The sequence below is a fragment of the Balaenoptera ricei genome, chromosome 8 (genome assembly GCF_028023285.1).
Source record: "Balaenoptera ricei isolate mBalRic1 chromosome 8, mBalRic1.hap2, whole genome shotgun sequence".
In the NCBI taxonomy this organism is placed as follows: Eukaryota; Metazoa; Chordata; class Mammalia; order Artiodactyla; family Balaenopteridae; genus Balaenoptera; species Balaenoptera ricei.
The window spans coordinates 111,733,789-111,868,109 of record NC_082646.1 but is presented as its reverse complement, the minus strand read 5'-3'; the positions used below and the strand labels follow the sequence as shown (position 1 = coordinate 111,868,109).

At 50.4% G+C, this 134,321-nt stretch overlaps 4 protein-coding genes across 9 annotated transcripts; 3 read left to right on the top strand and 1 right to left on the bottom strand.

Moving 5' to 3' along the window:
• Positions 1-13,553: 13,553 nt before the first annotated feature.
• Positions 13,554-27,903, top strand: LOC132370251 (mas-related G-protein coupled receptor member X1-like). Its single transcript, XM_059929976.1, is given in 4 exon segments — positions 13,554-13,615; positions 13,798-13,983; positions 26,889-27,494; positions 27,496-27,903. Coding segments are annotated over 4 exon segments (1,260 nt in total). The 3' UTR covers positions 27,902-27,903.
• A 3,868-nt stretch (positions 27,904-31,771) lies between these two features.
• NADSYN1 (NAD synthetase 1) lies at positions 31,772-68,139 on the bottom strand. 6 transcript variants are annotated; one of them, XM_059932291.1, is made up of 23 exons: positions 68,044-68,133; positions 66,274-66,372; positions 64,564-64,764; positions 63,421-63,481; positions 61,533-61,649; positions 57,194-57,247; positions 56,654-56,743; positions 48,168-48,219; positions 45,179-45,267; positions 44,887-45,004; positions 43,998-44,129; positions 40,966-41,040; positions 39,988-40,163; positions 39,515-39,563; positions 38,947-39,049; positions 38,336-38,504; positions 37,318-37,453; positions 36,524-36,630; positions 34,889-35,020; positions 34,441-34,510; positions 34,007-34,135; positions 33,205-33,381; positions 31,772-32,007 (listed from the first exon to the last, which is right to left on the bottom strand). In XM_059932291.1, exons 2-23 carry the CDS (start codon positions 66,350-66,352, stop codon positions 31,957-31,959), a joined length of 2,367 nt encoding a protein of 788 aa, XP_059788274.1. In that variant the 5' UTR covers positions 66,353-66,372; positions 68,044-68,133; the 3' UTR covers positions 31,772-31,956. The 6 variants fall into 6 exon arrangements, 5 of the variants coding, with proteins under 5 accessions (XP_059788274.1, XP_059788276.1, XP_059788277.1 ...); XM_059932293.1 differs by having other exon boundaries at positions 39,988-40,112; positions 68,044-68,131; XM_059932294.1 differs by lacking the exon at positions 56,654-56,743.
• Positions 68,140-68,488: 349 nt separating this feature from the next.
• Positions 68,489-93,946, top strand: DHCR7 (7-dehydrocholesterol reductase). Its single transcript, XM_059932290.1, has 9 exons — positions 68,489-68,565; positions 73,586-73,715; positions 82,226-82,329; positions 82,894-83,116; positions 84,603-84,693; positions 85,408-85,621; positions 88,165-88,369; positions 88,976-89,107; positions 91,874-93,946. The coding sequence occupies exons 2-9, from the start codon at positions 73,689-73,691 to the stop codon at positions 92,336-92,338; spliced, it is 1,461 nt and encodes a 486-aa protein (XP_059788273.1). The 5' UTR covers positions 68,489-68,565; positions 73,586-73,688; the 3' UTR covers positions 92,339-93,946.
• A 3,505-nt stretch (positions 93,947-97,451) lies between these two features.
• LOC132370249 (uncharacterized) lies at positions 97,452-128,399 on the top strand. Its single transcript, XM_059929975.1, has 6 exons — positions 97,452-97,466; positions 116,507-116,644; positions 119,736-119,864; positions 122,490-122,600; positions 127,409-127,472; positions 128,299-128,399. The coding sequence occupies exons 1-6, from the start codon at positions 97,452-97,454 to the stop codon at positions 128,397-128,399; spliced, it is 558 nt and encodes a 185-aa protein (XP_059785958.1).
• The last annotated feature ends 5,922 nt before the right edge of the window (positions 128,400-134,321 follow it).

Sequence of the window (134,321 nt, the reverse complement as noted above, 5' to 3'; positions counted from 1 at the left end):
CCTTTAGGAAAAGAGGGTCTTTCACCAAAAATCACCAGCCAGTGACTACAGCCAAAGCTCTGGAAGGGCATCTCTTGTGGTTCTGTGATCCGTCCTTGCAGCGAGAGGCCCAGCATGTGGGGGGCCCCCGGGGGAAGCCTGGAGGGACCCACCACCTGCAGCCCCTGCCTCGGGGCCCCCGGGTGTGTGTTCAGCATCCCCCCGCCCTTCCTTGGCTTCAGGAGGAGAGCTTGAGTAATGAATGTTTTAATATTTCGCTCGGCCCAATTAGTATTCCTCTCCTTACTCCCTCTGCCGCCCACTAGGAGTCAGCCAGAGGCAGTGGGATACCCTGGCTGCAAGCGGTGGGGGGCTGGCCCGTGGGAGGTCTGGGTGCCTCCCCTGCTGGCCTGGGGGGTGTCCTACCTGCCCGGGTCGGAGGCTCAGACCCAGGGCTGGCTGCTGCAGGCCCTGGTGGTTCCCACCCTGTGGCAGAGCCCAGCGGGACAGACGCCAGAGCAGCTCTCTGCTTACTGAGCTCTGCTGGGGGCCCCCCTATGCCCCGAGCCAGGGGGCTTTCTGCTGCCTGGCCTGTGGGCACAGCCTTTCAAGAGGCACCTACTTATCTGAGACTTCAAGTACAGCTGTTGGCTCTCAAAGATGAGTAGAAAAATGTAACATCAAAATTAATGAGTGTTCCGTTAATTTCTGGTGGCAACGACCAACACACCTACAGCATGACGTTACGCCGTGCCAGCCACCCCACGCCCGGGAGCTCATTTAATTCTCATAAAAGCGGCGGCGAGGCGGGCTTTATTAATATCACAGACGGGGAAGGTGAGGCAGAGGAAGAACGCAGGCCTTTGCCCAGGGACATGCAGCTGGGGAGAACCAGGGACTTGAACCCAGGCACCGTGGACATCACCTTCGGCCCGCCATGCCCCACACAGGCCTCTCTGGTCAGCTGGCCCCGTCTAAGGCTGCTCTTCATCCAGCCCTGGGGCTCTCCCCAAGGCCCTGAGCCGCCGCTACGGCCCCCGCTGCACTGACAGAGCCTTCCTCAAACACGTTCTGAAACAACGGGCCCAGGGCCGCAGCCTCGTTATGTAAATGCTGGAAGACAGAATGCAGCCGTGGCCGGGCCCCTGCCGGCCTCTGTCCCCCATGGGGGCGAGGGCGCTGACCTTCCCAGGCACCTGGTGCACACAGGCAGGGACTGGGGAAGCCGAGCCCTGCGGACCCCACCTTCTGCTCCCAGGACCCCTATCTGCACCCAAAGTTCTGGTCAAGTCCCCCATCACTACCCAGAGCCCCTCTCAGCTTTTTCCTCCATTCCGCCAATGCAATGTTAGGTCAGAAATTCAGACATAACCCTTTTCAAGTCTGGTTTTTAAAAAAGAAATTGCTGCGGGCAAAGAGGCCAGAAGTCCAAGGCCCTGATGGGACAGAGGGTTCTTCAGATGTGACCGTCCCAACGCTCCTGCCCTGTCGGGCTTCCCCTCCAGGAGGTGCTGGCCGGAGCTGCCCGGGGAGGGACGTGGGAGCCCAGACGTGGGTGCAGCGCAGCACTGCCCGCTGGGCCCTGGGACCCACCAGCGCTCCCACTGGGGGGCACAGCTGGGGGCCGGGAGGGGGGCCAGAGCCGGCCCCCACCTGGCCTGTGTGTCAGTCCCCGGGGAACTTGGAGGGAGTCAGCAGAAGACCGCTGCGCTCTGCCACCTGCCGCTCTCCGGCCCCTGCCCTCGCGGCTCCAGACGCCTCCTTCAGCCTCCAAGGCAGCCCTTCCTCTGGCGCCCAGCAGGGTCCCTCCCCAGGCGGGCAGAACTCACCGTGCAGCAGGGCATGAGGGCGTGGGCTCGCTGCCTCCTCCAGGCTGGTCCTCCGGAGTGTCCACTGGGCTCTGCTGCCCCCGCGGGTGGTGGAGGGGACGGGGTGGGGTGCTATGCTCGCCCAGCAGACGGCTCAGCCGATGCCACGGACGCTGGCCGCCCCCAGCCCAGGCTCTTCTTGGTGGGGACCCTGTAGCACCGGAGCTGGCAGAGTCGTGAGGGGAGTGTCTGAGTGGTGGCCGGGATTGGGCCACAGACAGGTGTGGCAGGCTGTGCAGCGAGGGCCAGGGGGTCACTGTGGGGGACCGGCGACTCCCAGGAGGTGTGCAGGGGACCGGTATCCCGGCTGCCCCGGGCGCGCGCCTCTGGAGGCTGCAGCTGTCCCCTCCAACCCCGAGCCGCCACCAGCAGCACTAGCTGCTGCAGCTGCATCCGGGCGCCAGGGAGGTCTGGTTCCAGCCTCTGCTGTGGTCTGAGGTGCAGGCTGGGGTGTTACCTAACATCCCGAGGCAGCCACGCCTCCTCCTTGGCAGGTTTGTTTAGGGATTACAGTGGGAAACAGAAGGCTCATCATTAAACACCAGAAAATCCTCCCGACACCCCCCTGACCTCCTGTGCCCTCTTCCTCCGGGGAGAGTTGGGGCAGCGCCTGAGGCACAGAGAGGGTGAGCGACAGCCTGGGGTCACACAGCAAGTTAGGGGCACTTGGAATTCAGCCCCATCTTCCTGTATTCTAGTGTCATCCTCCATCCCCTTGGGTATCCAGCTCCCTCCCAGCACCCAGCCCAGCCCAGCCCAGCCCTGCTCATCCCTGCTTTGCACCCCCCCGCCCCCCTCCCCAACCCATCACAGGTTTGCTCACCCCTCCCCTGCCTGGCTCTGCCCAACAGAACAGAATGCCTGCAGCATTGCAGGAGCAACAGCTGACAAGCCTTTTTTTGGACGCTGGGTTGGGAGAGCTGCAGGTCCCCAACGTACAGGTGACTCCTGGGCGGTGGGGGGGGCTGGGGAGGAGGGCAGTGGGATGCAGGTGACTCCTGGGGGGCTGGGGAGGAGGGCAGTGGGATTCAGGTGACTCCTGGTGGGCTGGGAAGAGGGCAGTGGGATGCAGGTGACTCCTGGGGGGCTGGGGAGGAGGGCAGTGGGATTCAGGTGACTCCTGGGGGGCTGGGGAGGAGGGCAGTGGGATGCAGGTGACTCCTGGGGGGCTGGGGAGGAGGGCAGTGGGATGCAGGTGGCTCCTGGGGGGCTGGGAAGAGGGCAGTGGGATGCAGGTGACTCCTGGGGGGCTGGGGAGGAGGGCAGTGGGATGCAGGTGACTCCTGGGGGGGCTGGGGAGGAGGGCAGTGGGATGCAGGTGACTCCTGGGGGGCTGGGGAGGAGGGCAGTGGGACACAGGTGGCTCCTGGGGGGCTGGGGAGGAGGGCAGTGGGACAGACACTGGGCTGTGTTGGTAATGCCATCCCTGGCCCTCAGCTGGCCTCTGCCACCGAGATGCCAGCCTCTCCGTAACATACTCAGCTCTGTGGCTGGCCCTGAGTGCCCCATGGGCTGCAGGATTCAGGGCGTGGGGAGAGAGGGCTCAGAGGGGCGGCCTGGGCAGCTAGAGCGGCCCCTCCTGCCTCTGCCCCGCGCGGTCTTATAAACATGACCCTCGGACCCCTCCTTTGCCCCAGCGTATCATGTGGAGGTGGAGGCTGGATCCCTTGCAGGTCCACGGCCTGGGTTTTGTTGATACACCCACCACCTGCCAGGCAAGTCCCTCAACCTCTCTGGCTGCAAAGTGGCCTCTCAAGACCCAGGACAGGTTCCAGTCAAGGCGGGGCTCTGCGAGCTGCCCCGCCCTCAGCCTCCAGACTCTGGTCCGTGCTGGGACCCCAGGGGAAGATCCTCTAGTGGATGCTGGTGCAGCGGGGGGCGGGGTGGGGGAGTGCTCCAGGCTGGTCTGCAGGATCCCTGGCATCACAGGAGCAGGGGTGGGCAGCCCATGCCCTACCCAGCCCCACGACAACTCGACTCCCAGACAGACACGAGGCAGCACTATCCCTGCTGAGATGCTCGCCTGTCCTGTCCATTTTCAGGTGTCACAGTCACAAAGAGGGGTATGGGACCATCACCGGCATCACCCTCCCAAGGGAGGGGTGCAGCCCAAGCAGGTTTGAGGGGCTGGGGTCGGACCACTGCTCCTGGGCTGGACCAGAGCAGAGCAGCCATGTCCGTGTCCAAGCTCACATGAACCATCAGAATCTTGCAGGTTATCCAGGGCTTTCCCTGGGACCCAGATCTTTTTGTGACCCGGTGAAAATTTGATCTGTTCTTCAAGTATCAGTTCCTCCCTCCCTCCCTCCCTCCTCTCACATCCCCTCCCCAATCTCTTCTATTCAGTGTTTACCAAGCACCTAGCAGGCCTGGGCCCAATACAGGCAGTACCAAGTGAGAAACACAGCTCCTGACCCCCATGCTCACCCGAGCTTGCAAACAGGTGCATATACCTGCAGAGGAGGCTGGTTTCAGGGTACAAGTTAGAGACTGCTGAGGTCAAATCAGGGGAACTTGGGGACCTGTCCGATGGAGGAGGCTGAGTGTGCATGGGGCTGGGGAGGGAGCGAGGAGCGTGGAGGTGGGTGTAGGGCAGGCTGCAAGCTGAGACGTGGAGCATGGAGGAGGTGAGGGCTGGCTCTCTTCCTCCTGCCTTCCTCTGTCCTTGGTAGGGAGCTGGGGATGCCTTGAGGAGGAGGTGGAGGAGTGATGGTGATGATGATGGTGGTGGTGATGATGATGGTGATGATGATGGTGGTGGTGATGATGGTGGTGGTGATGATGATGGTGATGGTGATGTTGGTGGTGGTGGTGGTGGTGATGATGGTGCTGGTGATGGTGATGATGACAATGGTGGTGGTGGTGATGGTGATGGTGCTGATGGTGATGTTGGTGGTGATGATGGTGATGGTGGTGGCGATGATGGTGATGGTGATGGTGATAATGGTGGTGGTGGTGATGGCGGTGATGATGGTGATGATGGTGATGGTGGTGGCGATGATGGTGATGGTGATGATGATGGTGGTGGTGATGATGGTGATGTTGGTGGTGATGATGGTGATGTTGGTGGTGATGATGGTGCTGGTGCTGGTGATGATGATAATGGTGGTGGTGGTGATGGTGATGGTGATGATGGTGATGTTGGTGGTGATGATGGTGATGGTGACGGTGATGATAATAATAGTGGTGATGATGGTGATGGTGGTGATGGTGATGGTGCTGGTGACGGTGATGATGATAATGGTGGTGATGATGGTGATGGTGCTGGTGACAGTGATGATAATGGTGGTGGTGGTGGTGATGATGGTGATGATGGTGATGGTGGTGGTGATGATGGTGATGGTGGTGGTGATGATGGTGATGGTGATGATGATAATGGTGGTGGTGGTGATGGTGATGGTGATGATGGTGATGTTGGTGGTGATGATGGTGATGGTGGTGGCGATGATGGCGATGGTGATGATGCTAATGGTGGTGATGATGGTGATGGTGATGATGATGACATAATAAAACAATAGAAACGAGTGCTGTGCCAGGCACCTGACATGAGGGGGCATCTCTGACCCTGGGCTCTCCTGGAGGCCTAGTGGGTCCCCCACTTCCCCTCAGCCTGACAGTGGGGGCCATATGTAACCTCGAAAACCTGCTCTCTCCACTCCACATTTTCTGGCCCGCCCTGGTCCCTGCCCTGCTCTGGGAGCCAATCTCCACTCTGCTGTTTCCCTCTCTAATTTGGCAAATCAGTTTATCCCCCTTTACCCCCAAAGTGTGATGTAAGGGTGGAATTTCAGGCCCTGTGGGGAAGCTGGAGGCAATATTTTGGAGCAGGGAGTTAACCCCGTCCTCAGATCCTCTCCAGAAAGGCTGCCCTGTGAGGGGTTGGCCTTCACTCTGCGCACAGGTGCTGACAGGTCTCCTACTGAGACGCTAATGAGGAGGACGCCTGCCAGGCCGGCCTTGCTGGCTGCACCGGGGACCTCTCCATCTGTCTGCTCCCGGCTCCCTGGTCTCTCTGTCGAGACGGGGCCTGGCTCCCTGCGGGAAGCCGCCAAACGTCCTTCATCAGCGTCACTGCCACCACCTCCTCTCCGCCTGCAGCCCATCCTTCCAGGCCATTAGCCTGGCGCAGGCCACCTGCCGCCCCCTTGCTGGAGGGTGCGCGCGCCTCTCTGCAGGAGGGTGGGCTGGCGGCCGGGGACACCATCTCTCACGGGCCTGCGCCCGCCCCATCCGCAGGCCCTGCGGGGCTGAGACATGAGGGTCCTCATCGCGGCTCCCAGGGCCTGGGCGCCAGCGTCGCAGATGTGCCCACACACCTGTCAGAGGAGGCCCGGCTCTGCCGCGGCCCAGCTGGGGGACCGGGGGCAGCCCCCCTCTGCCTGGGCCTCCGTCTCTCCATCAGCAGAATGACGGGGTCCCATCTGGGTGGGGGGAGGGGGGAATCTTACCCTTGCAGGGGGTTCAATGACACACACGTTTTGTTGCACATTATACACAAAAGAATGTTCGTCGCGTCCACAAGGAAACGAGCTCCCTCCCATTTTTCTCAAAACAGGGGGCTCCCTGGGTCTGTCTTTCCCCACATTTCACTAAAAACGGGAGCAAAAAGACCCATTCACTTTCCTCTTCAACCTAGGAAACAACAGTGTGATGCAGCGGTGTGGCCTGGTCTCAGGGTGACAGTGGAGAAGGGGACTCCAGGAGGCTGGCCCCTCCCCACCCCTCCCTTGTGGGCCGGGGGCAATGTGGGTGAGGCTTGCCAGTCTCTGACATTTAGGAGAGGCCAGAAATCTGGATTTTGATGAGAAATTTCCCAATTGTTAAGTGCTGGAAACTAATTCAGACTTAACCCTTGTGAATGCCAGCAAAGGTACCTGACCTCAGACTCTTGGGTCCCCAGTGGCTGACCTCTGGCCCAGGGATGACCTCTGAGGGCCTGCCCTGTGTGGTGTGTGATGAGCTCTCAGGCCAAGCAGGGTCCTGATGCCCACTAGAGGTGCAGGGCCGTCTGAGGCTGTGAAGCACCCTTGTCAGAAGCTCCACACTGTGAGTTTGGTCTGTTCTCAAAGCCCCCGCCTTGGCACCTGGCGCTGCTGGAGGGTAATCATGCAGACAGACGGGCCCCGGAAGCTCTGGCTGGCAAAGGTCAGCCTGCAAGCGGGATGTCAGGGCACTGCACGAGGGCAGAGAGGGAGGGCAGACAGGCTGAGGGCCTCCCTGGACTTCAGAGCAGTTTTCCTGGAGGTCCAGGAAGCATCCATTCACTCTGCAAACTCTCACCCACTGTGGCCTGCAGGCTGAGGGGGCACAGAGCTGAGGGTTGCAGACTCCACCCCTGAAGGGACAAAGGCCCTGCTGGGAGGGGTGAGGACAGCCCCGGGAGACCCCTTCTCTGGGAGAGGTGTATGCTCACCCACAAGCGTCCCATGGGAGGAAGAAACCAACGCTGCAGCCGTGTTTAGTCTATTGCTAAGTCCAGCTGATTCACCCATAAGTCACAGGCCTGGGTCCTGCCCCTTTTCATTCTTCTGACCATAACCAGCTCCTCTGAACGAGATTCATACGTTGAAGCTCTGACCCCCAGTGGGATGGTATTGGGAGGTAGGCCTTTGGGAGGTGATTAGGTCATGGGCGTGGGGCCCCGGAATGGGATTAGTGTCCTTATAAAAAGGGGCAGGGAGAGACATCTCTCTCTGCTGTGTGAGGACAGAGAGAAGGCACCATCTGCAAACCAGGAAGAGGGCTCTTACCCTCGCCCTACCCTGTCAGCACCTTGATCTTGGACTTCCAGCCTCCAGACTGTGAAAAATGCATTTCTGTTATATAAGCCGCCCAGTCTGGGGTGTTCTTGTTATGGCCGTCTGAACCTACAAAGACATTAACATCGCTGGAGTCTTGATTTATGCCAAACCTCATGTAACGTGCTCTCTGTGCAATGAGTCACCTCATTTAATCCTCATGCAGCCCCAGGAGATGGGTATGGGCCCCCAACCCTCGGGGACATACACGTTTTGGAATTCAGAATTATCCTTATTCTTTTCATTCAAAAAAATGCGTACAATGAGAGAGCTGGCAGAGTAGCTGAAATCAGACGAACCCTACTGCTTTCAATAATCAGAAACTCTGGAAAAAACAAAAAGCAACTGTAGGGCTTCCCTGGTGGTGCAGTGGTTAAGAATCCACCTGTCAATGCAGGGGATATGGGTTTGATCCTTGGGCTGGGAAGATCCCACATGCCACGGAGCAACTAAGCCCGTGCACCACAACTACTGAGCCCACGCACCACAACTACTGAGCCCGCGCGCCTAGAGCCCATGTTCTGCAACAAGAGAAGACCCCGCTCGCCGCGACTTGGGAAAAGCCCACGTGCAGCAACGAAGACCCAATGCAGCCAAAAATAAAAATAAATAAAATAAATAAATTTAAAACAAAAAAACCAAAAAAGCAACTGTAGGAAGACACAGGAGAGTAGATAAATGCAGGCAGAAACTGGAGGAACGCAATCTGGATTAGTTTCTTTTCACTGCTCTGAAAAATGAGCACGAACTTGGTGGCTTAAAGGGACAGAACTTCTTACAATTTTAAGGCAATTAATTAATTAGTTAATTAATAACTTTATTATGAATTATGGAGCCTGTAGTTCTGGAGGGTAGAAGTCTAAAATGCTGGGCTGTACTCATCTGTGGGCTCCAGGGGGAATCTCTTCCTGCCTTTTCCAGCTTCTAGGGGCACCTGTGTTCCTTGGCCCGTGGTCCCCTCCTCCATCCTCACAGCCACTGGTGTAGCATCTTCTCTTTCTCTGACTCTGCTTCCCCGTGTCTTCCTTCTGCTTGCTATACCTTCTCTGGTCTTCCTGTCTCCCTTTTATAAGGACCCGTCTGATTACATTGGGCCTACCCGGACAATCCAGGGCAATCTCCTCACCTCAGGATGTTTCATTTAATAACACCTGCAAAGTCCCTTTTGTCATACAAGGGAACACTCACAGGTCGCATGGATTAGGGCATGGATATCTTTTAGGGGGCATTTTCAGCATACCACAAGCACAGGTGTTTATAGGTGTTGTGTTTTTTTGATGGGCTGATCCTTTTATCATCCAAAAAAATGTCCTGGTTTATCTCTAGTAACAATATTTTACTTAAAGTCTGTCTTGTCTGGTATTAGTGTAGCCACCTCTGCTCTCTTTTGGTTATTGTTTGCGTTTTATATCATTTTACATTTAGACTATTTGTGCCTTTGAATCTAAAGTGTGTCTCTTGTAGGCAGCTTATAGTCGTATCATTCAAAAAAAAAATCTGTCTGGCAACCTACGCTTTCATATGGAGTGTTTTTATTACAAAGGGTGTAGACATTTTTGGGGGCATTATTCAGCCTACCACATGATTCTGGGGGGAAGGAGACAAATTGGTGAGCTCCACATCTATCCAACTTTTCTCCAGTGGTGCGTTGGAGATTGGGGGCAAGCAGAAAGTGGGTTAGTCTTACTGAGACGGAAGACAGAGCTTGGAATTTGGGGCTGTCAGAGGGACTGGAAATTGAAGGAGAAAAATCCCAGAACAGAGAGATACACAGAGAGGAGAGCGCCCCCAAATCTGTGTGCAAATACCCCTCAAATCCTTGGGAACTCCCACTGGATTAAAAAAAAAATACTACCCGGGCTTCCCTGGTGGCGCAGTGGTTGAGAGTCTGCCTGCCGATGCAGGGGACACGGGTTCGAGCCCTGGTCTGGGAAGATTCCACGTGCCGCGGAGCAACTGGGCCCGTGAGCCACAACTACTGAGCCTGCGTGTCTGGAGCTTATGCTCCGCAACAAGAGCGGCCGCGACAGTGAGAGGCCCGCACACTGCGATGAAGAGTGACCCCCTCTTGCCACAACTAGAGAAAGCCCTCGCACAGAAACGAAGACCCAACACAGCTAAAAATAAAAATAAATTAATTAAAAAAAAAAACTACCCAATAATATGCTGTTTACAAGAGACACACTTTAAATATAAAGATGCAGATAGATTGAAAGAAAAGAATGAAAAAATATGACATGTAAACAATAATCGCAAGATAGCCAGTGCAGCTAGCTATTACCTTCAAATAAAGTAGATCTCATGGCATGGACAATCACCCGAGACAAAGAGGATCATTTCATGATTGTATTAGTAATCTATTGCTTCATAACTAAGTACTCTAAAATTTAGCAACTTAAAACAATAAACTTTTATTATCTCATAGCTTCTGTAAGTCAAGAATTGGGGAGTGACCTATCTGGGGTAGTTCTGGCTCAGGGTCTTGCAATCAAGATTTTGATCACAGCTGTGGTCATCTGATGTCTTGACTGGGGCTGGAGGGCCCACTTCCAAGATGGCTCATTCACATTTAGGCTAAATTCAAATGGTGAAGTGGAAAAATTCCCTGAAAAATGAGACTTTCTAAAACTGATGCAAGAAGAAAAAGAGAATCTGGGTAGCCCTGTATTTTTTAAAGAAACTGAAATTGTATTTTACACTCCTTCCACAAAAGATGGTTTCTCTGGTGGAAGAGTACTGGTCTTTTCCAAATTTTTACAGAGTAAGAGGGGATAACTGATACTCCAAACTGACAAGGGCATTATGAGGAAATAAGCTAGAGACCAGCATCTCCCATGAATGTAACTGCAAACGCCATTATCAAAAGATTAGCAAATCAAACCCATCAGTATATAAAAAGGATAATTAATCTACTATGGCCAAGCAAGGTTTATCCAAGGACTACAAAGTCAGCACTGGAAAATGAATCAATGTAATTCACCAAAGTAACAGACCAAAGGAGAAAAACCATATGTCATCTTAATAAGTGAAGAAAAAGATTTGATAATGTTCAATACCTATGCATGATTAAAAGAAAACTCAACTCTCAGAAAACTAGGAATAGATGGAAATTATATCAATATGATAAAGGGCATATACAAAAAGCCTACATGTAACATCATATTTAATGGTGAAATATTGAACACTTTTCCCTGTAAGACTGGGAATAAGGCAGGGATGCCCATTTTTACCATTTATTTTTTTTTTTAACATTTTTTTTTTTTTTAATGTGGACCATTTTTAAAGTCTTTATTGAATTTGTTACAATATTGCTTCTGTTTTATGTTTTGGTTTTTTGGCCCCAAGGCATGTGGGATCTTAGCTCCCGACCAGCGATAGAACCTGCATCCCCTGCATTGGAAGGTGAACTGGACCACCAGGGAAGTCCCCATTTTTACCATTTCTATTCAACTTTGTACGGGAGGTCTTAGCCAGTGCAATAAAGGAAGAAAAGGAAATAAAAGGAAGTAATAAAATGATCTCTATTTGCAAATGACATGTTTGTGTACATAGTACGCAAACTAAGTAGACTTCAAAAAGACTATTAGAACTAACTTAGTAAGTTGGCAGGAGAGTTATTCGATCCTATAAAAAGTCAAGATCAAACAACTGGAAAATGAAGTTAAAAGATAATTTTGCATAGCATCAAGAAACCTCAAATACCTAGGGGTAAACTTTCCAAAATATGAACAAGATACCTATGCTGAAAACTACAAAAAATACCTGACAGAAGTCAAAGACTGAAATAAATGGGGGTTAAACATGCTTATTAACTGAAAAACTCCATACTGTTAAGATGTCAGTTCCCCATGAATTTTTTATAGAATAACTGAATAGATTCAATGCAATCCGAGTCAAATTTTAGTAGATTTTTGAAAAAATTGTCAAGCTGATTCTAAAATTTATATAGAAATGCAAATCTTGAAGAAGAAATAAAAAATTGTAGGACTTAAACCACCTGATTTCATGATATACTTTAATGCTGGTAATTAAGACAGTGTGATGCTGGTATAAGGACAGACAAACAGACCAACCAGAAATAGTTGGGTCCAGAAATAGACCCACCACATACAATCAACTGATTTAAAGTACAGGCGTCCAAGTTATTTATGGGAAAAGGGAAGTCTTTTCAACAAATGTTAAGAGAATGACTGGTTAGCTACATGAAAAAAAATTAAAAGAAAACAAAAACCAGCTGAAACTTGACCTCTGTTTCACACCATCTACATTAAAAAAAAATTATTTATTTATTTATTTATTTATTTATTTGGCTGCATTGAGTCTTTGTTGCTGCACGTGGGCTTTCTCTAGTTGCGGTGAGCGGGGGCTACTCTTTGTTGTGGCGTGCGGGCTTCTCATTGCAGTGGCTTCTCTTGTGGAGCATGGGCTCTAGGTGTGTGGGCTTCAGTAGTTGCAGCACATGGGCTCAGTAGTTGTGGCACACGGGCCCTAGAGCGCCTGGGCTTCTGTAGTTGTGGTGTGTGGGCTCAGTAGTTGTGGCGCGTGGGCTTCCATTGCAGTGGCTTCTCTTGTTGCGGAGCACGGGCTCTAAGCATATGAGCTTCAGTAGTTGTGGCACGTGGACTCAGTAGTTGTGGTGCACGGGCTTAGCTGCTCTGCAGCATGTGCGATCTTCCTGGACCAGGGCTTGAACCCAAGTCCCCTGCACTGGCAGGCAGATTCTTACCCACTGTGGCACCAGGGAAGTCCACACCATCTACATTTTATTTGTGATGAATCACAGGACGGACAGACCCGGGAGGAAGGTCACATGTGTGTCTCGTTCCCTGTGCCCCCCTGGGGTGTCCTCTGTCCCGTGTTGGTGCACACCTGTTCCCATCCTGGGGTCCAGCTGCCACAGCCTCCTCTGGGGACCCCCGTCTTTCTTTTCTTCTCAGCAAGTGCCCGTGTTTGGGGCCTTTGAGACTGTCCCCAACTGATGGCAGCCCTTTCCTTACACTACTTTGTAAGGCTTAGCGCAGACACCTCCTCCTCCAGGAAGCCTCCTCTGCTTTCTGAGTCGGGAACCTGAGACCCTCCTTCTTCTGTGCTTCCCTAACACTAAGGTGACGTGATGATTTGTCACCCACACTGGGACACGTGTGGGTAAAAAGGGGCAGGTAATGATTGTCAAGGGCGAGTCGGGACAGAAGGTGCCTCCCTAAGCCTCTTCACACGCCGTCCTTGGATTGTGTCGATATGTCTGTCCCTTCTCCAGACGCTGAGCTCCTTGGGGACCGGGGCCACACCATGGCGTGACCCTCCCTCCCTCGAGCTCCCCCCTGGTGCCTGGCCCCCAGTTGGCTCCGTTGGGATTTGCTGGCTGAAAGGGGAGAGTGTGGCCGAGAGTAGGTGACAGGCTGTGGTGGCTGGACTCTGCCGTGAGAGCAGGTCCCCTCCCTTCTCCACCCCCCTCTCAGGCGTCGGGTCAGTAGTCAGGCCTCTGCTGGCCTGGAAGGTCCCAGGACCCAGGACCGACCTGGTCTGGGTCCATTCGGTGGCGTTCCATTTCGGCCATACCCTTGATTCACTTGACCCCATCGTTCACGCCATCACCTGTTCACCCAACCACCGGTCCATCCATCCCACAAATACCTGTCAGGCCCCTCCGCCCGGGCCTCCGGTTCTCGACCCAGGGAGACAGCTCCCCCCAGGAGCCCACCTTCCAGTGAGACACACGGACACTAACAGGGGTGCCAACGTGAGCGCAGGAAATGCAGTGCGTGGTGGGTGGGAGGCCGCTCTGGACAAGGGGGTCCCCTTGGGTGCTCAGCCAGGGCAGGTGAGCGCCAGAGGAGCGGAGGGCAGGGCGCCCGCTGCCAAGAAGCTCCCGGTGTCACAGAACAGACCGACCCAAGGACGGGTCCTGATGGCCGAGCAGGATGTGCCAGGAGCAGTGACGCTGGCAGGCAGCGCAGGGGGTGTGCGGAGGTGAGGGTGGGCTGGGGCCATCTGGAGGACTGCCCAGAGCCGGAGGCAGAGACGGGGGAAGCAACGCAGTTGTCCCTGAAGGTCGGGACGGGCCCCAGCACTGTCCGCCCTCTGCCAGCCTGGCTGCCTGCCTCCCGCCTCTGCATCCCGGGAAGGAGATGCTGTTCCCTCTCCCTTTGCAGACACGGCTCCCGGCCCTCAGGTGACTCGCTGGAGGTCACCAAGCTGGAGAGGTGCCAGCGGGATGGGAGCCCAGCCCTGCGACAGCCCCGTCCCTCCAGGTGGCCGTCACTTCTCCAGGACTGGGAACACACTGGCTCTTTTGGGCTGGCGCCCGTTCGCCCCAGCGGCGTGTTCCGGGGCCAGAGGTCCTGCACTCCCCATCTGTCTAGACTGGGCTGTTTATCACGTGCCCCAGACACTGCCAGCTGACCGTCTGTCCCCAGTGGCAGCACACAGATGGATGGCCCCTCAGGGGGGCCTCACAGCTATTTCCTGGGGCTGGGAGGGCGGGGCTGATGCTGGGGCCCCTCTGAAGCTGCCCCCACCCTCATCCCATTCCCAGGCGTTCCAGGAAGGAGGCCACACCCCTCCTTGGGGTCCAGCAGGAAGTGGTCCCACGCATGGATGGCCCCTCCGCACCCTACCCCCCAAAGCCAAGGCTGGGGTCCTCACCCACCTACCTGAACCTGCCGAGCGGGATGGCCTTTAGGCTGCCAGAGCCCTGGCCTCCCTGGGCTGGAAGCCTCCAGTCCTAAGGGCAGTCTGGGGAGAGCAGGCAGGGCGGCCAGGACTGGCCAGAGCCTTGTCCCTCCCAGGGAAGGATGGACAACCTGCAGAGGTGTCTCTGGGGTGGGGGGCTATAGGTAAGTCTTTCTTCTTTCCATTTCTTAATGTTCTCTGAAGTTCCTATAATGAGCAACACACACGTTTTCTAGTGAAAAAAGGACTTTTTAAAACAATTCTCCTGGAGTTATAAAATGCTTTATTGTAACAGGTTTCAGGTAGCATATATAGAATGTTTTCGTTTTGGTAAAAATTGAAATTTCTCTGGGTCTCTATTAGAAAAATAAACACAACTGGAGTGTTCTATGCCCAAAATGTCTCCCTCTAGGTCCAAAGAGTTTTGGTGATTTATCTTTTCAATATTTTCTGTAGGACTTGAAAGTCTTAACAATGACTATGAACTGTCATTAAAAAAAATCATCAGAGGGCTTCCCTGGTGGCGTAGTGGTTAAGAATCTGCCTGCCAATGCAGGGGACATGGGTTTAAGCCCTGGTCTGGGAAGATCCCACATGCCGTGGAGCAACTAAGCCCGTGCGCCACAACTACTGAGCCTGCGCTCTAGAGCCCGTGAGCCACAACTACTGAGCCCACGTGCCACATCTATTGAAGCCTGTGTGCCTACAGCCCGTGCTCTGCAGCAACAGAAGCCACTGCAGTGAGAAGCCCGCGCACCCCAACGAAGAGTAGACCCTGCTCGCCACAGCTAGAGAAAGCCCGCGTGCAGCAACGAAGACCCAACACAGCCAAAAATAAAAATAAATAAATTTATAAAAAAAAAAAATCAGAAATACATAAAATGATTTGTTTTTTGAAAGCTAAAAGGAATGGCTTCAGTTCCATCCCTCCCTCCCTCCCTTCCTTCCTTCCCAAGGGAAGCCCTGGGGTGTGGGAGGAGGGTCGTGCAAACGCTGGCTGGGCAGGGTCTGCAAGGAGTGGGCAGGGATGGGTGGGGGTGATGGGTGAGCAAAGGATTCCTGGGAGGAGGGGAAGTTGGAGATGGGGGTTCGGGGCAAGAGCACCCTGCAGGCAGCAGGTGTCCAGGACCCCCGTTCCGGGCGACAGGGCTGTAAGGGGCAGGGGAGGGCCCAGCTGGCACCAGGCTCTGCAGTGACCCTGCTTTGGCCGGCACACTTTTGGGTGCGTTTGGTGAGGAAGCAGCGCCATCTGGTGGCCCCTGTGGGGGACTGCTGGGCAGGGGTCACCTGGGCGCTGGGAGCCTGTGGGTGAGGCAGGGGGAGAACTCTGTAGTGGAAGGATCACAGCACGGCCTCAGCGAGGACAGGCCCCGCCCAGCTGCCCACGTGGCCAGGTCTGGCCCTTGATGGGGTTCTCGCCTCCCCAGCTCTGCAGGTTACCCCTCCCAGTGCTGTCCTGCAAAACCGGCTGAGCCGGGGTCACAAATCTGCAGGCAGCGATGGCCCCCCCATCCATGCCAACGTGTTCCTGTCCAGGAGTCTGGTATCTGGAGACTTTGGAAAATTCAACATCTTAAAAGAATAAATCAGTCACGCTAAAACCTTCAGCCGATGGACAGCCTGGCAGTAACAATTAACCCGGCCAGGTCTGTCTGTCCTCTGGGAGCCGGGAGGAAGCACGTGGGGGGGGGGGGGTCTGTGCGGCTGTAAAAGACTGGCTGCTGGCGGCCTCACATAGTAACAAGGTACAGGCTGGACCGCAAGAAGCTACTGGTACACAGTGGTTTTTTTTTTTTTTTTTTTAAGATTTATTGATTGATTGATTGATTGATTGCTATGTTGGGTCTTCGTTTCTGTGCGAGGGCTTTCTCTAGTTGTGGCGAGCGGGGGCCACTCTTCATCGCGGTGCGCGGGCCTCTCACTGTCGCGGCCTCTCTTGTTGCGGAGCACAGGCTCCAGACGCGCAGGCTCAGTAGTTGTGGCTCACGGGCCCAGTTGCTCCGCGGCATGTGGGATCTTCCCAGACCAGGGCTCGAACCCATGTCCCCTGCATTAGCAGGCAGATTCTCAACCACTGCGCCACCAGGGAAGCCCCACAGTGGTTTTTGATCTACAGAGGTGGCAGTTTCACGTGGTTCGATCTGTTCACCAACACAGCGCTGGGCACAGCGCTGGGCTCAGGAGTGATCAAGAGACCACTGTCCTCACAACAGACCCCAGCAGAGGCCGCCCAGGCTGGCCTGGCCAATTTCCTAATCACCGTCCACAGCCACGGCAGGGGCATGTTCACTGCAGGGAAAGAGGAGCACGTGCTTCTCACAGCTCAGCACAACCTCTGCGGCCAGAGCAACCCTACGGGGGAGGCGGAGGGCATGGGAAGGGGCTGCCAGCACTGGGCAGAGAGCGGTGAAGCCCTCGCCCTGAGTGTTTGGAACCCCTTGGAGGGCATCCCGGACAAGGAAGAGAGGGGTGGCCCCAGCTTATCTTCCAGGGGGCTAGTTATTCTGCTTGGGGCTGACCCCTGGTTCTGGGGGGTGTCAGCTGAGAGTGAGGAGACATCCAGGGTTTGGTCCACGTCAGAGCGGACGTGTAGGGCTGTGGGGCGCCGAGCTGTAGGACCAGGAGAAAGAGGATGATCTGACGACTTGTGATGTTGGCTGTGGCTGTCGCAGTCGGCGGGGTCTCCAGAATTCTCTTATATCCTCTGGAATGTTCCCCCTCGTCAGCTGCTCCTCTGTCTCTGGTATTTTACTCTATATTTCATGTTTAGGAAAAATTCAAGCACCAGTAAGCACGTGGGAGAGGTAGACGGAGAACTGTGTGAACAGGTGTGGGGTGGGGTGAGGGTCCGTGCTGTGTGGGTTCTAAGAAGTCCCACTCGGGGCTGGCTGTTTAGAGAAGGGTGTTAAGGGAAAGGCTTGAGAACCTCTTGGCAGAAAAGCAGCCAGGCAGCAGTTCCTGATTTGGCCTCTAGGTGGCAGTAGACCAACTTTGAGAACAAGAACGAAACTAAGCCCAGATTCTGCAAGGGCCCCAGGGCCACACATGTGCCCCAGAAAGAGGCTTCCCACATGGAAGAAAGTTAGTGGAGGAGAGTAAAAGGGCTCACGGGTGCCTAAATGGAAGATAGCATTTCGTCTCCCCTTCTTCCCCACGTCTAGACACCTAGTACACATTAGCATGCCTGCCATCTTGAAACCTTGTTCTCTTGTGATTTCCACGAGGCCATCCTGGTTTTCATGCTGCGGAAGAGGCTACTCTTGATGCTTGTTTCCTTCATAAGAAATAAATAGGGGTTGGAGGAGGGATGGGGTGGGAGGTTGGGGTTAACAGATGTCAGCTTTTATATATAGAATGGATAAACAGCAAGGTCTTACCGTATAGCACAGAGAACTATATTCAATATCCTATGATAAACCAAAATGGAAAAGACTATTAAAATAAAGAATGTATATGTATAACTGAATCACTTTGCTGTACAGCAGAAATTAACACAACATTGTAAGTCAGCTGTACTTCAATTAAAAAAAAAACAATTCGTTGTGTAAAACTGAGTTTGGTGAGGGTGGGCTTGTAGCTAACGGGTCCTGGGCCGCAGTGAAGAAGTAAAGAACGTGGGGCTAGTATACAGAGGGCATCTTCGACTCGCTTATGTAACACCAAGCTCATCCAGCTGGTAGAGGGGAGGCTGGGGCTTGAGCCCATGTGCTCAGCAGCCACGTGGTATTGCCTCCCTCTGCCCAACTGGGTATGACGTTCTTTTGGCCCAGGCACATGTGTGTCCCTGCTCCTCACATATCAGCCCCCTCACTGCTGATTGGGATTCTAGATTCCAGGTAGGAAATGGGGCTGGGACTTATGTGGAGGGAGGGTATGTCTGAAGTAACCCTCCCAAGACCTTGTCTTTTTTAAAAAAAATTTTATTTATTTATTTATTTATGGCTGCCTTGGGTCTTTGTTGCTGCACGCGGGCTTTCTCTAGTTGCAGCGAGCAGGGGCCACTCTTCGTTGTGGTGCACGGGTTTCTTATTGAGGTGGCTTCTCTGTGTTGCACGGGCTCTAAGCGTGCGGGCTTCAGTAGTTGTGGCTCACGGGCTCTAGAGCGCAGGCTCAGTAGTTGTGGCGCTCGGGCTTAGTTGTTCCATGACATGGATTCCACCATTTTTAACCATCTAAAAGTTTTAAAACTTTGCATATGTAAATGCCTCACTCTTAACAGTCTCTGGTAGGGGATATTAATATTTAGCCATCCATACAATTATTATAAACGCTTTTATTCAGTATATTGTATTTACAGTAAATGATGTGTGTTTAAGTTTATATGTTGTATAATTTGGTTTGTTTTAGTTTGTTAAAGATAAGAAAAAACCAATGCTCACAAAACTGTACATTATAGTCCTTACACCTCTGAGATTATCAGGGTCAACAGGTAAGAACTAGTTGCATTTATTTTCACATGATTATAAAATCACTGCACTTTCATGGTCTGCAGGAATCACATGAAAAACATGCTCAGCTGAATTTGGAGGGAAGCATATCACTGAAGCTGCAAAGCATGGTTATTAGGACCTCTAGCCCTAGATTCAGACCGCCTTGGGGAGACCCTGACTCTATACTTGCTTGACTGAGAAGCCTTAATCATCCTGTGCCTCTATTTTATCACCCCTAAAATAAGGATAAGAGTTCCTTGGAGTTCATTGAACTTCTTGGTTATGTAAGTTAAGTGTTTTTAATATATTTTAGAAGTTTTCAGTCATTATTTCTTTGAATATTTTTTTCTGCTCTTTTCTCTCTCTCCTCTCTGGCACTCCCATTATGCATATTTTGATGTGTTTAATGATGCCCCACATTCTTCTGAGACTCTTTGTTTTTGTTCATTCTTTCCCCCTTTTTTCTTTGGATTATATATTTGCTGTCAACCTGTCTTAAAGTTTGCTAAATCCTTCTCGTGACAGTTCGAATCTCTTGTCGGGTCCCTGTAGTGAATTTTTCATTTCAGTTATTGTATTTTCAACTCCAGAATTTCTATTTGGTTCTTTTTAAAAATCATTCTGTCTCTCTCTTTTTCTTTAATTTTATTGAAGTATAGTTGATTTACAATATTGTGTTAATGTCTACTATACAGCAAAGTGACTCAGTTATACATATATACTGTTTTTCATATTCTTTCCCATTATGGTTTATCACAGGATATTGAATAATAGTTTCCTGTACTATACAATAAGACCTTGTTGTTTATCCATCCTGGATATAATAGTTTCATTTCTATTCCTTTATTGATTTTTCTCTATTTGATGAGACACTGTCATCACACATTTCTTTACTTCTGTAGGCATGGTTTCTATTAATTCTTTGAATATATTTATAGTGGTTACTTTGAAGGCTTTGCCTGTTAAATTCAACATCTGGGCAATCTGACAGGCAGTTTCTGTTGCCTGCTTTTCTCTTCCCCCAATGTATGGGTTGTACTTTCACATTTCTTTTGCATGTCTTGTAAATTTTTTTTGTTCAAAACTGGTCATTTTAGATAAATATTGTAGAAACTTGGGTACTGTTTCCTCTCCTATGTAGTTGTGAGGATCTGCTTACTTTGCCTAAAATTTCCTCATTTCTTTGTAAACACTGACGATATCTCTGTTCCCACTCTGCTAACCACACCACTTACTTTAACTGCTTACTTGACTTGTAGAGTTGACATTGATGAATACCAGCTGGAGACAAGTCAGTAAAAGAATTCTGGTGCTCCCCACTTTCTTATGGTACAGTAACTCATTAGCTTAAAGATTTAGCTGCAACATGAAAACTGAGTTAAAATACTCTCTTCAAGTATATTTTAAAAAATCTACAGATATTTCTGAACTTCTAGAATTTGTCTGGTAGCAACAGCAACTAATTATTGAAGAAGGTCTCTTATATGAATGCTTGGCAACAAACAAAAGTGCTGAAATGTTCAAAATGTTGAATAATTTTTAAAATATAGTTTCATGGTTTCTTTTGGAACAACTTTGTTGAGATTTTCACTGATGGATGCAAAAGCAATGGTGGTAAAACAGCTGGTGACTTAGCTCAAATCAAGGCAGTGGTAACAAGTGTAATAGTACTATTGTATTCTTTCCCATCATCATGGCCTCACAGCAATTTTTGAAAAAACCACCTTCACCCAGGAGTGTCCTTGATCCTTGATGAAACAGTAAAAACTCTTAATTTTATGAAATATAGACCCTTGAGTACATGACTTTTTAATATTTTATGTGACTAAATAGGAAATATATATGTAATCTAAATATATAATAAATTTATAAATATGTATTATAAATATATGTCACCTTTGCCATATATCAAAGTATGATGGTTTTCTCAGGCTATACCACTGCAATTGTTTGAGCTGAGAGCTAAACTAGCTTCTTTATTCTGTTGATCACCATTTTTACTTGAAAGAATGATTGATTGACCAACTGTGGTTATTCAGACTAGAAGATCTGGAAGAAATTTTCTCAAAATGAACAAAGTGAGCTAGTCATTTCAAGGAAAACAACTGGAAGTTTTTATTGCCAATGATGCCATTTGGGCTTTCAAGAAAAAATTAGAATCCTGAAAAACATATATCTGTTACATTGAGTGTAATGGCTTCCCAATAATTAAAGAGTTTTCTGATGAGATTCATGGTGATATTAAAAACATAATAGATAGATAGATAGATAGATAGATAGATAGATAGGTAGATAGACAGGGTATATAATTAAATGTGTCCACATTTGAAAGATCTGCATAACTCAGTGAACCAATATTTTCCAAGTGACTAATACTTGATGTTACAAAATCACACATGTGTAAAAGATTCAATCAAAGTGCAATTTAGATCAATGGATTTTAACGTAACAGAGTATGAAAAGTTTATTGATATGGTTTCAGATTCCACATTACAGCTAACCTTGAAGAAACTACCACTTGTTAAGTTTTGACAGAATTTCAAGGAGGCATATTTCGAATTTCACAGAAGGGTCCTGAAATGGCTATCAAACTCCTCTTACATTTTCCTACAACATATCTATGTGGGGTCATATTTTCTTCATATACTTCAACCAAAATAACATTATGCAAAAGATTGAATGCAGAAGCAGATATGAGACTCCTACTGTCTTCCCATGAAAAGATTTGCATAACATATAAAACAATGCCACTCTTCTCACTGAGATTTTTTTATTTAAAAAAATCTATATTTATTTCTCATTAAAAATATACTACTCATGGTAAAATGACATGGGCTTATTATTTTTATTTTAAAATGACTTTATAAAATAAATTAATTTTTCAGTTTTATTTTAAGATGGTAGACATCAACAGATATAAATGACGTAAACAAATGCTCTTTGGGGTCTTAAGATCAAAATGTTTGAGAATCACTGTTACAGAGTTTTAAAAGATTTGGAACGGAAGGGACATGGGTGCCTTTTTCATTTACTGTATCCAGTTGAGGGAGAGGCTTGAGCTGGTTGACACAAGGACCCCAAGCAGTGGAAATGAAACTGTATTTTGGGCAGACACGATCAACGGACTTGCCTATGACCAGGAGGAAACATGCATTCATTTCTCTTTTCTCATTGGGTTTCTCTAATTATTGATCCTGGAAGGCATGAGCCTGAAAAGACCACACCAGTTCCTCATCACTGGAAAAGTATCTCATGCAACTGAAAGTAAAACTAAACATAGTGGGGAAAAAATCCTTCTGGTGGGAATTTGGAAGGTGTGATAAACGATTTCTGGATCTGTTTATCCCTGGGAAGCTTAGGGGCCTGAGCTGGACCATGGTGACTCCACAACAGAGGGTGTGATTTGAGACTTTCTTTTTTTTTTAAATAAATTTATTTATTTACTATTTATTTATTTATTTTTGGCTGCGTTGGGTCTTCGTTGCTGTGCACGGGCTTTCTCTAGTTGTGGCGAGCGGGAAGCTACTCTTCGTTGTGGTGAGCGGGCGTCTCATTGTGGTGGCTTCTCTTGTTGCAGAGCGTGGGCTCTAGGCATGCGGGCTTCAGTAGTTGTGGCTCGTGGGCTCAGTAGTTGTGGCTCGCGGGCTCTAGAGCACAGGCTCAGTAGTTGTGGCACATGGGCTCAGTTGCTCCACAGCATGTGGGATCTTCCCAGACCAGGGCTCGAGCCCGTGTCCCCTGCATTGGCAGGCTGATTCTTAACCACTGCGCCACCAGGGAAGTCCCTGATTGGAGACTTTCATCATTTATTTCTGACCTTCTACAGGGGGCTTGGCCAGAGCTATCCTGTCTCTCCATCCTCATCATTCTGCTGTCTCTCCCCAAGGGCTGGAGGTCATCCTGTCCACAGTTAGACGTGGTTTCTGGAAAGAACATGGCTCAGGTCTTGAGGTGGAATATGTTCAGCGGTTCCCACCCAACCTCACTGATGCCTCCCTGGAAGCATTGATCTAGAAGCAGGAGTGCTTAGTGTCTAGGATGTCTGTGTGGTGGGTGAATGCAGGGGAGACATGAGAGGTTGAGACTTTGAAAGAGATGAAAGGACAGAGCATCTGGGAAGGTCAGGATGTGAGCTGAGGAGGAAGATCCCGAACAGGATGGCCCTGGAGGGACATTCTACCAGGCATGACCCTTGCATAATGCTTAGCCACCAAAATATACCAGCTAGTTCAAAGTCTCAAACATCACCAAGATGATGGATGCCAGGTGTTACGGGTGTGTTCTAGTGCACCGCAAATGTGCAATTGAGGCTTGTTTCAGAGAAAAAGTCACAGGAAGAGAGTGATTCTGAGAACATCGAGGTAGAAGCTGAATGTGAGGATGAGGCAACACAGGAGGAAATGCAGAAGACACACACGTGATCTTGAGATATTCTCCTGAGATGACGCTTGGACTCCGATTGGCCAGTGACCCCACACAGGAAATAACAAGGGACCCTGAACCAACTTGATAACACTCAGAGCTCCACTCTCCTCAGGAGCTCCTGAGGGTGGCTCGGTGGTCCAAGGACAGAGATGATGTCTCCATGATCAGACATCTAGAGAAGGTCCTTCCCACCCTCGCAGACCACTTCCTGGACTGGACCAGCATCAAAGGTAAGATGGAGTTGTCCACCTCCTACTCCTTTACTGCATTTCCCCCAGGGCGTTAAGCTTGTGTCTGGTCTGGAGCCCAGAGCATCTGTGGCTTCTCAGGTTCCTCTTGCCTACTGTCTCCACCACGTCTTCCTTGACCTGCCAATGCTTTGTAGTTCAGCCAACCTCTGTCTCCCTGCCCACTGGGCATCAGTCTGATGTCTCGATGGGAAATATCGATGCCTAGGTCATGCCTTTCTGGAAAATTCTCCAGTGGGGTTCCCCCCATTTTAGCCACCTCTTGTTTGCTCTCTTCCCTGCCTACCCTACCCCACCCCAGCATTCTCATCCAATTACTTTATGGAGGGACTTATGCCATTTTTGCATTAGGACTACACGGCGTGGAGAGACAAGTACCTTAAACCAGGAAAGTCTGCAGTGGAACAGCTACCGAAGCCAGCAGTCACAGGGCTCCTTAGAGAAGCAGCCTAGGACCAAGGGCGAGCCTACCACAGCAAAGATGGCCTTGGTGTCCTGACCATCCTTCAGATCAAAGCAGCTAACCAGCCCCAGGGAGCAGGTTCCTTCTGAAGACAGTGCCCCAGGATATTTTGGTGAGCAAAGTAAACGTTATTCTTGATGACATCAATCTCATAGTGATCTATCCTCCATTTCGTTAGAATATTGTTACTAGTGCATTATGGATCTACAATCTAAAACCCTCTAAAGTACGCTAAATCCTTCATGCTACTAATGTATTTCATTAATTCAAACTTCCAAGGAATTGCTACTGTACTACTGATCCCCCTCTGCTTCTGTTACTTTATTTTATTTTCACCATGCCACACAGTGTGTGGGATCTTAGTTCCCCGATCAGGGATGGAACCTGCACCCCTGCATTGGAAGCACAGAGTCTTAACCATTGGACCACCAGGGAAGTCCTCCCCGCCCCGCTACTTCTGAGTCTTGCTCTTAGCTCCTCAGACAACACTCTCTGTTGTTTTCTTCCTCTGTACCCTCTCCTCTTCTGTGTGCTTCTGATGGTCCTCCTTCATCTACGCATTGGATGTAAATAGATGGTACATCTTCCCCAGCCCGCCCCTTTCCTCCCTGCAATGTCATCCTCTTCAGTGGCTTCAGCTATCACTTACATCAATGATGTTTGCTAAATCCACACCTCCAGACCACAGCTCTCTTCCAAAATCCTGACTGTCTGGACATCTTCACCTGGGTGTTCCACAAACAAGCCCAAATCAACATAAGTTAAAATGAATTACTTATCTTTTACACACTTCCTTCCTCGAAATGTGCTTTAAAAAAACGAAAAAAAAATTTTTTTTAAATTTCTTTTATTGAAGTATCATTGATTTACAATGTTGCATTAGTTTCTGGTGTACAGCAAAGTGATTCAGTTATACATATGTATATATATTCTTTTTCAGATTCTTTTCCATTATAGGTTATTACAAGATTAACAACCTATAATTATTAATCTTGGATAATTAGTTCCCTGGATATAGTTCCCTATGCTATACAGTAGGTCCTTGTTGTTTATCTATTTTTTATACAGTAGCGTGCATCTACTATATATAGTACAAAGACCGAGTACATCACACAAAGGCACTCGTTAATTAGTGGGAGGGGCAGGAATCCAACCCAAACAGCCTGACCCCAGAGTGCACCTGATGCCCTCCAGTGATTTCACATTTCATATCTAGGGGACTGGGTTTTGTGTGGCAATGTAATTTGTAGGAATAAGGAAGAGCAGTGGAGAGCACACGTTTGGGGGGTGGTGTTATACGTGGTGTTATTAGTCGGCAGTTTGATGAGCAAGTCAGGGCTGAAGAGAGACGGAGGCTGAAGAGGTGTGTTTGGGAACCGAGTGGTCCACAGAACGCCATGTGAATGGGTGAGATCAGATTCAAGGGCGTCGTTTAACTACAACAGAACAGAATACAGAGAAATGTGACCTGGAAAACGTCAGCAGCATCCAGGGGATGAGAAAAGGAGAAGAGCTGAATTGGTCTGAGTAAAAGATAAGGAGAAGCTGGCAACAAGGGATGAGAAAGGGAAGAAGCGTGAAACCCAAAGGGCAGAAAGGACCTCTTGGAACCTGAGCCCAACCACGGAATGAGCGACCTTATGTAACAGTTTCCTATGGCTGCTGTAGCAAATCACCACAAATTTATGACCTTACAATTATGGAGGTCCAAAACCCAAAATGGGTCTCACTGGGCTAAAATCAAGGTGTGGACAGGGCTACATTCCTTCCCAGGGCTTCAAGGGAGAAGCTGTTCCCTGGTCATTTTTCAACTTCTGGAGGGGCCTGCATCCTTGGCTGGTGGCCTCTACTGTACTCTTCAAAACCAACCATCACATCACCCCTCCCCTGCTTCCCGCTTCACATCTCCTTCTCTGACTCTCCTCCTCTGCCTCCTTTTTATAAGGCCCCTTGTGATTACATGTGGGGCCCACCTGAATGACCCAGGATAATCTGCCTATTTTAAGTTCAGCTGGTTAGCAGTCTTAATTCCATGTGCCATCTTCATTGCCTCTCTCCTACCTCAATCGTCATAGACTCTGGGGATTAGGACATGGGTGTCTTTGAGAGGAGCCATCCTTCTGTCCCACAGCCACTGAGACATGAGAACCCACAGCCCTAGAAGCCCGCAGAGCACCTTCAGGCGGCTGACCAGCTTTTCGGAGTCATTAGTACAGGATGGTATTGAAGCAGATGGAGTAGATGAGATATCCTAGGGACTCAGGCACAGCTCGCCCTACAGATATCAGTGCATCTGGGCTGCCACCTGGTCCTAAGTAAGGAGGTAGACCAGATGCCTCCACCCACCTTTACATCATCGACGTCCTCTCCCCTGTATCCCAAACTGCTCTTCAGGTCCTAACCATACTAAGAGGTCTACCCTGAGTGCACAAGCTCCCCCAAGACTCTGGACCTTCTTCAAGTGGTTTCTCTGCATTGGGTATCATCTTTCTTGGTAACGTCTACCATGTCTTCAAGGGTCAACTCCCCCCTGAGTACTAGAGCTCCAGTCGCACCGTCCTGTAAGTGGTTGTTCCCCTGGTTTCCTTGGGGGCAGAAACCAGGTCTCCCCAACTTCCCCCACCCTGTGTTCTGCTCAGCGCCTAAGCTGGAGGGGACATCCGGCAAATCAGTTTGTTGAGTACAGAGATGAATGAATGAGCTGTACTGATGCCCAAGGGGCCCAGCTCAAGAGGATGAAGCTGAACTCTTATCTCATCCTCTAGGGAGAGACGAGAACCACAGTAACGACCTGTACTTGGTTCATTTGTGGCCAGTCTTGGGGGTGGGAAATAGAAGGAAAGGGAAGAGAAAGAGACAAACTGAGGGAAGAAGGGGGGCAAGGAGGGAAGGAGGAGGAGAGAGAAGAGAAGAGAGAGACAGGGAGAGTGGGGAGGAGCAAGAGCCCACCTTACTTGCCTGAGGTTCTGTATTTCCGTCTCTGACTCCCCCCACCCCACCCCCAGGAGTGCCGGGAATCAGGGATCAGAGGAACCCAGCAGAGTCCTGCTGAGCTCGGATCTCCTCACCATGGACCAGTACCGCAAGACACGCAATCGTTCCAGCATTGACGCCACAGCGCTGGCTCCAAGATCAGAGAACACTGACCACATGATCTTCCGGTCCATCACTGTGGTTGTGGCCCTTTGTGGGTTGGTGGGAAATGGAATAGTAATCTGGTTTGTCCATCTGTCCGCCAAGAAAAATGCCTTCTTCATCAACAGCCTCAATCTGGCCGTCGAGGATTTCATGAACCTTTGTTTCCAGACTGTATTCTCTGTCTGCCAAATCCTGAAGCTTTTCCTTCACTATTCCTTTCACCTGCATGACACCTTTATGGTCCTGAGGTTCTTCTTCTACTTCACTGGCCTGGGCATCATGACTGCCATCAGCTTCCAGCGCTGTCTGTCCTCCTTCTTCCCTATTTGGTATCGGTGTCATTGCCTCAAGCACCTGTCAGGCAACGTGAGCGCCCTGCTCTGGATTCTGATCTTTTCGGTTAATATACTGAGAGGTCATGCCTGTGGTCAGTTTATTCATCCCAAGGACAAAGTTCGGTCCCGCACTTACGACCGCCACCACCGTGTGGGTCCTCCTCCCGTTCTCCATCCTGGGCTTGTCCAGCCTGCTGTTGCTCTTCCGAGTCCAGGCGAGCTCCCAGCAACACTGGCCCAGAAAGCTCTACCTGGTCCTTCTGCTGTCGGTCCTGGGCTTCTTTCTCTTCGGCCTGCCCCTCTGCATCGTCAGCTGCCTCGTAGCTGACATGAAACGTCACACTCTCAGCGACGTCTGCATCCACCTGTCCTGCACCAACAGCACCGCTAACCTTGCTATTGACTTCTTCATTGGGGGCCTTCAGAGACAGCGGCTGAGGGAGCCCCTCAAGGTGGTCCTCCAAAGGGCCCTGGGTGAGGAAACAGAGGATGGTGAGGATGGGAAGGCGCCCCTGACTGGCAAGGTGGAGACGGTGGACCTCTGAAGGATGGGGGGCTCCAAGTGGATCCGTGTCCCTGGGGCACGGTCCCTACCATCTCCTGGTGATAACCATGGCTCGCTGCCAGCGGGACGGAGCTCCCCAAGTCAGCACCCCCAAATAGTTCCCTTCCCAGCCTCCTCTTTGTGAAAAATGAGAACGAATAGCCAGAAGCAGAATTTTTTGTGTGTATGTATATGAAACCAAATGCACACATTTGAGCCTTTTGAAATCTGTTAAATTAACCTTCAGAAAGTTTGTGAAGTCACACTCACCAACCTCAGAAAGTCGATTTTAACCTCTGACTTACTGTTAAAATTCTGCTCATTTTCAGTTTTGGATAACAAACGCTGCTAAATTCCTTTCAGATGTAGGCTGGTCCTTGGAAATGACGCACCCTTGTCCTTCGCCCATTTTTCCGGCATGTTCTAGGATCTAAATACAGTGTTTTATTTTTTTTCTTCCTTGATTTTTAATGGATTGACCTCGTGGGATGTACTATCTCTCTCAAAACTCTCTCCTTTTGTCTTTAGAATTCCAGAGAAACAAAGATTTGTTGACCAGTGCTGTCAGGGGGCGGGGTGGGCAACGTCCAGTTGGGTGCGGGTTCGGCTGCGTCAGTAGCTCATGCTGCAGTGACACTCAGGTCTCCGTGTGGTCCCCCAGGCTGCTTTGATTGTTGAGTGAAATGTTTCAGCCAAAGCTTGTACGACCGTCCAACCGAGAGGACGGTGCTGGTGAGTCTTTGCTCTCAGGAGCAATCCCAGGAGATTCCGAGTTAGCTCTGGGTTTGACATGAGGCTTCACTGCCCTCTCCAGGAGCTGGGGTGGGTGGGCTTGGCTATGTTTGGGTCTCAGAAAAGAGCCAGGACCCCACACGACGAGCTGGAGCTGCAGACAGGAACCCATAGCTCCTCATTAGCCAAGCTCTGGTGACTTTTAACTGGGGGGACACTACCCTATAGCTGGAGGGACACTTCCTATAGCTGGGGGACACTACCTTATAAATGGGGGACCCTACCCTATACCTGGATGACCAGCGGCCAGGGTCCTGGGGTCCCTGAGTGCAGGAGGCCCTTGCAGGACAATGTTCAGGACCCTGCCACTGACCCCACGACTGGCCGTCCTCAGTGTCCCCGCCCCCTCCATCTCCCTTCCCTGGAGCAGAAGCCCCCCACCCCACTCCCAGCACACGTGGTGCAGGAGCCGCAGCCTCAGGAGGGCATGCGTGGCTGGGGAGGGGGGCGGCAGAGAGGAGGATGTCTCCTCCCCAGGGTGTCAGCAAGGTGCACGTCCCCCCGGGGGACACCCGTGGGGTGCCGACACCTGCACCGAGGGGCCTGGCCGTCACCCTGGATGACAGCCATCCCAGAAGGTGACAGCACTGTGTGAGCTGTCACCCCTCGGCTGCAGAACCCACGGCCACCTCCTCCTGAGCTCATCCGTGTCACCACCCACGAGGGCCAAACGCTGGGATGAGACCCACAGGGTCAGGGAGGGCTGCCCGCACGGGATGCACCCATCCACTCGCCGGCCGTCCCCAAAACTGTCCTCAAGTTAGGGAAATACTCATCAGCGTACCTGGGCCACATCGGCTCGAAGAATAGCTTTTACTGCTGTTTTGTTTTCTTTCCAGATTCTCCTGAAGGTGAAGGACTGAATTCTCCTTGAAGCGTAAACTTTTCCTTTGTTTTAGGAGAAACACCTTCACGGGGGTCTTAGTACGTACGTGCGGGCTGCTGTAACAAAATATTGATGCCACAGACCTGGTGACACATAAACAAAAGGGCACTGCTCACAGCTCTGGAGGCTGGAAGTCAAGACCAGGTGCGGGCAGGGTCGGGGGAGGGGCCTCTTCTGGGTTGGGTCGGCGACTTCTCGCTGGGTCCTCACGTGGCACAGGGGCCGGGGGCTGCCTGGGGCCTCTATTATAAGGACAGCGATCCCATTCGTGGGGCTCCACCCTCAGGCCCTCATGACCTCCCAGAGGCCACACCCCCTGACAGCATCACATGGGGGGGTTAGGATTTCCCATATGAATTCTGGGGGGATGCGAACATTCAGACCATAGCATTGGGATTTGGCTCCACAAGGCCAAGAGTCTCTTCTGGAAGACGAGTCGGAGACGGTAAGCAGGATGTGGCTTCGCATTGTGGTGTAAAAGGTTGTCTTTATGTCGAGTGACTTTACATCACAGAAAAGTGGCCCTCGGTGGGGTGAGGGAGAAGGGGTTATTCTGTCCCCGAACCTGCGGGAGGGGTTCTGGATTCCGGGGGTGGGAGATACAAAGATGGCGGCAGCCTTCGGGGAAAGAGGGCAGTGTGCCCTTGTTCCCTTCCCTCCGCCCAAGCCTGGAGTGTTATTAATACGTCCCTGGGTGTTGCTCTCACTGTGGGAAGTTGAGGAAAGCTCTGTGCATGTGCTTTGCAGGCCCAGGGCTTGCGGTAGCATTGCCAAGAAACGTGGACTTAGATCCAAGGAGCCATCGTCCAGAGCCTGGGCCCGGGCCAGGGCCTGAGGGTGTGTGCAGTGGCCGTTCCTGTTTGGAGAACTCACCATCTATTTTTCCTAATTCTGATAACACCCCGTGGTCCTCTTTGGAGGACCTCGGGGCAGTAGCTAACTGGTTCAGAAATGGGCATATGACCCAACTGAGCTAACCCAGGGCCTGTACTGAAGAAACGGGGAAGGCACATGTGCTAATCTCCTGCTGGATCTGAACTTGGGAGTTTGCAAGACTGGAGTCACAAGAGGAAGCCAGCACACAGAGACAGGGTCAGGGGAAGAGAGAAACAAGTTCCCATGACATGGCACAAACCCTGGGTCCAGCCAGGCCTGAAGCTGTCACTCCCCCGGACTGCTCAGCACGTCAATCAATAAATTCCTTTCCTTGTTCACCAGGTTCTTTTCTTGGGTAAGGCTTTTGGTAACACATGCAGAAACTCCAAGCTGATGCAGTTTGTAAATATTCCTGGGGATCCTTAGGAATTCCTGGTGTTCCAGCAGAATGGGGGCTGAGCTGTGTTACTCGGGCCCAAGGCGGGACCTTCCGCAAGGTACGCAACCAGAGCCCAGCTCTCTCCTCCCGCCCACACTGGCATCGTCCCACTTAACCTGGGTGCTGACCCAGGACGGTGAGACCGAAATGGGAGGAGGAGGCTGGCAAGGATGGCAGGCAGCTGGCCCCCCAGGGGGGTCTTTCCTTAGGGCAGCACATGGCGGGGGGGGGCAGGGATGGTGACCGCACAGCCTGCCCCGAGAGCACGTGAAGCCTTCCCTGGTGGCACAGGATGGAGGCAAATCTACATCCCTGCAGGTTTAGGTCCTCGGAATGACAATGACGGTGACCAGGAAACAGAAATCAGGGAAATGGGCCAGTTTATAGTGAGAAGAGTCATACACAAGGACAGAGGAAGAAAAGGAGAAAGGGCTGCTTTGCAAAACTACAAAGATTGCAAGGGTGGGTGATGGGTGGGGACAGTCATTCTAGAACCACCCTCCACCCCCCAGGGCCTCCTCCATCCCCGCCTGGAAAATCCTCCTTCGGCTCAGGTGACACTCAGGAGATGCTGCACAAGGGCCAGAGGGGCTGGGGAAAGCGCTCGCTTCAAGAAGAGGGCTTATATATAGTAGTTTGTGTATGTCCATCCCAATACCTGCTGTACAGCACAGGGAACGCTACTCAGACTCTGTAATGCCCTCTATGGGAAAAGAATCTAAAAGAGAGCGGATATATGTATACGTATAGCTGATTCACTTTGCCGTACAGCAGAAACTAACACAACATTGTAAATCAACTATACGCCAATAAAAATTAATTTAAAAATTAATTTTTTTAAATTAATTTTTTAATTTAAAAAAAAGAGAAGAAGAGGGTTTAAAATCGCATCCTCTTGTATTTCAGCCTTTTTTAAAGAAACCAGACTGAAAAGATCCCTCTCCTCGAAACATGTCGGACGGGGCTTGTGGACACGCCAGCCGTTCCCGCTCACAGCCACCAGCAAGGCAGACGTGCAACGCGCATCCTCGCGGGAGGGGAGCCCTCTGTGCAGGACCCGGGCTCAGTCCACGCCGTCCAGGTCCTGACGCTGTCTTCTCTCCAGCTGGAGAACCTAGAAGAGAGGATGCAGCGTCACCACGAGGACCTGAACGGCTAGGCCGTCACAATGCACCGATTCACCCGAAAGAGGGTCGCGGTCACGGGACTGAAAAAGCAGGTCCTCCGACAGCATCTTCAGTGATGAGATGTGGGTGGATCCGGAGTCCGGAAGGATGTGCCTTGGCCCGGGCACGGGGGTCACTGCTGGGCTAGAAGACTCCAGGTGAGTTCCATCTTTACCCACATGTGTTTTTCTCCATTTGAGGGTCTCTGCACACCCTCTGAGCCCCAGGCCTGAGGTGAGGGAACCCACTGCTGAGTGTGTACTGGTGGAAGCGAGGCCCCACGGCTGACTAATACTTGGCGGGGGGAGAAGGCTGTGCTGTGCACCACGGGGTGTTCTAGAGGCATCCCTGGACTCTGCCCACTATATGTGGCAGCAGAGCCCCCACCCCAGGTATGAGAACCAAAAATGTCTCCAGACATCGCCTGACGGCCCCTGCATGAGGGCCACGGTCACGGCCGTGCGGTGTTGCTTGCGTCCCATCTCAGTTTGCCCATCGTCTCCTCATGGCTGCTCCCCGCTCCCCACGGCTAGCGCCGGCCGCTGCGCTCATTCTATTACAAGTTCATCACTAAAGGGATATTGCCTATAAGCTTAAATTACACATAATGGCCCATCTCTGGGAACCCTGCCTCCCAGGTCATGAACATTAAGCTAAAATACCTTTGTTTAGCTCACAGGAAACATCCCGACCAGGCCCACCTATGAAAGGCTGCAGGGAGGGAGAAAAAAACACATCCCCTCCGGAGCCAGGACATGTTTGACTGTAGTCCCTCCCCTTTTAGTATCAAAGAAGCCTGAATTCTCAGGCAAGATGGTTCTACTATTAGGTAATTAGGGGAAAAGAGGAAAAACAGACGGTTTAGAAGATGTGAAGCCAGTTGGATAGCCTAGTAGTGTAGAAATCACGGTGACTGGTACCACACTTGACACAGTGTCGTAGCCCCTAATTTTAGCATCCTCAGCACAGCCAAAAATAGCTCATGCTCTGATTGACTTGAAACCTACTTGAAACCTTTGCAGAAAGAAGGACGCTAAAAAATGCCACCGTACATATTAAAAAGCTTCTCAGTCCTCAATGGAAATGAGCTGATATTCCCTCAACAGACGTTTAACAGGGAGAAAAACCATTTTTGCCTGATTTACCTGAGTTTCTATGCAGCGGAACTGCCAAGGCCAGCGGGTGTTGTACAGAAACGGCCGCAGGTCGAACCTGTTGTCGTCTGGGCTGTAGCTCTCGGCGTGATACGCGGGGGTCAGTGTGGTCATTTTGTGTCTATTCATGGAATACTTTGAGAAAAACCGCTTCACTTTGTCGGCCACCTGGGAGGCGAGGGATGCACAGGGCCTGATGCTGGCAAAGCCGGAAGGACCCCAGGCTGGTGTTCCCGGCAGCACCGCCCTGGGCTGTGCCAGCTGACAGCACCCGCCCCCTGCAACGCGGCTGCCTTTGAACCCCCCGAAGGCAGGAGTGGACCGGTGCCACTGCTCGGGCTGGGGAAGCGGGATGAGCTTTGAAGACGTGGGCTCCTGACTCCAGCACCCCGGAAGCTGCATCAGGAGACCTGGTCAGGGGTCCCGGGAAGATGTATCTCATGAGGCTTCCAGGCCGTTCTGCGGGGACCACTCCGTCTGTGGGCTTCAGCCCTAAGGAGCCTGACAACTCGCAGAAAAGCAGCGCTATTCCAACCTCAGAGTCTGCCCTCTGCCCCCCAAAGAGAAGGAGGAGCTTGCTGGTTAGGATGGGGTCCAGCCCCACTCAGACGGACTCAGCCAGGGCAGAAGGAAGGCCTGGGCTGCTGAGAGCCGGAAACTGGGCCGTAGCTCCTTAGACAGAGCGAGTGTTCTCATTTTAAGGTCACACCGCGGCCACCTGCTCCTGTGAGTCAAATCCACCCACCAGGTGACCTTACCTGCCGACCCCCTGAGGACACTGCACATGGCTTACCTGTCTGGGGGTGCAGACGTCCTTCCACATGTAGAGGAGTTTGCAGAACATGCTGTAGGGCCCCATCTTGGCGATCTTCCGGAGCCTCCCGTAGACCGACAGCTCCGCGTAGGTCACTCCCATGTCTTCCTGGGGACAAAAGAGATGCGTCTCATGAGTGACAGCAAGTCAGCGCTGGGGGACAGGTTAAAACTTCTGCTGGAGATGGAACCGAGGCCCCCGCCCCACTCGCCTCATCACCTCCCTCCCGGCCCCAACCTCGAGGGACCTGAATTGAACACTGAAGGCCAGCAGTGGATGACGCTGAGCCCGGGGCTCCCAGGCCGGGAACCCAGCGATGGAGCATGGCTTGTTGGGGCAGAAAGGAGGCCAGGAAGGAACCCAGCAGCAGGGAGGTGGGGGAAGAAGCACAGTGACAAAGCCACCGCCGTTACCTCGTCAGTCTGGGACACCCGTCCATGGGCCAAGGGCTCCAGCTCGGCAGTGGCCGGCGCTACCAGGATGCTGTGGCCAAGACACACAGAGGTCAGTGACAACACCTGCGTGTTAACTCAACAGATGCCATGAAAGCACCAGGCGCGCTCAGCCCGAAGACGGAGGCATACACAGACCTCCCGGCCTTACGACGGCGGGAGAAGGGTGGCGAGGGGGAGAGGGAAGCAGCGGCTGCCTGACCTGGCCAGAGCCAGGGCAGCACCGACGGGAAGGAAGGGGGGGCCTGGTCCCGGGACCCCAAGTGCCCCTGCAGGGCAGGACTCTTTCCATCAGGAGATGGGAGCTACGGAAGGTGGCTGAGGGGGGCGAGGGGGGCCCGGGGCTGTGCTGAGACACATACCCGGTGGCTCAGGGGCCACAGCTGAGGCCTCGTGGGCGCACACGCACCTCTGCAGGGCGGGAAGCTCGAAGCGCTCCATGCAGAGCTGGACGAAGGCTCTCAGGTCCGTCTTGCTGATCCCGCCTATGGGGTTGACGTCTGCGCTGGAGCAGTCGTACTTGGTCAGGTAGCCGAGGAGGCTGCAGCAGGAGAAAGAACACGCAGTGTCCACGCAGCAGATCCGAGGGGCTGCAGATTCCACGAACCTGGGGGCCTGGCCATCCAGCCCCTGGGCATCCGAAGACTCGCTTCTTCCAGGGCCCTGGGGCCAGAGCTTGGCAGATCAAGGGTCTTGGAGAAGCCTGATGTGCTGGGGCAGATTGGGGAAGGGGCAGAGGCTATGGACAGCCGAGGAGGAGTATCCAGCAAGCCAGACGAGGCGTCTGGGCCGGGAAGCAGCTTGGGGACTGAGCAGCAGCCTGGAAGCGGCCCGTCTGGGAGGGGAGGGCTGGGGCCAGTGGAGCGGGGAGCTGAGGGGCGGAGGTCCTTGAGAGGGAGGGGCAGGACCTCAGTGCACACAGACGCCGAGCCAACAGAAGCAGGGTCACCTCCCCACTGCTAGACACCTCCTGTGGTGGGCAGAGTGGCCCCCAGAGTGCCCACATCCTAATACCCGGAACCTGTATACATACACATACAGGGAGAAAGGAACTCCGCAGATGAGATGAGGCTGAGGACCCTGGGATGGGTGATCACCCTGGATTATGGGGTGGGCCCTAAATGCAATCACAAGGGTCCTTAAACGTGGAAGAGAGAACTGGTGGGAGGGGGGCGTCAGTCAGTGGGAGCTGTGGCCACAGGAAAGGCACAGAGAATCTGCACCATTGGCTCTGCAGACAGAGGAAGGGGCCACACGCCAAAGGACGCAGGCGCCCCTAGGAGCTGGAAAAGGCGAGAAACAGCTTCTCTCCTGGAGCCTCCAGAAGGAACCGGCCCTGTGCCACCTTGACTTTGGCCCAGTGAGATCCGTGTTGAACCCCTATCCTACCGAACTGTAAGATAATTCATTTGCGTCTTGAAGCCACCGACTTTGTGCCCACTTGTCACCTCAACCCCACGACACTCACCCCTTCGATGCGTCCGTCCCTCTCCACCCCACCACCACCGCTACCATATTCTCGCTGGACCACTGGATGACCGCAGCTCTCCACCCGCATCCCAAGCTCCACCCCGCCAAGGCCATTGCTGACCTGTGCTGTGGGTACTGTTTGGCCTTTGTCCCACCTGCACTCACACGGCTGACCTCTCCCCACTTTTCAAGAGAAAGACCAACCACTCAGCCCTCCAGGCTCCCACGAGGGTGCAAAGTCGGGGTGTAAGACCCCCTGGGTCCCAGACAAGGGGGATTAAAACCTGCACCGCCCTGAGCGGGGCTCCTTCAAGCAACCCCGAGGTGGGTGTAACATCACTCCCTGTCCCGTTAAACGGATGGCTGATGGTAGGAACAGGGTCCAGTCTGTGGGCAAGGGCCAGGATTTACAGGCCAGAAGAGATGACCGTTTTCACCTGACCCCTGTGCCTCTTCCCCCCATCGGCTGCTCTCAAAGGTGCATCAGGAGCTAAGGCAGAGCGCGGGAGACACAGACCCGGCTGGAGTGGCCGTGGGTCAACCAGGGGACTCATCCAGAGCAAGGGCCACACACCTCTCATCCACGTTGGCAGATCCAAGCACGAGAAGCCTGCCGGGGGCACCCCGGGACCAGAGGCTCAGCTGAGCGAAGAGGTAGGCAATGACCATCCTCACGCGCGCCTGGACCACAGGAGGGGAACGTCATCCGCGCGGGGCGGGGGTGGGGGACGTGCACGCGAACACCGCCTCCCTGCCGCCCGGGGCAGGGGCTCTCCCAGCAGCCTCAGGAGGACGGGAAAGTTTAAGTGATGCCGGAGCTTCCAGCGTCCAGAGGGTCCGGGAGCCCGTGGTCCCCGCACCCGCGCCGTGGGCTCCTGCGCTCCGCCACACAGATGGAAGGACCAAAGCCCGAGGCCGCGGTGGGACAGGGCTGCAAAGCCAGCGGGGGAGGCCGCGGTCCCTCCTGTCACTCCCTGCACTGCTGGGCAAGGCCACCCGCACCCGCAGAAAGGGGACAGAGAGACAGGACAGACCCAGGCAGCTGTAGCCCAGGCCCCCTCTTTCCCTCCACGGACCACGCAGGGTCCAGCTCCCCTGCAGCCGCCTGGAAGGTGGGGCTGCGTCTGAGCCGCCCCCCAAAGATGCAGAAAACGCACGCACTTGCACACACACACCCCACGTTCACAGACCCTCACGCTGATGCGCACGCTCTCACGCACACGCACGCACACACACGCAGACCCCCATCCTCGTCACGAGGCCGCACACTCAGGGTCTCTCAGGCAGGCTGCCGACCCCGGTGCCGGCTGTCCCCCGGGTTCCCTGCGGCCCCCGAGTGGGGACAACGGCCCCATCTGGGAGGCACACCTGTACGTTCTGCAGGGCCAGGCTCTCCCGGCTGCTTCCTCCGTGAGCTGCAAACACAGGGCTTTTACCCGTCACCAGGCTGAAGATGCCCATGACGGCCTTCACGGCTGGGTCGATGTTGAGACCGATGTGGCGGCTGGGAAAAGAAAGGGAAGGTGTGCAGACAGTAAAACAGAAACACAGAACACAGAATTTACCATTTTCAAGTGCCCCATTCAGCAGCAGTGAGTACACTGACGATGTCACCTCTAGTTCCAGAACTTTCCATCAGCCCAGAAGGAAACCCTGCGCCCACGAGCGGTCTCTCCCCACCCCCTCCTCTTCCAGTCCCCGAGGACAAGTGACCCACTCTCTGTCTCTGTGGATCCGCCTATTCTGGACATTTCAAAGAAATGGAATCACACAATATCTGTCCTTTTGTGACTGGCTTCTTTCACTCAGGATGTTTTCCAGGTTCATCCACGTTGTAGCCTGTGTCAGCGCTTCATTCCTTTCTAAGGCTGAATATCATCCCCTTGTATGAACAGACCACCTTTTGGTTACCTATTTAACTGTTGATGGACATCTGAGTCGTTCTGGCTGTTGTGAATATGCTGTCACAGACACAGATGTGTAAATATTTGTTCACGTCCCTGCTTTCACTTCCTTTGGGCATCTCCCTGGGAGAACTGCTGGGCGGGGACAGCTTTTAGCTGAGCTCCGCATACAGAATGGGCAGCCTCTTGTTTTTCCCTTGGAGGCAGAATAAATGGAACATTCTGGATGGAGCCGAGTCTCCCTGTGTGGAAAGATGCCCTCTCTCCACCTTCCTCAGGCACAGAGGCCGCCAGGTGGAAGGGGGCAGAGGGCGGGTCACGCTCCCAGGAGGGGCGAGGGCCTGCCTGTGCTCCCAGCTGGAGGGGGGTGAGGAGGGAACCTGCTCGCCTCCGGGGTGCTCACTGACCCACAAACGTGGCCCTGGGTGGAGCTTCCCGCCGTCACCGCCACCTGGCCGTGCCCGACGCCCCTGACCAGCTACCTTCCGATCTGCTGGGCGAGATCTCCGGCTCTGCTGCAAGTCTCCTGGGAGGAGTTCTCGCTGGCCATGTAGCAGGTGGTCAGGACGCGGCCGCAGAGCTCCCGGGGGTCCTGGGGGGTGTAGCTGGTCTGGTTCACAATGGTCCGGACGTCGGCCAGCACTTCCTGATCTGAAAACCACCGGACAGAAGCGCACGTGCCGTGTGCCAGGTGCCTGCACCATTTAATCCCTTCTCCACCGCCCCGTAACCTCGCCAGATCAGCCCCGTGATGCCCGTTTCTCGGCTGCGGACACTGAGGGAATGGCCGATGTCACTGCACAGAGTGACAGGATGTGAACCTTGGTTTGCCCGACCCCACGGCCCCTGTTCTTTCCTTGGGGCCACACTGCCGACACACGGCAGCGACAGCCACCTGTGGCTTGAAGGACACAGCCACGTGGGCCCTGGAAGAGACTTTAACGGCCTTGCTGTCCCCAGGCCCTGGGACTTGGGTGCGACGCTGTGACATCTGAATACGACCTCCACCACGATGCCCAGGACCTGGGTTTTCCCTCTGCTTCTCCCGCAGGCTGACCCCCCGGAACCTGCTCGGGCCCCAGACGTCACCTACTTCCGTGCTTCACAGCCTCGCAGACCTGGTGGCACATGGAGTAGACGAGACAGGCGGTGGCCCCGCTGTCCACCCCGCCGCTCAGGGGCAGGAAGAACCCCGCCTGGAACGGGCCGACCAGACGGGGGTGTGAGCAGCGCCTCTGGGAAGCAATGCGCCCCCAGATGAGCCCGGCTCCCCCTGCAAAAATGAGCGCCCACAAAATACTCTCCCTGGGGGAGGGGAAAAGATGCCCTGCACGTTCCAGGATGGACTTTCTAGAAGGCAAAGGGGCCTCCACTGTGGAGGGTCTAAGGCTGGGTCTCCACGGTGAATTACAGACACGCACGATCACGAAACTGGCAGGGGGCGGGGAGTCTCGTAACTCAGTGTCATCAGACAGGACCCCAAAGACGGAGCCAAAGCTCAGTGGGACCTTTGGGCTCTGGCTAGTGTAGCTGAGGCTCCCGACTGAAGCAGAGCCAAGAAACGCTTGCATTAAAAAAAAAGTCACCAGCCAGCCGCAGGATCAAACGCAAACCAACCGGTAGAAGGAGCAGAGGGGGGTGGTGAGACACTGACGCCTTACCTGTTGGCTACGTCTTAAAAAATCCCAGAGCCAGCATGCAGGTCCGAGGCTGGGGAATGATGGGAAGCATTAGGACAGGGAGCTGCTGACCTGGTCCACAGCTCACCTGGGGGCAGGTGCCAAGGTGGGCGCAGCGCCCGTGAGAGCCACCAGCACGACGCCCGGGTCTCTGTTTTAAGCACTTCGCGTGAATGATCTCATTTGAAATCTCAAAACGGCCCCAGGGGGCAGGTGCTATCATTGGCCCCGTTGTGAAATGGCACAGGAAGGCAAGAACAGCATCTCTGTGCCCAAGGGCCCAGGGCAAGGAGCGGCAGGGCTGGGCATGGGCCAGGGGGTCCGGCTGCAGCGTCAAGTGCAGGCTCTGGAGACCAGGACACGCTGGCCCCGCAGCGCCACCTGGCGGTGCAGCAGGGGATGGCGGGGTGCCCGGGGGACAACAGGACCCCCCTCCAGCATCCCAAGGGCCCCACCTGATCTCCTCGGCGGGACTGTGGTATTTCCACTCAACAGGCTCAGAGAGAGGCTCCAGCAGGTCCTCGTGGCAGGACAGGGCGAAGTCCACCTTCACGCGGGGGTAGGGGCTCACCTTGCTGGCCTGGGAAGGACACCCCCTCAGCGCTGGTACCCGTACAGGCCCCTGGGATGACTGCAGCCAGTGGGGGGGAACACAGCTCAGAACCCCACTGGGGACCCTTCACGGCCACCAGGACGGCCAGAACAGAGGTGGATGTAGCAAACGCTGGCAGGGACGTGGGGAACCCAGAGCCCTTGCACAGCGCTGGGGGGACGTGAGCTAGAGCAGTGGCTGAGGACAGCCTGGCAGGGCCTCCTACAGTTAAACAGGGAGCCACCACATGACCCTGCAGTCCCCAGGTACATAACAAAGGACACGCAGACACGTCCACACAGACACCCGGGCATGTGTCCACAGCAGCATGATTCATCACAGACAGAGCGGAAATGGTCCAGACGTGCATTGACAGACGAGTGGACAAACAGCACGTGGTCTATCCATCAGTGGAATATTACTCAGCCATAAAAAGGAATAAAGCACTAACACATGCTACAGCATGGATGAACCACAAGACATTATTCTCAGCGAAAAAAGTCAGATGCAAAAGGCCATGTGTGATATGATTCCATTTCTATGAAACGTCCAGAATTGGCAAATCCATAGAGACAACGCAGACTGATGGTTGCCGGGGGCCCTGGGGGAGGTGAACGGGGAGCAGCAGCTCATGGGTCCGGGTTTCTTTTGGGGTGATAAGAATGTTTTGACACTGATTGTGGTGACGCTGCTTGACTCCACGAATAAACTAAAAACCACTGAAACATGTGCCGAAATCAGTGAATTGTGTGGTAAGGGAATGACATCTCAATAAAGCTGTTATTAAAAAAAATTCTGGGTCTTTGATGCGCATCCCATGTGTGCGTCTATGAGCACTTACCGCCAGGTTTCGAGATGAAATCTCTGCCCTGTAGCTTCTGACGTCCTCCAAATCCAACGTGGCAGTGAGGACTTCCTGGAGAAGGGAGTTTCAAAGAGAAATCGTGATTTCCTGTTTTGTTTTTTTCACTCACACGTCTAATTTGTTTTCATAGGTGTGCCAAATGGCACCCGATGAGTTATGCCTTCTAAGTCAGGGACTGGGGGTCCAGGGAGAGGGGACAGCCAGTGGTGCTGCCGACCCAAAGCCCTTTCCTCTTGTCGTTGCCACAAGAACTTCCATTGAATTGCCGGTGATTCGTTAATCACAGCACAGGACACAATCCTGTCAATAAATGTCTGCTGGGGCTTCTGAGAAAGCTTCTTAAAAAGACACATGAGGAGCAACGGCCCCTTTTCTGCCTTTGAATGGGGCTGCATGAAGATGGCATGGCTGGAGCTCCTGCAGCCATCCTGTGACCAAGAGGCAACTGAAAATGAAACCCACACAGAGGAAGGCCCAGATGGAGAGTGACAGAGGGGTGGAGCCAGAGCCCCGGCAGTCATCACGTCGGGGTCCTGGCCTGGACATGCTTCCTGTGTTCTAGGAGGTGATGCTTCATTGCCTTTGAACCCAAATGAGATGGGGGTTCTGCCACTTGCACCAAATTACAGAAAAGGGAAAAGTTTTAACTCATAGACGTTATTCCTTCCCTTATGGAGAAAAAAAACACTCATCAAATTATATTATGAGGACATTGTCTCATACACACAGGTGCAGGACAGCAAGAACTGCTTCTGGGCACCACTGGGGGACACAGGGTGGCTGGGCCCCCGCTCCTGCCGCTGGGCTGGGGACAGCTACCTGTGTCAACAGTGGGCCTAACCCAAGCTGGAAACGCCCTGAAGAGACAGAGAAAAAGGAGCTGCCGCATCCTTCGGTTCTCCTGTCCTTTCCCAAGTGGTGGGTCACTGAAGCCGCCGGGCTGCCTTGGCAAAGCCACAGAAAGTGAGAAGACGCCAGAGGAGTGAACCCTTCCTGAGAAGGAGGCTCCAGTCCACTTTCCCCAGAACTAGGTTAGCTTTGCACAAAGGCTCGATCGAGGCTGTGAGAAGCATGTGCCCTCGAGAAGGTCAGCTGACCACGGAGGAGATGGCAGAACAGAAGGGCACTGCCCTGGCCCCAGGGCAGTGATGGCACCTCCATCCCGAACACTCAGGCAAAATCAGAGAATTCTGGCTCAAAAGCCCCCTCCAGGGAGTGGGAGACAATGGTCCCCAGGTTTTTGTATGGTGAAGAATCACTGTGTGCTTGATGAAATGGGGGTTCCTGGGGGGGCCTGGACGGGGTCCAGAACCTGCAGTGACCTGCACGCCTGCTCATCCTGGAGCAGGTGACCCCCCAACCCACCTGCCAGTCAATCCTGCCACCAGGTGCCTGTGGCTCTGACGTTTGGCTGAGTGTTTTGGCCAAACCGACATGCACTGAAGCATGTTTGGAGCAGATGAACACCTAGCCGTCTGCATGGACTTCATTTTCCCCTCCAAAGCCCTTCCGTCTTTAACATGGTTAATACTGAACAAGAGGACGCCTTTGGGGACGCAGCCACTTGGAAAGCAAGGTCTGGGGGACCACGATCAGGAGAACTTTTGCAGGGAGACGGAGCGTTCCCGCTGCCGGCGCCCAGACTGCCAAACCTCGGGCTTCCCTCCGGGCGAGAAAACACCATGGGATTCTTTTCAAAGTTCCATTCCTCGGTCCATTTTGAAACCAAAGTTTGGTTTCATAACCACTTCCTTGCCAACAGCCCCAAGGAGACTGCGGAAGGCATGAAACATCACCCCGTCTGCGGGGATGCCAAGGAGGTGAAGCAACAGAAGTTACAACAGAGGGTCCTGTAGACTTTCTTATTCTGTGACACCGCTTGCCTTGCTCCGGCAGAGCAATCCCCGGAGACTTTTTTTTGCTACCACCTGCCTCTGTGAATGAGCATTTCCAACACTTGTTTCCAAAAAAACCCAAGTTGGATCCAAAGACAAGATGCGCGATGCCATATGAAGCCTGTACTGACCGTCTGAGGCCAGTAAAAGTGACCCTTCTCAGCAGCAATGAAAGTTACGTTGTGTTGTGTCTGCAGAATTGGAATCTATTCCCATTTTTCTGGCAGTGACAGTCATTTTCCTTCTTGAGTGCTTAAAAAAAAAAAAAAAAAACCGACAGGGAGAGCCACACAATTCTCTACAAGCACCTTTTCATCTCGTCTTACTCTCTCTGTAAAGGAAACTAATGTCCAATCACATGGGAAAGCTCTGCACCCACGTTAGTATGTGTTTTCAGAAGCAGAGGGTGTGCAGTTTTCATATCTGTGGCTCCAGTGAGGTTACGACCCCGTTGGGGGGACGTGCCCCCCGTGCCCCCAGCTGGTCATCAGCCCAGTGAGACCGGGGTGCCCCCCAGAACGAGGAGGGTGGGGGGTCTCCAATGCTGCTTCCAGAACCCGCGGGGCAGGGCCCACAGGGAACGTGTGCTGCCTTGACCTCTGGGGAAAACCCCCTAATGGCCCACCTGCAAGCCCCCTCCTGGCTCCGTCCCCACGGACGGGCTCCGCTCTCATCACGGGGACCAGGCGTGGTGTCTGCTCATTCCCGAGGACTGGCTCGTTCCCCGCCAGCCCCGGCTGTGGGATTCTTCAAACAAGCCCATCACGTCCTCCCGGGAACCAGGGGTCACCCCTTGTCACTACAAAGCCCGCCCCTCCTGCAGCTCCTGGCCTCTCCCTCAGCTCCAAGTGCAGCCTTGGGGGGACCCTGCAGGGCATGTGGGGCTGATAAACAGCCAGGGATCCCATCCGTCCAGCGTGCTGTGCGGGCGGTCCCCGTAACCTCGGGGTGAGAATCCCTCCCCCACCAAGGAGGTGAAGAGGGAGCAATCAAAACCAGCAGGACCCACCACGGGGGCCATGTCAGACCCCCCCCCCCCATCATGGGGTAGACCAGAGAACACAGCCCCTGAACCACAGACCCTCCCGCCATCGCACGCGGGCTGGTCCGTACCACGTCGTCCAGAGAGAACTGGGATCCCTGGGCAAAGATGCTGCCGTTCATGGCTATCAGGGCACAGCCGTCGTAGTACAGCCGGTCCCCATCACAGCCCTTCTGATTGGCCAGCAAGTATATCCCGCCGTTCTGGAAAATGCAGGGGACAGCAATGGTCAACTGTGGTCCGTCACCTTCACCCTCTTCTGGCCCAAACGCATGAAGCTTCAGACCCCCCCGCGACTGTGTCGTAATTAGCCCCCCACCCCAGCAAGAAAATGTGCGCCTCCAGGGAATGCCCGCAGCTATGATGCTCTCGGCCTTCCAAGGTACCAGGCATCACACGAATCATCCATTCTCGCTTCCCAACTACCCTTCAAGGCAGGCGCTGTCACCTCCACCAGACAGGAGGAGAGATGCAGCTTCAGAGAAGACAAACCCCCCAGGTCACAAAGCCGAGATTCCGTCCCAGGAAAGAGCAAACACGGCCCCTGGTGTCACGCTGCCAGCAAGAGGGGCAAACTCGTGGGCGTTCCCCATGCCTTGCTGTGGTGCCAACGGGCATCCTGGTTCCCGGTCACCATGTCACTTGTCCTGAGACCAGTATGATGGTCAAGAGCCCAGGAACCGGATGGCTGGGGTGTGAGCCCAGGGGCCGCCTGACCGCCACGTACTGAGTGTCCTGCTCCAAAGAGCCGAGGTGTCAACAGCACCTGGCCCGTAGGGCGGTTTTGAGGGTTAAGTGAGGTCAGGAAAGTGGGGCCCGGGAAGTGGAGTCACGCACACCGATCGGCTGCGGCTGTAACCAGAGGCACCGAGCGCCCTCACGCTCAGGCCCCGCCCAGCGCTGGGCGCTGGGGTTGCAAGTGTGAGACAGACACGCTCCAGCATCCCCGCCGCCACCTACCTTGGTGGTGGCCATGGTCACCAGGTCCACCCTGGCGTGGGCTTTGCGCAGCACATGGTGGCTGCCTGAGGCGTTGGTGAAGATCTCCACGCCGTCCAGGCCCATGTCCACGTGTGGGCTGTGGGCAGAGGAGGGCAAAGGAAAGAGACCGGTGTCCCCAACCCACCCTCCCAGCCCCGCAGCTCCCAGGGCGTCTCCCCGGCCCCAGGCCGTGACGCCAGGAAGGCTGCAAACCCCCCGCCCTCCGGGGCCCAGCGAGGATGGGATGGACGGCGCGGAGGGCAAGGCTGACCTGCGGGGTGTCCAGAGCTCCTCGCAGACCTCACTCCCGATGCAGGTGTCCCGGGTGGAGAGGACAGCGTCCCCAAAGGGCACGGTCTCCTGGGTCGGGAGACCAGAGCGCTTGAGACCCCTTGGCCATCCCGTCTGGGCCATGTACTGAACCAGGACGCCAGATGTCACGCATGAGACTTGCATGAAGGCCACGGTTTTGTTTCAAGTGCTAATGAATCCTTCCTCGACCCGGAGCATTCCCAGCCCAGGGGCCAGCAGACATCTCCTCCGCTGACCCAAGGGCCTCAGTCACACCTGGGAGCCGAGCTCTGAGCTGCCACGAGCTTGATTGTGGCTGCAACTAATTGTGACTCGGTCCCTGAAGTTTCCACGGGCCCAGATGGCCAGCAGTGTCAGCGTCCGCTGGATGCTCTTTTGACGTCATCCGTGCTCTCGGGGGTCCCATCCCCATGTCAGAAACGAACGGATTGAGCTCTTACAAAGTTCACGCCAGCCAACGGGTCACCCAGCTCCTGAACGGCAGGGCTGGGGCGGGACGCAGGTCCCTGTGTCTCTAGGAGCTACGTTCGTGACCCCTGAGGGGTGGGAGCTTCCAGGGCAGGGACGGAGCTGCCCCCGAGGCTGCCACACAGGTCTGAGCAGTCACTGACGTGAGCAAGTGCTGACAGGGTCACCCGGGCGTGGGGCCCACCTTGGCCTCCTCTCTCGGGGACCAAGTTTCAGCTGCGCTGCCATTTCACTCAGCCAAGAAATCATCCCCGCGGGCCTGGACCACATCCCAGCACTCTTGGTTGCGTCCCCTGACGTGTGTGTTAGTGAGTTCAACTCCCTTTATGACCAAGGGCAAGAACCGAGGGGCAGGCCTGGCATTTTCTGTTCTGATGCTTCCTGCCACGGACACAGCCCTCACCCAGGGCCCCGTGCTGGCCGTCCCGGGACCACTGCACACCCTGCAATGGGTGCCTCACATTCCTTACCACAGGGGTAGGGCTGGAATCCTGACCCCATCTTCCTGTGACAAGACCAGGGCTCGGGGCAACAGGGTGATAAACAAAGCATGCAGGGGGGGTCTCAGTGACGGGTCCCCGACCTGAATTATCCAGGTTACAGCAGTTACGGGGCTGGCTTTGCCCTGTTTCTTGAAAACTCCCCTGAACTTTAATCCACTCGCACCCAGGGCCAATTTCTGCAACTTGCTCTCAACCAGTGACAACAAGCAGCATCCTTCCACCTGCAGGCGGCCCCCAGATTGGTTTAGGGGGGGTCACTTGGTATGTTTTTTAGGATATCAAAGGGTCCTAGAAGAATGAAATGGAGGATTTCTCGCAGCAGGGGGATTGCTGCTGAAATGTTTGTTTCACTCACACACACACACACACACACACACACACACACACACACACTGTGTTCTGGATCACGATGAACTTAAATTGTTCCCATTGCTGCAATTCACGGTCAGAAAAGTTTCCAGGTCACATGGGAGGCAACCAGACCTGGCTGAGAGCACCTGTCCCCAACCTCAGCTGTGCCCACCCCTGACTGCCTGCGGGGGTCACCAACCCAAGCTGGCCCCTCGGACATCCTCTCTTAGGGATCAGAACCGGTGCCAGTGACTTAATCTGGCTCCCGAACAGAGGTGATCTTGGCCCAAGGGCCAGGGAAGTGAGAGGCAGGCGGAGACCCCTGGCATAAAGAGGAAATGGGTCTGGGGGCTGGTGGGATCGGGGAGAAGGGGACTCCTGCCCCACCCCCTCCCCAGATCCATCCCCGAGGTCCAGATGCGTCCCTGCCAACCTGCTCCACTGGGGAGGTTCAGTGTGTCCCCGTGAGCCACCTTGAGTGCAACAGTGAGGGGTGCAGAGAATCGGGTGTCATGGGCTAAACTGTGTCCCCCAAATTCATATGCGGAAGCCCTAAGCCCCAGCACCTCAGATGTGGCTGTGTTTTGGGATTGGGGTCTTTAAAGAGGTGATGAAGGTAAAATGAGGTCACTAGGGTGGGCCCTAATCCCATAGGACTGGTGTCCTTATAAGAAGAGGAGAAAAGCACACAGACACACACAGAGGGACGACCCCGTGAGGACACAGGGAGGAGACGGCCATCTACCCGCCGAGGAGAGAGGCCTCAGGAGGACCAGCCCTGCCCACACCTGGACCTCGGATTCCAGCCTCCAGGACTGGAGACAGTGAATGTCTGTTGTTTAAGCCACCCAGGCTGTGGTGCTTGGGTATGGTGGCCTGAACAAACTGATACACTTGGCAACCAGAATGGAAACTCAAGCAGGAGCCAAAGAAATCAGGCCCCCCCGAAACACCCCCTCTGTGCCCCTGGCTCTCAACGCCCCGCAGGAAGTGGACAGCACCGGGTCCCAGCCGTCCCACCTCAGCAGCTTCCAGGACGAAGGGGATGGTCGAGGCCCCCAGATAAGGTTGCAAAGTCAAAGCTCTTCAGGCCTGGCCAGCCAGGTGCAAAAGACAAGACAAGCCAAGACAAGACAGATTTCTGATGCTGAGTTTTCACAGAATGAACAGGCGGCCAAGGAAAGTCCTTCATGAGTTTTATAACTAGAAACCCTCCAAACTCGGCTTCTTGGGCAGTTCCTAAGCCCGAGCCCCAGCCCAGCAGGGAACAGCCGGCCGGCCGAGGTGGGGCAGGAGCCCCCTTCCCCAGGCTCCCCCGAGCCCTCTACCCCGCTGTGTGAGCCAGAGGAGAGGAGAGGAGAGGAGAGGAGAGGAGAGGAGAGGAGAGGAGAGGAGAGGAGAGGGCAGGAACGGGACAGGCATCACACAGGGGAAAGGAGACGCCCACCGTCCCCCCCCATGCTCCCGGGACCCTCCCCACTTGTTACAGACATCACCCCTTTGTTTGTGCTCCTTACATGGGCCATGGTGATGCCCGTTACTTTGACCCGAAGGGTCCTGCCCCCACGGCCCACCCCAGAGTGACGTCTGACCGAGAATGGGTTTTCTTCTCCGAGACTCACTCACCTGCTTTGTCAGGTCCTGTATCATCCGGGGGAGAAAATATTCCTCTGTTTGCCTGGAAAGGAAACCACCACAGATGTGAGGAGGACCATCTCGGGAAATATGCAGAACGGCACCCAAATGTAAAGCGAAACTCAAAATGAGAGCTTGGAACTGATGAGCTGGCAAAGGAACTGTCAATTTAAGGTAAAAAGGAAAGTATACGGCGACTCGATGAGGCTCCCAGGCCACATGACAGCGAGATGCTTGGTGCTCTCCTACCATTGGCCTGGCTTCCCCACACTTTTGTAACTGACCAGGACACCATGGGGGCCTTCCTGGGACAGGCCTTCCCCCACAACCTCTGCCTTAGCTCCTCTCTGAAGTACCCAGATAACAGTATTTGATGCACATTTCCTGAGTTGTTTTACAGATGTGAACACCCCCCTACCACCAGCACCAAATGGAAGAACTCCTCTGACCGTGAACACATAGCCCCAGGCCTCCTGGAGCCTAAGGACTGATCATATTAACCCCTGTGACACCGCCCTGCTGCCTCACCGTCAGCCAGTCAGAGAATTGTGCACAAGCTGATCACGTACCCTGCAAGACCCTCCTCTCCTGGCCTTGGAAAATGCTTCGCCAAAACCCTTCGGGGAGTTTGAGGCTTCTCAGGGCCTGAGCCACCTCGTCTCCTTGCATGGCCCTGCAAAAAACCTTTCTCTGCTCCCGACTCTGACATTTCAGTTTGTTTGGCCTCACTGTGCATCGGGCACACGAACTTGCGTTAACACTTTCATGCACGGCATCTGAGAGGCACGTCACGGGGATTATCTGAAAAGAAGTCATATTTCCCCACGGAGAAATCCAGGTGGAATTCCTGATCAAAGTTCCTGAATCAGAATGATCGCACTGCATGAACCCAACATACGGTGACAAACCGATATCATCACTGAAGTAATAAAACAACGTTCCAAATTGTATGAGCTGGACAGAGAGTTTAATACACAACTTTAGTACAAGCCATCCCACGGTCTACACTAAAAGGTAGAATTCGAACAATAGATCGTTTCCAAATCTGACCTCAAATAGGCTGTTACCAGATGCACCATTAAGACATTTAATTAACTAGATTTCTTTTTGCTTTCTTAGAATTCACAAGAACCTTCTGGGAGATTTTAGTGGCTTTTCCTTAAGTAAATTTTAAAAGCAGAGAAATTGAGAGGACAATGAATGCTGTTTCTCCCTCACTAGTGAAGGGAACAGAGACTGTAGACGTCCTCTGACCCCCGAGCTGCCTTGGCATCCCATAATGAGCGCTCAGTTCACCGTCGGTAGGCTTGTTGATGGCGATGCTACTGCATCACAATTTGTTTTACAGGGAAGAGATGCCCCAAGGTTTCTCCCTTCACCCTCGCCTCTCCCCTCAATTTGCACGAAGATCCATTCAGAACCAGACGCAGGCAAGCCCACCAGGGAACGATGCAGGTTCACCTTTGCTCCTCCCCACCCCCTGCTCCAAAGCCAACCTACACCTGGCGGATGGCTCATGAGGTTTGCACGGTTCATTAACGAGCCAAAGTATCAACAATAAACCCTCCGGATCGGCAGTGAGTCATTCCAAGCTGGCTTCACGCTGGCCCGACCCATCTTTCCAGCTGCCTCCACACCTGAACTCCTCCTGCTCTGCATAGCTCCTCTGATGGGATGTTCTTCTTCCTCAGCAAACATGCCTTGGAGAAACCCTAGCAGCATATCTGCCGAGAAACCACTTCTGGCCATGTTAATTTCAAGTCATTTCTGGTCCCCTGGGAGCTACAAGAGCCCCCTCGACACCCCCACCCCCCGACATCCCCGTCTTGCTGGGCTCAGATTTGGGGCATCCACCTAAGAATCTAATGAAAATGAACCTAGATTCTTAAGTTCTCTGCAGTCAAGAACTGGGCCTTTTTTCCATTTTCCTACAAAAGTCTGAAATAGCATCTTGAAGCTGTGATGGACTCATTACTAAAGCAGGGACACAGTGACATAACCATTTTATTGTCACCATTTTGGCACAACTCCCGAAGGGTAAAAACTCTGTTTTGTTTTTTAACTGTACCAAAATGAAAGCTTCTGGTTCCAGCTCAACATCCACTGCCACCCTTTCTACAGGCATCATTAAATGAGTGATGGTCTGAAAGGATTCAACATTTCAACATTAGAAATGGAGAAAAAGAAAAGTGAACTAGAGATCTATACTGGCATAGAATTAGAGACAACAGAAGTCAATGCAAGATCACAAAGGTAATCAGACAGTAGAAGATAAAAAGCGAGCTCAAAACTAAGAAAATAATTTGAAAAATTAAAACATTTGAAGATATGAAAACATATTAGGTGCATCAAAGAACAGAACAGATAGGGAACCCTTGGGTACTGTTGGTGGGAATGTAAATTGGTACAGCCACTGTGGAAAACAGTATGGACATTCCTCAAAAAACTAAAAATAGAGCTACCATATGATCCAGCAATCCCAATCCTGGGCATATATCTGAAGAAAACAAAGACGTAATTTGAAAAGTTAAATGCACCCCAATGTTCATAGCAGCACATTTACAATAGCCAAGACATGGAAGCAACCTGTGTCCATTAATAGATGAATGGATAAAGAAGATGTGATACATATACACAATGAACTACTACTCAGCCATAAAAAAGAATGAAATTTTACCATTTGCAACATTGTGGATGGACTTGGAGGGCATTATGCTTAGTGAAATAAGTCACATAGAGAAAGATAAACACTGTATGATATCACTTATATGTGGAATCTAAAAAATAAAACAAACTAGTGAATATAACAAAAAGGAAACAGACTCACAGATATAGAGAACAAACTAGGGGTTACCAGTGGGAAGAGGGAAGCTTGTTTCAGAAGCTGATCACAAGGAATCTCTCCTTGGATGAAAATCAGAGGCCCCATGACCTGCAACCAGGGATTATACATACTAAAAAAGTCATCATTTAAAGGACTCTCTCTCCAGCTTAGATGAAAGGACCCTTATCAGGTATTCATAAGTAGCTCAAGCACAGTGAAACAAGGGAACTGACTCTTGAGTTCATATTTCCCACTCACGAGGGGTCTCTGCATCAGACTGGTCTACAGAAAGGACTGCTGACCCAAACAACACCCACCCCAGGATGAGAAGAAGACAGCAGTGGTAGACAGCTGACCCAAGAATCTGGACCAGACCCATTCTACTAATCCAATTTACTGTTTACTAAATATTTGTCTCCCCTATCAACATTAAAGTTATTGTTTTACTTCTAACCATACCTTTGCCCCCAAAGTTCGGATGGAAAGAAAATTCTCTAGTGAAGTTGTCACAGAGTATAAGTACTCGTGACATGTACCACTGCTTGCTTTAAGTCTACTGCTAAAAGCACATGTAAAGTGTTTCTGTGACAATTCAGTATAATTGATAAAATGTATAGCCTATAAAAGGTTTCCTTGCTAGCATACTTCTGTGCTTGTTCACTGAGTCTGATTAGTTTCCCCAATGTGGATAACTAGGCATATATATTTGTTTATATCTATATCAAGCTGGCCTAGCACCGAGTGATATGATGGACCCATGGCAGGCAGCAACCACCCTGGCATCGAGGGACAAATATTTTGATCATAAATGCTTTCTATCAAAAGATCTGCAATCAAAAGAGGAAAATGATGGAGGAAATTTTCACATGTTGAGGTATGGGGAAGTCATTCTGGCTTATACATGATTTAACTTAAACTTTATACTAACCAGAATGACCTGTTTTGTGGCCTATCAAACATGCATTGTACATCTGCTTTAACCACTGAGGAAAAGAGTGGATTCAAAAATCAAAATAGAGTAATTGTGGTTCAGGCATCCAAAACAGAGCTGGATGGCCATTGTGGGTGTGGTTTCAGACATGCTCCAGTACTACTGAGAACTTGAATTTTCTGAACTGTATCAGACTCAAGGACACCACCAGCTGTCCTCAAAACAGTATCTGCTAGCTGCCAATTGCAAACTTATGTCCTCAAGGTCTCCTCTTGTAACTATGAAATCTTTTACTTTAGGAATAGCAGCAAACGAGACAGCTCAAGCCATAGCCTCCCAGCAGAGGGCTCTAGATTCTTTAGCCAGAAGGCTACTAGACAATAAAATTGCTTTAGATTATATTTTAACAGAAAAAGGGGGCATGTATGTAGTGGCCAATAGTTCCTGTTATGTATGTATTAATATCACATCAGAAGTTAAAACCTATTTAGATAAAATCAGACAAAAGGTAGCTTGGCTCCAATGAACGTCATCCCCAAAACCTGGATTTGATCTCTTAAGAAATATATTCTCATGGATCCCAGCAAGAATAAGGTCTATGTTTGAGGGACTGGTTAAACTAGGTATTATCGTTTTGTGTTTGCTATGATTTATATCTCTTTTTGTCATAACTCTCTACTTGCTGTTTGTTTTGTATCCTTAAGCCCAAAGTCTTGGCCTCATCTTGGGATTTGTGAGTATTTGCAATCAAATTCGAAACAGTTTCATTCCTCAAAACTTTGTTAGGCCTACATCCCTTTTCAGTAGGAAGCAGCCAGAGCGGTCATGGCCCCCTTTCCTCAAGACTGAGGAATGATTAAAAGGCAGAGGGACTGAAACCATACCCCCTAGAGTTAACAGAGTTAACAGAAACTGATGGCTAAAAGGAATTCTTGAGCTTGTCTTGCAGAGCAGCAGATTGGGGAACAGCTTGTTAAAACCCCTCTGCTTGTAAACCACCTTTACTGATGTAGCTCACTTTAGTTATTTTTTTCTTTCTTTTTTTCCTCTCTTTAATTGAATACGTTCCCAGCTTCACGTAGCCCAGTTGTTTTACAAGAACGTGGAGGTTGGCTCATCGGTTACCAGGGAAACCAGCAAAGGGGCACATCCCTTACCACCCCTTTGATAAACTGTCATAGTGGAGATAGTTCTGATCTAAAGATTAGAACAGTCGTCACTAGCTGGGGCCGGGGGGGCAAGTATGTATGCATTTACTGATTAGGCTCTATGACTAAGAGGGAAGGTGAGTCAGGTGAGTGGGGTGTAGGTGAGGCGGGGACTGGTCCAGCAGGGATGTACAGAGAGCAAGAGAGCAGCCATCTTGGGTGGCCTGACGGCACAGCTGCAAACCTCAGCATCTCAGCATTTGGTTTGCTGCACGTGGGACAAATGGATGTGCCCACAGTAACAGACTTGTGATTGGCATCTGAAGTAGGGTGGCGGGCAGTTCAGTGGGGCTGAGCCCTGAACCTGTGGGGTCGGACACTACCTCCAGGTAGACAGTATCAGCACTGAGTTCATTGCCTGGTGGTGGTAGAATTGTAGAAGGCTACTGGATGCTGAGTTCCAGCAAATGAGTGACTGACAGGGGAAGACAGTCATCCAGGAGGCTAAGCAAACCCAGGAGGGGAGAGAAGTCCCAGAGACCTGTGACAGGGAGGGGCTGCCGGCTGTGCAGCCAGCCTGGGGGAAAATGAGCAGACTGGGGCAGGAAGTGCCTGTCTGTCTGTGGGAGGAGTGTTGGGCGAGAACAGAGACTGAAAGCAAAGGAACTTGACACTGGTCGACTCCAGGCAGGAGAAATGAGCGAAGAAACACGGATTCAGAACACAATCTGCAGCTCAGTTGTGAATGTAGATATTGGCAGATGGTGAAACACTGAGCCGTGACTGGTTAGAGAGAAACAGCAAGCCCAAAATGGAGTCATCTGCCCCAAGACAGGAAACCAAGACTTAACTGCAGTTTCAACCTTTAAGAACAGTCCGTCTGACGTGTCCTGATCACACTGGGGAGGCAGGCTCTGCACGATGAAGACCCTGCTGTTACTATTCACAAGAGCCAAGACATGGAAACAACCTAAATGTCCATCGAGAGATGAATGGATAAAGAAGATGTAGTATATATATGCAATGGAGTATTACTCAGCCCTAAAAAAGAACGAAATAATGCCATTTGCAACAACATGGATGGACCTAGAGATGATCATACTAAGTGAAGTAAGTCAGACAGAGAGAGACAAATACCATATGATATCACTTATATGTGGAATCTAAAATATGACACAAATGAACTTATCTACGAAATGGAAACAGACTCACAGACATGGAGAACAGACTTGTGGTTGCCAAGGGGGAGGGGGGAGGGGGAGGGAAGGGTTGGGATTTGGGATTAGCAAATTAGACTATTACATACAGAATGGATAAACAACAAGGTCCTACTATATAGCACAGGGAACTATATTCAATAGCCTGTGATAAACCATAATGGAAAAGAATATTTTAAAAATGTATATATATATACATATAACTGAATCACTTTGCTGTACAGCAGATATTAACACACCATTGTAAATCAACTATACATCAATTAAAAAAAAAAAGACCCTGCTGTTCCCTCCGTATCAAAGAGGAGGGCCTGGCCTGAAACTATCCTAACTTTTCTCTCGCTAATACCTTCTTGTCCTGTCCTTCTGCCTATAAAAACCTTCCATTGTGTACAGCCCCTTCTATTTACTAGTGGGAGGCTGCCCAGTTCCTGAATCATTGAATAAAGCCAATTAGATCATCAAATTCACTCAGATGAATATTTGTTTTTTTAAACAAACTTAACCAGAAAACTGTGAAGTGCCCATGTTAGGAAGAGGAGGTCAGAGAGACTAACGGTGAGGGCTGAACTGTGTGCCAAATCCTGTCCTTCCAGAGCAGGAGGCCACGAAATGGCAATGTCTGCACATGAGTTAGAAATATCAAGGCGGAACCCAGAGGCTACAGGAGAAAGGAGAAAAATGGAAAATGGAAATGGACAGCTATGGGGAGCAGGGCTCGGAGACGGGGCAGATTGGGGGGGGGGGTTTGTGTATTTCTTTCTTGTTATCAAGCTTATAGAATTATTTATGAATTACAAACCCATATTACTATATAAAAGAGCAAACTATTTGTACTATGTATAAAGGAACAAACCACTGACGAATCTCAAAAGCATCATGTTAAGCTAAAGAAACCGGTTACAAAGGAATGTACGTGGTGTGACTCCATTTGTAAGAAATCTAAGAAAGGAGAAGACTAACCTTGGGGCCATCAGCTGGAAAGGGGCAGGGGTGCCATGGACATGGCTCTATCTTCTTTAGGGTGTGATTGCACGAATGCACACAATTGTCAAAAAAGAAAGCTCCTAAAATCTGAATATTTTATTGCATGTTATTTATACCTCACTAAAAAAGTGTAAAAGTAAACACTATTTGATACAACATTCCCAATTGTAAAGAGAATTTTTGTCATATTACTACTTGATACTACATGACTTTTATAATATTTAAAGCATTCAGAGCACAGAAAAAATTTTTTTTTAATTTTAACTAACGTAACACTGGCATATAAATTTAGATAAGAGAGGGAAATCCTGAATAGATACTAGCAAATGGAAACAAAGTTTAACATACCACATCCATTTGGAGCTTATAAAGACATGCAAAGACTTACCATGTTCATCTCAACATATGCTAAGAAGAAATCTGATAAATTCAACAACCATTCTCAATTAATTTTAAATCCCCAAAGTAAAAATAACTAAGGATGGATATACATCTGAAACCAAATCAGAAACAGGAAGAGCTTTCCAAGTCAAGTTGGGAAAAAGACAAAAATGCCTGTTATCAAAGACATTTGTTCTAGAAATGATCTAGAATATTGTTCTAGAAACGCTGGCCAAGAAAAGTAGTTTTGAAAATGAACTGAGGGATGTAAATATTAGAAAGAAGTAAAGTTAGTTTTCTATTATATAATTTCTACTTGAAAAAAAACACTAACTAAGAAAATCAATAGAATAACTACTAGACCCAATAAGAGAACGTAGTAAGGTGGCCAATTACAAAAGCAACACACAAAATCTCAAGTTTTCCTACATAAAAATATTAACCACTTAAAAATATCATGTTAAAGATTCCATTTGTAATAGCAGCAACAATAAATAGACAGGAATAACTATAAGAAGAATATAGGGCAGGGGTTCTCAACTGGGGATGATTCTGTCCCCAGGGGACACTTGGCAATGTCTGGAGACATTTTAAATTGTCACAAATGGACGTGTCCATCAGGTGGAGGTCAGGGATGCTGCTATACACCTTTCCGTGCACAGGACAGACCCCCCACGGCAAGAATGATCCAGCCCAAAGCAACGGGGCTGGAGCTGGGAAACCCTGATATACAGGATCAGATGTATAATGATGGATGATGGGTGACTGATGACTGAGAGTTCCATGTGGTCTGTGATAAGTGGGTTATAAATTAATCAGCAGTGTCAAAGCAGCCATATCTAAGTGACAGGTACTGTGGGGCAGGGACTTCGCCCGGAATTCGTGTCTATCTCCCCCACGACCTGCACAAGCTACGCACAGGAAGATGCTTCATAAGCATCCAAGAAGCGGTCACAAACCAGCCTCCTGCGCGTCGGGCAGCGACTCACCGACTCCTGGACCACGGGGTAAACCAGCGCAGCTCTCGGTAGTTGCCTTCATTGGCCAAGGCCATTTTGGGTCTGATGAGCAGGATCTTCCTACAGGCAGGGGGACAAGGCCACTCCCGAGATGAACACGCTCCATGACGAGGAGCAGCCGCCGGTCCGTCCGCCCCGACAGTCGACGGGGACAGGGCAGCTAAGACCCGGCAGGGGGGCACTTGCAGCTGATGTCCAGGGTCTGCGAGGGGACATGACTAGGCCTCTCCCCCTGGACTGACCTCCCAGCAATGGGGCCACGTGTCCCCAAACCCCACCCCGTGGCCTCTCTCTTTCTAATACCTGAAGGTGTCAGTGGTGGCAGAGACCAGGAGCAGTGCCACTTGAGTCACCTGCCTGGTACACCAGCCCCCACTAAGGTAGGTCCAGAAGAAGCCTCCCTGCACATGGCCCCCAGGGACCATGCCCCAGAGCATTGGCACGAGTGTCCGCAGGCCCCTAGAGCTCAGGGGAGACAGGCAGGTCACTCTGCTCCCGGCGGTCACCTACCTGTTGAGAAATATCACCCTGCAGTTGTAGCGGACGTTTCGGTGCATTATGGGCCTGCGGAGAGAGGGGACGCACACACTTGTTGGCAAAGAGCAGAGTTATGCGTCTGTTTCGAAATGAAGTTTCTCTGTCCTTTATGAGAATCAGAAGGCTCCCCTGTGGCTTTCTCAAACCAAAGTTAACAACAAACCCAAGTGTTTCTGCCACAGCGTAGGCTCTAAATGGGAGAGAGTCTTCTAAATAGAGCACCAAGTCCCTCCCTGCTCAGGGCTCTTCCTCTCCTCCTGGAAGGTTCTCGGGCCTTCCAGTGGCTCCCTCCCTCCTTTTCTCACATCCCTGCTGTCACATCACCCCTTCATCCCCTGCTGGCCTCAGGCATTAGCCCCTGTGCCTCCCCAGTTCTCCCTCCCAGCACCTCTCCTGACCCGAACACCCCTTCCCCAGAATGCAGGCTGCAGGGCCGGGGCAACGGGTCCGAGGGGCCGGGGCGGGGGGTGGGGTGGGGGTGGTAGGCGCTGAGCAGATCTGCTCACCCCTCTGTCTGGACCCTTTTCAGGATAGACATTGTGTTTTACATCTCCTCCCGGACCACCTGGTAGCTTCCTCCTCTGCAGGGGAGGGGACCAAAGCTCCAGAGGCTGGGGTGCTCTGCTGGCCACTGGCTGGGGCAGAGCTGGGCCAAGACGGGGCAGAGCTGGGGCAGAGCTAGGCGGAACTGAGCAGAAATGGGGCAGAGCTAGGCGGAGCTGGGCAGAAATGGGGGCAGAGCTGGAGCAGAGCTGGGGCAGAGCTGGGGCAGAGCTTGGGGCAGAGCTGGGGCAGAGCTGGAGCAGAGATGGGGCAGAGCTGGGGCAGAGCTAGGCGGAACTGAGCAGAAACGGGGCAGAGCTAGGCGGAGCTGGGCAGAAATGGGGGCAGAGCTGGAGCAGAGCTGGGGCAGAGCTGGGCAGAGCTGGGGCAGAGCTGGGGCAGAGCTGGAGCAGAGATGGGGCAGAGCTGGGGCAGAGCTAGGCGGAACTGAGCAGAAACGGGGCAGAGCTGGGGCAGAGCTAGGTGGAGCTGGGCAGAAATGGGGCAGAGATGGGGCAGAGCTGGGAAGAGATGGGGCAGAGCTGGGGCAGAGCTAGACGGAACTGGGCAGAAATGGGGCAGAGCTGGAGCAGAGATGGGGCAGAGCTGGGTAGAGCTGGGGCAGAGCTGGGAAGAGTTGGGCAGAGCTGGGGCACAGCTGGGCAGAGCTGGGCAGAGATGGCAGAGAAGGCAGAGCTGGGCAGAGCCCAGGTGTTGGAGCCCAGCTCAGGGTGAGAGCGCAGGAGCTCAGGGCAGAAGCCATCAGGCACCAGGGGAGGATGGCCTTAAGGGGTACCTAAGACGATGGATTGTCAGATAAAACTAATCAGACAAATAAATAAATGCCCTGGGACATTAGTAAACAAAGCAGTGATGCAGGAGGAAATAAAACCAACCATTAATAGCGTGGGCTATCAAGTCAGGTGGCCAGGTTCCAATCCCGCTTTGCACTGGCTAAGTCCCGCTACCCTGGGTTCCTCCTCCCAGAGGGACTGAAGGACAGGATGCAGGCGGGGGTGCCCCCAGTTGTGCCCACGGCACACGGATGCCACCAGCAAGGACTCCCACTGCTGTGGTTTCTAATCCTCCCCAGGCCAGACCAAAACCTGCCTGTGTTCACATTTATACAAAAATGTGTTCAAGGCAGGAGGTAAACTTATATTTTAAACAAAACAGAGACCCTCAGTGAATATCCGATTTCCAATTGGAGTAAGCCTCTTGAACAAAAACAAAAACAAACAAAAAGCACTACAAGGAAAATTGAAAGCTCAAAACATAAAGTTAAATAGCAAACAACATACAAGTAAAAGTATTTTTATCATATGTGGGAATGGGTTGATATTTTTCACATATAAAGAATTCTTAAAATAAATTAGACACAGACATTTCAATTGTAGGCTAAAGAACAAGTGTCACAAATGGCCAAAAAACAAACAAGAGAGTTCAACTTCCTAAGTCATGAAAACAAATAAATAAGATCTTTTTTTTAAAAAATTATTGCGCGTTTTAAGATTCTATTTTGTTTCTTTAAGTTTTCTTTTTTTTGAGCTAGCCCTTTGTGATCAGCGCTAAGGATAACACGCCTTCAAAAACAGGGCAGGAAGGAGGCTCAGCACCTTTTTCCTGGAGGATAATTTGTAAAGACAATTTCAGACGGAGAATATCAATGACATCATGGTATGACGGTTGTTTTCTTCAGTTGTGCTTACAGATCCAGATAAATGCTGGATTTCCAAAGAAAAATATCTTCAGATATGATTGTTAGCACTTTGAGGGCAAAAAGCAGAAAAATTATAATTGGATTACAAGTTCAAGGCCAGCAGAGGAAAGTGGAACAAAGAAAACACACAAAAGAAAACGGGAAAAACAAACAAGAAAACAACGTGATGACTAGGACATTTAATAAAGTGGCCAGCATCAGTCCATGTGGTGGGTTGCGTAAAGGCCCCCAATGATGTCCCTGTCCCGATTCCTAGGACGTGTGAGCATGTCACCTCATGTGGCAAAGGGTACCTTGCCGATATAACAAAGTTACAGACCCTGAGATGGGAGATTATCCCGGACTCTCTGGGGCCCTCATCATAACCACAAGGGTCCTTCTGTGAGGGAGGAGGGACAGTTGGAGGGCACGTGGCAGTGGAAGCAGGGGTTGCAGTGATATGATCGCTGGCTTTGAAGATGGAGGGAGGGGGAGGGGCCACGAGCCAAGGGATGCGGCCCTCCAAGCTGGGCTCTTCCAAGGAAACCGATTCTCCCCCAACAGCCTCCAGAAGCCCAGTCCTGCTGACCAATTTCAGACTTCTGACCTCCACACCCACAAGACAACAGATTTATGTGGTTCTGTGTGTCGCATCTGTAGTACTCTGTCACACAGCAGCAAAAGAGGAAACAAACATGGTCCCTGTATCAAGAATGATAGTAAATGCGAACAAACTGGGTTAAAAATCTCATCTGTTCACTGCTTAAAAGAGACCCTACTACACAGATGTCACAGCGGGTTGAAAAGGAAGTGCAGAACACGTGCAGGGCCGAGGAAAAGAAAGCAAACTCGGCTACGTTCACACCACATAACACAGAATGAAGGATGCAAACAGAAACAAAATAAAGGCCCACCAGTGGGCTCTGGTTACACAAAGCACATCACAGACACACTCAAGAATAGTCCTAGGCCAGAGCCCTACCCACGTGACCTGCACCCGTGGAAACTATACCCTGTGGACCTACAGGCAGACCTCGTTTTATTGCACTTTGCTTTACTGTGCTTTGCAGGTATTGCACTTTTTTTTTTTTTTTTTAATTGAAGGTCTGTGGCAACCCTGCATTGAGCAAGTATATTGGCGCCATTTTTCCAACAGCTTTTCCTCACTTCCAGTCTCTGTGTCACATTTTGGTAATTCTCGCAATATTTCAAACTCTCCACCAGGAAAAAGATTACAACTCCCTGAAGGTTCAGATGATGGTTAGCATTTTTTATCAATAAAGTATTTTTTAAGTAACGTAAGTACGTATATTTTTAGACATAATATTGCACACTTAATAGACTACAGTATTATGTAAATGTAACTTTTATATACACTGGGAAACCAAAAACTTCGTGACTCACTTTATTGCTATATTTGGCTCTACTGCAGTGGTCTGGAACCAAACGTGCAAGGTCTCCAAGGTCTGCCTGTAGACGACGTGGGCCTACAGCTATGGAACCTACACCATATACATCTATACTTATGGAACCTGCATCTATGGACCCTACACTATACGGACCTACACCTATGGAACCTACATCTATGGACCTATACCACATGGACCTATACCATATAGAGGGACCTATACCATATGGAGGAACCTACACCTACGGAACCTACAGCTATGAAAGCTACATTTATATACCTACACCCTCTGGAACCATATGGTCAGCATGTCGATATGGAGTGATGTGGAACCATCCCAAGACTTACCATTAAGTAAAGAAAGAGCTATACATGTGAAAGGGAGACCCTGTGCTCTCAGCTGTGCAAAGTGTGTTCTCACATGCACAGTAGCATCTGGAAGAACATACAAAAAAAATCTCCCAAGAGCTGCCTCCGCTGGGGGAGTTAGGTACCTGCAGGGCTAGGGAGGGAACAAACCCCACTTCTCTACACGAGGCCTTCCGTATCTTTGAAATGTTCAGATTCCGCCTCCCTGATGTTAGGATGGCTCCAGACACACGACGCCCTTGAACTTGCCTCTTTCCAAGCTTGCCTTTCCCCATGCTCACGCCGGCACTTACATTCCCACATCACAGATGATATCCTGAGTGACTGGAGACTCCAGAAGGGCAGCCAGGACCTGGAGCGAATGCAGGAGGGTGTCCGACTCATAATAATGATCCCAACATCCGTAGCCACTGCAGAGGGAGGGAGCAGAACAGTGAGCCCTTGAGACACACGGGGTGGGCCTGGGGGCAGGGGTGGGGCAGGGGCCTAGGGGCCTAGCGAGTCAGAACGTGCAGGGGTGCAACCCAGGCCTTGGTATCTTTATAAAGCCTCCCACGAAATTCTATTGTGCAGCCAGACTTAGAATCACTGCAACAAAAGAAAGAACAAAAAAACGATGCTTTTTATTGGAAATTCATGGACTGGGCCCCACCCACTTCTCACAGTTGTCAGTTACAATGAGAAATTCTCTCTCATGTCACAAAGTGTCTGCTCTTGGATTTTTTTTTTTTTAACCTTCAATGTAGCCCAAATCCCACTAATCTACAAGAAAGGGATGCAAAAGAAACAAAGCTGGACCCAGAGAAAAACATTCCTCAGGCAAAGGGACCATGAATAATCATTCGAATGCCACTCACACAGCTACTCCTGAGTTTCTTGCTATAGATACTGAAGCTTGTAGTGGGCTGAATGGTGTCCCCCAGAAAGGTGTGTCCACGCCCTAACCTCCAGAACCTGTGGATGTGACCTCATTTGGAAAAAGTGTCTTTAGAGATGTAAGTGAAGGATCTGGAGATGAGATGACCCTGGCCCTAAATCCAGTGACAAGTGTCCTTACATGAGACAGAAGGAGGAAAAGCCATGGAGAAGAGACGGGGTTGGGGCTGGAGGGGTGCAGCCACAAGACAAAGAACTGGGAACCAGAAGCCTGAAGAGGCAGGAAGGACCATCCCCTGGAGCCTTGGAGGAAGCAGGGCCCTTCTGACACCTTGATTTTGGACTTCGGGCCTCCTGAACTGTGACAGAATAAATTCCTGCCGTTTTAAACCATCCAGTTTGTGAAACTTTGTTACAGCAGCACCAGAAAAAACTAATACAATGCTCAATGAGGTCCTAACAGGGGAAGTGGGTTGAGAGTAATTTCTCAGTCTGGTAGTCCCAGTAACGAAAGGTACAGAATTTGTAAAGTACTATTTTATTTTGTTTTATTTATTTTACTATTTTATTTTATCTTATTTCACTTCATTTTATCTTATTTCCACACCGCATGGCTTGTGGGATTTTAGTTCCCCAACCACGGATGGAACCCCGACCCTCGGCAATGACCGCGTGAAGTACTAACCACTGGACCGCCAGGGAATTCTCTGTAAACCACTTTTAAATCTTCACAAGGTCCTTCCCACTACGCACGGCCTGGAAGTGATGTTGCAAACGCCAAGCAAACTTTGCACACATGAACACAAACCCCCAAACTGGCCCTTGCCATCCTTAATGCCTTGAAAAGCATTCCTCTCGGCCTCTGGTTCTGATAAGGGGGAGAGCCTGATTCTTAGATGAAAACGGGGTCCAGACCTGGGATGTCCTTTCCTCTCCAAGGACAGACTCCTGCCTCAGGGGTTGTCGCTTCCTTACCTCCCAGACCACATGTGATACCAAACACCAATGCAATGCCAGACGTCCAGCCAGCTTTGACATCAGCCCCGGACTGGGAAAAGTCAGCCTCTCTACGAGCTCCTGTGTTACCCGACATAGGAATCTGGGATCACCCAGCCTTGCTGGGCCCGCTCTTGTTCAAGGGTGCCAAGCAAGCACACTCACGGGCTTCTGATGGTCTCCTAAATGGGCCTGCATGTCCGCAGTTCTCAATGCCCGCCGCCTCCTTCCTTGCCCTTTCGGCTGAGGGGAGTTGATATAGACGCCTCTACCTGCCCACCCTGGGGTGTCTGTGTGTTTTGCTCTCACCATATTTCCAGTTCTGGTCCAAGCCTGTATCTTGCTCCTTTGTGTTTGGCAATTTCAATACCTACATGTACAGAGAGAGAGAAAGAGGGGCAATTTCAGCACCTACAACTGGTCCAAAGGCAGATCCAACCCTCTGCTGCCATAGGTGTCGTAAAAAACCAAAGGGCATCTCCCAGACCCTGCTGACACCTGCAGGAAATGAGACACAGGCAGGGCCTGCAGGGCTAACCCTCAGCACCAAGGAGGAGGAGGGCAGGGGCGGGGAGGGGGGGGGGTCACACACTGGTAGTTTATTAACCAGCAGATGCAGAAGACCCTGTGTAGGGAGAAGGCAGCACCCAGAGGCACCAGCAGCAGGAACCAGCCGCCTCTGGGTTTGAACAGCAGGCCGGGGAGGAAAGGCTGGCCAAGTGGAGACTCAGCTCTGGCCACCGAGACTGCCTCTCTTTACTCCAGCTAGATTTGCTCTGAGCTCTGATGAGATGAAAGCAGGTTGAGATTGAAAAAAAACAAAAAGGATGAAGGTCCGAGGCACGTGGCTGATAAGATGCCCTCACCTGAATCATTCTGTTTTTACTGCGGTTGGCAACCCTGCTGCAGTAACCAGCTGAGGGCAGCCGGTCTGAGGTGGCCGAGCCTGTAGGGTCGCCCAGGGCAGCCCCACTTCAGGCGTAGATGTCAACAGTGCAAACTTGCGCTTTCAAAGGTGAGCTGTTGCAAGTGACAACTGTATGGGGACCCCCGTCACACACACACAACGACCACACCTAGTCTCTAAGCTGGGGGGCTCACCCCTATTCCACTTCCCTCTTTGGGTCGGTTTCAGCTCTAGAAATGTCACATGCGACCCCAAAGATATTTGAGGACAGGTTCACCCCAGCCCTCCCCATCTCCACCTCCACGGCCAGACTTTTCTTACCACGTGTACATACCACGTGTCCCCAGGCAGTGTAACCCACTCCGCACCCCCATTCATGAGGAGGACACAGGCGGGCACAGGCGTGGTCATAAGATAGCTTATCTTATCTGTCCCCATGCCAACGGCTGCGAGTTTCTCCAGAGCAAGGCTGCGTGTGCGTCACAGCAAGCCTGGCGGCCAGAAAGGACCTTCGCCCCTCTGCCCCACGCCGCCCCTAGACTCACTCTTTAAAATCCTTTGCAAATTGCCCTCGAAGTCCAGGGCCCACTGGTTGAGCGCGCAGGTGGCCACGGTCACCTTCCGGCCCATCCTGGCTGCAGTCGCCTGGGCAAAAGGCCGGCCGGACAGTGGGTCTCTCTGTCCTAGGGAGACAGGCGGCCGCGTCTTGTGTCCTTCCGGGTTGCCCCGTCCCGTCCCGCCAGGCCCTGAAGGGACAGGATCGCAGAGCCCCAGCGTCAGGCCCCGCCCTCGCCCCGCCCACTCCCCGCCCACGCCCTCGCCCCGCCCAGCCCGCGGAGCTCCCCGCCGCGCCTGCGCAAGAGGGAGGCCCGCGGAGCCGCGAGTGCTTGGCAAGGGGGCAACCGCGCTACCCCCGCCCGCGCCGCCCCGACTCTGACCGGGCAGGTGGGACGGTCGCCAAGTCCTGGAGCGCAGGTGGAGAGGGGCCGGCCCGCCCGCGTGCCCCCATCCCTCTATTTAATTCCATACCTCCCCGCAAACTGCATCTTAATACGCTTGTGCAACTTTATTTTCCCCCGTGATATTAATTACGCTCTTTTGGTTATTTCTGCGTTTGTCACTGCATTGTAGGAATAAAGCCCACTTTATCCGTTCATAACGGGCGGGCATTTAAGTTAGCAGCGTTGTGCCAGCACACACGCGCACTGCTATTTTCATTCCTGTAATGCATCCCCTGTGAGGGCAACTAGTTTCTCTATGCCTACCGTTGCCAGTTCCCGCCGGAGCTGCACTTAACCTGTGCCTCGCCAGGCGTAGGATATGCATATGTACAACTTTACTAAATGTTACCCAATTTCCTCTCTGAAGCATTTGAACCTATTCACTACCAGCAGTTTTTCAGGTTTTGTTTTCACATTTCACCCTTTAGTCCCCTTAGGGTAGGAATTCATTTTTTTCCCCTTGTGAATAAGTAGCTGGCTGACCATCGTTGATGGAATAGGCCATCCTTTTCTACTGGTTTGCAATGTTGCCTCTGCCATACATACTGTACACGTTTTCACATTTCAGACAAACTTGTATCCTGTTTATAAAGTAATGCTTGTTCATGAGCTTCAATTTGGAAATGTCAGAAAACCACAAAAATGTTTATATGTTCATTCATGTAATCCTCACTTCGACCCTTTGGGGCAGTTTTCATTGCTAGAAATACCTCAGTTCTTTCCAGTACGCTCAAATATCTCCTGCCAACCATGGCTGATTCTAGGCCTTGGCCAGGGAAGGAGCAAATCCTCCAATGTCTGGTTGGAGCAGAAAATAAGGATGTTCTCCAAAAATGATGGGAACATGTTATTTGAAAAGAAAGAATCAGTTTGGAGGGGTTCCCACTGGCCAAGTATGGGACAGTATGGGAACTTTAAAAAAAAGTAAATGACAGTACAGGATCGTAACTCAATGACCAAAAAATCTATTAGTCCATACTGACAAAAAATTAAGTAAGAGAGGGAAATTCTTTACAGAAAAATGCCAACTAATAAATATTGAAAGGATGAGGAAGTTAGAAGATCACCCTTTTTGCATCAAGACGTTTGGTTCAGGCAAGAGCCATCATTAAATGCTAGATAACTGGACCGAGGGTTATTTGCGAGCAGTGTATTTACAGTCTCAAAGTATCACTCCACAGCTTACTCGTTAATCATGAAAGGAAAAATGGAGACTTTTGGCAGATACCACCTGAACCACACGATCAAACTTACCATCAACAAAGGGACAAAGTGACATCGTGTTGCCTCCTGCTATGACGCATGAAGATGTGACATCTGGGTAGTATATCATCCTGCCCCACAATGTGTAACCTAAAAGCAAGGACAAGGAAAACAGCCAAACCAAATCAAGAGACTTGCTGTGAAAAGCCAGCCTTGACTCTTCAAAATTGTCAAGGACGGAAAAGAAACAATAAAACAAAATAGAAAGCACTGCTGGGGCAGTGGTCTAGATTAAGGGAGGCTGACGAGCTAAATGCACATTGTGGTTCCCCGATTGGATCCTGGGTTTTTTTAAATGAGCAATAAACATGATTGGGACAATTGGAGGAAGCTGAATATGGATAATATATTAGACAATAGCATTGAAGGGATGTTAAATTTCCAGCGTGTGGTCATTCTATTTTGGTAAAGTAGAAGAATGTCCTTGTTTTTAGGAGATGCATACTGAAACATTCAGGAGGGAGGTATCATCTGTAGCTAATTAGTGGTTCGGGGTGGGGGGAGAAGGAGGGGATACACACACCTACAGAGCTAGAGAGAGAGAGAAATTAAATGTGGCAAACTGTTGACGGCTGCTGAATCTAGGTATGTGGGTGTTCACTTTACTATTTATTCAACTGGTTTGCATGTTGGACATTTTCAAAATAAAAAACTACAGGGGAAAAAAATGTCTCCGTGAGGGACACAGAGATGGTCATCCAGATCCCTCTGCCAGTAAGCCGATGCCCGATGTTGGAAGTTGGGGGGAGCAGCAGACACCTTCAGCTGCCCTCCCCTCCAGGGGCTGCCTGGGTTGCACAGCTGCCCAACCCAAGGTCATGCCCTTGCAAGGGCAGGGGTATATGAAGGAGGTTTGGCCATTCTTGCTGTCCACAGAAATAATCAATAAACCAACCTATAAGAGGAATAGAAGAGTTTTATTTGAGGCAAACTGAGGATTAGAGCCCAGGAGACGCTGATTCAAGAAGCGATTAAAACGACAAAATGGAAGAGGCTTCTAAAGGCGAAACCCCCCAAAATGAGAAAAGTTGTTTGTCAAGAATCGAAATTGCAGTTGGCAAGAAGTAAGAGTGCTTGTTAAGCAAGGATTGGTTGGGGTCCAACATGGTTGCATAGTTACAAGAGGAGACCTTGAGCCTTTCAAGGTTACGGCTGGCAGCCAGCAGCTATTGTTCTGAGAACAGCTGGTGGTGTCCTTGAGGCTGGCACAGTTCAGAAAATTCAGGTTCTCAGTGATGTAGGAACATGCCTGAAACCATGCCCACAATGGCCACCCAGATCTATTTCAAATGCCTGAACCACAGTCACTCCCTTTTGAGTTTTTAAACGCATTCTCTTCTTTAATGGTTAAAGCAGATGTACACCGCACGTTTAATAGGCCACAAGCAGGCTGTTTTGGTGAGCCTGAAGTTCAGGTTGAGCCACGTACAAGCCGGAATGACTCCCGCACACCTTGACCTGTGAACATTTCTCTTATCACTGCCCAGGGGACAACTGTGAGGGTCTCTCTTATTAGGGGGCTTCCCCACGTGGTTGACCTAAGCTGCGGGCTCGCATCCCCACTCAACTTCTCTCTCCGCCCAGCTCTGCACACTGTGAGCCCCCCCTAAACTCCACCTCCCGCTCCCTTCCTGGGGAAGGCCTGTGATGGCCTCCTAGCCGCGGGCTCTCCCTGACACCCCTGAATAAAACTGCTACCCACACACCCTGCTTTGATCTTCCCCACACCACTTTCCACCATCTGACACCCTATATGCCTACCTGATTGTTTATTGATTACGCACCACCACTACCGCGCGTGCACCCCAAGAGCAGGGATTTTGGTCTGTTTTGTGGGTTGTTGTGGACCCGGCAATCTGTACACCACAGGCTCAGCGTGGGCTGCGCGCCTTTGAAGCCCCATTGGCAGAAGAGGAAACTGAGGCTGGGGCGCTAAGCCGCTTGCCCACGACCACCGGTGGGGACGAACCCCACCCCAGCCCCCCAGCCCCCCAGCCCCCCAGCCTGGGCGGGGCTCCCCGGCCCTTAGGGAGGCTGTGCGCGGGGCGGGCCCTCAGCCGTCAGTCTCGCGCCCCGCGGCTGCCGAGTGGAGCGCGCGGTGGCCCGGAGTCAGCTCAGGGGGTGGGGCGAGGCGCCCCGGCCAATCGCGGGGCGCGAAGGCGCCGGGCCTCACAGGGCCCGTCTCCGATTGGTCATCTGCCATTACGCCACATCCTGGGGCAACCGGCTTGGAGCGCACGGGTAGTAGCGGGTGCGGAGCCGGGCGCGGAGACTGGCGCTCAGGTAAGCGGGCCAGCTGCGCAAGTGTGAGACGCGCGCAGGGGAGCGGGGGGCGAGCAGATCCGGGGGCGTGCGCAGGTCAGGGGTGGGATGGGTGCGCGCAGGAGCGTGGAGGGGGGCTAGTGCTCTGGCGAGGAGGAGATGCGTGCTCAGGTGGGCAGAGGCCGGAGATCTAGGGGCGCAGGTTGGCCACCCGAAGACGGCCTTTCGGAGATGCTTCGTCCCCCGGTGGTCGGGAGATCCCGGGGGAGCCGGGGCGGGGCGGAGCCAGGTGGGTGCTTCCTGGGCCGGGTGGGCCGGTTCCTTCCTCGGGTGCCCCGCGTGAGCGGATGCAGTTTTCTGTTGAGGGAACGCGGATAATTTGTCTTTGCTCACCGAGAAGGTGGGAGCAGGTAGCAGGAGACTCTGAATTGCTTTACTAGGAATAGATTAATGGGGTGGGGGGAGGGGGGGGGTCGATGCACGGCGGGCAGGGCAGGGAGTGCTCACAAAAGACCAAACGCGCCCTCTTTTCTTTTCCAGCCTTCCCGACTAACTTAAATAATGATGTATTGCCTCTTTCCTGGACATTTTATAATTTTATGAAAAAGGTTTTTAAGGGTAGGAATTGCTCTGGTGAGATTCCCGACAAAAGGTAAAGAAAGGAGACAGGAAAGTTGGAAATGAGGAATCGTGTTTATCAAAAGTGGTGTGTGAGACCTCTCATTTACTGGGTGTTTCCTGAGTGTCCAGCACTGGGCTGGGTGCTTTGACCTTAATTCTCAGATCAACCTGTGTACTTGGCATCGCCCCCATCTTACAGATGAGGAGACTGAGGCTCCCGAGAGGTGAAGTGACATGTAGAGTCATGTACTTAGCGGCAGAGCCGGGGTTCAAACCCAGAGATACCGGCGACATGACTTTGGTTTTGGGGGAAGAGCCCCATCGGCAATGCTTGCATTTAGTTGGGGGGTGGGGGTGGGGATGAGAAGCTGAGAAGCTTGGGGTTTGCAGAGGCCAGGTGGTGGTTGAGCAGCCCCAGGCACCCTGAAGGTCCCGAGGAAGGCGGCAGGATCAGGCCTGAGGAGGATGGAGTTACCCCACATGCAGGACACTCGCCACTCAAAAACCAGGACGGTTTGCCAGGCAGAAACCCAGAAACAACCATGCACAATTAATTCTTGGAAAACTTCCCACAAAATCCTTTTTATGTAACTGCTGCTAAAAATAAAAAGTGGCAGATTTATGCAGCAGATCTACCTATTTATGTAGCAGATCTACCTAGTAGAAAGCTGCTTTCTAAGATCAGAGAAAGTGAAGAAGCGAACTTAGAAAAGAATTTAGAGGTAAACAAATCTTGGGGGAAAAAAAGGAGGGAGAGTGGGTGTGTATCGTGTGACAAGTAGCTCGTGAGACAATCCGGAGACTATGCAGCAAAATTCAGTGACTCCAGGGGCTGGATTGAGGGGATTTGTTGTCTGACTTTCAAACTTATGTTGCAGTGATGGTGTTACAGTGAGCGTATATTTTGCAACTTTCAAAAAACAGAAACCCTGTATCTGCAGTCAAAGCTGCAGTTTACCCTTTAGAATTAGAGGTCAGTGTTTCTGAAATTTCCTTCCAGGGCTCACACGTATTTCTGGAGGCCTCAGAAGTGCCCCAGGAGCGGGTTGCCGTGCCCCAGCCAGGACCTCAACCCTCCCCAGGGAAGCCAGGCCAGAGCTGTCCAGTGCCAAGCACTGGAAAGAGCCAAGAGCAGCCTCTGCATTTGGCAGTTGAGGCTTGTGAATTGCATGTGCCAGTTGAGGGAGTGACCGCACCATCGGCAGAGGGCCGGGGGGATGCAAAAAAGCTTCAGGTAAACCCAAGAATGACCCCCGAAATCACTTCCCTATGCCTTGAGAGCAGATGACCTCCCTGACCCCGGAGAGAGCCACAGATGTTCCCAGAATTGTGGATCTAAGGACTCCAAGAGCTGTTACAACAACTCATTTCATCGTTGTTAAATTATTTTATTATACAAGTGTCCGCTAGAAAAACTAGGAAAAGGGTGGAGAAAAAGCCCACGTGGATATCCCACACTACTGAGGGTTTTGGTATACGGCTTTTTGAATAGCTTTTTAGTGATAGACCGTCTTGCAGCTTGCCCTTGTGCTGTAACATACCAGGGAACTTTTTTCCATGTTAAGCTCATTCTTTTTAACAGTTGCTGAGTATTCCACTGTACTGGTGTGTCAGTGTTTCTCGCACCTGTGAGTTTACACAGCCATCTGTATATGTCCCAGGATAAAGTCGTACAAGTAAATGCTGGGTCAGCCTGAAGGTCTACCTGGCCTCTGAAACTGTTCTCCCACCAGGAGAGCAGCTGCCCAACTCTCACTGGTTCTGAATTGTATCATTCCTTTAAGTCCAAGTTGGGGCATGTCTATTTTTCAGTGTCTACCACTCCTTGGACTAACAAATTTCCAAAACAGAACCCCTGCTGTTCCGATAGCATTCCAACTAAATGTTTCTGTTATGTATGTTAGGATAGTACCCAGCACAGCACTCAGAAAGATTGGCTATTGTCATCACTACTCTGAATTTTACTCTACAGCCTCCCAAGTGTGTCACAGAGGGTGGCGTGCCCACAGACCCAGCTCCGTTCCTGTAGGTCAGTGCTAGCAACTTGCTCCGCTTTCCTTGCCTCAGCCCCCTCATCTGTAAAATGGGCCTAATGACGGCAACTCTCCAGGATTGGGGTGGGAATTTTATGAGCTAATGGGTGCTTGGAGCTTGGTAGGTGCTCCATAAATAGTCACCACCTGTGATAGGTTGTATCATCCAATATCTCACGTTCTTTGAATACCATGCTGCTTCCCCATCAGGAGTCAGAGCCTGCTTCCCCTCCCCCTGAAAGCTGGTGGGCTTGTGACTCAGCGTAGCCAGATGAATGTGCTGGGCTGCCGCGGGGCAGAAAAGGCAGCTTGGGCACCTCTTCCCACTGCCTTGAGTCCGCCATGCTGGGAGGAAGCCCGAGCTAGCCCACACTGAGTGAGCACGTGATGAACCGCTGCTCCGGGACACCCCAGGCCATAGCTACTTAGCCAGCCTCCCCAGATGCCCAACCCATGGGAACAATGAAAGAGGACGAAAGACTGTTTGTTTTGTTTTGGCCGCACCCCTCAGCATGTGGGATCTTAGTTCCCCGACTGGGGATTGAACCTGTGCCCTTAGCAGTGAAAGCATGGAGTCCTAACCGCTGGACCGCCAGGGAAGTCCCGAAAGATTGTTGTTTTAAACCACTACGTTGAGGAGTGATGACTTGTGCAGTGGGTAACAGAACTGTCTGGGGTTGGGCCTTGCAGGCGCATCCCCCTTAGACCTCTGCCAGGCCAGACTTCACCCCGATGCCCTGCGTGAGCCCCGCTGAGCCTTCCTGAGGCCTGGGTGGTGCTGGTGGCGGTGTCGGCAGTAGCCGACTCTCTGGGGCGGACTCTGATGGGGCTTGGGTGGGGCCCTGAGCTCTTGGCCCCGTGACCTCATTTACCTGACAGCGTAAGTTACTTTGCGGATGAGGAAACCAAGCCTAGCGGAGAACTTGCAGCCTTGAGGGTGACATCTGGGCCTCCTGGGGGTTCGCCATGCCATCCCATCCCTGCCATGGTCCTGGGTCTCTGATGCGTCTCCAAATAGCAAACCCTCAAGATGCCGAAAGAACTGCCACGGGGCTTAAGCCTTGTGTTGTGTGGGCCCCGAGCTGTCGATGGTGATGTTCTCAGCTATAGGACATTGGAGGCACTCACCCGGACTGCTTTGCTGTGAGGAGCCCACAGACGTCTCCCCCGCCGGGGCCATGTAGCGGCCAGACTGGCCCTTGAGGTTCTTATTATGATTGCAGGACGCCTTCGGCAAAAACCATCATGGAACGTTGAGGAACGAGATTTATTGCTCACAGGTCCTGTGGGTACACGCAGCCAGATTGTGGGTAGAAAGAGGGTGCGGGTGTGGGGCTGGGCTCTGCCTTTATGAGGGCGTGAGGGCAGGGTGTCTAGGGTTTCACGGGGTCACTCTTTATTGGTGAATTTAACTCATAGGAACAGGAGTTAGGGTGTGGGAAGGGAGCAGGGCGGTTACTCAAGCTGTCAGTCGCTAGGTTACCCCGGACTTCCTGAATGAGGGCCCCTCGTGGGTTGGGGGGCACCTTGGTCCTTACCTGGTGGTTCTGCTGGTGGCTGTGTGTTTATTCAAGATGGATGGCTTTTGAAATGGGCGCTTACTGTCAGGCACTTACACTACATCATCCCAAACCCTCAGGAGAAACGTCCCTTTGTCTTTGGCCTGTGGAACTCAAAATCTGGTCCACGGAGCTGACCAGGGTGCCAGAAAGCTCCCAGGCATTTCCCTGGCTCCTTCCCGGGTGTGGACACGAAACCTCCTTTATCCAGCTTTAACAAGCGCAGAACCTCGTGTGTGTTTCTGTGTGTGTGTGGGGGTGCTTTGATACCCCAAGACACTCAGGAAGGTCATGGGTCCAGTAAGTCTTCTGAGAACCAGCCTCCGAGCCCAGATTACTGTCAGTGATGTCCTGTATTCTTGGGATCTCACTGGCTCCTAGAACAACGTGCGGTGGGATTGTGCAAGCTCTAGCGGGGCTTGATCCGGGTCGATGGCACAAATGGCTTGTAGAAACGGTTCAGAGGCACGTGCGCTGCCTGGTGTGAGTCTGCAAAGAAGCCAGCTTTGGCTCATTGCTGTTCACCAGCTCTGTGTCTGCCGTGTTAAGGCTCATCTGCAAGACAACTCCTCCAGGAAGCCCTCCATCCAGCTCTGCCCGTTGTTAATCAGTGCTTACTCTTTGGCGGACAGTGTGGGTGCTAGGCAGAGAAGCTGCGTGATAAGATTGCCTTATCCTGGGGGATCCCCACTCATGGGGCCTCTTGTGCTTTTGAACCCCTGGGCGCTGAGCTTGTGCCTTTCACTTGGTTCCAACGGTGGGCCTCGAGAAAATATCATTTGGGTCCTTATCTCCCTGTGTCTCCCTGTCTCTTCGTGTCCTCTGCAGGACTTTGTTCAGCGGGTTGAAAAGGATCAAGCAGGCCTTGTGGAGCGTGGGAATCTAGCGACTTGAAAGGGGGCAGTTCACGAAGGAAAACCTGCGTTCTGCCATGAAACCGCTTGGTAAGAGGTTGGAGGTAAGTCCGTCTCAGCACCGCTGCTCCTGGGCAAAGGCAGTGACTTTTCAGCTTTGGAAAAGTAAAGGCAGCTGGTCCATCAGCTCTCGGTATCAATTCTTGTCTGATTCTTAGCAAAAAAATAAATTACATCCAGAATACCACCCTGTGCCCTATTTTCAGCCATCTGCTGCCAAAGATGTTACTTACACCTTTATTAAAAATTCAGTGCTTATGACAGAGAGGTGAATGAACGCTATTATAAGCTCAGAATAATTATTTGGGCTTGTTTTAATCCCTAGAAGATATGCTGCTTCCTTTTGGCTTTCCACATTTAGTTCTCAGCCTATACATTTCTGGCCCTTTTGCAATTTTCCAGCATGTTAGATCAGAGTAGCTACTATGTACCAGGCTTGGTATTCTGTGTTTTGGGGCTGTAAAGATGGGTGGTCCCCGCCCATAAAGAACTCTTCAACCTGCCTTGTACATCATAGATGCTCCATAAACTAACCTGTGTAAATTAAATTAAGTGATGTGGCTGCAGTTTTCATTATTGAAAAATTGTAAATGAATATACAGTTGTATTAAAGTAATCCATGTTCGCATTTAGAATAAAATCAGTGTTAAGAGGCTTATATATAAAATGAACAGTTCCGTAACTCATCTTATAGTCTCACTTCCCAGAAGCAAATACTTTTCATTCTCTTAGCTACTTTTGTGTTGTTTTTACCTGCTTCTATCTAAACGATTTCCTTTCAGCACTGCCAACTTTACACGTTTCCTTCTATACATGTAGTAGTCAGTCAATAATCAGAGTTTACATGGTTCTGGCAAAGTTATTATTACTTACTGTTAAGCCAAGTAATGTACTATCATTATGGTTTGGGTTTTTTCCCCCCTTTGTATGGCTTTTTTTTTTTTTTTTTTTTTTTTTTTTTTAATGTCTGAAACATTTATATCAACATATTTCCATACATATTTCCATACAAATACAAATATAAGATTTTTAGAAATTTCATGTAATGTCTGAAACATTTATATTAACATGTTTCCATACAAATAACCCAATGAAAGTTTAGTATTAGTTGTTTTGTTTGTTTTTTTATACTGCAGGTTCTTATTAGGCATCAGTTTTATACACATCAGTGTATACATGTCAATCCCAATCGCCCAATTCAGCACACCACCATCCCCACCCCACCGCAGTTTTCCCCCCTTGGTGTCCATATGTCCATTCTCTACATCTGTGTCTCAACTTCTGCCCTGCAAACTGGCTCATCTGTACCATTTTTCTAGGTTCCGCATACATGCATTAATATACGATATTTGTTTTTCTCTTTCTGACTTACTTCACTCTGTATGACAGTCTCTAGATCCATCCACGTCTCAACAAATGACTCAATTTCGTTCCTTTTTATGGCTGAGTAATATTCCATTGTATATATGTACCACATCTTCTTTATCCATTCGTCTGTTGATGGGCATTTAGGTTGCTTCCATGACCTGGCTATTGTAAATAGTGCTGCAATGAACATTCGGGTGCATGTGTCTTTTTGAATTACGGTTTTCTCTGGGTATATGCCCAGTAGTGGGATTGCTGGGTCATATGGTAATTCTATTTTTAGTTTTTTAAGGAACCTCCATATTGTTCTCCATAGTGGCTGTATCAATTTACATTCCCACCAACAGTGCAAGAGGGTTCCCTTTTCACCACACCCTCTCCAGCATTTGTTGTTTGTAGATTTTCTGATGATGCCCATTCTAACAGGAGTGAGGTGATACCGCATTGCAGTTTTGATTTGCATTTCTCTAATAATTAGTGATGTTGAGCATCTTTTCATGTGCTTCGTGGCCATCTGTATGTCTTCTTTGGAGAAATGTCTATTTAGGTCTTCTGCCCATTTTTGGATTGGGGTGTTTGTTTCTTTGATATTGAGCTGAATGAGCTGTTTATATATTTTGGAGATTAATCCTTTGTCCGTTGATTCATTTGCAAATATTTTCTCCCATTCTGAGGGTTGTCTTTTCATCTTGTTTATGGTTTCCTTTGCTGTGCAAAAGCTTTGAAGTTTCATTAGGTCCCATTTGTTTATTTTTGTTTTTATTTCCATTACTCTAGGAGGTGGATCAAAAAAGATCTTGCTGTGATTTATGTCAAAGAGTGTTCTTCCTATGTTTTCCTCTAAGAGTTTTATAGTGTCCAGTCTTATATTTAGGTCTCTAATCCATTTTGAGTTTATTTTTGTGTATGGTGTTAGGGAGTATTCTAATTTCATTCTTTTACATGTAGCTGTCCAGTTTTCCCAGCACCACTTATTGAAGAGACTGTCTTTTCTCCATTGTATATCTTTGCCTCCTTTGTCATAGATTAGTTGACCATAGGTGCGTGGGTTAATCTCTGGGCTTTCTATCTTGTTCCATTGATCTATGTTTCTGTTTTTGTGCCAGTACCATATTGTCTTGATTACTGTAGCTTTGTAGTATAGTCTGAAGTCAGGGAGTCTGATTCCTCCAGCTCCATTTTTTTGCCTCAAGACTGCTTTGCCTATTCGGGGTCTTTTGTGTCTCCATACAAATTTTAAGATGATTTGTTCTAGCTCCGTAAAAAATGCCATTGGTAATTTGATAGGGATTGCATTGAATCTGTAGATTGCTTTGGGTAGTATACTCATTTTCACAATGTTGATTCTTCCAATCCAAGAACATGGTATATCTCTCCATCTGTTGGTATCATCTTTAATTTCTTTCATCAGTGTCTTATAGTTTTCTGCATACAGGTCTTTTGTCTCCCTAGGTAGGTTTATTCCTAGGTATTTTATTCTTTTTGTTGCAATGGTAAATGGGAGTGTTTCCATAATTTCTCTTTCAGATTTTTCATCATTAGTGTATAAGAATGCAAGAGATTTCTGTGCATTAATTTTGTATCCTGCAACTTTACCATATTCATTAATTAGCTCTAGCAGTTTTCTGGTGGCAGTTTTAGGATTCTCTATGTATAGTATCATGTCATCCGCAAACAGTGACAGTTTTACTTCTTCTTTTCCAATTTGTATTCCTTTTATTTCTTTTTCTTCTCTGATTGCCGTGGCTAGGACTTCCAAAACTATGTTGAATAATAGTGGTGAGAGTGGACATCCTTGTCTCGTTCCTGATCTTAGAGGAAATGCTTTCAGTTTTTCACCATTGAGAATGATGTTTGCTGTGGGTTTGTCATATATGGCCTTTATTATGTTGAGGTAGGTTCCCTCTATGCCCACTTTCTGGAGAGTTTTTATCAGAAATGGGTGTTGAATTTTGTCAAAAGCTTTTTCTGCATCTACTGAGATGATCATATGGTTTTTATTCTTCAATTTGTTAATATGGTGTATCACATTGATTGATTTGCGTATATTGAAGAATCCTTGCATCCCTGGGATAAATCCCACTTGATCGTGGTGTATGATCCTTTTAATGTGTTGTTGGATTCTGTTTGCTAGTATTTTGTTGAGGATTTTTGCATCTATATTCATCAGTGATATTGGTCTGTAATTTTCTTTTTTTGTAGTGTCTTTGTCTGGTTTTGGTATCAGGGTGATGGTGGCCTCATAGAATGAGTTTGGGAGTGTTCCTTCCTCTGCAATTTTTTGGAAGAGTTTGAGAAGGATGGGTGTTAGCTCTTCTCTAAATGTTTGATAGAATTCACCTGTGAAGCCATCTGGTCCTGGACTTTTGTTTGTTGGAAGATTTTTAATCACAGTTTCAATTTCATTACTTGTGATTGGTCTGTTCATATTTTCTATTTCTTCCTGGTTCAGTCTTGGAAGGTTATACCTTTCTAAGAATTTGTCCATTTCTTCCAGGTTGTCCATTTTATTGGCATAAAGTTGCTTGTAGTAGTCTCTTAGGATGCTTTGTATTTCTGCAGTGTCTGTTGTAACTTCTCCTTTTTCATTTCTGATTTTATTGATTTGAGTCCTCTCCCTCTTTTTCTTGATGAGTCTGGCTAATGGTTTATCAATTTTGTTTATCTTCTCAAAGAACCAACTTTTAGTTTTATTGATCTTTGCTATTGTTTTCTTTGTTTCTATTTCATTTATTTCTGCTCTGATCTTTATGATTTCTTTCCTTCTGCTAACTTTGGGTTTTGTTTGTTCTTCTTTCTCTAGTTTCTTTAAGTGTAAGGTTAGATTGTTTACTTGAGCTTTTTCTTGTTTCTTTAGGTAGGCTTGTATAGCTATAAACTTCCCTCTTAGAACTGCTTTTGCTGCATCCCATAGGTTTTGGGTCGTCGTGTTTTCATTGTCATTTGTCTCTAGGTATTTTTTGATTTCCTCTTTGATTTCTTCAGTGATCTCTTGGTTATTTAGTAACGTATTGTTTAGCCTCCATGTGTTTGTCCTTTTTACGTTTTTTTCCCTGTAATTCATTTCTAATCTCATAGCGTTGTGGTCAGAAAAGATGCTTGATATGATTTCAATTTTCTTAAATTTACTGAGGCTTGATTTGTGACCCAAGATGTGATCTATCTTGGAGAATGTTCCGTGCGCACTTGAGAAGAACGTGTAATCTGCTGTTTTTGGATGGAATGTCCGATATATATCAATTAAATCTATCTGGTCTATTGTGTCATTTAAAGCTTCTGTTTCCTTATTTATTTTCATTTTGGATGATCTGTCCATTGGTGTAAGTGAGGTGTTAAAGTCCCCCACTATTATTGTGTTACTGTCGATTTCCTCTTTTATAGCTGTTAGCAGTTGCCTTATGTATTGAGGTGCTCCTATGTTGGGTGCATATATATTTATAATTGTTATATCTTCTTCTTGGATTGATCCCTGGATCATTATGTAGTGTCCTTCCTTGTCTCTTGTAACATTCTTTAATTTAAAGTCTATTTTATCTGATATGAGTATAGCTACTCCAGCTTTCTTTTGATTTCCATTTGCATGGAATATCTTTTTCCATCCCATCACTTTCAGTCTGTATGTGTCCCTAGGTCTAAAGTGGGTCTCTTGTAGACAGCATATATATGGGTCTTGTTTTTGTATCCATTCAGCCAGTCTATGTCTTTTGGTTGGGGCATTTAATCCATTCACGTTTAAGGTAATTATCGATATGTATGTTCCTATGACCATTTTCTTAATTGTTTTGTGTTTGTTTTTGTAGGTCCTTTTCTTCTCTTGTGTTTCCCACTTAGAGAAGTTCCTTTAGCATTTGTTGTAGAGCTGGTTTGGTGGTGCTGAATTCTCTTAGCTTTTGCTTGTCTGTAAAGCTTTTGATTTCTCCATCAAATCTAAATGAGATCCTTGCCGGGTAGAGTAATCTTGGTTGTAGGTTCTTCCCTTTCATCACTTTAAGTATATCATGCCACTCCCTTCTGGCTTGCAGAGTTTCTGCTGAGAAATCAGCTGTTAACCTTATGGGAGTTCCCTTGTATGTTATTTGTCGTTTTTCCCTTGCTGCTTTCAATAATTTTTCTTTGTCTTTAATTTTTGCCACTTTGATTACTATGTGTCTCGGCGTGTTTCTCCTTGGGTTTATCCTGTATGGGACTCTCTGCGCTTCCTGGACTTGGGTGGCTATTTCCTTTCCCATGTTAGGGAAGTTTTCGACTATAATCTCTTCAAATATTTTCTCTGGTCCTTTCTCTCTCTCTTCTCCTTCTGGGACCCCTATAATGCGAATGTTGTTGCGTTTAATGTTATCCCAGAGGTCTCTTAGGCTGTCTTCATTTCTTTTCATTCTTTTTTCTTTAGTCTGTTCCGCAGCAGTGAATTCCATCATTCTGTCTTCCAGGTCACTTATCCGTTCTTCTGCCTCAGTTATTCTGCTATTGATTCCTTCTAGTGTAGTTTTCATTTCAGTTATTGTATTGGTCATCTCTGTTTGTTTGTTCTTTAATTCTTCTAGGTCTTTGTTAATCATTTCTTGCATCTTCTCAATCTTTGCCTCCATTCTTATTCCAAGGTCCTGGATCATCTTCACTATCATTATTCTGAATTCTTTTTCTGGAAGGTTGCCTATCTCCACTTCATTTAGTTGTTTTTCTGGGGTTTTTTCTTGTTCCTTCATCTGGTACATAGCCCTCTGCCTTTTCATCTTCTCTATCTTTCTGTAACTGTGGTTTTTGGTCCACAGGCTGCAGGATTATAGTTTTTCTTGCTTCTGTTGTCTGCCCTCTGGTGGTTGAGGCTATCTAAGAGGCTTGATGGGAGGCTCTGGTGGTGGGTAGAGCTGACTGTTGCTGTGGCGGTCAGAGCTCAGTAAAACCTTAATCCACTTGACTGTTGATGGGTGGGGCTGGGTTCCCTCCCTGTTGCTGTGGCGGTCAGAGCTCAGTAAAACCTTAATCCACTTGACTGTTGATGGGTGGGGCTGGGTTCCCTCCCTGTTGGCTGTTTTGCCTGAGGCAACCCAACACTGGAGCCTACCCGTGCTCTTTGGTGGGGTTAATGGCAGACTCTGGGAGGGCTCATGCCAAGGAGAACTTCCCAGAACCTCTGCTGCCAGTGTCCTTATCCCCACGGTGAAACAGAGCCACCACTCGCCTCTGCAGGAGACCCCCCAACACCAGCAGGTAGGTCTGGTTCAGTCTCCCCCAGGCTCACTGCTCCTTCCCCTGGGTCCTGATGCACACATTACTTTGTGTGTGCCCTCCAAGAGTGGGGTCTCTGTTTCCCCCAGTCCCGTCAAAGTCCTGCAATCCAATTCCCACTAGGCTTCAAAGTCTGATTCTCTAGGAATTCCTCCTCCCGTTGCCTGACCCCCAGGTTGGGAAGCCTGACGTGGGGCTCAGAACCTTTACTCCAGTGGGTGGACTTCTGTGGTATAAGTGTTCGCCAGTCTGTGAGTCACCCACCCAGCAGTTACGGGGTTTGATTTTACTCTGCTTGCGCCCCTCCTACCGTCTCACTGTGGCTTCTCCTCTGTCCTTGGACGTGGGGTATCCTCCTTGGTGAAGTCCAGGGTCTTCCTGTCAATGATGGTCCAGCAGTCAGTTGTGATTCTGGTGCTCTCGCAAGAGGGAGTGACAGCACGTCCTTCTACTCCGCCATCTTGGTTCTGTATGGCTTTTTAATCTTCCTGGAGTTAATGGTTGCCTCACTTTTTCCATATACTCAGGTTTCTATGTATCTATCACTAATTTTTTTCTGCATGTTTTAACAGAGCCATCATACATATCAATAATTTTTCTACACACTGTAGCACAACAAAATGTGTCATTTCCATTCCTCCCTCACCCCTGTGGCCGTCCATCTTGTGCCAGTGTGGACTGGTTACTGTCTGGTCCACTGCACAGCTGTTATCTTGGGACTTCCTCTTGTCCTTTCACTGGGCATTTCTTTAGCAGCTTTCTTGGATCCTGTGTCTTCTCTGAATAATAGTTAACCTGGGAATAGACTTGTAGGTTGAAAAAAGTTTCCGTCAGAACTTTAAGTTTTCCACCCTTGTTTTCTAGAATCCAGCTTGCTGCTAGCGTGATTCTTAATCCTGGATTTTTTCTGAAAGCTTTTAAGATCATCTTTTTTTTAATGCCTGATATTTTGAACCTTGACAATTGTGAACTTGTTCTAGACGTGGGGATGTCACTGCTTCCCCCATATTATGACCACTGGTTGGCTTGTATGTTGGTACAAGATGAGTGGCTATGGGTGGGAGAGAGGAATGGAAATGATAAATTGTGTTGGAGTATGTAGAAAAATTATTAATATGTATGATAGCTCTGTTAGAGCATTCAGAAAAGAAAATTAGTGATAGATGCATAGAAACCTTAGCAAATGGAAAAAGTGAGGCAACCATTGACTCCAGGAAAAATAAAAAGTCATATACTGAGGAGGGGACATTTTATATGAGACCTGAATGAGGAGACCTGTAAAGCGTGTTCTAAGCTGAGAAGTAGCAGGTGTCATGAACAAGATAGACCACATTTAAGGATCAGTAGGGAAATCTAGAAAAATGGTACAGATGAACCAGTTTGCAAAGCAGAAATAGAGACACAGATGTAGAGAACAAACGTACGGACACCAAGGGGGGAAAGTGGCAGGGGAGGTGGAGGTAGTGGTGGTGGTGTGATGAACTGGGAGATTGGGATTGACATGTATACACTAATATGTGTAAAGTAGATAACTAATAAGAACCTGTTTATAAAAAATAAATAAATAAAATTAAAAAAAAAGGATCAGTAGAGACCTCCTTGGGCCTGGAGCAGAGGGCATGAAGGGAGAGTGGGGAGGAGGGGAGGCAGGAGCACATTGTGGGAGGGTTCTGAGCCACAGGCGTCCGGGTTCACGTAGTAAGAAGGATGTTCTGCTGTCGTTGGAAAATGAATTGAGACAAGCAAGAGCAGAAGTAGGGCCATGTGGGAGGTTATTGCGGGTTCCAGGAGTGAGTCTAAGATGCACTGATCTCTTCCCTGCCTGGAATCTCCCATCCAGGACAAGGTAAAGAGTAGGTGAATGAAGGAGACCAGCCCTGTGGGGCCTGTGAACAGTGGCAGGGAGGTGCAGTGTCCGTTTGTCACGGGACGATCTGAACGGGGTGTCTCCTTCCCTCAGGGCCCAATGGCTGCAAAACCGCAGTCCAACGATCCCCAAACCAAGAGTCCTGGCAACATCACCTTCGGCAAGGCTGCCACCCAGGGGCAGTGGGGCCGTGCCTGGTAAGGCTCTCACCCATCTTCCCAGCTAGAAAGTAAAGTGGGATCTCAGTGAGAGGTTGCCAGCCTTTGGGATTTCGTGAACCTATTAAAAAAATTCTTTTTATCAGCAAGACTGTCATTAGTAGCAGTTTCCCCTTTTAGAGAGTGAGGAATTACAGGAAGAAGAAACTAAAAACTGATTCCAAGGACAGCTGGTGCCCTCGTACCGCCCTCACTGTGTAGCACATGGGGGTCATGGTTGTCGAGCCTTAGGGTGCTGGGGACTTGGTGAATGTCCCCTGTGGCCCGGAACGGGAAGCCTCTGGCCAGCTGGGTTGTGAAAGGCCTTTTGCCTTTCGTGTCCTGGGCCCTGGGCTCTCTGGGGGTGCCCACGGGTCTGTCGGCCTTCAGACTGCTTGCAGTGGAGCATGCAGGTGGGGTGCCCTCCCCAGGCAGTGGGGGCCTTTGCACTGCCTTCTCTCGGGAAGTGCTGGCGGGTTTGCACGTGGAGCAGAGCATCCCGTGCGTCAGGTCAGAGGGTCAGGAGGGCGCCACGTGACCTCCTGCCGTCCGTCTGCCCCACAGGGAGGTGGACTGGTTTTCCTTGGCCAGCGTCATCTTCCTGCTGCTGTTTGCACCCTTCATCGTGTACTATTTCATCATGGCCTGCGACCAGTACAGCTGCTCCCTGACGGCCCCCTTGGCGGACATCGTCACCGGGCGGGCTCGACTCTCGGACATCTGGGCCAAGACGCCACCTGTGACAACGAAAGCGGCCCAGATCTACGTGGCATGGGTCACGTTCCAGGTCAGCCCTCCCGGCCACCGGCCGCCATGGGCGGGGCTCTGCCTGTGCAAGAGCATCCCCTCCCGCCGGGATAGTCGTGGCCCCTTGTCAGGGGTGGGGTCCTGGCTCACACCGGCATCCTCGTGCCCGGGACCCAGCAGGGCGTCACCTGCAGCCTGACGGACTTAGCTTTGTCTTCGGATCAAGGGCGCCTGGTGGCATTTCAGTGTCCGACTCACTTTCCGTTGAGCCTCCTCGAGGTTCAGGGGTGTGCCCAGCCCTGCAGGGACCTGCTGAGCAGGAAGCAAGACCCCGTGGGAACGCGTGAGGGCGTGGCCCACCAGGGAAGCCCCGTGCACCATGGGAAGCTTATCCTAGGGTTGCCTGTGGGAAGGAGCACCCAGCCCCAGAGGGCCGCTCTCGGTCTCAGCAAAGCCAAGGCTGTGTCCCCAGCAGGTGGTTGCACAGACCTGTCCAAGGGCAGCCTTGGCTGTGCTGTGACCCCACTGGCCTTCCAACCAGAAGGAGTTCATCAGAAGGCTGTCTGCACCATGAACTTGGTGAACAGGCGGTGTTTATTATCTGAACCCAGGAGGTTTCCAGGGAAACGGTGCTGTGAGATGCCTCCCCTCCCTGCCCCAGGGTTTCCTGTCCTGAAGGAAGGCTTTGACCACTCCTAGCTGTTTCTCCCCACATTCCCAGCTTTTGGGCTTCAGATTCCCTCTCATTTCAGGTCTCTTGGTCCCTTTGGGTAAAAAGTGATTCAGAGCAGCGAGAGTCACAGTAGCCTAAAGGCAGAAACAACCCACATGTCCATCGACAGATATATATACACACAACGTGATCCATCCACGTGGTGGAATGGTGTTCTGCCATGAAAAGGAATGAAGGTCTGACACAGGCTACAGCGTGGATGGACCTTCAGAACATGACGCTCAGTGAAAGAAATTAGCTGCAAAGGGACAAATCCTGTCTGATTCTGTTTATATGAAAAGTCCAGGATAGGCAAATCCATAGAGACAGAAAGTGGGTTAGTGGTTGTCAGGGGCTGGTGGGCAGGGGCCGAGGGGAGTGACTGCTGGTGGGTGTGGGGTTCCCTTTTGGCGGGGTGAAACTGTTCTATAATTAGACATTGGGGAGGGTTGCACGAGCTTTGGAGTGCACTGAACACTTTCGGTGAACACTTTCAAAGGGGGAGTCGTACGGAATGCGAACTAGTGGGTTCTCCCGAGGGGAGTGGCCGAGTCCCGTGGGGAGACGGCTTGGGTGCTCTGAGTACTGATGGGTTTCCTGTTCAGGGCCCCCTTCAAAGCCCGCAGTCAGCCTGCAACCAGAGCTCCCGGAGCTATAAACTCTTCTGGAAGAAATAACTGGCTCTGTGTAGGCTTTCTCCCATTCCTTTGGTGCCTTCCCATCTGTCATCTCGGTTAGTAAAGCAAGGCTGTGTCAAAGCACAGCAAGGCCCTCCAGCTCACAGGGAATTTAGCTGAAAATCTCTGTGTCTCAGGTGCTTCTGTACATGCTGCTTCCTGACTTCTGCCACAAGTTTCTGCCGGGCTACGTGGGGGGCGTTCAGGAGGGCGCCATGACTCCCGCAGGTAAGCTGGGCTCCGCCCTGTCCCTTCATCTCACGGGGCCTCCCCCCACCCCCGCCCCCGTGCAGCTTCCATCCCAAAGGCTGCCCCCTGACAAAGTAAAAACTTCGCTTGGGAATTTCTACACCCCGGGACCGCCCCAGATTCGAGGTGGGAAGTCACCTTCTCAATCAGGGAACGGAATACCCCCTGCCCCACACTGGCTGTGTAGCTGGGCTCACGGAGCGTCTCCCCGGCGGCAAGCCCCCCAGGGGCACCTGGTGGGGCGGGGCTTTTGTTAAGGGGCCCTTGGGGCTGCCCGGCCCATTCATTCCCCACAGTCACTGAGACCCCACCCCAGCACACAGAGAGCACCCGGTCCCTCAGGGAGGCTGCTGGGCCCCCCGCCAGGTACCCTAGGGAACCCTCGTCCGCTTCTGCCGTGGCTCAGCCCCAGCCTCCGGCACACTGCAGGCTGGTGACTCAGCCTCTGGCTGGTTCCGGACATTCTGCACCCTCTCACCCTTCCAGGAACTCAGCGAGCAGGAGTGGTTAGTCCCCGGCTCACAGCGTGAGGTGTGCTGCTGGCGTTTGGACCCTAGGGGCCCGAATTGCAGCAGCAGCTGACCGGCTGTCAAGCCTGGGGTCTGGGGACCCCGGCAGCTGAGGCGGTAGGGCCGGAGCCAGGAGCTGCTACAGCTGGGGAAACGCCTCCACTCTTCCCTCTTCCCTCTGCAGGAATCGTCAACAAGTATGAGATCAACGGCCTGCAAGCCTGGCTCATCACGCATCTCCTCTGGTTTGTTAATTGCTACCTCCTCGCCTGCTTCTCTCCCACCGTCATCTTTGACAACTGGATCCCGCTGCTCTGGTGTGCCAACATTCTGGGCTACGCCGTCTCCACCTTCGCCATGATCAAGGGCTACTTCTTCCCCACCGATGCCCGAGACTGGTACGTCCTCAGCGGCCGGTCGAGCCCAAGATGGAGAGTAGGTGCCTTTTTCTGTTACCTTGGGCTGGGAGGTTGCAGAGCCCTGAGGATGGAGAATCCCTGAAGGAGGAGCTTAAGGGAACTTGATGGACTCTGGGGAGCGTCCTTTCCAAGCGTCTGGGTGGCTTCTCCCGCCTTAGGGAGGATGCACTTGAAGACGGCCGGGTCCATCTTTGGTGGCCGAGCTATGTCGTGTAGGGGTGTCAGGGAGCAGGAGGGTGGAAAAGGCAGCTTCTGGTCGGGGGCAAAGGCGGTCCATCACCTCTTTTTCTGGAACGTCAGTGTGGCCTGAAACAGTCTTAGTGAGGAGTCCTGTTTTCTCAGCGGCTTTAATGTAACACCTTCCCAGGGGGAGCCCTGCTGATTGGTGTCCATTCTCACGGAGCCTTGGCTTGGATAGTTATCAACCATGCGTCCATCTCTCCTTCATCTGTCCATATCTCCAGTTCTTCGTGCATTCATCCACCCACCCATCCACCCATCTGTCCATCCATCCACCCATCCAACTCATCCATCCATCCACCTACCCATCTACCTACCCGTGCACCCATCCATCCACCCATCCAACTCATCCATCCATCCACCTACCCATCTACCTACCCATGCACCCATCCATCCACCCATCCAACTCATCCATCCATCCACCTACCCATCTACCTACCCGTGCACCCATCCATCCACCCATCCAACTCATCCATCCATCCACCTACCCATCTACCTACCCGTGCACCCATCCATCCACCCATCCAACTCATCCATCCATCCACCTACCCATCTACCTACCCGTGCACCCATCCATCCACCCATCCAACTCATCCATCCATCCACCTACCCATCTACCTACCCGTGCACCCATCCATCCACCCATCCAACTCATCCATCCATCCACCTACCCATCTACCTACCTGTGCACCCATCCATCCACCCATCCAACTCATCCATCCATCCACCTACCCATCTACCTACCTGTGCACCCATCCACCCATCCATCCGTTCATCCACCCACCCATCCACCCATCTGTCCATCCATCCACCCATCCAACTCATCCATCCATCCACCTACCCATCTACCTACCCATGCACCCATCCATCCACCCATCCAACTCATCCATCCATCCACCTACCCATCTACCTACCTGTGCACCCATCCACCCATCCATCCATTCATCCACCCACCCATCCACCCATCTGTCCATCCATCCACCCATCCAACTCATCCATCCATCCACCTACCCATCTACCTACCCGTGCACCCATCCACCCATCCATCCATTCATCCATCCATCTCCCCATCCAACCACCCACCCATCTATCCATCCCCCATCCCCTCCTCCACCCCTCCCTCCCTCCCTCCCTTCCTGTCTCCCTGTATCCATCCATTCACCCATGCACCCATTCATCCAGCCCATTCATCCATCTATCCATTTATCCATCCATCCACTTACACCCCCCTTCCCTCCCTCTCCACCTCCTTCCATCCGTCCATTCATCAAGAGATGTTTGTTGGGTTCCTCCTGTAGACAGGTGTAGGCAGTGGGGCTTTAGGTGTAAACAAGATTCTTATTCTCGGGGTGCTTACATTTTAGTTTGGGGGTCCAAATGGAAATAAAGTATGTTTCCTTTAACTGTTACACCTAAACTCTTAGGAAATGTGTTTGCTTGGTGGTACTTTGAGCTTGTGTGATTTTTTTTTATCAAATAATGAGGCTGGTCTTCTATGACTCATGGAAATAATTTTCTCTGCTTTATAATCACATCCCCTATCGTAGACTTTGTATATTTTGCTTCTTTCTATTTCTCCTAACTGAGGGTAATGGATACAAGAATATGTTTCTCTGACTAGCACAGAAATCCCTGTGTATGTACAGCAAGTTATACTTAATGAAGGTCTCCACATGGGTTATGGTGGCTGATTCTCTGATCACTCCTGGAGAGGGCTATGGGTCAGGTAACCAGGGTAACGAAACATTAAACTTGCCCAGCAAGGGATGGGTGTGGGCCCTGGAGCCAGACACCCGGCTCTAAGCAGTGTGCTTTTTTTCACATCTGCCTTGGCATCATTTATGACTCCACTTGCCCACGGGAGACCCGAATGCCCTGTGAGTCCTTCAGAATAAAATCTCTGTCCGGTCGAGCCAGTTGGGCAGCTCACCTGGTGCTGTGCCTCCAGGGAGCCTGGAGTGGGGAGGGAGGGCCCTGGGTGCTGCTGGCCCAAGGGAGCGTTAAGCACAGGTACAATCTCCCCACCTTCCCTGGGACACAGCGAGCAGCTCAAGGGCCAGAGGTGAACGTGGAGTGAAGTGCCGAGTCTGCGGGGAGAGAGGGAGGCCGACGCGACCTCTGCTTGCTGCCTCCCTGCGGTTCATGGCAGGTCTCCCCCCGGCTCATCTCTCTTGGGCCTGCGGTACCCAGGCTGGGCTGAGCACCTGTGTCCGTGCCAGCCAAGTAGGCCACTTGTGAGATGCGCTCGTTAACGACACGCATCTGTTCTTTGTATTTTAAAGCAAATTCACAGGCAGTTTCTTTTACAACTACATGATGGGCGTTGAGTTTAACCCCCGAATTGGGAAGTGGTTTGACTTCAAGCTCTTCTTCAATGGACGCCCCGGGATCGTCGCCTGGACCCTCATCAACCTGTCCTTTGCAGCCAAGCAGCAGGAGCTCTACGGCTACGTGACCAACTCCATGGTCTTGGTCAACGTCCTGCAGGTAGCCTCTCTGTGGCCCAGAGGGGTGGGAGCTCTGACACCCGGTGGGCGCTGGGGAAGCCTGAAAGCCGGATAGTTTTCAAAAGACCATAATCTGCCGCCTTTACAAGGGGGTCGGCCCCCTTCCCACGTGTCTCTGAGGAGCCGGCTAGTGAACAGGAGGCGAAGGAGTCGTGTCCTCACCTGCCGGGTGCTGCACTGGCCCTGGGGACTCGTGTGGCCCACATGAACATCTGTTCGCGGTTCGGGTGTGTCAGTGGTCCTGGCCACATGGCTCTGATGTCTCTTGGAAGGACCCTGTCCTGAGCCCGTCCACCCTGAGCCATCTCTCTGCTCCCGGCTCCACAGCCCTGGGAATCAGCGTCCGGGGCGTTGCCGGGCGCCCCTCTCTGGGCAATGTGTCATCTCAGACTGCAGACTTTGAGGACAAGGACTCCCGCCCCACCGTGTCCCAGGCACGGCGGGAAGTACAGGAGCAGCCCCGTGGTGCACGTCACCAGAGGAGCTCAGGGACACCCAGTGACCCCCGCTTCCCCTACTGCAGTGTGGTGTCCCGAGGGCCCCCATCAGTGTCTGTGGTCCGTACACGGCCGCTCCTGTGTTGCAGGCCATCTATGTGCTGGACTTCTTCTGGAACGAAACCTGGTACCTGAAAACCATTGACATCTGCCACGACCACTTTGGGTGGTACCTGGGCTGGGGGGACTGCGTCTGGCTGCCGTACCTCTACACGTTGCAGGTGAGGAGCAGGGGCAGGGAGGCCCCCGTGACGCATGCCCAGCGCAGCAGCACGCTGAGCTGTAAGGTCCCCGGGCACCCCCAGCGCTGCCCTCGGAGCAGACACAGCGGAGCACGTGCCGAGCCTTGTCCTCACCCAAGTGTCTGTTTTTGGGCGGGGTGGGGGGGGGTGGCGCCAGAACCTGGAGAAGGGAGGCCGCTCCCCTGTTTTAGGAAGAAGAGAAGGCTTAGTGTATGAGTCAGCACAGGCCACTGTAACAAATACCACGGACCAGGAGGCTTAAACAGCAGACGTTTATGTCCCCAGTCCTGGAGGCTGGAATCCCAGATCCAGGTGTGGGCAGGGCTGGTTCCTCCTGAGGCCTCTCTCCTCGGCGTGTAGACGGCCGTCTCCTCCCTGTGTCCTCACAGGGTCGTCCCTCTGTGTGTGTCTGTGTCCTGACCTCCTCTTCTTATAAGGACACCAGTCCTATGGGATTAGGGCCACCCCAGTAACCTCATCTTACCTCCATCACCTCTTGAAAGAAAGACACGCAACTCCAAATACAGTCACTTTCTGGGGTGCTGGGGATCAGGACTCCAACATGTGAGTCTGGGGGACACAACTCAGCCCATAAGACTCAGAGAAGAAGAAGATACGGAGTAAACTTTGGGTCAAAAGAAATGATTTGGGGGATCTGGGTGGATGGAGGTGGGTATTTGTATCATGTGTGTTCAAATCTTAATGCTGAAAGGATGAGAGGCCTTCTTTCCTACCGTCATTTGCATTTAAGCTTTGAGTATCTACACACAAGAGTGGAGGAGATGCGCGGGGCCCTGCGCTCTCGGAGCTCACAGCTGGGGAGGGAAAGTCCCTGACACAGGCAGTCCAGTGCGGGGAGGGGGAGCTTGACAGGAAGTGGGGTGCTGACCCCTGAGAGAGGGCCAAGGAGGAGTCCCCAGCCAGCAGGTGGGGGTCAGCAAGAGCATCTGGGAGCAACCACAGCCAGGCTGAGAGCAGAATGATGAATCAGGGTAAGAGCATTCCAGAAAGGTGGATCGGGGAATATATCAGGGTAGGGGGGGGCAGAGGGGGACATTTAAGGCACAAGACAGTTCAGCGTGGCTGGGACACAGGACGTGGGGGTGGCAGGAAGCCTTGCCCGATTGGAGGCTGGAGGTTCAGAGGCCAGCACCGGGTGGGAGGCCTACAAAAGGGGAGCGTTCCAGGCGAGAAGAGGACGCTGGGGGTTGGGGGGCACAGGCTCCGGGAAGAGTTCCCACGAGTAATGAATCAGCCCGGGTCCCCAGGAGAGCCTCAGCACGCGCTGCAGAGTCGAGGGTAGAAACCTCGACTGCGGAGCCCGAGGGACCGGGGTTTGCACCTCTGTAGGGCTGCCAGCCGGGGGAGGGGGCCTTGAGCTCGTCCCTGAGCATCTCTGAAAAAGCAGGGCGGACGTCACCTCCGTTAGGGCCGGGCATCCTCGTTCCTGCACCCGCCGTGTTCTGAGGCTGTTGGGGAATTGGGGAGAGGCCTCATCGTCAAGCCCCCCGCACCCCTCCCAGCTCAGAGAACAGCCCTGCTTTCCTCTGCATGGCAGGCGGGCTCCTGGGTAGGGTGACTGCTTGAAAGGCCTGGCCAGATGCCCACCTGCTCGTTTTGTCAGCAGGTGTGACGAGGTGTGGCAGTGGGGGAAAGAGCAGGTTCTAGGGCACTTGAGTGGTTAGCGGTGGCCTGCCTTAAACAGGTTGTGCAGGAGTGGAGAGGACCAGTGCTGACAGACCTCGTAGGCTGGCCAGGACGTGCACGGGCAGGTGGTGGGTGGTTACAGCCCGTCCTGCAGGCGATGATAAGGGGCCCCCGTTACCTGGCTGACTACCCTATGCAGCATCCTGAAGCAGGAGCGCTGGGAAAGCAGGAAGATCACAGCAGAGTGAGCAGGGTTGAGGGGAGAGAGCCCTGGGCCGGGCGCCAGGAGTTCCGGTCTCCGCTCCCCACGCTGGATCCTCTGGGCGGATCCTCTGCTTGGCTGGTTGCAGGCTCGCTGGCTCCCTGATTCTGTGAACACCATTTTCCAGGCATGCAAAACAATAGCAGTAGATCGCACACACACACGTATGTGTGTTTATTTGATTATGTAACTGTGGTCCATTCAAGTCCAAAATCTTCAGGGCAGCCGGCAGGCTGGAGGTCCAGGGAAGAGTTGGTATTGCAGCTGGGTCTGAAGGCCGTCTGCTGGTGGAATTCACTCTTATTCCAGGGATTCTTTTATTCTTAGGGCCTTCCACCTATTAGATGAGACCCACCTACATTGCGGAGGGTGGTCTGCTTCATTCAGTCTAATTGGAAACGTTAATCCCATCTAAAAAATACCTTCGTAACAACTAACGTTTGACCAAGTGTCTGGGTCCCATGGCCTAGCCAACGTGACACATAAAATTAACCATCACAATATTATATTCAAATAATACTTTTAATATTGTTATATAATATGTATACTACATATGATATACGTGTGTATGTACGTATGTACGTGTAGATAGATAGATAGGAAGGTAGCTAGGTGGGTAGGTAGGTGGATATGCACGTTTGCATATTTACTTGTCTGATCCCACAGCAACCCTCCGAGGCAGGTGCTTCTATCTACAGGAGAGGAAACCGAGGCAGGGCACGGGGGCAGCCGGTCGGGGGCAGCCGGTCAGGCGCACGGCAGGGGTTTGGACCCAGGCCGTGCTCCCGAGCCCGCGGCCCCGCTCAGCCCGCTGACCTCTCCCGCTCGCCCTGCAGGGTCTGTACCTGGTGTACCACCCCGTGCAGCTGCCCACCCGCTACTCCCTGGGCGTCCTGCTGCTGGGCCTGCTGGGCTACTATATCTTCCGGGTGGCCAACCATCAGAAGGACCTCTTCCGCCGCACGGACGGGCGCTGCCTGATCTGGGGCAGGAAGCCCAAGGTCATCGAGTGTTCCTTCACGTCGGCCGATAAGCAGAAGCACCACAGCAAGCTGCTGGTGTCCGGCTTCTGGGGCGTGGCCCGCCACTTCAACTACACCGGCGACCTGATGGGCAGCCTGGCGTACTGCCTGGCCTGCGGCGGCGGCCACCTCCTGCCCTACTTCTACATCATCTACATGGCCGTCCTGCTGACCCACCGCTGCCTGCGGGACGAGCACCGCTGCGCTAGCAAGTACGGCCGGGACTGGGAGCGCTACACCGCTGCCGTGCCTTACCGCCTGCTGCCCGGAATCTTCTAAAGGGCCGGCCCGGGGGGAGCCCCCAGCAGGGCAGCGAGGACGCCGGAGTCAGGGCCGCCGGGCCAGCAGCATCTCGGCTCCACGCCCCAGGAGCCTCCGCGTCCCCACCTGTAAAAGGCAAACAGCCCGGCACGTGTCCTGAGCGGAATTCCGGGGGCTTACGCCGACGGCCTTCTCGCCAGCAGAGGTGACCGGCTTTCTCTGTGCCGTGTCCCCAGGGTGGGAGGATGACCTGGTCTGCTCGCAGATGACGCTGTTTCTTCTCTGGGGTCTGAGCCGCCCCGCTGCCCAGACAGCAGGAGTCCGACACTGAACGGGATGTCTTCCAGCCCCCGTGGTCAGTCCTGCCCTTACTCTTGCTAAATAAAGTAGAAGTGGACACGTAAGCTGTGCCAGTTACCAGCTGACTGCCTTTCAGCTCCCGGTGCACCCTGCATCACCTGCTCTGCGGTAGTGAGCTGTGCCCTTCAGACTTTTCCCCTCTGCACGTGCACCTCATTACATTTGTCTGTAGAGGGCGCTGAGGGCCGCTGCAGGAGTAAGGGCATCTTCTGGTTCTGGTTCTTTTACAGACTTGGCCCAGGCAACCCAGAGAACTTGGCCACACCGTCCGGGGGCCTCACCCTAAGCCTTTCCCAAGGAGACCTGAACCCCAGCCTCAGGGAGGGGACACCCTTCACGTGTTTTCTTACCTTGGGCACACTCCTTGACCCGCAGGTATTCTGGATTTTTTTTGGTTTTTTTTTTCAATTTACTTATTTATCTTTGGCTGTGTTGGGTCTTCATTGCTGCGTGAGGGCTTTCTCTAGTTGTGGTGAGCCGGGGCTACTCTTTGTTGTGGTGCGTGGGCTTCTCGTTGCGGTGGCTTCTTTTGCTGTGGAGCACGGGTTCTAGGTGCACGGGCTTCAGTAGTTGTGGCACGCGGGCTTCAGTAGCAGTGGCTCGCGGGCTCTAGAGTGCAGGCTCAGTAGTTGTGGCGCACGGGCTTAGTTGCTCTGTGACATGTGGGATCTTCCCGGACCAGGGCTCAAACCCGTGTCCCCTGCATTGGCAGGTGGATTCTTAACGACTGCGCCACCAGGGAAGTCCCCGCAGGTATTCTTGACAGCTCTCTTTAGACGTTACTGCCCTAGTCGAGTTAATAATTCTTTATTCAGGTGTATCTGGGAGGTATTGCAGGTTTGGTTCCAGACCACCCCAATAAAGCGATTATCACAATAAAGCGAATCACACGAGTTTTTTGGCTTCCTAGTGCATAGAAAAGTTAGGTTTACACGAGTCTGTACTCTTTTAAGTATGAAATAGCATCTTCTTAAAAGACAGTGTATACACCTTGATTAAAAAAGGCTTTATTGCTAAAAAATGCCAAAACGATGACCATGGTAACGTCACAGGTCCCTGATCACAGATCACCGTTAACAAATAGAAAAGTTTGAAATACTGCCAGAAATGCCAAGATGTGACACAGAGACACCAAGTGAGCAAATGCTATTGGAAAAATGGCACCGGTGGGCTTGCTGGACGCAGGGTCACCAGAAACCTTCAGTTTGTAAAAAGCGTGATTATCTGCGAAGCACAATAAAGTAGATGTTCCCGTTTTAAACCTTCCCTGTTCAGACTTCTTTGTGGTTTGTCTCCCGATGGGGCCTGGCCATAGACAAGGGCTCAGTTTCTGGTGTGTAGAAGGGATGCCCAGGGAACTTTGGATCAGACGCTTGGGTCCTGCCTCAAAGCTTTGGGTACCGATCATGGGATTCAGGGGAGGGGTCCACACTTTCTCCACCGTTGGCCCTCTGTTGGGGCCACACTTGTGCTGGGTGTGAGAATCCGTTCTGTTTGCCAAAGGGAGAAATCCCAGTGTGGCCGCCTGCCCCCAACAAGAGAACGGAGAAGCCACAGAGATGGCAGTGCTAGACTTGCTTCACACCTGGAGGAACCGAGGACTGGGATATGCTGGGAGCCCCGCTCCCTGGGCAGGGAGGGCAGGTGCAGGGCAACGCCTCCCCTGCTCAATCTGGAACTGGTTGAGCAAAGACAGGCGACCTCCTGAACAGCCAGGAGGGGATCGGAGCTTGGGGCCCACCTGGGCCGACTTAGAGCCGTGATTTTCCAATGCTGGTGCCCCACCCCTGCCCATGGAGCTCATGGGTCAAAGGGGGTCCCAGGTGTTTGTATTGTCACCAGCCACACAAGTGGCTTGAGTACCAGGCTAGAGCAGTGAACTCCCACCGGGATGGCGCTGAGTACGGTGGCCCCGCCGTTTCCTCACAGTCACCGCGTGAATTCATTTTAAGGAGGCTGGAGGGTGGTGGCTGTGAGCTCAGACCCTGGCTTCCCTATTCAGTAGCTGTGTGACCACGGCCAGGCAACTTCCCTCTCTGTGCCTCGTTGTCCTTGTTTGAAAAATAAGGGTGATTATTGTTTTCTTGCCTTGTGTGAGGTTTCTCAGCCGGATTTCCTGGGAGAGCTCTAGGTTTGAACCTTGGATCTGCCTCTCAGTTTGCCAAGTTTTGTTCGTGTGTTAGCGTCTTGGAGCTGGGCTGTGCTTTGACCTGTTTTGTTCCGCGTGCTCAGCTAACACAGTGAGGCAGGGCGCCCCGTGCAATAGGGTAGGTTTATCTGCCCTCCCTCACCTCCTCTGCACGTGGATGAAACCCAGTGCCCCCTCTCCGGGCAAGCATTGGGGAGCCCGGAGCTCCACCTTTGTGCGTGGTGAGGCTGGCGTAGGTGGTGGGGGGAAAGGATGGTCCAGGGCAGATGCGCTGCCCACGGCGATGGGCTTGGCTTCACTGCTATCTTCAGGGAGAGCTATCCCAGGAGGGACAGAGGCCTGGGGGTGTTCCTCCAGTTCTTGGCGCTCTCCTGTCTGGATGTGGGTGTTATTTCGATCATGAGAAGGCAGGCCAGGCAGTGACCCAACCAGGTTCTCTGGGTGAGAGGCTGAGTTGAAGAGAATGTGCAAAATCAAGATGTAAGTCCACACCGCACGCTTCTTTTCTAGAAAGGGCAGGTCGCTCTCACCCTGCAAAACCACTCTGCCCCTCACCAGACTCACATCTCCACATCTATTGGGAAAGATGTCGAAAGCACGCCCTGGAGTGTCACGTGGGGAGACCACAGTGATTGGGAGGCAGGGACGGGATGGCTTCAGCTTCCAGAAATTCAGTGCCCCACGTGTGACTGTCCACCAGTGACCCACACACAGACCTGCTCATGCCGCCCAGTTCCTTGTCCCGGGAATACAGGCAGGGCTTGGAGACTTGTGCAGGGCCAGCTCACTCACCTGGACAAACAGGGATGTGAAGAGAGCTCTCGGTGAGAGGCAGGTAACCAGGGAGCCTCACCTGCCTCGGGGCCTTAAATACCTCCATAAGCACTGGTCCCCCTCCGATGCCTCTCTGGCCTGAGTCCCATCCACGTGTCCAGATGCCTCCTCCCTATCTCACTTGTGTGGGTTAGGCTTAGGGTTAGGGTTACGTGGGTTAGGCTTAGGGTTAGGGTTAGGGTTATGTGGGTTAGGCTTAGGGTTAGGGTTAGGGTTACGTGGGTTAGGGTTAGGGTTAGGGTTGGGTGGGTTAGGGTTAGGGTTAGGGTTAGGGTGTTAAAGGCTTCTCACACTTCACGGATCAGCGACTCCCACGTCTCCCCCAGAATTTGCTCTCAGGTGATGGCAAGTCCAGACCCGAACATGGAATTATCCCCCTCTCACCCAACCGGCCTGTACTCCTGCAGGGTCTCCTGCAGAAGGCATCCGGCACCTGACCACTCCCTCCCATCTCTGTGCTGACCCTGTCCCAGCCCCGCCCTCTCTCGACAGCAAGAGGAGCCCCAGCACTGGTTTCCCGGCCTCTGGCCTCTCGGCCCCAACCTGTTCTTAGCACAACAGTCAGACTTGTCCTGTTAAGGTGTGAGAGTCAGAGCATGTCACCGCTCTGCTCGGAACTTCTCAAGGTCTCCTGTCACTCACAACGAAAACCAACGTCATTTCCAGAACCTAAGGTTTGCCTCGCTCTTTCTCCCACATTTGCCCGGCAACAGCCATGCTGGCTGCCTAGCTGGCCCTCCAAGGCCCCAGGACTCTTCCACCCCAGGGCTTTTGCACAGGCTGTTTCCTCTGCCTGGAACACTCTTTCCCTTGGCATCCGTCTGGTTCCCTCAACGACCTTCTAGACGTGGCTTAAATATCACCTTCACAGGGAAACCTTCCTCACACACTCATCCCAGGACTTGGCTTTGCTTTTCTTCATAGAACCTACTCTCCAGTTATAGAATATAAATTACCAATTTATCTTGCTTATCTGTATCCCCCACAAGAATACAAGATCAGTGAGGGTAAATTTATGATTATTTTGTTCCCGGATGTATCCCTAGCCCCAGAATGCCATCTGCCCTGTGTCAGCAGCTGACTCTTCCAGCTCCTACTCTGCACCCACCACCGCTGTGAGAACCTTACATATACTCTCTGACCCTCACAATAGCCCAGCTACTAAATACGATCGTCATCACCCCCATTTTATAGGTGGTGAAACCGAGGCACAGATGGACAGTGGGACCTGCCCAAGGTTACATGCTGATACGTTGCAGAGCTGGAACTCAAACTCCACGTGGTGCCAGAGTCTGTGCTCTTCACCACCTCCCCTAGAGCTTCATCTCCTCTTGCTGTACTTGTTAAATAACTAGAAAGGCTGTGTCCTGAAGCAGGGCTGGGCCAGATGCAAAGCTTTCCACCAGTGCTTTCCGGACTTTGGGTTGCAACCCACTCATGGGTCATAAAATCATCCCTAGAAGAGCAGGGTTATGTATTATCTGTCACCATGTTATAAGTGACCCCTAAATTGAATGGCTTAAACCAACAATAAACATTATCTCACGCAATTTCTGAGGTTAAGGAATCCAGAAGTGGCTTAGCAGGTGGTTCTGGCTCAGTGTCTCTCATGGTGTTGCAGGCAAGGTGTTGGCTAAGGCTGCATCATCCGAAGGCTCGACTGAGGCTGGAGGACTTTCTCCCAAGGCAGCTCCTTGTATATTTGGCAATTGGTGCTGGCTGTTGGCTGGAGGTCTCAGCTCCTCACCAGTTGGGCCTCTCCACAGGCTGCTTGAATATCCACACAACATGGCGGCCTCCATGGTGGGTGATCCCAGACACACAACGTCCTTTATGCCTAACCTCGGAAGTCCTGCTCCCCCACTTCTGAGATATTCCATTGGTTACACAAGTCAGCACCTTTCAACACGGGAGGGGGCTACACAGGGGCTACCAACAGCCAAGGGTGCATCTTACAGGCTGCCTGCCATAGGTTACTTGACAATAAAGAAACTTGCAAAAATCCCTGGAGAAGAGTGCCTCACTGATGGTGGCATGTCTGATGGGTGGCAGAGTTCCACTAAGAGGCAAGAGCGTGGACCTTGTCACCTTGCACCGGCTGCACCTTCCCACTGAGGTCCAGGGCTCCTCGTGGTTTAAAGCTCCTGCCTGGCTCTGCCTTCTGGCCTAGCACCTAGGTTGTGCTCAACACCCGTTGCTTGATGAACTTGATGTAAAGACAAGGACAAGAATATGGCAGGTTCAGCTAAGAACATGGGAGGCTGGGGACTTTGCTGGTGGTCTAGTGGTAAAGAATCTACCTTGCAATGCAGGGGACACAGGTTCCATCCCTGGTCAGGGAACTATGATCCCACATGCCGCGGGGCAACTAAGCCTGTGTGCCGCAACTACTGAGCTTGTGCGCCTCAACTAGAGCCCGTGTGCCGCAAACCACAGAGCCTACGTGCTCTGGAACCCGCGTGCCACAGTCTCTGAGATTGTCCTCAATTCTTTTCATTCTTTTTTCTTTATTCTGCTCTGCAGTAGTTATTTCCACTATTTTATCTTCCAGGTCACTTATCCGTTTTTTCTGCCTCAGTTATTCTGCTATTGATTCCTTCTAGAGAATTTTTAATTTCATTTATTGTGTTGTTCATCATTGTTTGTTTGCTCTTTAGCTCTTCTAGGTCCTTGTTAAATGTCCCTTGTATTTTCTCCATTCTATTTCCAAGATTTTGGATCATCTTTACTATCATTACTCCGAATTCTTTTTCAGGTAGACTGCCTATTTCCTCTTCATTTGTTTGGTTTGGTGGGTTTTTACCTTGCTCCTTTTCTGCTGCATATTTCTCTGTCTTCTCATTTTGCTTAACTTTCTGTGTTTGGGGTCTCCTTTTTGCAGGCTGCAGGTTCATAGTTCCCATTGTTTTTGGTGTCTGCTGCCAGTGGGTAAGGTTGGTTCAGTGGGTTGTATAGGCTTCCTGGTGGAGGGGACTGGTGCCTGTGTTCTGGTGAATGAGGCTGGATCTTGTCTTTCTGGTGGGCAGGACCACGTCCATTGGTATGTTTTGGGGTGTCTGTGACCTTATTATGATTTTAGGCAGCCTCTCTGCTAATGGGTGGGGTTGTGTTCCTGTGTTGCTAGTTGTTTGGCATGGGGTGTACTGCACTGGAGCTTGCTGGTCGTTGAGTGGAGCTGGGTTTTAGCGTTGAGACGGAGATCTCTGGGAGAGCTCTCACTGTTTGATATTATGTGGATCTGGGAGGTCTCTGGTGGACCAATGTCCTGAACTCGGCTCTCCCACCTCAGAGGCTCAGGCCTGACACCTGGCCGGAGCACCAAGACCCTGTCAGCCACACGGCTCAGAAGAAAAGGGAGAAAAAGAAAGAAAAAAAGAAAGAAAAATAAATAAATGAATAAAATAAAGTTATTAAAATAGAAAAAAATTATTAAAAATAAAAAATAAAAATGTAATAAAAAAAAGAAACAGAGAAAGAAAGAAGAGAGCAACCAAACCAAAAAACAAATCCTCCAATGATAACAAGAGCTAGAAACTATGCTAAAAAACCACTAAAAACAAAAAACAAAAGATGAACAGTCAGAACCCTAAGACCAATGGTAAAAGCAAAGCTATACAGGCAAAATCACACAAAGAAGCATATACATACACACTCACAAGCGGAGAAAAAGGAAAAAAAGAAAAAAATATTTATAAAATAAAAAAAGGAAGAGAGCAACCAAATCAATAAATCTACCAATGATAATAAGCTCTAAATACTAAACTAAGATAAACATAAATCCAGAAACAAATTAGATGCAGAAAGCAAACCCCAAGTCTGCAGCTGCTCCCAAAGTCTACTGCCTCAATTTTGGGATGATTTGTTGTCTATTCAGGTATTCCACAGATGCAGGGTACATCAAGTTGATTGTGGAGATTTAATCTGCTGCTCCTGAGGCTGCTGGGAGAGATTTCCCTTTCTCTTTTCTGTTCGCACAGCTCCTGGGGTTCAGCTTTGTATCGGCCCCGCCTCTGCATGTAGGTCACCTGAGGGCGTCTTTTGGGAAGCCTGAGGTCTTCTGCCAGCATTCAGTAGGTGTTCTGTAGGAGTTGTTCCACGTGTAGATGTAGTTTTGATGTATTTGTGGGGAGGAAGGTGATCTCCACGTCTTAATCCTCCACCATTTGAAGGTGCCAACAGGCCATTATCAATAAAATTTTTTTTAATTAAGAATTAATAAATGCAAACTTTTGGGTCAGATGAGTACCCAGATGGAGAAAAATGAATCTTGACTCCAGCTCACATCATACAAAAAAAAACTGAGGTGTAAAAGGTAAACCAATAAAATCGTCTTTAAAAATAAAAGAGAATCATCTTGGTTAGGCAAAGATTTCTTAAAAAGGACAGTGAAACAATAAGGTCCTACTGTGTAGCATAAGGAACTGTATTCAATATCCTGTGATAAACCATAATGGAAAAGAATATAAAAAGGAATGCATATATATGTATAACTGAATCACTTTGCTGTACAGCAGAAATTATACAACACTGTAAATCAACTATACTTCAATAAAATAAATTTTAAAAAAAATAGAAATAGGAAAAAAAAAGAACAGTGAAGCACTAACCACAAAAAAAGAAAAGAAACTGGATTTCAATGAAATTAAGAGCTTCTTTTAATATTACTCAGCCATAAAAAGAAACGAAATTGAGTTATTTGTAGCGAGGTGGATGGACCTAGAGTCTGTCATACAGAGTGAAGTAAGTCAGAAAGAGAAAAAGAAATACCGTATGCTAACACATATATATGGAATCTAAGAAGAAAAAAAAAAGGTCATGAAGAACCTAGGGGCAAGACGGGAATAAAGACACAGACCTACTAGAGAATGGACTTGAGGATATGGGGAGGGGGAAGGGTAAGCTGTGACAAAGTGAGAGAGTGGCATGGGCATATAAACACTACCAAATGTAAAATAGATAGCTAGTAGGAAGCAGCCGCATAGCACAGGGAGATCAGCTCGGTGCTCTGTGACCACCTAGAAGGGTGGGATAGGGAGGGTGGGAGGGAGGGAGACGCAAGAGGGAAGAGATATGGGAACATATGTATTTGTATAACTGATTCACTTTGTTATAAAGCAGAAACTAACACACCATTGTAAAGCAATTATACTCCAATAAAGATGTTAAAAAAAAAAAAAAGAGCTTCTTTTCATCAAAATGGAACATTCAGAGAGTGAAAAGGCAATTCACAAGGAGGGAAAAGGTATTTGCAACGGTGCTCCTCCCACTGGAGGACCCATGGGCAGACTATATAAGGGGCTCCTACAAATCACTAAGACGGCGATTGGCAAGCTGATTTTTATCAAGGAGGAAGAGACCTGAACAAAATGACCAATAACTATATGAAAATGTACTCAGCATCCTTAGTCGTCAGGAAAATGCAGATGCAACCACCTCCCCCTGGATGGCAAAGATGAAAGGGCCCAGAAGCCCACCTGTTGGTGAGTGTGGAGCCCCTGGCATTTCCACCCCTGGGATGGGGGTGCAGATTAGAACGGCCCCTTGGGGAAAAGAGTCTGGTAGCATCTCTTAAAGCCGAGCATCTGCGTCCCCTGGGCGCAGCTCCCCTTGGCCGGGTTGGACTGCCAGGGACAAAGCGTCTGTGCTCATAAGAGTGTTCACAGCGGCACTGCTCATAAACAGTGAAGGAACCCGAAAGTCAGTCCACAGTAGAGTGGGTGACCAAGGTACAGCACACGGCAAACCCTCCGTCGCGGGGGCTACAGCGCACGGGAGAGTCCCGTGCACGCCGGTGAGCGGAGGAAGCCAGACCCAGGAGCAAACACTCTCGGAATTCCAAGGTCAGGCCAGCTGCACGACTGCACCAGGAGGCAGGGGATGGTTACCTCTAGGAGTGGGTGACCCATGTGGATGGGGCACGGCAGCCGTCCCAGGAACCAGAAACACCTGCATCTCCATCCCGTTACACAGGGGCAGCGAATGTTAAAGTCCTCCCGGTGTGCCCGTAAGGGCACGAACTTCATTGTCTGTACAAAGTCACAAAGCCCAGGCGCTAAACTGTGACCAGCATTCAGCACGCACGTACACGTAAAGTCCATCCCCTGCAGCCACTCGCTCCCCCCTCACCCGACCCTACCAGGTGGGCCTGTGCGTCCAGGCGGCCGTTCGGAGGCGTTCATGGAGATGGCGTTAGAATCTGGGTTCTGGACCCAGGGAAGCAAGGCTGTTACAGTTTAACTACCCCATCAGGGCCCCCGGGTTGGCATTATGACTGGCAGAGGCAATGCCGTGGTGCTCCGAGTGGGCGGGATCCAGGAGTCCCCGTCACCTCTTGTTAGTGTGGCATGTGGGATCTCAGTTCCCCAACCAGGGATCGAACCCACGCCCCCTGCATTGGGAGCGCGGAATCTTAACCACTGGACCACCAGGGAAGTCCCTTTTTTTTTTTTCATCGTTTCAATGAAGGTGCTACATGTTCTGCCCACAGAGGAGAACTCCAATGCTTCTGTCCCTGCCTTGTCCAGGCCAGGACATGTGGGCTCTCCTCCAGCCTGGACCTTCCCTGCCCAGGGCTGAGGGCAGCTCTGCCCAATGGTCAACTCTCCTCCAGTGCCCAAGGCTCCCCATCCAAGGGGAAGGCCTCGGGGTTCTGGCTGGGGCCTGGGTCTCAGCAGCAGGACTGATTCCTGGGGGACCCCATGTGGCAAAACAAGTGTAAGAGTGGATATAGCAAAAGTAGAAAGGAGGTAATACAAACTAGAGGACATGCTGGGCCCTGGCAGGCTGACCCTGATGTCAGGGGCAGGACCCTGAGGTCACAGCTGTGTCACAGCACAGTGCGGTTGTTCTGCATCATGATGGCCGCAGGCCACCAAGACAAGGTCATCCCACACCCAGCAGTCTTGGTAAGGCAGGCAGAGAGGTTTGTCCTTTCCTTGAGAGGCTCATGTGTTTAAAAACGTCATGTTCATGAAGTTTCAGTTGTCCGGGTAGCTCAGTTGTACAGAACTGCCTTTCCCCAGTGGACGGGGTTGGGGAAGTCGTTAGTGGGTTGCCTTGTCCCTGATGTTCATTCAGCTCTTTGTTTCAGTAGCTCTGGTTTGACTTAGGTGCTTTCGCTGTTTATTTTTTAAATTTATTTATTTAGTTTATTTTTGGCTGCATTGGGTCTTTGTTGCCACGTGCGGGCTTTTCTCTAGTTGTGGCGAGCGAGGGCTACTCTTCGTTGCGGTGCGCGGGCTTCTCATTGCAGTGGCTTCTCTTGTTGCGGAGCACGGGCTCTAAGCACGCGGGCTTCAGTAGTTGCGGCTCGCGGGCTCTAGATTGCAGGCTCAGTAGTTGTGGCTCATGGGCTTAGCTGCTCTGTGGCATGTGGGATCTTCCCGGACCAGGGATCTGAACCCGTGTCCCCTGCACTGGCAGGCAGATTCTTAAGCACTGCGCCACCAGGGAAGTCCTACTTTCACGGTTTAATTAGAGGCTTTTGAAATCTTTTTTTTTTTTTTGGCCACGCCGCGCTGCTTGCGGGATCTTAGTTCCATGACCAGGGATTGAACCCGTGCCCCCTGCAGTGGAAGTACAGAGTCCTAACCACTGGACCACCAGGGAAGTCCCTGAAATCTTTTTTTAATAGGAAGAGGGATGTCGCTGAGCAAGACCGACGGTTGCTGAATAAACGCAAACCCCCTTGAGAATCAGGCCTGCAGGTGCCCCATCTCTTCCTCGGGGACCTTAGAGGTGAGAGGGGGGTGGCTGCTTTCCAGGTAGCAAAGTGTGCTTCGGGAATTTCAAATTTCTTATGTGTAAAAATGAATGGTTTCATGTTTTCTCTTGATGCTTCTTTTTATCTTCTTCCTCCAGCTATTAAAAAAGACTTTTTTCTAGGTAGGGATTGAACCAAATTACTTCTAAAAGTGTCTGGAATTCAATTCTAAAGGTGTCGGGAATTCCCTAATTTCTGTGGGTCTGGGCACATGGGCAGGCTCCTGGGCCCCAGAGTCAGGGGCTCCTGGCAGAATACATAGGAAAGTGGCCTGGGTTTCTGTTCATATGTCTAATCACAGCCCGGTACATCCACATTTAAATTAAGATTCTATTAAGGAGAAGGGTCCACCTTGGGCTGCTTATGGCCACTGGTAAATGAAATATGTTGGAGTTTTCCTTCAAATATGCATTAGAAATTCACAAGCATTTGCATTTCTCACCAGTGACACAAGCCAGGGTAATACAAGTGAGGAAATCCCTAAAAGATTTCTAAAGCCTTGAGGGAGCAGAGCCTTGATTTAACAGCAGGCATGTAACCGGACCCAGATTTTGCCAAAATGCCCTTTCTTCTCCCCTCCTGTGGGCCCTGGCCAGGCTGGAATCGACACATCATTTTTGATATGCTCCACAGAAGACAAAATTTGGCTTCCAACATTATCAGGAGAAACAGGTGAATGTGGAGATGGCGCCTATATAAATTTCAGTCCAGCAAAGAGGAAGTGTCTGTGCTGAAAGGGTGAAACTTTGGTCTAGATGGTAGAAGCCAAAAAAAAGTGAGAAGCTGTTTTGGGTGGAAAATGCTGGTAACTGGTATGACTGTTGTCCAGACTGAAAGTACTGGAGCTCTCCAAGTTTGAAAACACCAAGAATCTTTTCTGGCCAGAAATAATGTCTGGCACACAGTAGGTCTGCAACAATTTTTGGAATGAATTGATGAAAAATCGAATCCACAGAGGAAGCTTCTTTCCAGGCTAAGAATAGCCCATTTTACAGGTGTCTCCATGAACCCACTCACCCAGGAGTGGGCAAACATTTTCCGGAAAATGCCAAGTAGGAAATACTTTAGGCTTTGTGGGCCAGACAGCCTCTGCCACAGCAATTCAACTCTGCTGCCGTAGTGAGAAAGCACACAGACAATATGTAGACAAATGGGCTTGGCTGTGTTCCAATAAAACTTTATTTACAAAAACAAATGGGGGGCCAGATGTGGCCCATGGGTCATGTGTGCAGTCCCCTGCGCTAGATGGACTCATCGGTTCTACAGGACACAGATGGCACCTTTGTATCCTCTCAGGACCCAGAACTGGATATTTTAGTTAAGTACAATGTATTAAAACTGCCTCTCCCAAAGAGAACCCTCCTACGCTGTTGGTGGGAATGTAAACTGGTGCAGCCACTATGGAAAACAGTATGGAAGTTCCTCAAAAAACTAAAAATAGAGTTGCCGTATGCTCCAGCAATCCGACTCCTGGGCATATATCTGGAGAAAAGCATAATTCAAAAAGATACATGCACCCCAGTGTTCACAGCAGCACTATTCACAATAGCCAAGACGTGGAAACAACCTAAATGTCTATCAACAGATGAATGGATAAAAAAGATGTTGTACATATATACAATAGAATATTACTCTGCCAATAAAAAAGAATGAAATAATGCCATTTGCAGCTACATGGATGGAACTAGAGATTATCATACTAAGTGAAGTAAGTCAGAGAAAGACACATACTGTATGGTATCACTTATATGTGGAATCTAAAATATGACACAAATGAACTTATTTACGAAACAGAAACAGACTCACAGACATAGAGAACAGACTTGTGGTTGTCAAGGGGGGAAGAAGGGTGCAGGAGGGATGGATTGGGAGCTTGGGATTAGCAGATGCAAACTAGTATATATAGAATGGATAAATAATGAGATCCTACTGTATAGGGAACTATGTTCAATATCCTGGGATGAACCATAATGGAAAAGCATGTGAAAAAGAATGTATATATAAGTATAACTGAATCACTTTGCTGTACAGCAGAAATTAACACAACACTGTAAATCAACTACATATCAATTAAAAAAAAGGAGAAAAAGAAAAAAAACCTGCCTCTGCCTCTTCCTTCCACTATTGTACATAAAAAATTTTTTTCATGTTGTCCAATTACTGTGTATTGTGTTAGGGGTAAGTTGAAAGGCTGAAAACCTTTCTTTGCTCCATGTTTCCTTCCTGCACATGGATGTGAGAGCCGGGTCCATGAGCATTGTGGTCTAGTGAATGGCCACCAGGGGACACCCCGGGCACACAGGAAACTGAGCTGCTTTGCAGGAAGAAACAGAAAGCAGAATCTAGTCTTGAAGGGGTGTACCATCCCAGGTCGCGTTGTGTGCGCTCTTGGGGTGCAGGGCCTGGAATCTGGGATGGAAAACGCTGAGCCAGAAGCTTTCTTCAATTGCCACACTCTGTGGAAGGTTTGCTGACATGTATTACTCGTGCAAATAAATACCTGATTCTAAATATGAACGTGTGATGTCCTCTGGACTAAACCAAGAAGCGTGACATCCTAGGAGAGCAAGCCGATACCCCTTCCGGCCACATTATTTAAATAACTGACCTTAACATTTGTTTAGGGGAGAGGTCAAGTGCTATGAGGGGCACCTGGCGGGGCTGAGCCTCACCTGGATCTCCCCCAGATTCAGCTCCGTCTCCGACCTGCACCTCATCACGTCCTCCAGAGAAAGGGGGCACGCTCCCCCTCATGCCACGGGTTGCCAGCCTCCTGCTGGCATTCAAACACATCTCTCGCCTCAGGTGAGCACGTATCCACACAGTGGAATAGGGAATACTCTACAGTGGTGAAAAATGAACCACAGTCATATCACCAACGTGGGGAGATCTCCAAAGACTGAACAAAACAAGCAAGCCCCTGAGGAAACATCCAGGGTGATCATTCCCTGCATAAGAAGTTCAAAAGCAGGCAAAACCAAACAATACCTTCTTCAGGGACAGGTCCAGGTGTGGCAAAATTGAGAAAGGAGGCAAGAGAATTATTAACACAAACTTCAGGGTGATGGTTGCCTCTAGGAGGGAGGCCGGAGTGGAGGGCTACGCAGAGGTTTGGATGATATAGATGACTCGCGCTGGGTGGTGAGCTATCAACTTATTTATTAAAATAAGTAGTCGTCGCTAAGACGTACCTTACATGGATCTTGTATAATACATCATCATAAACTAGTACAAAAAAGAGAAATAATACTCACCCCTTCCCTGTTTGTATCTCAGGGCACAGCTCCCTGGGGGAAGGGAATAGTGTAGCGCTGGGGACCCTCACTTTCTGACCATTAGGGGTTGCAGCGTGCTCTCCTAGAAGCTGTAGGGGATGCGCTGCTAATTCTCGTCTCAGCCTGAAGAACTGCACCTCGTGTGAAGACCCGGCTTCGTGGTCGAATGGGAGATGTGACACGTGGCAGCCTCAATGCCAGGGATGCTGGGTCCAGGAACACAGTGGCTGGCCCGGATGCCCCTGTGGGTCCCCACGGCTTCCAGGTCCCCAGTCTGGTGGGAACCAGAGTTTCCGCACAGTGGGGGTAACTGCCTTTGGTGGCCTCTGAGCAGCCCCTCGGCTCCCAAGCCCCAGGGTCCCGCCTTTCAACTCCTCCCCCAGCACAGGCACTTAGCATCAGTAAATGCCACCAGCCTGCACATGCTGGGCTTTTCTGGGCTGCAGAAAACGTCGTCTTTTAAATCCCAGACGTGGAGGGACCAGTTGTCCCAGTCTGCCCAGGACTGGGGTGTTTCCAGGGACATGGTTCTTTCAACGTTAAAGCTGGGAAAATCTGGACAGACCAAGACGAGCTGGTGATTCCGCCCAGACTTTGTGACTTAGATATAAGGCTTTTTTTTTTTTTTTCATCTTTATTGGAGTATAACTGCTTTACAATGTTGTGTTAGTTTCTGCTGTATCACAAAGTGAATCAGCTATATGTATACATATCTCCCCATATCGCCTCCTTCTTGTGCCTCCCTCCCACCCTCCCTATCCCACCCGCCTAGATGAAACTTCAAAGCTTTTGCACAGCAAAGGAAACCATAAACAAGATGAAAACCCTCAGAATGGGAGAAAATATTTGCAAACGAAGCAACTGACAAAGGATTAATCTCCAAAATATACAAGCACCTCATGCAACTCAGTATCAAAAAAACAACCCAATCCAAAAATGGGCAGAAGACCTAAATAGACATTTCTCCAAAGAAGATATACAGATTGCTAACAAACACATGAAAGGATGCTCAACATCACTAATCATTAGAGAAATGCAAATCAAAACTACAGTGAGGTGTCACCCCACAAGGATCAGTAAGGCTTGGTTTTGTTCCAATTGATTTCACGCCGTGAAAGCACTCCAGACCTCCTGCCTGCCTTTCGTAAACGGTGGATTTATTTTGAAGGGGGGCAGGAAGGAAGGTTTGACTTCGTCCTCCACCGCCCCCAAACAACTCCTTCTACACCTTCGGCTCAGTCATGGCACTGGGGGGGACGGCAAGTGTTTTGGTGGGTGACTGTGAGCTGGTCTAGAATCTTGCTGAGGGCAGATTAAACTAGTCAAATAAGGATTCCAGGCAGTTATTGGTCTTCCAAAAGCTGGGAGTGGGAAAGAAAATGCTTTTTAAACTGGGGAAGCAAGCATCATACCAGATTTCTGTTGTCAAAGATGGTTGGGTTGTTTGATCTTGAAGCCATGGAGATCAGAGTCACTGGGAGGGCTTCTTAAACAAGAGCATGTCTGATAGTGTCAATCTGGGGTAAGGACATAGGACTGCATTTCTAACTAGTGAAGTTAATTCTGCTGGTCTGGGGGGCCACATTTTGAGAACTATTGTCATAGTGTTAAGGGCATTAAGTATGGACTAGGGGTTGTCAAATTTTTTCTATAAGGGGTCACATAGTAAATAATTCATTCAGGCTTTGTGACCACCTGGTCTCAACTACTCAGCTCGGCCATGGTAGCCCCATTCCCCCCCACAAGCAGCCATAGGCAATATGTAAAAAATAAATGGACGTGTCTGTGTCCCAATAAAACTTTATTTACAAAAGCAGTCAGTGGGCCAGTTTCAGCTCATGGGCTGTAGTTTGCCAACCCCTGGTTTGTGACTTTTGATAAAATATTGAGCTTCTCTGTGTTCTCTATCCCTGTGTATTGGTGAGCAGATGACTTTGACCCCACTGACAGCAGGTCGCAAGGGTCACAGGAAGGGCCATTTATTAAAAATACAAAGGCAGAGTAGCAGAGTGTATCAGTCAGCCTTTGCTGCATAACAACCATGCTAAGACTTAGTGGCTTGCAACAATCACCATCTTATTTTTAGTCATCAGTCTACAGGTCGGCTGGGTGACTATTCTGGTCTGAGCTGGTTTGGTCTCTGATGGGCTCTCTCATGTATCTGGGGCCACCTAGCAGACCCTCTGGTGCTGGATGATTGACGATGGCCTCCTTCACATGTCTAGCAGGTGGTTGGCTATTGGTGGGGCGCCTGGGGTTCTCTTCCCAGTGGCCTCTCCTCCTCCAAGAGGCTAGCTCGGGCTCTTTTACCCAGTAGTCTTAGCGGGGCAAGAGAGGGGGTCACAGTTCCTCTGGATGGATGACTACTAACATGATGTCATCTCCATCAATGTCACTGGTCACAGTCACAACTCCCTCCCAGATTTGAGAGTGGGACAATAGGTCCCCTCCCTTAGTAATAGGGGAAGCTGCTTCCCCTGACAGCTCAGACTGAGAGCTGTGTAGGGAGTCAAGCTCCCTGAGACTGAGTTTCATCTCCAGCTCTCACCAGCTGGAGCTCTTACTTTATTCTCCTGTGCCTGTCTCCTCATCAGGACCTTGAGGCTGGTGCTCCCCAGCCCCACACCATTGCTGGGAGGCTTAAATGAGTTAACTCAGAACCGTGTCTAGCACGAGAAAGTCCTCTCCACGTGGTGGCTGTCATTAATGTCTAAGTGAAGCCCAACACTTGTGACAGCAGTGGGGACACAAGGAACAGTAGACCCAAGGCCATATGGAGTGTTCTTTCATCCTTCAAGGACTGCCCCACCCACCCTGGACTCCAGGCTTTTGCTTCTCTTCTCCCCTGTCTGGAATCTGTGCATGTTTTCCAAGGCCAACTCGTAACGTTGCCTCCTGTTTACAGCCCTTATCACACTGGATTAAAGTGACTTTAGAAAACAAATGTGTTTCTCCTATAAGCTGGGAACTCCTTGAGGGCAGAACCAGTGTCTTGCTCAGAGCCTGCAGTAGTGTCTTTGAGATCATCCAATCACAACCCCTTTAAATCTTGTGGGGTATGTTTCTCCCCATTTTCTATTAAAAACATTGAAAGCCAGCCAGGGTCATGTCCCACTAAAGGAAGGACCTGTGACAGGAAGTGTGTAAACCCTGCCTGTCCTGCTCCCCTTCAGCTGAATGCGGTCTCTTTACGGGGACACCGCCGCCTGGAGTTTGGGTAATTTTCTGGAGAAAAACAAACAGTAGCCACATTCTGTGGATCCTCTATTTCCTGTGAGAAGAACAAGTCCCGTTCTGAGGCATCAGGGATGGTCCAGCTCAATATGGGGGGCGGGGGCGGCTGGGAGGAAGGAGTCTCTTTCTCCACTTAGACCCGGGAACTTGCTAAAGCAACACACGAGTCAGTATTCCATACATGTTTGTGGGATTAAATTTATTATAGAAGAGAACCAAGACTGTAGAAATTTTGCAGAGGCAGCAGAAAGATACATCATTTCTCCTCCTGCAAGGACCATTTTGAGATGGATTTCTTTATTTTGTTTTATTTATTCTTAATTGAAGTATAGTTGATATACAATATTGTGTCAGTTTCAGGTCTACAGCAAAGCAATTCAGATATATATAATTTTCCATTATAGGTTATTACAAGATATTGAATATAGTTCCCTATGCTATACAGTAAATGCTTGTTGCTTATCTATTTTAGTAGTTTGTATCTGTTAATCCCATACTACTAATTTATCCCTACCCCCGTCCCTTTCCCATTTGGTAACCATAAGTTTGTTTTCTATGTCTGTGAGTCTGTTTCTGTTTTGTATATTGATTCATTTGTAATATTTAAAAATTCCACATATAGTATATAATATTTGTCTTTCTCTGTCTTACTTCACTTAGCATGATAATCTCTAGGTCCATCCATGTTGCTGCAAATGGCAATACTTCCTTCTTTTTTATGGCTGAGTAATATTCCCTTGTATATATGTACCATATCTTCTTTATCCATTCATCTGTCGATGGACACTTGGGTTGCTTCCATGTCTTGGCTATTGTAAATGTGCTGCTATGAACATGGGGGTGCACATATCTTTTCAAATTTGAGTTTTCCAGATATATGCCCAGGAGTGGGATTGCTGGGTCACATGGCAACTCTATTTTTAGTTTTTTAAGGAACCTCCATACTATTTTTCGTAGTGGCTGCACCAATTTCCATTCCCACCAACAGTGGAAGAGGATTCCCTTTTGGAGATGGATTTCTTTTTAACAAATGGACTAGGTGGAGATATGGTTGTCTGAACTTTGAGAGGTGTAAGAGATGAAAGGCTAGAAATGATTATATGTATGTCTATCTATCATCTATCTAATCCATCCATCCATCCATCCTGGGGCTCACAAAACCCTTTACAAATACTTTAGCCCACAGACTTATCTTCCAATTCTATGCCACTCCAACATCCCCTTCACACACACACACACACACACACACACTCACTCATCCCAACCTCTCCCATTTGGGAAATTCAAATTTCTCAAACTATCATAAGGATAAACCCTTGATGTTATAATCATCCGCTCCTTAGGTGTCACAGCATTTATGGTTTATAAACAGGAGGCTTTACACTAATGCTCTCCTCCATAGCTGCACCACTCACACAGACACAGGACCCGTCAGGCACACCAAGGTCACACAGGACCCGTCAGGCACACCAAGGTCACAGGTGGGAAGAACCTCCTCTCTTCCATCCTTGGTAGACGGGAGTGGGCATGATGCACCTGACAGGGAAAAGAACAGGACAATGTCCTGAGAATAACCTACACAACTTGGTCATTCTGATTTTTGCATTCCTCCTTGTGATGGAGTTGGTTTGGAAGAAATTGCTTTGCATAAAAGGGAGTAAAACAATCACTCAGATCTGTTGTGATCTGGGTAATCTGGGACCCGGGAAACCTGGTTCTAACTGCTTCAGAACTTGGAACTGTCTTCCCACCAGCTTTGATAGGTCTCCGTCATGAAGGTCCTTCCCTCCACCAGAGGTTTTCAGCCACAGCTATTTTGTCCACCTCCCTCTCCCCAGGAACATCTGGTGGTGTCTGGAGACATTTTTGGCTGTCACAAGTGGGAGGTGCTACTGGCCTCTAGTGGGTAGAAGCCAGGATGTTGCTAAACAGCCTACGATGCACAGAATGGCCCTCGTAGCAAAGAATTATCCAGACCAAAATGCCAATCATGCCACAGCTGAGAACCCTCATTCTACACACTCACCCGTTCAGAGCTGACGCTCCCACCTAACTTGCTTTGGATGAGAAGAGTATCCGGCACGCTCCCTCTGCGTGACAACGTTATCCTGTGATGTTTTCACACTACAGTTCCAGCTCAATGTCCCAGGCAGGGCAGGTGGTCCCAGGCAGCCCAGTTCAGTTCTGGTGCAGACCTACAGGGCTCTGGCTTCAAGGACCTCAAGATGGGGAGGAGATGCAGGTAGGGAATTTCACAGGAGAGGAATAGAGGACCAAAGGTAGGGATGTGATTTGTGTACTCAGGGGACGTGAATACTTTTGGTGAGATTGACTGGCCATCCTTGAGAATTGTACTTAATCAAAAGCTTTGAACAATGTAAAAAAAAAAAACGGTGGCAAATCCTACATCTGACAAGGGTCTAGTGTCTGGAATGTATAAAGAACTCTCATAACTCAAAAATAAAGGCAAACAAGACATGGGAGCAACCTAGGTGTCCATTGACAGATGAATGAATAAAGAAGATGGAATGGAATACATACACAATGGAATATTACTCAGCCATAAAAAAGAATGAAATAATGCCCTTTGCAGCAACTGGAGATGATCATACTAAGTGAAGTAAGTCAGAAAGAGAAAGATAAATATCATATGATATCACTTATATGTGGAATCTAAAATACGACACAAATGAACCTGTCTAGGAAACAGAAGCACACTCACAGACATAGAGAACAGACTTGTGGTTGCCAAGGGGGAGGAGGGGTGGGGGAGGGAAGGGCTGGGAGTTTGGGGTCAGCAGATGCAAGGTATTTCATTTAGAATGGATAAACAACAAGGTCCTACTGTGTAGCACAGGGAACCATGTTCCATATCCTGTGATAAACCCGAATGGAAAAGAATATGAAAAAGTATATATATATCTATATACCTATCTCTCTCTCTCTCTCTCTCTCTATATATATATATATGTATACTATATACATATAACTGAGTCACTTTGCTGTACAGCAGAAATTAACACGACATTGTAAATCAACAGTACTTCAATAAAATTAATAAAAAATAAAGGCAAACAAAGCAATTTGTTTGGGCAGACTATTTGAGGAGAGATTTATCCAAAGAAGGTATGTGAATGGAAGATATACAAATATGCACATGAAAAGATGCTCAATATACTTAACCATCAGGGAAATACAAATTACAACCACAATAAAATGTCGCTTCACACCCACTAGGATGACTATAAAGAAAGACAGACAGTGACCGGTGTGTGGTCAGGGGTGTGCAGAAACTGGAGCCCTCGTACGACGCTAATAGAAATGAAAACGGTGCAGTCTGCAGTCCCTTAAGAATTTTAATCATAGAGCCACCATATGACCCAGCAATTACCCGAGAGAAATTAAAATATATGTCCACATAAAAACCTGTACATGAGTGTTCATAGCAGCGCTGTTGACAAGTGTCGTGATCACCTCTGGGGCCAGAGTCCTTGGAGCCCACTTCATCCAAACCCCAAGAAGGGGGATTTGATGGAAAGAGAGAAGCAAAGGCTCTAAGAGGCTGATGGATGAACTTGGAGAAGCCTAACTGGGTCAAGAAGATGCCATCTCTGCCAATCACATGCCAGTGGCTTCATCAGAAGCAACGACACAGAGGGACACCACCTGGGCTACAGGTGGGCTCCACCTTTTACATCTCTGGACCTTCTTGTCTCCAGTTCTCACTAGTGCTAGCTATGTGCTTTTAGTACATTTCCTGAAGTTTGGGAGCAATTCAATCTTCCCCTTCCTTTTGCATGTCCGTCCTGTGGGTAAGCTGAACATTTCCCTTCCAATTTCCATCACACCCTTCCTTAGACTTCTGTTTCTGTGCGTTGATATGACTATTTAGACTTACAAGGGAGTCCCAGCTCCATAAGGATTTGGAGCAAAGCAGGAAAACACCCCTTCGTGGAATGCTGCATTCTGGGCCCAGCAGCCCTGCCCTCCTTTCCAGCGACCAGCAAGCTCAGGGAGGCAAATCCCCTCCACTCAAGCCACCCAGATGAAAGTGTTCAGGCTTGGAAAGAGCCGTGCAATTACTAGTGGCCTAATTTTCCTCCTTTTGCTAAGTAAATGGAAATGGAAGGCAGCATCAGATGATTTTTAAAAAAACCAAGGAAAGGGGCTTCCCTGGTGGCACAGTGGTTAAGAATCCTCCTGCCAACGCAAGGGGCACGGGTTCGAACCCTGGTCCGGGAAGATCCCACATGCCGCGGAGCAACTAAGCCCGTGCGCCACAGCTACTGAAGCCCACGTGCCTAGAGCCCATGCTCTGCAACAAGAGAAGCCACCGCAATGAGAAGCCCGCGCTCCACAACGAAGAGTAGCCCCCGCTTGCCGCAACTACAGAAAGCCCGCGTGCAGCAACGAAGACCCAACGCAGCCAAATAAATGAAATAAATGAATTTATTAAAGAAAAAAGAAGCTACATGAAGATACGCAACCACCATCCAGACAAACAGGACACCCATGAAAATGCCCAAAGTCCTCCGTAAAGGACAGACCAGAATTCCAAAGCAAATCAGCAAACAGTAGCCGGGCATCTGGTGGAGCGACAGGTGCTTGGGGGCAGACGTGAACTCTGCCTGGAGGAGCTCGTGGCCCGTCAGGGAGACCGGGGCAGGTGGAGGTGGTGGACGGGGCGGAAAGGGCCTCGATGTGGCAGCAGCAAATCAGCTGATGTTTCTGGACGGCAATGTGCAAACTGTTTATGGAGCCTTTCAAAATTCTTGGTCTTCCCACTGGTCATTCTAAGGACGTACAGGATCAAGAGTTGGTCCAGCGTTCAGGACAAAGCAAGAGGAATAAGGAGGCTCATCACAAGGTTATTTATAAAAACCAGAAAGATTGGGTCTAAACCTTCCACGATAGGGGTCAGTTAAAGGGATGAGCAGATAATAGCTGTAGATATAGATAATATTTTAAATATATGTAATATTTTATTTTTAAATTTTTATTTTATATTGGAGTATAAACAATGTTGTATTAGTTTCAGGTGTACAGCAAAGTGATTCAGTTATACATATACATGTATCTATTCTTTTTAAAATTTCTTTCCCATTTAGGTTATTACAGAATATTGAGCAGAGTTCCCTGTGCTACATAGTAAGTCCTTGTTGGTTATCTAAAATATACTAGTGTGTATATGTCAATTCCAAACTCCCTTTTTATCCCTCCCCCCACTTCTCCTTTGGTAACCATAAGTTTGTTTTCTAAGTCTGTGAGTCTATTTCTGTTTTGTAAATAAGTTCATTTGTATCTTTTATTTAGATTCCATATATGAGTTATCATATGATATTTGTCATTCTGTCTGACTTCACTTAGTATGATACTCTCCAGATCCATCCATGTTGCTGCAAATGGCATTATTTCATTCTTTTTTATGGCTGAGTAATATTTCATTTTATATATATATATATATATATATATATATATATATATATATATATCTCACATCTTCTTTATGTCCATTCATCTGTTGATGGACATTTAAGTTGCTTCCACGTCTTGGCTATTGTAAACAGCACTGCAGAACATTTAGGTGCATAAATATATATGATATTTCATATGCAATGCATACATACAATAAACATATAGCTAGACCACATACCACTGCCCCCGGGAATCGTACCGCACATGGCTGTTCACAAGGCACCAGACAGAAAATGACCCCAATGACCCCTATGCTATATGTAGGAGCCGAAAGGGTAGATGCCCACTGTTAACAAAGGCTGTCTATGATTAGTAGGATTTGGGGAGAGTTTTATTTCCCCCCATAGTTTTCTCTAGTGAACATGTTGTCTTTATCTGGAAAAGAATTAAAATCACTTTCAAAATGAAAAATAACATTTGTTACAGTAAAGGTTTAGTTAAAATGCAATATTCAAAAGGGAAAATGGATTCATTTATTTTGAGGGTAATTAATTTTTTTAAATCATGTATACAAATAAAGTTGAAACAAATATCAAAATAGAACAGGGCAGCGGTAGGTGGTAGGACTCTGGGAGATTAGGATTTCCTTCTTTATACTTTCTCATGTTTTCCAAACTTGTAAAAACGTGGAAGAAGTTGCCTAGAAGCCAAGTGGAGGGGGGGATTGATTTCGACCCTGGGCCGGGAGGCGGGAGAGGTCTCCCAGGAGAGGCAGTATGGGTGCTGGGCTTGGGGGCCCTGGCCGTGACACCAGCAGGCAGACCACCAGGACCACCGTGCCTACCAGGGTCCCCCTGCTCAAAGCCCCTGGCTGGGAGAATGGAGAAGGGGCTGCTTCAGGGGACCCCGGTGAAACAAGTCACGGGCCACACCAGATAGGAGAAAAAGCCTTAGCCCAGTGCAGCCACATGCAGGTGGTCATCTGAGAGGCTGGCCGCTCCAGCAAACTGCCCAGAGCGTCCAGATGGTGGCTTGCCCCCCGGGCATGCCCAGCTCTGGGTGCACGGAGCCAAGATCATACCTGGCACCTCACCTACCCCGCAGGTGAGAACCTTGCAAATGGCACAAGTAACCGCATCTTCTGTCTCTCCCTGCAGCCACATCTAGGTCACGTGCAGCACAATGAATGTGCCCCTCATCTGCGACTGCGGCTCGGGCGTCAGCAAGGTGGGCTGTGCGGGGACAGAAGCACCCCTGGCTATGTTCCCAACCATCCTCGGAAACTTCGTCATGATGTGAGTGCTGGGGGTCCTCCCTGGGGGCCGCAGCTCCTCCCCCCCACAGGCTGGCCACGTCAAGTCCGTAGAGCAGGGTGGCTGTGGTGAACGTGCATCAGAATCATGGGGCGCTTGGCTTGGCAAAATGCAGGGGGCCAGGCCCACCCAGAGTTTCTGCTTCAGCGGGTCTAGGGGAGAGGGTCAGGGTTTGTACTTCCCACCACTTCTCAGGGGATGCAGAGGCTGCTGGCCCCGGGGCCACACTTTGAGAACCACAGACTTAGAAAGAACAGGCCAATTACGTACGATAGAAAAGCAGACAGTTGTCAAAAATAAATCATGCCCATCTATTTACTGTTTGATTTTCCCACTTCTGAGAGTGGAAGGAGTTCTCCACCTTTAGGATAAACATCAGTCCACTAGTACTAGGTGACAACTGACACTCAGCCTCCATGACAGGAGGACAATAGGGATGGGTGGGGACTGAGGCCAATGCTCTGCCTGAAAGGGCATCTTTGCTGCCTAGTGACATGCAAGAAAGTAGGCCCAGTGTTGCCAGATCTTCCTGCTCTTCAAGAGAATTTAGAAATTCAGGGTTTTTTATTGTGATAAAATATATATAACATGAAAGTTACCATTACCATTTGAACTTTTTTTAAGCATACAATTCAATGGCATTAAGTACATTCACCTTGTTGTGCAACTGTCACCCCCATCCACCTCCAGAAAATTTTCATTTTCCCAAATGGACACTCTGTCCCCATGAAACACTCACTCCCCATCTCCCTTCCCCAGCCCTGTTCCCACCACCTACTTTCTGTCTCTATGGATTGAACTCCTCTAAGGACCTCACCTAAGTGGAACCATACAGCACGTGCTCAGATTTCTCTGTCACGTAACAGGGTTAACAAAAGTATATACATACATACGTTTGGCCCGAAGGTTAAACAAGATGGTGAATGTATGATTAACACGGTTTCTGGCCATCTGCAGTGTTTCAGGGCCACACTCTCTGAGGGTCTGGGAAGGATCCTCCCTGGCCTCTTCCAGCTTCTGGTGGCTGCAGGCATTCGTGGGCCTGGTCTGTCTCCATCATCAGGGGGCTTCTCTCTCCTCTATTCCCTTCTCTGTCCCAAATCTCGCCTCCCTTCTCTCTCATAAGGACACTTGTCATTGGATCTCAGGCCCACCCTAAATCCAGCATGATCTCATCTCCAGATCCCTAAATGAATCACATCTGCAAAGACCCTATTTCCAAATAAGGTCACACCAACATAGGTTCTGAGGGCGGCCCGTGGACCTATCTTGGGGGCCACCAGTCAACACACTGCAGCTGGTTTCTGCCTCTGCTCTGCTCTGCGGTGCCCATGCCGGGGCTGGGGCTTCTCTAGCTACTGCTCCCTGAGAGGTTCTGCAAATAGAAGGTGGCGGGAGGGGGCAGTCTTCCCGTTCTCCTGCCCCGTTCAGCCTCCCGCCAGCAACAGCAGTTTCCTGCATCCTCTGGCTCCATCCACACAGCGCCCAGTGGCCGTGAAAGAACAGCAGGGCAGAGCCCCTCCCAGCCCTGTGGGGCCTCCTCTGAGCCCTTGTTCTGCAAACCCACTGCCCGGTTCTTCCTGCAGCGAAGCAGTGTCGGGTGGATCTACTCTCTGCCCTGTTTCTGCTTTCGAACCCCCAATGCTGTGTGACCACCTCCCTCTATTCAATCCCTCTGTTTGAAATCCTTGGTGTGGCATCTCTTGCCCTGACACGTATAATAATTTGTCCTGCAAGGTCAAAACTTAACGTTGCATTCTTTTCCATTATGGTTTAGAATATTAAAAAAGAATGTAAAAAAAAAAAAACCAAACTAAATACTATAAAAAGTAAAAAAAAAAGAAACAAAAAACCCCCAAATAACAACTTAACGTTGCCCCACGGAAAATATTCCACAGCCCCAGGGGAGGAAAAAATACTTGTTATCTCTACAGAGAGGCACAATAGGAAACGGAGTGTATATAAAGTAGGTTACATACCTGGGGAAGCATAAGATCACAGCAAAAACCCGCAAATTCCTCACCGAAATAGCAACGTGTGACCAAGACGAATAATCAGGCAGCAAACCATCTATCGGGACCGCGGCCGACGGGGCTGTCTGTCTGCGTTTTCAGTGAGGCATCTCGCCTGCTTCCTCCTGGGTTTCGGGCAGGCCCCTGGGTGGCAGGAAGGAAGTGTCTGTCTGTCTCCAAGAGGGGTCAGCACGTAACAGGATGCTCTGCATGGACTCGTTTCCATCCAAGCGCCGTGACTCCTCCTGGGCACTTCGGTGTAGCGGCAGGTTGGCAGTGAGACCCCTCGTGGGGGACCTGCAGCCACGGAGAGGCAGGGCAAGGCTCAGCTGGGAGTCACCCAGCCCACTGTAACCAGAGCGGTCGGCAGACCTGAGCGCCATCCATATCGGACCAGGGTGACGTTGCTCCTTCTTCACCCCTGCAGGCGCGGCGCTCCAGGGCACCCACCCAGCCCTCGGTCCCGTACCCAGCCTCAAGCCTGCACGACAGCCCAGTGCCTCCCCTCGCCTTGTCTGGCGTGCTCCCTAATAAAATCCTCGTACCTTGCATCTCCTCTTGGTGTCTGGTTCTTGGTGGACCCAGATTAACACACAGCCGACTCTCAGATCGTTTCCGAATGATAGAACGAATGGTATAATCTGCATGAAAGTAGATAGATTTATCTTCCTAAAAAATAACAGAAATTAACTTAAATTGCACGCTTTCCCCCACTCACTTTCCAAAGCAAACGTAGAAGCCAGTGTGCCCCTCACACCCATGGCTCTTCCCCCGCCTCTCTCTTTGTGGCCTTAGTGTCCTCACCTACAAAGTGGGCAAGAGCGTGTCCCAGCAGGGGTTCCTCGGGTGCACTTCTTCCTTGCAGGTCATTTTCTGAAACCCCTTAGTGGCATTTTGACACAGTGCACGGGGCAGAGAAGGCCATCGATGGTGGTGCTGCGACCCAGAGCCGTCCCCAGCGGCACATCAGGGTTCCCCGCCGTTCACTGTGCGCTGACACACGAGAGCCAGTGAGGTGAGTTGCTCCTGAGGGCAGATCTGGCCTGGCCTATGTCTTTCAGAAGCTGTTGGTGGGAATGGAGGAAGAAGACTGGTTCATCGGAAATGAAGTTCAGAAAAATCGAGGGAAACTCAACCTGAAATATCCCATCTCTCGGGCAGCCATCACCAACTGGGACAACATGGAAAAGGTAGGCTGCAGCTTCTGTTGGGTGGGACCCACTCACAGGGCCCCCATCAATGCCGAATGGCAGCCCTGCTGCCTGGCACCTAGGAAGGGATGTACCGCCAGCATCCAGGGCTCTCCTGGCATCTCTTGGCTCTGGGTCCCTGGAGACACTACACAACGGTACTAACCTCATAGATTCTAGAGTCAGAGACCTGGGCATGAATTTTGCCTCCACCATTTATGATCTGCATCATTTTGGACCAGTAACTTAGCTCTTTGGTCCTCAGTTTCCTAATCTGTGAGAAAGGGGTATAACTTTTCCTATCACATAGTGCTGTTGTGAGGATTAAAGCTGACGATGGATAAAAAATCCTAAATCCACTCCACACCTATTAGGATGGCTATTAGTTAGAAAACCAACCAACAAACAGTGCCCACTCCCCACCCCAAGAAAATAACAAATGTTGGTGAGAAGGAGGAATTAGAAAATTGGGACTCTGAACCACTGTTGGCGGGAATGCAAAATGGTGCAGCCACTCTGGAGAACAGTATGGTGGTTCCTCAAAAATTAAGCTAGAATCATTGTATGACCCAGCAATTCTCCTTCTGAGCGAATCCCCAAAGAACTGGAAGCAAGGACAGGAAGAGACATTTGTACACTCATGTTCATAGCAGCATGATTCACAACAGCTGAAAGGTAGAAATGACCCAAGTGTCCTTCAACAAATGATTGGATGAGCACAATGTGGTCCATCCATAAAATGGAATATTATTCAGTCTTAAAAGGGAAGGACATTCTGACATAGGCTACAATGTGGATGAACCCTGAGGACATGACGCTCAGTGAAACAGGGCAGTCACAAAAGGACAAACAATGTATCATTCCACTTATATGAGGACCTAGGGTCATCAAATTCTTAGAGACAGAAAGTAGGCTAGTGGGGGCCAGGGGCTGGGAGGGGGTTGGAGAATTAGTGTTTAATGGGGACAGAGTGTCAGTTTGGGAAGATGGGAAGTCTCTGGAGATGGATGGTGGTGATGGTTGTACAACAATGTGAATATACTTAATGCCACTGAACTGTACACTTAAGAAAAGCTTACAGTGGTAAATTTTATGTTCTGTGTATTTTACCACAATTAAAAAAACAACTTCCGTAGTCAAGCATAGTAAGGATGTAACATACGGCTAATTTGAACCAGTGTCTCTCAGTAAATGAGGGCTCTGATCTGGGTCTCCATGTATAGTTGAACAGGTGCATGTTGCCTTGGAAGATGCATTACTTATCTAAGGTTTATAGCAGATTCACTCCAAAACTTAGAGGCAGGAAACAATGATGGTCACCTGTTACCTCCCTGGTCAGGAATTTGGGGGCAGCTTAGCTGGGTGGTGCCGGCTTGATTCTCATGGAGTTGCAAGCAGATGTTGGTTGGGGCTGCATCTTCTGAAGGCTCGATCGGGGCTGGAGGACCCATTTCCAAGATGGTGCTTTCCATGGCCGGCAAGGAGGTCCCTCTTCAAGTGGCCTCTCTGTGGGGCCTCTCCGATGTCCTCAGGGCACAGTGGCTGGCTTCCCCCAGAGTGGGCAATCGTGGAGGCCTAGGTGGAGTCTGCAGAGCGCTGATGTGCTGTTTTGCCGAAAGTTTTACTTTTCTTTTAGGTTCAAAGGGTTTGTTAGCGAAAAGACACCACTCGTCACACAAATAGACAATTTCAACTTAACTTTAATGGAAAATCATTAGAAAGGAAGAAATAGAAATGAAAAGGGATAGAAAAGTAAAAGCACGTACATCACCAAATTGGGCCGACACCTACCTCCAGACTCAAACAGCACTGGAAAGTCCTGAAAACAGCAATCTGGAGTCCCAGCTGGGAAAGATCCCAGGCAGTGCGTCCACCCCACGGGTGAGACTTCAAATTGCAGTTTAGGGGAGTGCCGCTTGTAATACCAGGCCACTAACTGATATCATCAATTTGCATGCAAATATGCAGCTCTCGGTTTCTTCAGCAGTGCTGTTTATCTCATTTTGTGTATCGTGAGAATTTCTAGACCCCCAGGAAATGACCAGGTCCATGAGGCTCAAGAAATTCCACGATCCACTCCCTTCTTATTCTTTTTTAAAAAATTTTTTAAAAATTAATTTTATTTATTTATTTTTGGCTGCATTGGGTCTTCATTGCTGCACATGGGTTTTTCTCTAGTTGCAGCGAGCAGGGGCTACTCTTAGTTGTGGTGCGTGGTCTTCTCATTGCGGTGGCTTCTCTTGTTGCAGAGCACAGGCTCTAGGCGCATGGGCTTCAGTAGTTGCAGCACGTGGGCTCAGTAGTTGTGGCTCGCGGGCTCTAGAGCGCAGGCTCAGTAGTTGTGGCGCACGGGCTTAGTTGCTCCGTGACATGTGGGATCTTCCCAGACCGGGGCTCGAACCCGTGTCCCCTGCCTTGGCAGGTGGATTCTTAACCACTGCGCCACCAGGGAAGCCCCTCCCTTCTTTATCTCAAGTGCCGCCAGACTTGCTGGCGGCAGCTCACAAGCAGGCACGTAGTGCAGGCAAGGTCACGAATCGGTTAGAGGCCTAATATGGCCTCTGAAGCCTGAACAAGACTACTTCCATTTCAATCCTCCTAACATGTGCCCCCCTCTCTCCTCAGATCTGGCACTACTCCTTCCACCAGGTGCTGCACATCGCCCCAGAGCAACATCCTCTGACGCTGACAGAGCCGCCCTTGAACCCAATGTCCAACAAAGAGAAAGCGTCGCAGGTAAGAGGCCAGGTGGTGGGCAAGGGGCTCAGGGAGCAGGCTGCATGGGGGGCAGCTCGGGCCGCCCCCCCCGCCCCGGGCTCCCTGCGCAGAGGCTGAGATACCAGCTGAGACCCGTCCTCTTTGACATTAGCGGCAAGAGGGACGGCTGCCTCTGGAGAACTCGCCAAGCAGTCTGGCACGGGCGAGGTGTTTAATCTGAATTATTTCATCTAGACCTGTGGCTACTCTATGGGCAGGGCGATTATTAGCCCCTTTGCACAGATGAGGAAATTGGGGCTTCCGGGAGTGGAAGTAACTTGGCTGAGGTCACCCAGCGAGCGGCCTGTGGACCCGCCCAGACCCCTGGGGTCTGAGTGCACAGCCCCATTCTCAGCACTGATGCCTGGTGTGTCCTGCCTGCAGGTCTAACCCTGACTTAAAAGCTCCCAGACCTCCTCCATCTCTGGGCCTCATGCAGGCCTCATGCAACCCCAAGGAGTTGGTGGTGTGTGCTGGTCGGATCGCCCCAGATTGAACTGGATTGAACTGGGTGGTGGAGCCCGTCAAGGCTGGTGGGGAAAGGGGGGGTGCACCCCCAGGACAGATGGCAGAGTACTCCTCAGGCTGGAGTGGGGTCCAGGTGAGGTGGGGACCGCAGGGGCTGCCTTATTGAGGACTTCGGTGAGCCAGTTAAGCAAGCAACCTTGTCTCACCAGCTGGCCCCGACTCCCTGGAGCCCAGCGGTGCCTCCTGCCGTGAGTGGTGACCCAGCGGGCATGCCCAGGGGCCCACGCACCACCTGCACACAGACGAGGCTCGTGCCGTGGCCCAGAAACAGAGCACCATCCATCGCAGCTCAGGATGTGCCACCTCATGCCGCCTCGTGTAACACAGCACTCGGGAGCCAGTGACTCTCCCCTGCATGTGGACACGTCGGTCACAGACGTGGGCCCCGCCGGGCGCCATGTGGACCTGGCACAGGCCTGCAGCCTTGCCACATCAGATACCAGCTCCGAGGATGCCAGTTGCCCACTGGGGCCCCTGTGAGCTGGAGAGAGAAGACAGAGACAGAACTGTCCCTCACCCGAGGGAATGTGCCACTCCAGACTGTCTTATTTGGGGTCCCCCGGAGAAACAGCACCCATAGGAGATGCACATATAGAAGGAGATCTATTATAAGGAATTGGCTCATGTGATCATGGAGGCCAGCAAATCCCAGGGTCTGTAGTCGGCAGGGTGGACCCCAGGGGAGCGGATGGTATACGTTCCAGTCCAAAAGCAGGAAAAACCGACGTCCCAGTTCAAAGGCCACCAGACAAGAGGATATTCCCTCTCATTCAGGGGAAGGTCATGCCTTTTGTTCTAGCCAGAACTTCAACTGATTAGATGAGGCCCACCCACTTTGGGGAGGGCAACCTGCTTTACTCAGTCTATGGGCCGAAATGTCAATCTCACAGACAGACCCAGACTCATGTTTGACCCAATGTCTGGCCCTTCCGTGGCCCAGGCAAGTAGACACATTAAGACACCCTCACACAAACTGCGCTTCTGGCCACACAGGCTGTCTCGGGCACTTCCCCACCATTCCCGGGCCCGCCGCCTGCCTTTCTGTCCTGACTGTCTCCAAATTTACCCCCTAATTGCATCAGGATCCCAGCAGGAAACCAAAGCACACTCACGTCAGGTAATGTTGGTGAGGGTTTATTAAAGAGATTGCACGCCAAGGTGAGCATGAGTCTTAGAAAAGCAGCACGAGAGGGTTGCAGAGCCCCCGGGTGGTAACGGGGAGCCATCCCCTCGCCTCCACTCCCGGGGCTGAAGGAGCTGCAGGCGGGTACCAGCATCGAGAAGGCTCAGCCGGCAGGGAGAGGGGCCCTCAGGTCTCCAGCAGCCTCTCCCGCATCCCTCGGCTCTCCTGGACCCCCACGGGCAGATCCCAGTGGGTCACCTGGGGGGGGGACTCTGTGACTACAGCCAGGGACAGAGAGAGGTGCCAAAGGGCGGAAGCTCCTGCAGGCTTCTGAGGCAGCAGGCGACGGGGGCCCGCACCGGGGCACAAGGAATGCCACCTCACTGTGGACAGATGGGCTTCTCGCATCTGTGGGCGCCACCACGAGCTCCCCATCATGCAGGGCCCACCCAGCAGCGTCCCTTCCCTGCCCAAGTCCCTGTGTCCAGCAGCCAATGTCCAGGGCTCCTCCCGGAGACTGGGACAGGCTGAGAAGTGCAGGGTTGATTTTTCTCCTGGAATAAATCTGTATCTGAAGAGGATTTCTCGGGGCCGTGTCCCAGAAGAGAAGCCAACAAGGGGAGCAGCCCAGTGTACAAGGAAGGGCCCAGCCTGGCCTTAAGACCTCTGGCTCCACCAACATGTGTGACCTCAGGTGGCTGACTGGTCCTCTCAGTGTCCTGGTTTCCTCCTCAGAAGGATGATAACGGTACCGGCCCTGGGGTCGCTATGGAAATGAAATGCGTTAACGCTGTAAAGCGCTTGTCCCAGTGCTGAGCGCCCGTCGAGCGCTCAGTAAATGCTGCTTCTTGGCCCCTGGCCTCAGTTTTCTCATCTATAAAGTGGGAGTTTGACCGCAGGAGCCCTGAAGACCCTTCCAAGCTCTGTGACCTCTGGCCTCATGCCAGGCCAGGGGGAGCGGAGGTTGGTTTATATCTTTGTGTTTTTAGGGGGAGCGGTCTCTAGTTGGAGCATAAAAGATGCCCTCCCTCCTCCATCAGGATCCAAATTCCAGGATCCACCAGGTTCCAATGTGGGGGGCACCCAAGAACAGCACAGACTTACAGGCTAGTCTTTGTATGGACATGTGTTTTCACTTCTCTTGGGTAAATCCTCAATCCCCCCAGACCCTGCTCTGTAATCACGCACTTAGTGGGCAACACGCTTGGTGAGTAATGAGCTCAGTGGCGTATCCTGGCCGTGTGTAATACTGTGTTTTAGTAGAGACGTGGATGGACCTAGAGACTGTCATACAGAGTGAAGTAAGTCAGAACGAGAAAAACAAATATCGTATATTAACACATATTTGTGGAATCTAGAAAAATGGCACAGATGAACCTGCTTGCAAGGCAGAAATAGAGACACAGATGTAGAGAACAAACGTGTAGACACCAAGGGGGGAAAAGGGGGTGGTGGTATGAATTGGGAGATTGGGACTGACACATATACACTAACTAATATGTATAAAATAGATAACTAATGAGAACCTGATGTGTAGCACAGGGAACTCCACTTCACTGTACAGTAGAAACTAACACAACATTATAAAAAACTATACCCCAATCAAAAAACAAAGTGCGGTCTTGACCCGGTTAAGAGGTCTTTGCTAGAGGCCGGTTAATTTCCCTCTTAGGCAGCTGGTTAAGCCTGCAGCTCAACCGCTCCCCTTACGGTCCTGTCACACACCCCAGGGCCACGATACACCTGCCCTAATCACTTCAGAACCGGGTACCAGACCATTAGGGACTGCCCAGATGCACAGGGGCCATGAAATTATTCAGACGAGCCAATCCCAGGAACCCGTGCAACCTAGCAGAGCACCCCGCTGGCCACCCGTGAGCTGCCCCCGGCAGCTCCAGCTCACTGTAACCCCGTCCTTGGGTGCAGCACCCCCGTGGCCCAGCCTGGCAGCCGTCCCTGCTTTGGAGGTGTACGTAACAGAATCCGCCTTCCATCTGTCTGAGTGACACCGTGTTGGGTCCTGCCATCAAAAGAACCTGTAGGGCTTCCCTGGTGGCGCAGTGGTTGAGAATCTGCCTGCCAATGCAGGGGACACGGGTTCGAGCCCTGGTCTGGGAAGATCCCACATGCCGTGGAGCGGCTGGGCCCATGAGCCACAACTACTGAGCCTGCGCGTCTGGAGCCTGTGCTCCGCAACAAGAGAGGCCGCGATAGTGAGAGGCCCGCGCACCGTGATGAAGAGTGGCCCCCGCTTGCCGCAACTGGAGAAAGCCCTCGCACAGAAACGAAGACCCAACACAGCCATAAATAAATAAATAAAATAAATAAAAATTAAAAAAAAAAAAAAAGAACCTGTAGTCCTATGGACCCGTGTCGCCATCTTGCAGGAGAATCGTTCGTTCACCCAGCCAAGTTCACAGAGGCAGTGCCCTGCCATGTTCAGCAGCCGTGTTCACAACCCACTTTTGCCACCTGCCCCCTCACATTCTTGCCCACTGGTCTCTCCTGTGGACAAGTGGGGGCTCCAATATCACATACCCCTCGGGGGGTCACCACGGGCTGTAAACGCAAGGCTGTGCCTGCCCTGTTCACTCCTTCCACCCTGTATACAGTCAGCACCCAGGAGAGATTTCTTGACCAAGCCACGTCTGGACTAAGTGTCTGGCATACAGTTAACGCACAATAACTGTTAGCTTTCATTGTTCTGTTTTAATAAAACAAATGAATCCTCCCAAGTGTCAGAATTTCTGTAACATCTGCCCGCCCTCAGAGAGCAGAAAGAAGGATGTATTCAGTGGAGGGACCGGTAGCAGCTTCACAGAGGCACTGGGAATTCAGCTGCATCCCCACTGTGAAAAAACGGTGGTTCATAAGATGACGTGATGCCCTGTGATCAGTCCTGAGACGGTCCATAACGTGCTGTCCCGCTAGGTACCTGGGAAGAATGCGAGCCCATTTTACAGACTGGGAAACAGTGTTGCAGAGCTCGTCAGGGCAGGGCTGGGATGAAGAGTGGCATTCCTGACCCTGTTGTCTGGATCCCTCAGGGGCAGCCAAGTGCTTTGGGCCAATCGGACTCATGTGCTCATGGAATTAAGGGACACCCGCCCCCTGAGTGCTCCACGCTTTCCCGCAGATCCTGTTTGAGACCTTCAGTGTGCCGGCCCTGTATTTAGCCATATTCCCTACATGGCGCATGGGTAGGTGGCTTCATCCTGTGCTCACTTTCCACCTTCAAGGACATGTGGGTCACCAGTGAGGAGTGTAAGGACATCGGTTCCTCCTTCGTCAGAAGGATAACCCTCTGATTTGTGACCGTCTGGACCATCGCCTGTCTCATCAGCACCAGCTCCAGGCTGAGCTTGACTCAATTGATCAGAGCTCAGAACCAACTCAAGCATGTAGGTGGCCCTCCCTCCCCCAGACTTCGTTAAAAAGGGTCAATAAAGGACAGACAGCTTCTTTGAGCAAGGCTTGCAGCATCTTGGGAAATGCTCGCGAGGCACTCACTATATCAAAGCAGAGTCAAGAGGGGAGGGAATCTCTGGCGACCCCTGTGTATTATTTCGGCGTGGCTACTCTGTGCTGCAGTAACAAACATTCCCCAAGTCTCAGTGCCGTAAAACAAAAGTATATTTCTCACCCGTGCTCCACGTCCATTGAAGGTCACAGGGGCTCTGTCCTGCTTTACCCTCACCCCAGAATCTGGCTGACAGAGCTGACACCATCTAGAACATTGTCATGCATTGTGGGTGCACATAAGGGTGACCTGGAGGGCCTTTCACTGGCAGCAAAGGGACACATGGCACATCTGCTCAGTTAATTGTCCAGAACAAGTCACGTGGCCCCAAACCACCACGGGGGCTGGGAAGGACCACCCTGCCACGGACCTGGCCTCCAACATGGGAAGAACAGCACAGATGCCCTGGTTCATGAGAGCATAGTGAGGGCACATTCATGCGGGGGACATTACGTCCTTCACGGATTTATTCCTCATCACGTTGCCATGAGATTGGCTTATTCAAGCCGACTTCGTGATGCAGGAGCTGAAGCTGAGAGACATTTATGAACTTGAGCGAGGTCATTTCGACAGGGACGGGGAGTTTAAATCTGTAGAGAACTCCTAGTAGGGACACCAGAGGGTGAGAGCAGAGAAATAAGGGGAGAAAGTCAGCATGAGCATCTGAGAAGGAGTTCCCAAGGTGGAGGCCCAAGTTCACCTTGTGAAAGACCATGGAGGGCCGAACAGAGCAATGGGGCATCCCCTTGGCAGACGCTGCCTGGGGAAATCCCACAGTGTCGAAAGTAAGAGCGAATTCTAGAGGCAGTAGGAGAAAACAACAAAAAACAGGTAAACTATAAAGTAAGGTTACCAGAAAAATCCAGGCTGCCCAAAGAAATTGAATTTCAGAAATACAGCAAATAACTTTATAGTATAAGCACGTCCCAAAGATGGCATGTGTTCTTATTTGCTAAATCTTTCAACCTTACTCTAAAATAAAGAGGCTTTGATCTGCATCAGAATTCTCACCTGCAAAGCTGCTGCTACAAGATAAGAGGACAAAAGCATAACCAGGAGAGGAAGGGTGCTCTTGAACTGGAAATTCCATACCTCCCCCCACTGGAGTTGGAATGTTGGGAAAAAAATCATTTGGCCACCGGCAAAGACTCAGAAAATTTACCACCCACCTGCCCTCTCTCTGAAAAAAATCAAAGATTATCTATGAGATGAATAAAGAAACAAGCCAAGAAAGAAACAGTGGGGATTAAGGAAGACCAAAGTGGGAGTTACATCTAAATAATTGTTTATACAGAATTTTTAAAAAGCAAAGCAACGTGGAACCAAAAAATCTCAGAGGATCTCGGAATGGGGGGTGGAGTGGGGTTAGAGGCGAGAAAGAGGAAGAAAATGAATCTGTGGATGATACGAACATAATTGAACTCCGGATATTGGTGGGAAAGAATAAGCTTTGATGTACATGTTTGTGATGTAAGGATAACAGGCCACTGCGCCATCCAGACCCAGCCTGAACCTCTGAGATTCTGTTTACTGTCCTCAGCATGAAATAATGGCCATGCAGCCTGCCCTAAGCACTGCACCTGCCCAGGTAATTCAGGCCCTGGAAAGGCACCGTTCTAGCAGCCTCTGCTGCATGTTAAAATCATCTCCCTATTGGTGGAATGCCATTGCTTATGGCAAACAGTGGTTTGTTTGTTTCAGTTATCAGATGCTCCTGGTTTTTTTCTGACCTGAAAACAAGTATCATTCTTTCCGTAAATTTGGAAATAGGAGCAAAAGTTGCTTGCCGTTACCTTTCCATTAGCTATTCACCCGGCACAGTGCAGCTGATAGGGCATTCCCGTGCCCTGATCTGTAGGCTGGAGACCACACAGATATCCCCCCTCTTGATGACAAATCTCACTTTGAATGATGGTAGTTGAATGAATAAATCAGGATACCTTTATGGTAGTAAAACTTTAAGTAATGCTTTTAATTACTTGTAAGTGGACGATGGAATCTAAACGAATCTAAAGCAGAAGAGCCTGCGCCCTTTATAATATTCTGAATTTTGTACTATCTGCGTTCAACTTTTAAACAATTGTTTCAACTAACCTAAGGGTAACCCAGGGGAAAGTAGCAATAAATGGGACTCATGTAACATGAAATTACAAAGGAAAGTGAAAATAAGGTGATGGATAAGCCAGGAAAATGAGAAGAAAAAAAAAAAGCAGATGTCAAAGAAACCAAATTCCAGCAAAATCATTAGAAAAATCAGAGAGATATTTGATCGATAAGGGTGAGGAGCAGCCAGCCAGAATATGTCATGAATCTTCTCACCTTTTTAGGTGCATTTAGCTTCCAAGTACATCAAGCCAAGGGTATAGTGCCTAGAAAGTGCCGAGAACTTGTCAGAATTAGCGTGCCCCAATCAAACCCTTCATTTCTTTTTTTTTTTTTTTCTTTTTTCTTTTTTTTTAGTTTTGGAGTTTTCCATACTCTAGTCCTTTTTTTTTTTTTAATTTATTTATTTATTTTTTTATTTTTGGCTGTGTTGGGTCTTCGTTTCTGTGCGAGGGCTTTCTCTAGTTGCGGCGAGCGGGGGCCACTCTTAATCGCGGTGCGCGGGCCTCTCACTATCGCGGCCTCTCTTGTTGTGGAGCACAGGCTCCAGACGCACAGGCTCAGTAGTTGTGGCTCACGGGCCTAGTTGCTCCGCGGCATGTGGGATCTTCCCAGACCAGGGCTCGAACCCGTGTCCCCTACATTGGCAGGCAGACTCTCAGCCACTGCACCACCAGGGAAGCCCCAAACCCTTCATTTCTGTCCAAGTAAGTAATGGCGCCACTCAGAATCTTTAAAGTAATTCTTGTCTCTTCTCTTTCACGGCTCACATAAAATATGGCAAATCTTAATGATTGTACCTCCAAACTCTGTACAGAATCCACTCATTTCTCACTGTGCTGCTGTCCCTGAGGCTCGGTCACTGTCCCCTCTCTCCTGGAATTCCCAGCAGCCTTCTGCCTGAAGTTCCTGCTTCTGCCCAACAGCCAGAGTGGTCTTTGAAATACAGATGAGGTCACAGCATCCCTCTGCATAGACGCCTCCGTGCAAGCCCAATGAGCCACCCCCTCACACACAGCTGGGTGGTTATAATCAGGAAAACAGACAACAAATGTTGTCGAGGATGTGGAAAATTGGAACCTTGTGCATTGCTGGTGGGAACGTACAATGGTACAGCTACTATGGAAAACAGTTTAGAGGTTCCTCCAAAATCTTAACGTAGAATTACCGTGTGATCCAGCAATTCCACTTCTGAATATATACCGCAAAGAATTGAAAGTAGGGACCTAAACCATATGTGTACAGCAATATTCGTAGCAACATTATTCCCAACAGCCAAAAGGTGGAAACACTCCCCGTGTGCACTGATAAATGCGTAGTTACACAAAATGGGGTCCATCCATAAATGGATATTGTTCAGCCATAAAAAGGAAGGAAATCCTGACAAATGCTGCAACATGGATAAATCTTGAGGACGTGACACTGAGTGAAAAAAACAGTCACAAAAAGGACAAATGCTGTCTGATCCCACTCGTAGGAGGTCCCTAGAGGAGTCATATTCATAGAGACAGACAGTAGGATGGTGGGGGCCAGGGGCTGGGGGAGCGGATGGGGAGGTTTATTTAATGGGGAACTGAATTTCAGTTTTGCAAGATGAGAAAAAAAGCTCTGGAGATGGACGGTGGTGATGGTTGTACAACACTGTGAATGTACCTAATGCCACTGAGCTATCCATTTAAAAATGGTTAAAATGATCAATTTTACGTTACGTATATTTTACCATAGTAAAAATTTTGAAAACTCCCAATGGGCTCTCGTCCCAGAAGGAAATGTACAGGCTTTACCTGAGTCTCTGCCTGTGTGACCCGCCCTGCTGCCAACTCTGTGACGTCACCCCCCATGCTTCCCGTCACTCACCCACTCTGGTCACACCTGCCTGCGGGCTGCTCTGCTCAGACCCACTCCCACCACAGGGCCTCTGCTGCCCGGACACAGTGGCCCCAGAGAGCTCCTTGCATGACTCACTCCCTCACTGTGTTCAGGTCTTCGGGGAAACTCTCTTTAGCAGACAGCCTTCCCGGACCTACAGTCCGGCCCACACCACGCTGTCTGTGTCCTGCTCTGTGTGCTTCTCACGGCTCTGATCTCTCTGCAGTTTTCCTTTGCTTCTGTGAATCGTCTGCCCTCCAGCTGAGATGCCAGGCCCTCGAAAGCAGGGGCTGTGTCTGTTTGCTCACAGCTGAATCCCGGCACGTTGGTCCACCACGGTTGTTCAACACGTATCTGTTGAACAAATGAGTGAGTGAATGAATGAATGAAAGAAATGAACAAAAAATAAAGAAAACTTATAGAAAGTGGGCAAACTACAGAGATTGGCGATGCCCAGCAGAGAACAATCCAAGTAGATGATAAAATTATGAATCAGTGCTCCAACTCACTGATGGATTTCTTTGGATTTGGTAGAATTAGAAATTCTACAAGCTAAGAAAAACAAAGATGGGAGTGAGATACTGCTTGACACCTGCTAAGTAGCCAGGTACGACGTAGTTACCCCACGTGCATAGGAAGCTCGTGGGGACGGGCGCCCTGGAGCCCAGGCACAACCATAATCTTCGTGTAACCTTCACCCCCACCCCACCTGTGAGGGGACATTCCTGCGACACTGTGTTGTACGTGACAATGGAGCCTTGAGCTCTGTAGGTGGACATGGGGACAGACCAGGGGAATCAGTACATAACGCTTGGTCCATACAAATCCTCTAATTCTATGTGATGGTTAAAAGCAATGAATTATACATAGGAGATTTTAAGATGCTCTATCTTAAAAATCTGTGTTGAATTTTTTTAAGTAAAAATGGAAATCTACAGCTCAGGAGATTTACTTTCTATTTGTATAAAGTTACATATGCACATAGTTTAAAGACACGAACTATTCTAGGAGACTTTCTGCAAAGGGCCAAATAGTAAATATTTTCACTACACAGTGTCTGTTGCAACTACTCAACTTTGCCTTTATAGAGCGACAGCTGCCATTGACAATGTAAATCAATCCATTTACGTTACTTATGATGCTGGATATATATTTTTTTATACTGCTTTTTTGGATGTTTTTCTTTTCTTTTTACATGCCTTCTACTGAACTGACTTAATTTTCTTCATTCCCCAACTGATTTGGGAGTATGTATGTTATTTCTTTTCTTTTGTGGCCACCATAAAATCTTTACAGGCTTGCTAAACTTAAAGTTGGAGATGAATTAATTACTATCGCTACCTATGGAGAGATTGTAGAACACCTGTGTTCCAGTCTCTCCTCCTATATTTTATTTCTGTCTTGGGTTTTAATTTGACTTTGTTTGTTCCTTTAGAAGTCCTTCTAGCGAGGGTATGCTGGTGATAAACTCATGCCTATCTGAGAATGTCTACGTTTTGCTCACACTTTGAAAAAATCTTTGAGATATAATCCACATAGCATAAAAATTCATCCACTTACAGTAGGTAATTCAATGTTTTTAGTAAATTTACAGAATCATGCAACCATCACTGCAATCTAAGTTTAGAGCATTTTCAACCCTAGAGGAAACCCTGTATCCCTTAGCAGTCCTTCCCCTTCCTCCCCTCCCCCAGCCCCTGGCAGCCACTCATCTACTTTCTGTCCCTGTGGATTTCCTTAGTCAGGACATTTCATAAAAATGGAAACACACAATACATGGTCTTTTGTATGTGGCTTCTTTCACATGCTATGTTTTCAGGGTACGTTCGTGTTGGAGTGTGTGTCAGTAATTCATGCCTTTTTATTGCTGAATGATATCCCATTGTATGGCTGGACCACCTTTTGTTTATTCACTCATCTTTGATGCTCACCGCTTCCAGGTAGACCCATAAGCATCACCCACACACCCCCCTCCCTCCCTGCTGCCTAGATTGGAGTCGACGTTCAGCTGACCTTGGGAGCTCTGGGTTGAAGATGGAGCCTGGGTCCTGGAATCCCTTCTCAGAGAAGAGGCACTGAGACTGTTAGATGCTCAATAAACAGACTTGTGTTGGGTTAAGCTGCTGAGACTGAGGGTTATCTGTTAAAGCCGCTGGTGTTTTAACTGATGTATATGTGGAAGGTGCAAGTTGGGGGAGAAGGAATAAACTGGGGTTTCATCCTTTGAGACCTGAAGCTAGCCAGACCTCGATTTTTCAGTTTAATAAGATAATAAATCACACACTCCTTTTTTGTTATAAATGTTTTAATTGAGTTTTTCTTTATCACTTGGGAGGCAAAATACCTATCCATGATGCAATCTACAATAACCAGTTAGAAAATAAAATCAGGAAAAGGCAACAAATGCTATAAAATACCTAGAGAAGAAAAGTAAATTAACAAGAAATGTACAAGACTTACATTAAGAAAACCATAAAGCTCTATTGACTTGCTAAAGAAGACTCAGATAAAGGGAGAAAATAACATGCTCAAGGATGAGAAACAATATACAAAATGT

Coding starts and splice junctions, on each gene's coding strand:
- DHCR7 (XM_059932290.1), top strand. CDS start 73,689: ATGAAACCGCTTGGTAAGAGGTTGGAG. Junction 73,716..82,225: donor CGCTTGGTAAGAGGTTGGAG/GTAAGTCCGTCT, acceptor TCCTTCCCTCAG/GGCCCAATGGCTGCAAAACC. Junction 88,370..88,975: donor TCTTGGTCAACGTCCTGCAG/GTAGCCTCTCTG, acceptor CCTGTGTTGCAG/GCCATCTATGTGCTGGACTT.
- LOC132370249 (XM_059929975.1), top strand. Junction 116,645..119,735: donor CTCGGAAACTTCGTCATGAT/GTGAGTGCTGGG, acceptor TATGTCTTTCAG/AAGCTGTTGGTGGGAATGGA. Junction 122,601..127,408: donor ACAAAGAGAAAGCGTCGCAG/GTAAGAGGCCAG, acceptor GCTTTCCCGCAG/ATCCTGTTTGAGACCTTCAG.
- NADSYN1 (XM_059932291.1), bottom strand. CDS start 66,352: ATGATATACTACCCAGATGTCACATCTTCATGCGTCATAGCAGGAGGC. Junction 39,564..39,987: donor AGTCCCGCCGAGGAGATCAG/GTGGGGCCCTTG, acceptor ATCATTCCCCAG/CCTCGGACCTGCATGCTGGC. Junction 33,382..34,006: donor ACGTCTGCACCCCCAGACAG/GTAAGCCATGTG, acceptor CTCGCCTCCCAG/GTGGCCGACAAAGTGAAGCG.